Source organism: Aquarana catesbeiana, linkage group LG12, assembly GCF_042186555.1.
Source record: "Aquarana catesbeiana isolate 2022-GZ linkage group LG12, ASM4218655v1, whole genome shotgun sequence".
Lineage (NCBI taxonomy): Eukaryota > Metazoa > Chordata > Amphibia > Anura > Ranidae > Aquarana > Aquarana catesbeiana.
This window is the reverse complement of record NC_133335.1, coordinates 86,521,806-86,638,771: the sequence shown is the minus strand read 5'-3', so window position 1 is coordinate 86,638,771 and position 116,966 is coordinate 86,521,806. Positions and strand designations below refer to the sequence as shown.

General features: G+C 44.8%; 1 protein-coding gene across 1 annotated transcript; it reads left to right on the top strand.

The window, feature by feature from the left end:
• Positions 1–24,271: 24,271 nt before the first annotated feature.
• On the top strand, positions 24,272–98,713 carry TSEN54 (tRNA splicing endonuclease subunit 54). Its single transcript, XM_073608175.1, has 11 exons — positions 24,272–24,435; positions 33,197–33,361; positions 38,430–38,493; positions 45,860–45,943; positions 55,246–55,344; positions 55,466–55,518; positions 58,945–59,031; positions 74,549–75,165; positions 75,323–75,383; positions 78,871–78,987; positions 98,389–98,713. The coding sequence occupies exons 1-11, from the start codon at positions 24,428–24,430 to the stop codon at positions 98,537–98,539; spliced, it is 1,506 nt and encodes a 501-aa protein (XP_073464276.1). The 5' UTR covers positions 24,272–24,427; the 3' UTR covers positions 98,540–98,713.
• Positions 98,714–116,966: the final 18,253 nt, after the last annotated feature.

Here is a 116,966-nt window from a genome sequence, read left to right as displayed (position 1 = left end):
GCTACACAAATAGAGAGAGAGGGAGCTCCAGAAAACTGTGCGGATAGAGAGAGAGCTGCAGAAAATGACAAGGGTAGAGAGAGAGGGGCTGCAGAAAATGACAAGGATAGAGAGGGAGGGGCTGCAGAAAATGACAAGGATAGAGAGGGGGGATGCAGAAAATGACAATGATAGAGAGGGGGGTGCAGAAAATGCAAGGATAGAGAGAGAGAGAGGTGGACTGCAGAAAACTACAAGGATAGAAAGAGATGCATAAAATGACATGGATAGAGTACAGAAAACTACAGGGATAAAAAGAGATGCATAAAATGACATGGATAGAGTACAGAAAACTACAGGGATAGAAAGAGATGCATAAAATGACATGGATAGAGTACAGAAAACTACAAGGATAGAGAAAGGGCCTGCAGAAAATGACAAGGATAGAGAGAGAGAGAGGCTGCAGAAAATGACACGGATAGAGAGAGCAGATGCTGCGGAAACCACAAGGATAGAGAAGAAGGGAGCTGCAGAAAATGACAAGGATAGAGAGGGGGGTGCAGAAAATGCAAGGATAGAAAGAGATGCATAAAATGACATGGATAGAGTACAGAAAACTACAAGGATAGAAAGAGATGCATAAAATGACATGGATAGAGTACAGAAAACTACAGGGATAGAAAGAGATGCATAAAATGACATGGATAGAGTACAGAAAACTACAGGGATAGAAAGAGATGCATAAAATGACATGGATAGAGTACAGAAAACTACAAGGATAGAGAGAGGGCCTGCAGAAAATGGCACGGATAGAGAGAGCAGATGCTGCGGAAACCACAAGGATAGAGAAGGAGGGAGCTGCAAAAAAAGGAAAGAGAGAGAACTGCAGAAAACTATAAGGATAGGGTGAGGAAGGGTGCTGTAGAAAATTACAAGGACAGAGATAAGGGGGAGCTGCAGAGGCCACAGGGGTAGAAAAGGAAGGAGCTGCAAAAATTACAATGATGGGGAATGAAGGAGCTGCTGAAACCATAAGAATAAAGAAGGAGGGAGCTGCAGAAACTACAAGAATAGAGAGGAAACTGCAGCCACCACTAGGATAGAAAAGAAGGGAGCTGCAGAAAATGACAGGGATAGAGAGAGAAAAGGCTGCAAAAAGCTACACGAATAGAGAGAGAGGGAGCTCCAGAAAACTGTGCGGATAGAGAGAGAGTTGCAGAAAATGACAAGGGTAGAGAGAGAGGGGCTGCAGAAAATGACAAGGATAGAGGGGGGGGGGTGCAGACAATGACAAGGATAGAGAGGGAGGGGCTGCAGAAAATGACAAGGATAGAGGGGGGGATGCAGAAAATGACAATGATAGAGAGGGGGGTGCAGAAAATGCAAGGATAGAAAGAGATGCATAAAATGACATGGATAGAGTACAGAAAACTACAAGGATAGAAAGAGATGCATAAAATGACATGGATAGAGTACAGAAAACTACAGGGTTAGAAAGAGATGCATAAAATGACATGGATAGAGTACAGAAAACTACAGGGATAGAAAGAGATGCATAAAATGACATGGATAGAGTACAGAAATACAGGGATAGAAAGAGATGCATAAAATGACATGGATAGAGTACAGAAAACTACAGGGATAGAAAGAGATGCATAAAATGACATGGATAGAGTACAGAAAACTACAGGGATAGAAAGAGATGCATAAAATGACATGGATAGAGTACAGAAAACTACAAGGATAGAAAGAGATGCATAAAATGACATGGATAGAGTACAGAAAACTACAAGGATAGAGAGAGGGCCTGCAGAAAATGACAATGATAGAGAGAGCAGATGCTGCGGAAACCACAAGGATAGAGAAGGAGGGAGCTGCAAAAAAAGGAAAGAGAGAGAACTGCAGAAAACTATAAGGATAGGGTAAGGAAGGGTGCTGTAGAAAATTACAAGGACAGAGATAAGGGGGAGCTGCAGAGGCCGCAGGGGTAGAAAAGGAAGGAGCTGCAAAAATTACAATGATGGGGAATGAAGGAGCTGCTGAAACCATAAGAATAAAGAAGGAGGGAGCTGCAGAATACAAGAATAGAGAGGAAACTGCAGCCAACACTAGGATAGAGAAGAAGGGAGCTGCAGAAAATGACAGGGATAGAGAGAGAAAAGGCTTCAAAAAGCTACACGAATAGAGAAAGAGGGAGCTCCAGAAAACTGCGAGGATAGAGAGAGAGCTGCAGAAAATGACAAGGGTAGAGAAATAGGGAGCTGCAAAAACCTACAAGGATAGAGAGAGCTGCAGAAACTACAAAGACAGAGGAGAGAGCTGCAGAAAACCACAAGAAATGGAGGGAGCTGCAGAAAACATACAGTGCCTTGAAAAATTATTCATACCCCTTGAAATTTTCCACATTTTGTCATGTTACAATTAAAAGAGTAAATGTATTTTTTGGGGTGTTTTTTGTGATAGATCAACACAAAGTGGCACATACAGTGGGGACGGAAAGTATTCAGATCCCCTTAAATTTTTCACTCTTTGTTATATTGCAGCCATTTGCTAAAATCATTTAAGCTCATTTTTTTCCTCATTAATGTACACACAGCACCCAATATTGACAGAAAAACACAGAATTGTTGACATTTTTGCAGATTTATTAAAAAAGAAAAACTGAAATATCACATGGTCCTAAGTATTCAGACCCTTTGCTGTGACAATCATATATTTAATTCAGGTGCTTTCCATTTCTTCTGATCATCCTTGAGATGGTTCTACACCTTCATTTGAGTCCAGCTGTGCAGAGTCGGTACAAGGGGGAGGGCGGAAGGGGCAGATGCCCTGGGCGGGACAATTTATTCAGGGTGGGGGGGGCGCAGTGAAGTGAAGAGCCGCCTCTGCTGACAACAATGCCGCTGCGGCATTAAGCTCTGGCCAGGAGTGGTTTAACATTGCCTGTGTGCTCCACGGCCAGGCAGCGGAGAGAGAGGACGAAGTGTGGCTGTGTCTTAGGCAGGAGGCGGGGCCGGAGCTGTGTTGTCTGGGGTAGGAGAGGGGGAGGAGAAGGGGAGGAGAAGGGGAGGAGATTGGGAGGAGATTCCAGCAGCTGAAGCAAAATGTGCCCCGCTGCTCTGGAGACACAGATCTCGCTCCCCCCGGCCGCCACCCCCCCACCACTGGAGTGCTCAGCGGAATGGTCCCTGCACACCTGGAGGAGGCATGTGACATGCAGTGGCGAGGACTGGAAGAGGAAGGTCCCGCGGAGGATGCCCCAGCGCTGTATGGAGCTGATTGAAAGGGGGGTAGGAAAGAAGAGGTGTCTGGACCGGGCCGCCCCTCTCTGGGGCTGTCAATCAGTGCGGGGGGGGGGACCGGGGCTCCAGCTGCAGGGAGAGGCACAGCTACCACCATGGAAAAAAAAGGGAAAACTGCGCTAATAGCAAAAAGAGATCAAGCTGCAACTCAGGATGTTATATGACATCAATAGAATATGTAAAAAAGGGGAAGCTGCGCTGAATAAATTGACCTGTGAGGCTACCATCTATTAAATTAAGCACCCACATACAGTGTTGAATGTGAACAGACATGTGAAATAACAGTACAATACTTAAATTAGGCTGCTACAATAAATGTGCACAGAAGTGCCAGTGAAATAATCTAAAGAAACAATAATGTAAATAGGTGACACAAATTAGTGCACATAAAGTTATACACATAAACTGTCAGCAAACCAAATGGCCGATGACATAAATAAACAATAAACCACAAAAACAGTGAACAAGTTCATGAAAGTGAGTCCATGTACAGTTATAGTGACCATATAAATCAGAATTTGACAAAAATTGAGTGAACTGATATAGTTCATGCAAATGGTTGTTGGCTGGAAATTGCCTCCACCACAGCAAACTGCCGCTTACCAGATCAGACGGGCTGCCCGTCACAGGCAGCTATTGAGAGCCGGCCAGCTTGATTTGTTTTATGCGAATTTTAATCTACCTAAGTTTAAGTCCGGTGTCCATTTGGAGATCCCGGGTTAGGGCATCAACCATTCGTGTTCTGTGGTCCCCTGTAATAAGGGACCATAGGGATTTGAAGCTAAAGACCAGTGTCTACCTAAAGATCCCAGGCTGGGGTATCAGCCATCTGCGTCTGTGGTCCCCTGTAACAAGGGACCATAGTGATCTGGTATGTGGCAGTGTTTGCTGTGGTGGAGGCAATTTCTATTTCTTCACGTTTCCTTTGGTGCTGTGTTTATTGTCACCATTAACCAGCCAACAACCATTTGCATGGACTATATCGTTTCACTCAATTTTTGTCAAATTCTGATTTATATGGTCACTATTACTGTACATGGACTCACTTTCATGAACTTGTTCAATGCTTTGGTGGTTTATTGTTTATTTATGTCATTGGCCATTTGGTTTGTTGACAGTTTATGTGTATAATTTTATGTGCACTAATTTTTGTCACCTTATTACATTACTGTTTCTTTAGATTATTTCACTGGCACTTCTGTGCACATTTATTGTAGCAGCCTAATTTAAGTATTGTACTGTGTTATTTCACATGTCTGTTCACATTCAACACTTTATGTGAGTGCTTAATTTAATAGTTGATAGCCTCACAGGTCAACTTATTCAGCGCAGCTTCCCCTTTTTTACATACAGCTACCACCATGCCACAACTTCTTTCTGCAGCCAGCGACCTCCAACACGAGAAAGAGCCAGCACGCCCCGCAGCATCACTCAGCCACAGACTGGCCTTTATATCCACCCCCTGTCCCATCCCATCCTTTCCACGCCCTTCCTCCTGATCATCAGTGTCACAAACAGTAAGGACAGCTCAGTCCCAGTGATTGGCAGCCCTCCACCCTACCCTTACCCCCACCTATGCGGGACTTCACGGGGGGGACGCATCCTATGCTAGCACTGCCTGCTGATTGGCTTCTGCTGCTTCTTAAAAATGGGGGGGGGGGCGCAGTTTGTCATCTTTGCCCTGGGCACCAAATGGCCTTGTCCCAGCACTGCAGCTGTGTTTGATTATACTGATTGGACTTGATTAGGAAAGCCACACACCTGTCTATATAAGACCTTACAGCTCACAGTGCATGTCAGAGCAAATGAGAATCATGAGGTCAAAGGAACTGCCTGAAGAGCTCAGAGACACAATTGTGGAAGGCACAGATCTGGCCAAGGTTACAAAAAAAAATTTCTGCTGCACTTAAGGTTCCTAAGAGCACAGTGGCCTCCATAATCCTTAAATGGAAGACGTTTGGGAGGACCAGAACCCTTCCTAGAGCTGGCCGTCCGGCCAAACTGAGCTATCGGGCGAAAAGAACCTTGGTGAGAGAGGTAAAGAAGAACCCAAAGTTCACTGTGGCTGAGCTCCAGAGATGCAGTCGGGAGATGGGAGAAAGTTGTAGAAAGTCAACCATCACTGCAGCCCTCCATCAGTCGGGGCTTTATGGCAGAGTGGCCCAACGGAAGCCTCTCCTCAGTGGAAGACACATGAAAGCCCACATGGAGTTTGCTAAAAAACACCTGAAGGACTCCAAGATGGTGAGAAATAAGATTCTCTGGTCTGATGAGACCAAGATAGAACTTTTTGGCCTTAATTCTAAGCGGTATGTGTGGAGAAAACCAGGCACTGCTCACCACCTGTCCAATACAGTCCCAACAGTGAAGCATGGTGGTGGCAGCATCATGCTGTGGGGGTGTTTTTCAGCTGCAGGGACAGGACGACTGGTTGCAATCGAGGGAAAGATGAATGCGGCCAAGTACAGGGATATCCTGGACGAAAACCTCCAGAGTGCTCAGGACCTCAGACTGGGCCGAAGGTTTACCTTCCAACAAGACAATGACCCTAAGCACACAGCTAAAATAACAAAGGAGTGGCTTCACAACAACTCCATGACTGTTCTTGAATGGCCCAGCCAGAGCCCTGACTTAAACTCAATTGAGCATCTCTGGAGAGACCTAAAAATGGCTGTCCACCAACGTTTACCATCCAACCTGACAGAACTGGAGAGGATCTGCAAGGAGGAATGGCAGAGGATCCCCAAATCCAGGTGTGAAAAACTTGTTGCATCTTTCCCAAAAAGACTCATGGCTGTATTAGATCAAAAGGGTGCTTCTACTAAATACTGAGCAAAGGGTCTGAATCGCGCTGGCCAGTACTGTGGAATTGCCAGTGTTGTTACCTCAGAAAAGTGACTTGTGATGTTCAGCAGGTTATTTCTTTAAATAATGAGAGGGTCTTTCTCAATCCCGGCTGTCATGCGGACAAACTGTGACTACCATTGCCAAGGGACCTGTGTTAAAAAGTGCAGTCCTTTACACCATGTCCTGGCTGCTTGTTGCCTGATTGCAGCTGTGCCACCTGTCCCTGGAGTTATCCCTAAGAAGAAGGGAAACCGCTGGGAAATGTGTTTCACCCAAGTGACAATATTGATGGACTCTGAAGATTTAAAGACATTGTGGTGTTCGTAAGCTAGATAGAATGGTAAGAAAGGGGGTAAAAGTTCTTACCGTGTACTCTGAATAATGGACTGCCCAGTGTCGCCAGGTCGCGTGAGGAGTGCCAGCCTGAGTGAGCGTTCATTTACATTATGTGTTCATCTATAGGAAACGTTAAGAGAATTTGTAGGATAGTTGTGGAAGGGGATAGCACTCTCGGGTGAGAATGGGGTCCACTTTCGTTCATATATGTATGGTTTAGATATATCATAGGGTGTACTTACACTGCTATGCTGCCCTCAGGCAATCAACAACTTCGTAAAATTCACTTATGTACATATTACACTGTATTATCATAGGGATAGGATGCGTTTGCATTGCTGTTTATTTCTCTTTCAGGTGTTCCTGCACCATTGCGTCTTCCTTGGACAAGGAGAGACAGTGATCCGACATGGATGATAGCATTAATTGTTCATGCTCTTTATTACTGTATATATTAGGTAACTAGTTAGGATATAAGGCTACTGTTCAGTTTTCCCTTGACCAACTGGGTGGTACACCACACGTTAAATTGTATATATAATGTCTGATATTTATCTACCCTGTGTGAATTACCATTCGCTCATGTATGTGTTACACATGTTTACTTCATGTGCTACGTCACGTGCATTATTTGTTATTATTATTCCTTTCCTGTTCCCCACCCATCCCAGTTTTTGCCAGGACATTCGATCTCAGGCTTGAGAGCTCAAATTATTTTTCTGCAAACCCCGGAGATGTAGTTTTGTAAGCAGGGGCTGGGGGAGGATGTAGCACCCTGATGTTTAGGCAGGGTTGCTCTTAAATTTATTTGCCAAGTGATAGTTGCCTTGGCCAATTGCTAGGGGGTCAACTGACTTCGCACCAATTCTGGAATTGCTGCCCTTCTCTGTTCTGTCGTTAGGTGGCTGGGTACCTGGCGACATTAGATAAGACAAGGGCATTGCAAGGACAGATTAGGAGTATATGGGGTATCTCAGCCAATGGGAAGGGATTTTGTAGAATCCCTTTGCCTGCTGAGAGAACCTATTTATCTGGGTGGAGTCAGGTGATCGGGGTTCTGTGCCACCTGGATGGCTGTCTGGTTGGACGTATGTTGTACTGCCCTGGGCTGCTAGGCCAGAGCCTGAGACCTATCCCACGGACATCTGGTCTTCTAGGCTGTCTGAGGGCCTATCCAGAAGCAAGAGAGCAGTGCAGGGTTGCAGTCCAACTAAAAGTGACTGTTCTGCCGCGTATACACACGAGTGGACTGTACGGCAGACTTTGCCCGGCGGACGGGATTTCGTCAGACAATTCGATCGTGTGTGGGCTCCAGCGGACTTTGTTTTCTCAAAAGTTGGACGGACTTAGATTTGAAACATGTTTCAAATCTATCCAACAGACTCGAGTCCGGTCGAAAAGTCCGCTCATCTGTATGCTAGTTTGACGGAAAAAAAGCCAAGCTAGGGCAGCTATTGGCTACTGGCTATGAACTTCCTTATTTTAGTCCGGTCGTACGTCATCACGTACGAATTCGACGGAATTTGGTTGATTGTGTGTAGGCAAGTCCGTTCATTCAGAAAGTCCGTCGTAAAGTCCGTTGAAAAGTCCGCCGGGCAAAGTCTGCCATAAAGTCCACTCGTGTGTACGCGGCATTCTGCCAGCACAGAGAACCTGTCGTGGTCGGAGGTAGAGGGGAAGGGACCATCCACCTTGCTACCCGGGACCACCGTGAGTAGCTGAAGTAAGTACCAGAGCATTATTCTCACCAACCGGGGACGGTGAAGATTTGGGAAATTTCAGCAGATGACGGAGATGACGCTTGCAGAGCAGTCTTGTGTGCCAAGCCAGGGACCGAGCAGACCAGTGGGGTGACTGTTGAGGAGTATCTGTGAGTGCCAAGCTAGGGACCCAGCAGGGACGCAGGGGTGACGCTTGAGAAAGATACTCAGTGAGAAGGTTGGAAGAGCTCAGGGGATCCAGTGGCAGTGGATCAGCAAGTCTAGTGAGAGAGACTGGGAGCTCTAGTGGAGTGAAGATCTACACGAGGTGATTGTAGAAGAAGTAAAGGAGTTTGTAACAACTTGTGTTAGAAACTGTTATAAGACTGTTGCCATAGGAGACAGCGATCCTACTCATGCAGATGTGGTGTCTTGCTGGATGCCTTTCCCAGCATGGCTGTCTGCCTATAGAAGTCTCTGAGTCTGCCAAATTAATATTGCAACTACTAAAGGGTGTCCTGGTCCTAACGCTCTCTCCCCCGGTTCTGTTCAAGAGAAAATAAATCTCTTTGCATTCAAGAAGTGTCTGTCGCCCATGAATCTACCTTGCATTACACCCACCATGGCTCTACATAGAAGAATGTCAGCTGTCCCTAACTCTGGAGGTCACCATTAGGCTCTAGGGGCCCGGGGTCTCGCTACACAACATTTACTGAATACTTCGGACTCTCTCAATAAATGCAAAGCGTTCTCTGCTTGGATGAGGTGGAGATCATGATGTCAACGCCCTGCCTCTCCACCTCATCCAATCAGAGAATGCTTTGTGAGGCATCATGTCAAGTGATGATGCTGACCAAGGGTCAAACAAGGGTTCTGTGCATACTGCACCCCGGGGGGAGCTTAAACAGCACCCTGGTTGGGAACCATTGCCCTAGACAGAAACGACCAGTTAAAGAGGAGCTCCAGGCTCCCCCAAAAAATTAAAAGTCAGCAGCTACAGACTTTTAACCACTTGCCGCCCGCCATATTGCAAAATGATGGCGGCAAACTGGTTTCAATATCCTGACCGGATGTCATATGACTTCCTGCAGGATAACAGCCGCCACGTGCCCGTGGGGGCGCGCATCGCGGTGATCAGTGGTGTGGTGTGTCAGTCTGACACACCACAATACCGATCTAGGTAAAGAGTCTCTGACACAGTTGATCACAGTGTAAACTGAAGAGACGGTGATTGGCTTTTCCTCACTTGCATCTGTCAGACGCGAGTAGAGGAGAGTCGATCAGCTGCTCTTCTCACAGGGGGGGTCTGTGCTGATTGACAGCCCCCCCCCCCAGGATGCCCACACTTGACCACCAGGGAAGCCACTAGGACCACCAGGGATGTCACCACCAGGTATGCCACCCTAGACCACCAGGGATTCCAATCAGTGCCCACAATGGATGCCAATCAGTGACCACAATAGGCATCACTGATTGCCAGGCATTATTGTTTGGCACTGATTGGCATCCATCCGTACCATCAATTACTGTACATCCATGCCACCTATCAGTGCCCATCCATGCCACCTATCAGTGCCCATCCGTGCCGCCTATCAGTGCCCATCCATGCCACCTATGTGTACCCATCAGTGCTGCATATCAGTGCCACCTAGCATGACTGCGCAATTGTTGGTCTGGGCAGGAAGGTGTATAAGTGCCCTGTATTGAAGTGGTTAATATAAGGACACTTACCTGTCCATGGATCCAGCAATGTCCTCACTCAAGCTGATTCTTCAATCGGCTTTGGGTGCAGACGAGACGCTGGCATCTCAAGTAAGGGAAACAGGAAGTGAAGCCTTGTGGCTTCACAGCCAGTTTCCTACTGCACATTCATGAGCTGTGCTGTGCCTTGTGAATTGTACCGTAGTATTCTGGGACCTCTAATGTGTCCCAAAAGACTGCAGGGGAAGGGAGGGGGGCAAACTTCTGGCGATGTGAGCCGGAAGTGGGAGCGGGTACCTGTCAAGACCAGGCACCCGCTCCCCCCCAAAAAGTGCTCAATGTGGAAGTGGAGCCGGGGGGGTGCAAACAACCAGAACTTCCCCTATTGAGTGAAGTTACGCTTTAACCCTTGCAGTACAGCAGCAGCCCCACTAAATGCGAGGAATTATGCTTCCCCTGGAGTTCAGCTTTAAATACTGAAAATATGGAATGACTGAATTGAAATGGTAAGGCATCATAAGTCTAGAGTCCTATGTGTTTCCACCCCTGAAAATCAATGGAAACACCATTGACGCATGACATCATGCGTTAACGTGTGCTGTTGCACGTTCTTAATGTGTTGTGTGTTGCTGTGCATTTTGTATTCATTAATGTTAAAGCACATCATCGTCCGCATTGGAAAACACTGATGCATGTCATGATCCATTTCTGTGCGTCATGACACATCGTTTGTCACTTCTCCCTTTATTAACATGCATTCAATGTCTTTTTATTGACTTCAATGGAAAAATGCATTAATCAAGAGCACAAAGGTGTAAATCCAGCCTAAAGCCTCGTACACAGGCTTTGATTTTCGGACGACAGAATGTCTGAGTTTTGTGGCATGCTAGTCTTGTGTCGAAAGTGAAGAGGTTACTAACAATACGAGAATTTTCATTTGACAGAATACAACGTCAGAAGTGATGTAATGTGCTGAATAGTTTTGTATGTATTCTTTCGTTTCTGAGCATGCGTAGTCTTGCCCTTATGATTTTTTTTCGTCCAAAAACCATACTAATGAAACGAAAATCAGACGTTGAGTTCACATCTGACAAAAATGTAATAGTCTACACATCCAGCTTTTGTCTGACGAAAAAGAGAAATCGGCTGTCGAAAGCACCGTACTAACGGTAAGAAATACGGATGATCGGTCGCTGTAACACAATTGCCGTCCGAAAATCAAAGCGTGTGTACGGGCTTAAAACTTCATAGTATGTTTGTAACATTCCTCAGAAGGGAATCCCGCTCCTTTGTGATCCCTATCAGTCTTCTCTGTCTATATCAGCTGAAGGTAGTGATGACAGAATGGAGGATTCCCCCAGCTTGTTCTGTACATACTAAAGTCACATCATTCCTTATCATGTGTCTGCTAATGACAGACAACATTCTTCTCCTCAGGGCAGGTGCTAGAAAATCTTGCGCCCTAGGCAAGATTAGCTACTTGCACCCCCTCCCAAAAAAATAAAACATTAAATATGTTAAAAACAGTATTATAATAAAAAAGAATATGATTTGCAGTCCAAGTCCAACTACTGATACCTTTTTTTTAGGGGGTGGGTTCACATCCTTTGATCACAAGGGTTCATGCTGGGGCTTATAGTCCTTCACTTTTTGGGGGTCACATCCTTAGAGCTCAAGGGTTCATGCTGGGATTTGTAGCACTTCACTATTTGGCGGGGGGGGGGGGGAATCCATCCTCAGCTCTGAGGGGTTCATGGTGGGACTTGCAGTCCCTCACTTTGGGGAGGTCACATCTCCAATAAGTTAAGGACTACAAGTGCCTAGCACCTCTGAGATCTAAGGATGTGACCTTCTCCTCCCATCCCTCCACGCGTGTCATCTGTCCTCCTTCAGCAGTAGCTCAGTTGCCATCCTTTCTGTATGGGTCTCTTCCCGGCTCCCTCATGACATGTGGTTCCATGCCCATCGCCTGGCCTCAGTCTGAATAGACTGAGATTCTCAAATGCAGTTTCCGTCCCTCTGCGGAGGGGGCTGCCCTGGCAGATGCTGGTGGAGGTGGGTGGAGCTAAGCACTAGGACAGCTGGGGCCAGGCAGTCCTAGCAACCAGGCAGTGGGCAGTAGCAGCCAGTGTGGAACAAGCAGAACGGGACACTAATACTGTAAGTGAAGCGGTGCTACAGCAGCCTTCTTTGGGGCATCAGAGCGGCCCAGGGGGCAATTGCCACCCTGCCCCCTGGCCCAGTCCGCCCCTGCCTCTGCCCCCCCTTTTCCTGGAAACCAGTGGCCATGGCTTGGCCATGGCTGCTCCCTAGGCAGCTGCCTAGTTTGCCTAGTGGTAGCACTGGCCCTGCTTCTCCTAACAGTGTGACACCCAGATCTCCCTCCACATTCTGACAGACCCAAAGGATAGAATGAGAGTGAGGGAGAGTCGAGTTTTTACTGCTGGGTCCACTGTGAGGAAATTTGTATTCGCTTCCTGTTGTGTCACCATGGACAGGAAGTGAACAGACCTCATTTTGTTTGTTCCTGCTTGGCGTCCAGTCAGGATATTTTTCCCTATTACGGCATACCTTCTGTGCAGTGCAAGCTCAGAGCCCAGCCATGGGCAGGCGAGTGGCTGTTTTTTCTCAAGCCCAAAAATGCCCCAGTGGTGGAGGGTAGGCTGCCTTTGTATGCCTAGGATGGACGTCTGTCAAGTACGGCTGGCAAGGTCTGCTGTTTTTGCCTTTCTCCATGGCAGCTGCTTAGGTCTCTTTGTGTGGTGCCTTGTCCACAAGCCTTTCCCCTTGCTAGTTATTTTCTTTTTTACTCTTATCATAGTATTAAATGTTTTTCATGGCGTCTGGAGCACTTCTGCGTTCCAGGATGCCACAGCACTCCCGGGTTGCGGCCGCCGCTATGGTATGCGCGAGGCCTCCGTGACATTGAGGCTTGGCTCACACATGCGCAAGAGCGGCGGAGCACCCGGCGGTCGCACAGGCGCCGCCTGATGGCTCTATACTGCGCAGGTGTGAGGGGACGGTGGTGACGTCATCCGGGCGGGGAATTTAAAGAGCTGTCAGCCTCTGCCTCCTGTGCGATTCCTTGCTTTAAGTTTGACATTACATCCAGGAGTCATGGACAGGTCACCGCCTTCGTTCATCCAGCCCTCTCGCACAAGGTATGTGCAGATGAGGGGGTGGGGCTGAGATTCTTTTCTGTTGGTTGAGAATGTGTTTAACACCAGATCTTGCCCCCCCCCCCCCGTTTGTTATCCTCTTCAGCCCTTCCAGATCAGACCGCCAAATCATGGTTCAGGACAACAGAGACCTTGCCAGGCCGCAAACATCACCACTCATCATCCAGGTCCCCCCGTGATTATCCATCTAGGACCCAATAGCAGAAGAGATGTTCCCATTCCTCTTCCAACCAGAGTAGATGTTCCCATTCCTCCTCCCATCAAAGGAGATTTCATTCATCCTCCAGTCACCGCACCCACCGCCATAACAGCCGCTATGATCGCAGAGCCTGCTGGGGATGTGGAACACGAGTTCCGGAGGGCAAGTCACTATGTGACCCATGTTTGGCCCAGGCGGTTGGAGAAAAAGAGACAGAAAACCAACAGATGGAGTCAATTGTCAAGCGTGTTGTCCAACAGTCCCTAAAAGAGTGGAGTACAACCCACACGTGGAGCCAGTCTACCAAACTATCTGGCTCCCTGGCTGACGGGGCCCAGGAAGATCCAGGCCCATCCCAGCCCTACGATGCTTCTCCTGGATCTTCGGACAGTTAAAAGGAGATGAGTTTGCCGGGGGTTTCGACTAGACCCTGAAGTGGGAAGACCCTAATACTCCACAGGCTAAGCAAAGGAAGTTCTTTAAACACTTGTGAAAAGAACGTTCTAACTTTCCGCTCCTTTCAGAATTGAAGGATGTCATTGACAAAGAGTGGAGCAAAATAGACATGAAAACTTCTATGTCACGCAAAACCTCCAGATTATATCCTTTCAAGGCAGAGGAAGTGAAACATCTTGAAAATGCTCCCTTCTTTGATGCAGCTCTAATGCGTCTGGCGAAACACGTCACTCTTCCCCTGGAAGATGCGGTATCCTTCAAGGACAGACTTGAGAGAAGGTGGGACCAAGACCTCAAGAGAATCTACGGGCTAGCCGGTATGGTTTGTAAGCCCGCCCTGGCCCTAGCGGCTATGTCCAAGGCTATGGAATCTTGGACATGTGGACTCCATACTCAGAGGAGTTTCAGAAGAGTTAGACACAGGCTCGGCAGTCCAGGAACTGAAGCTAGCAGCGGCCTTCCTGGGGGAGGCTTCTATCGATCTTATCTGCCTGCTGAACTGGACTATACTGTCTTCAGTCACGGCTAAGCAGGCCCTGTGGTTACAGCCTTGGGTCGCTGATCCAGCGTCTAAATAAGCCTGGTGTAAGATCCCCTTTGAAGACTCCTCGCTATTTGGTAAAAGGTTGGACAGCCCTGTAGCCCGGGCCACCAGTGGGAGATCGGGTTTCCTGCCTGTTTGATCAGAAGAGACCTCAATTTAGAAGACGCAGCACCGAGCGTTCAAGGGAGGCACGCTCTTACAGGCCCAGTTGGGACTTCAGAAGGAATTGGAACAGAGGGCAGGCTCCCTTTTGGAAGCCCGCTAAAAACCAGGCTTCCAGTGGATGTAAACTGGCTAAATCGTTTTGAGATTGGGCCCGCCAAGAGGGTTGGGTAGGGGCTCGTTTGCTTCTTTTCCGGCACGTCTGTGTGGCCTTAATCTCGGATTACTGGACCATCAAGACGGTATCCTCAGACCACACATGGTCCTTCACCAGTATTCCTCCCCCCAGATTTATTTCCACCTTGCTACCATGGTCGGAAGAGAAGAAGCAGGTGTTACTATCCTACGTGGATTTGCTGCGAACACAGGGAGCAGTGGTGCCGGTCCCAAAGGACGAAGAGTTCCAGGGGGTGTTCTCCCCTCTCTTCTTAGTTCAGAAGAAAAAGGGTTCATGGCGTCCAGTGATAGACCTAACTTACCTCAACAAATTTATAAAGTAAACCTGGAAAAAAGCCATCTAGTACCAACCCAGCGCCTAATATACTTAGGGACCCAGTTCGACACAGTGGAAAGCACCATCTCTCTTCCTGTGGAGAAAATTCCAGTTATCCGAGAGAGAATCTCTCGGGCTTTGAACTCCTCACGCCTGAGGACCTCACAGTGTCTAAGGATTATCAGCAAAATGATCTCTACGACCCCCATGGTCAAATGGTCGCTGTGGAGGTTACGCCCCTTTCAGACAGGGTTCCTTCGGCAATGGAATTCGAGGGACATTGATCAGTCCATTCGTATAAGTGATAAGGAACAGCCTCTTCTGGTGGCTCCAGCGCAAAAATGTGCTCACTTGCCACTCTATCGCCCCCATCTCGTGGGTACGGTCACGACCGATGCCAGCGGTGCTGGATGGGAGCCCTCTGCAGGTCAGAACTTGCACAAGGCAAGTAGGATGCTCCTCTCCACAATCCAGGCTCAAACTCCAATACAATATTATACATAAATTGGCCAACATATTACAACAACGTCCTGGAACTTCGAGCGGTCTGGTGTGCCCTTCAAGCCTTCTCTCATCTCCTGAAAGGGGAGTCAGTGGATCTGAAGATGGACAACATCACAACGGCCTCCTATGTGAGGGGGCAAGGGGCACTCAGAGCACCACCCTTCTCCAAGAGGTCGAATCCATCATGTCTTGGGCCCAGAAAAAAACTGGTCAACATCCCTGTCTTCATCCCCAGAGCTCAGAAGGTCCAGGCAGACTTCCTGTCCCACACACAGCTGGACAACAACCAGTGGTCCCTTCATGTGCAGACATTCAAGTGGATCCTGTCCCTGGGAGTTGACCCCGAAGTGGATCTATTTGCATCCCCCTGCAACTTCAAGGTCAAGAAGTACTACACTCAAGTCCGTGGCAGTCAGGCCTTCGGAATAGATGCCTTAACAGATCAGTGGAGATTCAACAGAACATACGCCTTTCCCCTGCTCCAGATCATCCTCAAATTCTTATGGAGACTTCAAGCAGAAGAGGTCGAGGCGGCGGTGATTGCTCCTTACTGGCCGAACAGGCCTTGGTTTCCCCTCCTGGCCCAGCTCAGCTTCCGGGACCTGGTGCCTCTTCCTCTCAGGCTGGACCTTCTTTCTCAGGGGGCAGTCCTGCACCCTTGTCCGGCATTACTGAGACTGATGGTTTGGTTCATGAGAAGGAGAGGCTGGAATCTCGCAGGTGCGCCTCAAGAGTGATTTCTACCCTCATGAGCTCAAGAAAGGCAAGCACGAATAAAATATATAAGAGAATATGGGCCAAGTTTATTGAATTTTCATCCTCTACGAGCAGATCATTCAGGGATCCAGAGATTCAAGATATCCTCAGCTTTCTTCAATCCGGCCTGTCCTGAATGCAGCTCCGCTATTGCCATGAATGCAGCACCCCCATTGTCCTGAATGCAGCACCCCCATTGTCCTGAATGCAGCACCCCCATTGACATGAATGCGGACTCACCATTGCCATCAGTGCAGCCTGATTCATGCCCATCTGCATGGCAGCACAGGAGATGGGAATTCCTTTTACAGAGGCTGCCGTGTAAACACGAAATACTCCTGTATGTACGGCACGCATCCCGCCCCCTCCCTGTCCCCTCCAAGGAAGCCAGCATGTATATCTGGCCCCCGGGGCTTGGGGATTCGTTGGGGGCCACAAAAGATATACATGTCAAAATTACCAGGCAGGCTGTCCGAAACCGGAACGCGGGCCACGATTGGTGTGCGGGCCGGACTTTGGACATGCCTGGTCTAGTAGGAGTGGAAAAATGCAGGAAAAAATGGGTGTGGTTTAAACTATGCTAAATATAGGGCAGGGCTTAAAGGGGATGTGGTTAAATAGAGTCTGTGATTAAAGAGGGATGGAAGGAGAAGGATTGAGGGAGAGAGAGAAAAAGAGAGGGAGAGAGAGAAAGAGGAAGAGAGAAACAAAAATGAGAGGTAGGGAGGGAAAGAAAAAGAAAGAAAGAAAGAAAGAAAGAAAGAAAGAAAGAAAGAAAGAAAGAAAGAAAGAAAGAAAGAAAGAAAGAAAGAAAGAAAGAAAGAAAGAAAGAAAGAAAGAAAGAAAGAAAGAAAGAAAGAAAGAAAGAAAGAAAGAAAGAATGTGTATGCCAGAAAGTTTAACAATCAGCAGATAAAGATACCCCAAATACCATCCCACCAGGCAGATCCCATCAAACAGATACAAGAGATGATCAGAGATTGCAGACATGATACAAGAGATGGTCAGAGACAGCAGATGTGATACAAGAGATGGTCAGAGACTGTGCGGACATGATACAGGACATGGTCAGAGACTGTGCGAACATGGTACAGGAGATGGTCAGAGACTGTGCGGACATGGTACAGGAGATGGTCAGAGACTGTGCGGACATGGTAGAGGAGATGGTCAGAGACTGTGCGGACATGGTAGAGGAGATGGTCAGAGACTGTGCGGACATGCTAGAGGAGATGGTCAGAGACTGTGCGGACATGGTACAGGAGATGGACAGACTGCAGACATAGTACAGGAGATGGTCAGAGACTGTGCTGACATGGTACAGGAGATGGTCAGAGACTGTGCGGACATGGTACAGGAGATGGTCAGAGACTGTGCGGACATGGTAGAGGAGATGGTCAGAGACTGTGCGGACATGGTAGAGGAGATGGTCAGAGACTGTGCGGACATGGTACAGGAGATGGACAGACTGCAGACATAGTACAGGAGATGGTCAGAGACTGTGCTAACATGGTACAGGAGATGGTCAGAGACTGTGCGGACGTGGTACAGGAGATGGTCAGAGACTGTGCGGACATGGTACAGGAGATGGTCAGAGACTGTGCGGACATGGTACAGGAGATGGTCAGAGACTGTGCGGTCATGGTACAGGAGATGGTCAGAGACTGTGCGAACATGGTACAGGAGATGGTCAGAGACTGTGCGGACATGGTACAGGAGATGGTCAGAGACTGTGAGGACATGGTACAGGAGATGGTCAGAGACTGTGTGGACACGCTACAAGAAACTGCAGACCTACTACAAGAGATGGGATCAGAGATTGTGGACATGATATAGATGGCCAAAGACTAAGGACACAGCTGACAGCACAGAGCGATGAGGAGGACTCGTGTACAGAGAAGATGGGGGTGATAATCACCTTCAGTCCTGTCATGTCCCGGTTGCTCCCTGGACTCCTCCACTCACAGCCCGGCCGCTCCATTCACACGTGTCTTCGGGAGGGGGGCATACCCACTTTATTCAGGGCGGTACCATGATGTCATGTGCATGCCCCCCCGCCTGAGTCTGAATGGCCGAGCTAGGCCGATCTTGCCTGAGCCCAAGTGGCACGTGCAGTTCTAAAGTTGGCCCGCTGCCATGTTTTTACAGGTGGAAGCTGCGGCCGTCTGGGACAAAGCCAATTTTCCAGGATTCTTGGCAACTATGGTACTGCATCTCCACCTTCTGTTCATGTCCCTAATTCAGCTAGGGATTTTGCATCTGTACTGGTAACTCTGCACATGCTTAGTTTTCTGTGAGTTTATATGCTGAGCATTTCCTCCTATTACATCTGAGCAGCCCCCTACAGAGTCACACATGTGGGCGTATACACAGTGGTAAATGACAGCCAACTCCCTTCCTTCTCCTCCATGTCCACTAACCAGCTAAACACAATGGGAGTGGGATATAACACAATGGGAGTGGGATATTACACATAGATGAATGGAGGCTTCACCTCCCTCTTAGTCTAAGACACAGGCTGGATGGTGACACAGCCTGTGACTGGCAAAAATCTGCCCAAATCATGTTATTTCCACAAAGTAGTAAATATTTCAAATATAAATTTTATTGATGATTTAAAACAGTTTATTGATGTAATTTATTTACTTTATATTCCAAAGGCTGTTTTTTTTTTTTATTTTGAACATATGACCAGTAGCAGGGGACTAGAAGCTCCTCCTGCTTATGCTTCCCTGCAAACAGGCTGAGAAAGAGCTGGGTCATGTGAAAGCTGTATATTGATTAGGAAAAAGGAACTTAGATTTTTTTTTTTTAAATAATTATAGTACCATCATTCACATACAGAAATAGAGGGGTCAATGTAAATAAATAGTGTATCACTTTAAGTCAGAAATATGTTTTATTCACTGTTTTTATTGTGTTCCATTGCTACAATATTATCACAGCAAAATCCTTATTGCTAAACTGGTATAAAGTGGTATTAAATCCAAAAGCAAACATTTATTACCAGCTCACCAACTCTTAGATGTGGTGGCCACATTAGTTTTCTTTTTTAGGTTTTCTTTCTTTTATTTTTACATGCAATATAAACAATGTGTTGCCCTGTTACAAATCTTTTACATTTTTAAATACAACGTTTCGGCAATTCAACTGTGAATTATAGAAGCAGTCCATAAAGAATAAGCATTCCAAAATAAAAAGTCCACTGTGAAATGTTTTATTCCTTTCACCACCTTTACCAATTTCCAGTGCTCCTGGCTACCGCCAACCAATCTGCTAGAACATTAGACCTCAACACACAGGAGGTCTAATATGGTTTTATACTGTCCACAGATGGATGGTTCTCTCCCCTGTGCTGCTTACATATACAGTACTAGATATACAGATCTCATATGCAGGAGAAAAATAAAGGAGAATCCATACAGAGTAACAATTTCCAGATCGGTTTTATAAAAAAAGTAGAATACTCATAAGGTAAGGATTAGGATCAAGCATTAAAACTGACAGCCACCACCTCTTTGAGCTGGTGTGATGATGTCACCACATAGCTCCGTCCTTATGTTTTTCGTCCTACAGAACGTCTTCTGATGTCGGAGAGTGAAGTTTATCAACAGAACAAGCGGTCTTGCAGATGTAGCAGTTAGAGGGATGGGACAAACCATATAACATTGACTTGGGTGCTTGCAATGGTCAGCTTTTTTTCATTTATGTAAAACCTTTATTGTTTGCTGTAACATTTATGTAAAATCTTTATTGTTTGCTGTAACTGATTATAAGGTGTAAGCTGGTGTTTGGCTTCAATATGTTAGTGTATCCCTTTAATACTCCCCTCCTCCCAGATTGACAATGCTGCTGTCCAAAGGTGCCACCCTGTGCGCCTTAATCCAAAGTGGAGGCACTCTAATGCCGCTTACACACGACCGGACTTTACGGCATACTTGGTCCTGCGGACCGGAGTCCGTCGGACAATTTGATCGTGTGTGAGCTCCAGCGGACTTTTTTTCCCCAAAAGTTCGATGGACCTAGAAATGAAACATGTTTCAAATCTTTTCAACGGACTCGAGTCTGGTCGAAAAGTCCGCTCGTCTGTATGCTAGTCCGACAGACAAAAACCGACGCTAGGGCAGCTATTGGCTACTGGCTATGAACTTCCTTGTTTTATTCCGGTCGTACGTCATCACATACGAATCCGTTGGACTTTGGTTGATCGTGTGTAGGCAAGTCCGTTCATTCGGGAAGTCCGTCGTAAAGTCTGCCAAAAAGTCCACAGGACAAAGTCTGCCGTAAAGTCCGCTCGTGTGTACACGGCATTAGGCAGGAGGTGTGTTACTGGCCCAATCACCAAGGGAAAAGAGAGGGAAAAAAGCCTAAATAAAACTAATGCTAATGATTGGTAAGCTGCAATCTAAGGCTAATTTCACACCGAGAAGCTTTACAGGAGCTATAGCGCTAAAAATAGCGCCTCTCCTGTCACTCCAGTGTGAAAGCCTGAGGGCCCGAGGTGCGCTGGCAGGACGCTAAAAAAAATCCTGCAAGCAATATCTTAGAGGTGCTTTAGGAGCGGTGTATTCACCACTCCTAAAGCACCCCTGCCCATTGAAGTCAATGGGCAGCCCCGCCGAAGCGCCGGCAAAGAACAAAAATAAAGTTTAAAAGCGCCCCATCCCTCCATGCTCGTACGCAGAAGCGAACGCATGCATATGTAAATGGTATTCGCACCACACATGTAAGGTATAGCCACGAACGTTAGAGCGAGAGCAATAATTCTAGCACTAGACCTCCTCTGTAATGTTAAACAGGTAACCTTTAAAAAATTTTAAAGCATGTGCGCGGGAGCCGCCGGTCACTGCACAGGGCTCTGAGGAAAAAGGCACGAGCCGCATGTGCCGATGACATAGTTAATTTTAACCATTTTTAAAGAGGAAGTAAACACCAGGGTTTACTGCCTTTTTAAAGTGGTTAACCACTTTGCGCAAAACAGCATACCCATACGTTGGTACTTTGATGCTAAATACCAGGGATATGGCAGCAGCTAGCTTCGGTAGCGGCAGAGACGATCGCGTGCTTTCCTGTGGATGCCTGGCTGCCGACTGAGGGGAAGATGGCCCCCGCTTAGCTCCAAAGCATGGGAGAGCGGAAGCGACATCAAACGTCACTTCCGCCCATAGCTCTTAAAGGGGAATTTTTTTATTTTATTGCATTTTAGTGTAAATATGAGGTTTTTTTTTGACATGTCATGCTTCTTTTCTATTACAAGGGATGTTTACATTCCTTGTAATAGGAATAAAAGTGTAACAATTTTTTTTTAAAAGAACAGTGTAAAAATAAAAAGTAAAATAAATAAGAATATTTTTTTTTAATGCGCCCCATCTCGCCGAGCTCGCGTGCAGAAGCGAACGCATACGTGAGCAGCGCCTGCATATGAAAACCGTGTTCAAACTACACGTTTGAGGTATCACCGCGATCGTTAGAGCGAGAGCAATAATTCTAGCCCTAGATCTCCTCTGTAGCTCAAAACTGGTAACCTGCAGAATTTTTTAAATATTGCCTATGTGCCCCTGGCACACTGCAACTCCGATCTAGGTAAAGAGTCTTTCTACCACGTGATCAGCCGTGTCCAATTACGGCTGTTTACGATGTAAACAGGAAGAGCCGGTGATCTGTCAGACGCAAGTAGAGGAGAGCCGATCGGTTGCTCGTCTGACAGGAGGGTATGTGCTGATCGATCATCAGCGCAGCCCCCCCAAGGATGCCCACACTGGACCACCAGGGATGCCACTAGGACCACCAGGGATGTTACCACCAAGTATGCCACCCTAGACCACCAGGGATGCCAATGAAAGCTGAAAATTGGTCTGGGCAGGAAGGTGTATAAGTGCCCTGTATTGAAGTGGTTAAGGGTAAAAGTTTGTTGCCATTCCAAGAGCAGGCACAATTTTGAAAAGTGACATGTTGGGTATCAATTTACTCAGCTTAACATTATCTTTCACAGTATAAAAAAAATTGGGCTAACTTTGCTGTTGTCTTATTTTTTAATTCAAAAAAAGTGTATTTTTTTTTAAAAAAGTGCGCTTGTAAGACCGCTGGGGGCAGGCATGTCCAAAGTCTGGCCCGCGTTCTGGTTTCAGACAGCCCACCTGGTAATTTTGACATGTATATCTTTTGTGGCCCCCAACGAATCCCCGAGCGCCGGGGGCCACAAAAGATATACATGTTGGCTGCCTTGGAGGGGACATGGAGGGACGAGTGCCATACATACAGGAGTATTTCCTGTTTACACGGCGGCCTCTGTAAAAGGAAGTCCCATCTCCTGCACTCCCATCGGACGACTGTTCTGTCCATCATAGGAGGCGGGGCTTTCTATTAAAGAGGCCGCCAAAAAAAAGAGTTTCTCCTGTATGTCTGTCGGCGCTCGTCCTGCCCCCTCTGAGCCTGCAGATGGGCATGAATCAGACTGCACTGATGGCAATGGTAAGTCTGCATTCATGTCATGACAATGTGAGTGCTGCATTTAGGACAATGGGGGTGCTGCATTCAGGACAGTGGGGGTGCTGCATTCAGGACAATGGGGGTGCTCCATTCATGACATTGGGGGTGCTCCATTCATGACATTGGGGGTTCTGCATTCAGGACAATGTGGGTGCTGCATTCAGGACAATGGGGGTGCTGCATTCATAGCAATGGGGGTGCTGCATTTAGGACAATGGGGGTGCTGCATTCATGGCAATCGTGGGGCTGCAGATGAGCACTGATTAAGCTGCATTGATGGGCACTGACCCTTAGTTTCCTTCACAGTTCTTTATTTAAAATTTAAAGGGGTTGTAAAGGTTCATGTCATCCTATGCATTAAGGTGAAAAAACACCTGTCAGTGACCTGCCTCCCAGCCCCCCAGTTTTACTTACCTGAACCCTCAAACTTGACCCATGGGGACGTGCTCTCTTTCTGCCCGGGGTTCATGATTGGATAGATTGATAGCAGCGCAGCCATTGGCTCCCGCTGCTGTCAATCAAATCCAATGGCGTGGGCGCCGGGGCCAAGTCCTGCATTTGGCCTCTAGGGATGCTGAATGCTGGACTCAGGAGTGCGCCCGCACGGTAACCACCTTGGGGAAGCGCTTCTCCTAGGGGGTTATCTGATGCAGGGAGGAGCCGCGACAGCCGCCAAGGGACCCCAGAAGACGAGGTTCAGGGCCACTCTGTGCAAAACGAGCTGCACAGGGGAGGTAAGAATGATATGTTTGTTATTTAAAAAACAAAAAACTAACCTTTAGACTCGGTTCACACTGGGGCAACTTGTCAGGCGACTTAGCCACCTGACAATTCGCGCCCCGTTCTGTACTACGGAACCGTTCTAATAGGAGCGACTCAAGTCGCTTAGAAAAAGGTTCCTGTACTACTTTTGGGGCGACGTCAGGCGACTTGCATTGACTTCTATACAGAAGTCATTTTGCAAGCCGCCGCTGAAGTCGTGTGCGGGTCGCCTAAGGCAGTCACGCTCCAAGTCGTGCTGCCTCAGTGTGAACCGGCTCTCAGTGTCACTTTAAGTTTTTTCCTGAAACTTCCCTCTTAAAGTGAAGGTGCGTGTTATACGCCAATAAATACGGTATATTCAAATAACAAGCCCAAGCTCATCTCTTCACCACACACAGCCACAAAGGCAGGAGAATTCTTGTTGGGCCGTGTATTAGTGCTCGGACAAACATGCTTAGACTGAATTTTAATGGTTTAAAGAATGTCAGGCAAAATGGTTGGCCCTCACGCATGTTCACTTCATCAAATCTGGCCCTCTTTAAAAAAAGTTTGGACACCCCTAATCTAGGGTGTTAGGAAAAAAAAAAAAATATATATATATAGATATATAGATATATCTATATATATATATATCTATATATATATATATATATATATATATATGTTATATATCTCTACGTTTTGCATTGTTTTTAAAAAGCAATTACAGTATTTGACCAGAAAATGGCGCTAAGTACGATAGCGGTTTCATATGGCAAATATCGCCATCTAGTGCGGAAATGCGGTATATCCATCTAATCTAGTCTTTTCTTAGCTCCTCCAGCCTGAGAGCTGAGCGAGCCACCAGCAGATGGCGCTGTGGGAGCTTTCCGCCGAACCCCCCAGTACGGAACATACAGGCAGTCCTCAGTGTCTGGGTAAAGCGGAGAGAGAAGTGTGCTCGCTCCTACCTGTCTCCTATCACAGCTTGTAATGTGGGCGGAGAGCTGGGACCGGATGTCCGGCCGGGAAGTACTTCCTGATGTTAAGGTAAGCCTGTACGAGGAGGACATGTGTACCTGCTGTATGGTTATCTAGGACTGGCCTGTGCACATAGACCTGGGGGGGGGTTTACTAAAGACAGACTCAGCACTTTACAATGGAAGTTTCTTCACAGCTCAGTAAATGAGCACAAGCTATGCTGACTTCCATCATGTCCAAGCAAATATACTGTTTGATTATTTTTCTTGCATGTGATTCTTTGTAAGGTGTAGTCACCTCATTTAGGAAACTCTGGGGAAAATTCCCTTGCCAAGTGTAACTTCCCCTGTGCAGTGTCAGCCCCATGCTTCATCTCTGTGCCGGGATATATACAATGCTGATCATAGTACACAATGACTATACACTCACTGGACACTTTATTAGGTACGCTTTCCTAGTACCGGGTTGGACCGCCTTTTGCCTTCAGAATGCCCTAACCACTTCCGGACTGGCTCATGCTGATAGCTCAAGAGGGATATCGTTGTTATGGCAGCAGCTAGCTACCATAAGACCGGTAGTCTCTTCTTCAGTGAGTGGTCCGGTTTCAGATAAAAGTGGTCTCTGCAGCGGATTCGCCACATGATCACTTTTATCAGCGGCAGGGCATCCCAGAACTGCCGCTCTCGCGCGCCCGCCACGCTGTGTTGCTAGGACACGGGGCGACCCCGATCTCTGTAAAGAGCCGCTGTTGTAAAGAGACACGGCTCTTTAACCATGCGATTGGCTGTGTCCAATCACAGCTGGTCACATGTAAACACGAAGATGCTGGTAACCGGCGCTCCTCTCCTCACACTGACTGACAGAGTGCGAGGAGAGGAGAGCCGATCAGCAGCATCTCCTCACAGGAGACAGCTAGGTATGTAATCAGGGCACTGATCATAATTATGTGCCCAACAGTGTCACCAATCGGTGCCCACCTGTGGCAGCAATCAGTGCCCACAAGTGCCACCAATCAGCGATGCCAGTCAGTGCTGCCCATCACTGCTGTCAATCAATGCCCATCAGTGCCGCCTATCTGTGCTGCCTAACAGTGCCCATAAGCGCCACCTCATCAATGCCCACCAGTTCAGCCTATCAGTGCCGCCTCATCAGCGCACATCAGTGAAGGAGAAAAATTACTTAGTTACAAAATTTACTGACAGAAACTAAGTACTAAAAAATAAAAAAAAAAACAGCAGCGATTAAATACCACCAAAAGAAAGCTCTATTTGTTTGAAGAAAAAAAAATGGGGTACAGTGTAGTATGACCGCGCATTTGTCATTCAAAGTGCGACAGCGCTGAAAGCTGAAAAATGGCGTGGGCAGGGTGTAAGTGCTCTGTAGGCAAGTGGTTAAAGGGACATTTTTAAAAACATTTTTTTTTTATTTTAGTGTAAATATGAGATCTGAGGTCTTTTTGACCCCAGAACTCATATTTAAGAGGTCCTGCTTTTTTTTTTTTTTTTTTTTCTATTACAAAAAAATTGGGCTAACTTTACTGTTCTCTTATTTTTTAATGCAAAAAAAGTATATTTTTTCCAAAAAAAAATGCGCTTGTAAGACCACTGTGCAAATACGGTATGACAGAAAGTATTGCAACAACTTACATTTTATTCTCTAGGGTGTTAGAAAAAATATATATATAATGTTTGGGGGTTCTAAGTAATTTTCTAGCAAAAAAAATGTTTTTAACTTGTAAACACCAAATTTCAGAAAGAGGCTCGGTCCTTAAATGGTTAATTCTTCATGGCATAGATTCAACAAGGTTTTGGAAACATTCCTCTGAGATTTTGCTCCACGGTGACATGATAACATCACGCAGTTGCTGCAGTTTTGTCGGCTGCTCATCTATGATACGAATCTCCCGTTCCACCACATCCCAAAGGTGCTCTATTGGATGAGATCTGGGGACTGTGGAGACCATTGGAGTACAGTGACCTCATTGTCATGTTCAAGAAACCAGTTTGAGATGGTTTGATCTTTGTGACATGATACATTATCCTGCTGGATGTATCCATCAGATGATGGGTAAATTGTAGTCATAAAGGGATGGACTTGGTCAGCAACAATACTCAGGTAAGCCGTGGTGTTTAACCCCTTCATGACCACGCTATAGTTGAAACACAGCTACGGCGCAGGTTCATAAGTCTTTGGGTCTCGGCTGATCACAGATCAGGGTAAAGGGACAATCAGGGCCCTTTACCACGTGACCAGCTGTCAGCCAATGACAACTGATAACACGATGTAAACAGAAGCCGGTTATCGGCTTTTTTGTTCCTCACGCTGACAGCGTGAGGAAAGGCACCTTGGTCCCAGTATTTGCCCACCAGTGCTGCTAACCAGTGCCACCTACCAGTGCCCATCAGTACAGCTAATCAGTGCCACCTATCTGTGGCCATCAGTGCAGCCTCATCAGCGCACATCAGGGAAGGAGAAAAATTACCTGTTTGCAAAATTTTATAACAAACTTTAAAAAATGTTTTGTGTTTTTTTTTCAAAATTTTCCGTCTTTTTTTGTTTAGCAAAAAATAGAAAACCCAGTGGTGAATAAATACCATCAAAAGAAAGCTCTATTTGTGTGAAAAAAAATGAGAAACATTTCATATGGGTACAGTGTTTCATGACTACGCAATTGTCATTCAAATTGTGACAGCTCTGAAAATTGGCCTGGGCAGGAAGGGGGTAAAAGTGCTCAGTTAGCAAGTGGTTAAACAATGCTCAATTGGTACTAAGGGGTCCAAAGTGCACCAAGAAATATCCCCCACACCATTACACCACCAGCCTGAACCATTGATACAAGGCAGGATAGATCCATGTTTTCATGTTGTTTACACCAAATTCTGACCTGATCTGAATGTCGTAGCTGAAATCGAGACTCATCAGACCAGGCAACGTTTTTCCAATCTTCTATTGTCCAATAATGGTGAGCCTGTGCGAATTGTAGCTTCAGTGTCCTGTTCTTAGCTGACAGGAGTGGCACCTGGTGTGGTCTTCTGCTGCTGTAGCCCATCTGCTTTAAGGTTCAATGTGTTGTGCATTCAGAGATGATATTCTGCATACCTTGGTTGTAACAAATGGTTATTTGAGTTACTGTTGCCTTTCTGTAATCTCGAACCAGTCTGCCCATTCTCCTTTGACATCAACAAGGCATTTCTGTCCGGACAACTGCCACTCGCTGGATATTTTCTCTTTTTCGGACCATTTTCTGTAAACCCTAGAGATAGATGAGCAGTTTTTGAAATACTCAGACCAGGCCGTCTGGCACCAACAATCATGCCACATTCAAAGTCACTTAAATTCCCTTTCTTCCCCATTCTGATGCTCAGTTTGAACTTCAGCAAGTCGTCTTCACCACATCTAGATGCCTAAATGCATTGAGTTGCTGCCATGTGATTGACTGATTAGCATTTTGTGTTACCAATTAATTGAACAGGTGAACCTAATAAAGTGGCCGATGAGTGTATACAATGCTGATCATAGTACACAGTGACTATACAGTATACAATGCTGATCATAGTACACAGTGACTATACAGTATACAATGCTGATCATAGTACACAGTGACTATAGGTCAGGGCTTGACAAATTTGCTTAGAATCTAAGAGCCAGCTTAAAAAGTTTATATCAGCTGCCCAGCACCCAGAACTGCATGTCCAGGGCATCGGGCATTACGAATTCGGTCACGTCCTGATGCCAAGCGAAAAAAGACAGCAAAAAAAACAAACATTTTTTGTTTGTTCATTTAGCAAATGCTTTATTTTTTTCCTGCACTGATGTCCGCTGATAGGCTGCACTGATGGGCACTGACAGGTGGCACTGATAGGCAGCACTGAGGTGGCATTGATGGGCACTGACAATTGGCACTGAGGTGGCAAACAGGTGGCACTGACGGGCGGCACTGAGTTGGCACTGACGGGCGGCACTGAGTTGGCACTGACGGGCGGCACTGACGGGTGGCACTGATGAGGTCCACAGCGGCGGTAAGGAGCGGGCGACTTATCAAGCCCTCAACCCCAGCTGTCATACTGGAAAGATGATGTCGGAGGTGGGCAGGCTGTGAGAGTGAGTCGCGTTCATCACAACACCTCCCACCATGGTTCGCTGGTTCGCAGAAAGGAGTGTGTAGCTTGCTTCAGCAGGCAGCAAATCCACGACCCCAATTTTGGCCAGCTCGACCTGAGTCCGCGCACCCAGGTGGGGGGCACGTGGCATGAATCCAGACCGCTGCTGTGGTGTAGCCCAGGCGCCAGTACGCAATTTCCAATCGCCATTGCAACCTGACGCCTGGTGTTTTGTCGAGCTCTGCTATAGGTATTCAGTGGGATGAAATGATGAATCCTAGGAATGTCCCCAGTGATCTGATTTCATCATTATGGGGATGTACACACACCGATCAACCACAACCTTATAACAACTGACAGGTAAAGTGAATAACATTGATTGATTATCTCTTTACAATGGCACCTGAAAGTGGGTGGGATATTTTAGGCAGCAAGTGAACATGTTGTCCCTGAAGTTAATGTGTTTAAAAAGAAGAAAATAGGGGGAAGTGTAAGGATTTGAGTGACTGACAAGAGCCAAACTGTAATGTCTAGACAACTGGGTCACAGCATCTCCAAAACTGCAGCTCTTGTGGGATGTTTCCAGTCTGTGGTGGGCAGGATCTATCAAATGTGGAGCAAGAAAGGAAATTCAATAAGGGCACTTTCACACTGGGCCATTGGCGGGAAAAGCGCTTCCATTTTTAACAGCGCTTTTTGGCCGCTAGCGGGCACTTTTAACCCCTGCTAGCGAGCAAAAAAGGGTTAAAGGCGCCTGTAAAGCGCCTCAAAGATACTGCTTGCAGGACTTTTTTTTAAAGTCCCGCAAGCGCACTGCTCCAGTGTGAAAGCACTCGGGCTTTCACACTGGAGTGACAGGAGAGGCGCTTTGCAGGAACTATTTTTAGCACTATAGCGCCTGTAATGCACCTCAGTGTGAAAGTAGCCTAATAGTCATGGGCAGCCAAGGCTCATTGATCGAAGTGAGAAGCAAAGGGCTGGCCCATGTAGTTCCATCTGATAAAAGAGCTATTGTAGCTCAGATTACGAAAAAATTGAATGCTGGTTGTGATAGAAAGGTGTCAGAACACACAGTGCATCGCAGTTTATGTATGGGGCTGTGTAGCTGCAGACTGGTCAGGGTGACCATGCGTCCTGCGGCACGTGAGCTTTAGAACTGGACCACAGAGTAATGGAAGAAGATGGCTTGGTCTGATGAATCACATTTTTTTTTCCCAACGTGTGGAGGGCTGGGTGCATGTGCGTCACTTACCTGGGGAAGAGATGGCACTGGGATGCAGTATGAGAAGAAGGCAAGCCAGTGTGATGCTTTGGGCAATGTTCTTCTGGGGAACCTTGGGTGCTGTCATTTATGTGGATGTTACTTTGACATATACCACCTACAAAACATTGTTGCTGACCAAGTGCACCTTTACCCCTTTTCAGATGGGGCGGACTCTCTCTGCTGATCCCTGCTGAGCAGGCGGATGACAGGTCCGTGTTTGCTCCGCTATGCAGAGTGGACATCGACGCCCACTGTTCTCTATGGGTTGGTCAGATGGAAACGGACCGCCTATCCATTCATCCGACTGTCAACTGATCCGCCGGACGGATGGCGAATATATCCCCATCTGTCTGTTTTTAGCATATTGGTTGCCGGCAGGTGTCAGTGAACACATATCCGCTGACATCCGATGCTCCATAGAGAACAATGGATGGTCTGATCGGGTCCGCCTGAAAAATGGACAGGCGGACCCCATCAGTCCACTGGTGTGAAAGGGGCCTTCCATGGAAACAGTATTCCCGGATGGCAATGGCCTCTTTCAGCAGGATAAAGCACCATGCCACACTGCAAAGATGGTTCAAGTATAGTTTGAGAAACACAAGAATGAGTCTGAGGTGTTGACTTTACCATCAAATTCTCCAGATCTCAATCCAATTGGGCATCTGTGGGGTATGCTGGAAAAAACAGTCCAATCCATAGAGGTCCCACATCACAACTTATAGGATTTCCTACCGACAGCTTGGTGCAAAATACCACAACATACCTTCAGAGGTCTAGTGGTGTCCATGCCTTGATGAATCAGGGCTGTTTTGGCAGCAAAAGGGGGACCTACTCAATATTAGGTGGGTGTTCATAAAGGTATGGCTGATCTGTGTATATGCATACAGCCAGCATCTCTTGCTTGATGGGAGCCTGCTTATTCACCACCCCCAGTCACAACACTGTCACTGTTTATAACTGGCAGTCTGTGGGGCAGGCTCCTGATCATGTGCTCACGTGGTTGAGAGCCCTTTGTAACATTTATGGTATGGCAGAGTTTTAAAGGGGTCGCTCCTGCTGACAGTAAAGGGTTAATTTCTAAATATAAAAAAAATAAAGTAACAAAAAATACAAAAACTTTTTTTTTTTTTGAAGCACATAGAAACATAAATGCATGTGACGGGTGTGCCTATGTATGAAAACGATGATTGCGTGACACGTGTTGCATATCACCGCAATCATTCTAGAGGCATCATTTATGCTTGGCGCTCAACTGATGACCTGTACAGACTTATCCAGTGATACTTATGGACTATTTGGGTAGCAAAGTTTGCTGTTGTTTCGCTGGCCTGCACAATTTTAGTTTCCGATCATTTTTATCATTAGGCCTCATGCACACTGGACATTTTTGGACATTTTTACAGCAGCTGTTTTTGGCGTCAGACGTTTTCTACAGTCAATAAACTTCCCATCATGTTATCCTATGTGTCCATGCACACAGGCTGTTATCAGCAGTTTTTGGCTGGGGCATTTTTTGGCTTAAAAAAAAAAACCAACACTAGTGGGTTCTGAGAGGAGTATTTTAGCTGTTTTCAGCTGTAACAACGCTCTAACATCAAAAAACGCCGACAAGCGCTCAAAAACGTGGCTCACCAGTGTTTTTGGACATTTTTGATCCACTGAAAAAAAACGCTGACGCGGAAAAACGATAAAAACACTATTGCAAAAATGTTTAAAAAAGTTGAAAAGCTCACCGCAAAGCTACTGGCGTTTTTTATAACATTCTAACGTCCAGCATGAGGCCTTATTCTCAATCAAAGAGATAAGTGCAAACTTTTGTGTAAACAAATTTGTGTAATATTTCCAAAAAAGGGGAAAAAAAACATTCTCAGTGTTCACAGATATTGACATCTGGGCATTATGTATAGTATTCACAGGTTACTCTACATCATGTACATCCTATCTAGCCTTTACATGGATGTGATCATACAGGTGTGCACAAATTTAAGGCTTGACTTGTTTGGTACAGTGGAACCTTGGTTTATGAGTAACGCGGTTAACGAGCGTTTTGAAAGACAAGCAACTTTTTTTTTTAATTCTGACTCGGTTTGCGAGTGTTGTCTCGCAAAATGAGCAGAATTCAAGCTAATAGGGTGTGCAGTACCACATTTGACCAGAGGTGCGGGGGCACCGGGAACACTCAGAACGGTTCGTAGCCGTTCGGAAATACTCAGAACCACTCGGAAACACTCAGTTGCTGAGGCTGTCCCCGAGTATTTCCGAGGCTCTCCGGCGCCCCCCCACCTCTGGCCACATGCGGTATTGCATGTAATAGAAGTCAGTGCGGAACAAATGATCTTCGTTTCCATTGACTTTTATGGGGAAACTCGCTTTGATATGCGAGTGCTTTGGATTACAAGCATTCTCCTGGAACGGATTATGCTCGTAATCCAAGGTTCCACTGTATCTATTAGGGCTGCAACTAACGATTATTTTCATAATCGATTAGTTGGCCGATTATTGTTTCGATTAATCGGTTAATAACCTTTAAAAAAAGTGTGGTGTATAATTTAGTTATTCCTAAATATCTTATACGCAGGGGTAAATATAAAATAACCAACTATATGGTTAGGGAGTAAAATCTTTAATCCACTCTGAGAATAACAGACAGAAGAGATATACTCTATATACTATTAGAGGTTGAATCTTGTAAATATCATCAGATTTTTTTATTTAAAGAAAAAAAAAGTTCTAGACTGTTTTGCAGATTTTCAAACAGAACTGTAATATTACATGCTTTTCTGCAGCTTCTCCATTGAAGTACGGTATTTTGAACCAAAAATGCACCGTTTTGCATTGAAAAAGGTCCTTGACCCTTTACAAATACACAGCAGCTGAAAAAAGCATAGATGAGAACGTTAAATGAACTGTAGTGCATTTCTGCAAAAAGCACCAAAAAAACACATGGGTGGGAACCAGGCCTAAGCATTTAGTAACATAATGGAGTTAAAAAAAAAATAAATTAGCCTTTTGTTTTTTTACTGTGCAACAGTGAAAGTAATGTTTACAGTAGAGATTATTTGCTCTTTTTGTACTATAAAGGGCTAATTTTAGCTTTTTTAACCCCATTATGTTACTGGCCGATTAATCGATTATGAAAATATTAATCGATTAATTTTATAATCGATTAGTTGTCGATTAATCGATTCGTTGTTTCGGCCCTAGTATCTATTTACTTGTCACAACCTCATCTGTTATATTTTACCAAAATTGGGTAATCTAATGTTTGTGGGGTCATTGGGTCTATGGCAGCCTGTGGTTACAGGAAGTAGATGAGGCCAAGAACATTTAGTGGTGGGAAGGAATTACTGCTGGGGACTGTTCTAGATTGGAGATGAGTATTGCTGCAAATGCTGCTTTTTTGAATACCAATTAAACAGCATGGCTGTAGTAGGATATAAAGGTGTCTAACATATGCGTCATTCAGTCCAGCAGAGCTGTTTGCGGTGCGAAGTCGGCAGCAGAACATTCCTCAGCGCTCTCATGGGCAGAAGGACTTTTTACCAGATGGCTCGGAAGTTCAGGAGACAAAGTTGCAGATCTGTCGTACAGAACAGTGGGAACTCTTAGGAGAAGAACGAGTTGAGCGTTTGTAAGTAAAAGAGTAATAAATCCAGTTCGCCTTAGAGCGGAGTTCCTGGGAACTGGCCTATAAAATCCATCCCCCTGCACAATCTCCCTGTACAACTACAAATCCGTACATTGCAGCATGCTACAGAAGGTAGTTCCTTGTTTTACTGCACTTCTCTGCTATGATGTCATTTATTCTGTTTTTCAGGCATACCTAATGCACACTATATCCTGCTAATCACTTATATTATTCAGTACATTATAATCGTTTTACAAAATACAAGAAAATAGGGATTTTCAGGGTGCCATAATCCAGTGCTTGACAAATTTGCTTAGACTCTAGGAGCCAGCTGAAAAAGTTAGGAGCCAGTTATTTAAATCAGCTGCCCAGCGCCCAGAACTGCATGTCCGGGCCGTTGGGCAATAAGAATTGCTCACTTCAGATGCTAAGCCAAAAAAGACCGAATATTTAAAAAATAATATTTGGTATAAGATTTTGCAAATAAGTTATTTTTCTCCTTCACTAATGAGCACTGAGGTGGCACTGATGGGCAGCAATAGGCAGCACTGAGGTGACACTGATAGGCAGCACTGAGGTGGCAATGATGGGCATTGACAGGTGGCACTGTTAGGCGACACAGACAGGTGGCACTGTTAGGCGACACAGACAGGTGGCACTGGTAGGCGACACAGACAGGTGGCACTGGTAGGCGACACAGACAGGTGGCACTGGTAGGCGACACAGACAGGCGGCACTGACGGGCAGCACTAAGATGACACGGACAAGCAGCACTCCACATCCACAGTGGTGGTAAGAAACTGGCGACCGATCAAGCCCACAACCTCAACCCCAGCTGTCAAACTGGGAAGATGTCAGAGGTGGGCGGGCAGTGAGAGCGAGCCGCGCTCATCACAGCACCGTCCACCAGAAGGCGCTGGTTTGCAGAAAGCGTGTATCCCGCTCCAGCAGGCCGCAAAACCGGGGCCTCAATTTTGGCCAGCCCGGCCAAAGTCCGTGCATCAGGGGGAGCGGGTGAGCACGTCCCAGCTGTTGCGGTGCAGCCCAGGCTCCAGGACGCAATTTCCAGTCGCCATTGCGACCTGGCGCCTGGGTCTTGTCGAGCCCTGCCATAATCAATACTCACACAAGTAACATTTAGGTATATGATAAAAAAAAGCTGTTTTAATAAGTTTACAAAGTGTTACAATACCATAAAGATACAAATGTTAAAACCATCACAGAAGAATGCGGCTTGAGCATTAATGCAGCGACTTCAGCCCTATATGTTTCACCACAATATGGCTTCTTCAGGAGTCTGAGTGCTGCATAGGCTATTAAAATAAATGAAATATACCATTCATAAATGAGAAAACACACACAAATGTAAAATGCTAACAAATTAATAACAAACATTTACAAAAACAAAATTTGTTTTGGTAGAGTTTGTTTTTGTAAATGTTTATTTGTTATTAATTTGATTTGTCAGCATTTTTCTTTTGTGTGTGTGTTTTCTCATTTATGAATAGTATATTTTATTTATTTTTGATAGCTCATGCAGCACTCATAAGACTCCTGAAGAAGCCATATCGTGGTGAAACATGTAGAGCTAAAGTCGCTGCATTGATGCTCAAGCTGCATGTTCTGTGATGGTTTTAACATTTGTATATTGATGGTGTTGTAACACTTTGTAAACTTAATAAAACTGTTTTTTTTTTTTTTTTTTTTAAATATATTTTAGGCCCCTTTCATACATACGGGACCGTTCGTCGGTTTTTCATCCATCTGTGGACAGATGAAAAATGGACATCAATGCATTCCTATGGAAAAATGGATGACAACGGATGATCATCTATTTTCTTCCATTTTTCATCCGCTTCCGTCAACATTAGTTTTTTTTTTTAACGGATGAAAGCCCTATTTTTCATCCCTAAAGAAAACAGATCGGACAAAAAATGTAAATGGACGAACGGTCCATTTGTGCATGAAAAAATGACTCTGGGACTCAAGTGGTTAAGGACTCTAGCTGGCAGATGGAAAAAACTGATGAAAAACTGATGTAAACTTCATCCGTTTTTTTCGTTGAAAAAAGTGACTGAACTGATCATGCGGTCCGCATGTGTAAAAGGGGCCTAAGGCCTCATGCCCACAGACATTTTTATAGCTCCTTTTTTGAGCGTTTTTTGCAGCTTTAAAACGCCTCTCCATGTCCACCATGGCGTTCTTGGGTTGTAAATGGCATAGCCATTTTTAAGCTGCAAAAAAAAACCCAGGACCAGTGCGTTTTGAGGTTCCAGTGCTAGAGCTGTAAAAACGCCAGACGCCGGCAAAAGGTGTTAAATGCGATTTAACGAGGCTTATGCTGTGTTAAGCCTCGTCTGGCATTTCTGTCTCTATTCAAAATCAATGGTTCCCTATAGGAGCCCATTGATTTGAATAGAGGTCGCACGAGAAGTCAGATCAAGAGGATCCGACTTGCGGTGCGACTTGTGTGCTGAGAATCTTGAGGGGGGAACGCGAAAATGTAAAAAAAAAAAAAAATTGCGTGAGGTTTCCCCTCAAGACGATACCAGACCCTTCGGTCTGTTATGGATCTTAAGGGGAACCCCCGCACCAAAAAAAAAAAATGGTGTGGGAGTCCCCCCAAGATTATTACCAGACCCTTATCCGAGCATGCAGCCCAGCAGGTCAGGAAAGGGGGGGGAGAGCGAGCGCTCCCCCCCTCCTGGACCATACCAAGCCACATGCCCTCAACATGGGGGGCTTGGTGCTTTGGGGCAGGGGGGGCCCTGCGCCCCCCACCCCAAAGCACCTTGTCCCCAAGTTGATGAGGACAAGGGCCTCTTCCCGACAACCCTGGCCGTTGGTTGTCGGGGTCTGCGAGCGGGGGCTTATCTGAATCTGGGAGCCCCCTTTAATAAGGGGGCTCCCAGATCCTGGCCCCCCCACCCTATGTGAATGAGTATGGAGTACATCGTACCCCTACCATTCACCTGGGGAAAAGAGTGTTGATAAAAAAAACACACTACACGGGTTTTTAAAGTAATTTATTAGGCAGCTCCGGGGGTCTCTGCCGGTGTCTTCTGCCGGGCTCCTCCGCTTTCTTCTGCTCTTTTGCCCGCTATTTTGCTAGCGGTTGCCCGGTCTTTTCCGTTGTCTTCCCTCTTCTATTCTTCTAATGTTGACTCGACGCTCTCTCCCGCTGTAATGCTGTGTACGCGGTGTGCAACAACTTATATAGGCATGGGGCGGGGTCACCGGTTGATGTCATCTAGTGACCCTGCCCCTTGGAAGAAGTGAAGACGGAAGAAGACAACGTAAAAGACCAGGCAACCGCTAGCAAAAGAGCGGGCAAAAGAGCAGAAGAAAGCGGAGGAGCCTGACAGAAGACACCGGGCAGCAGGAGAAGAGGCCGGAGAGCGCGGAGAAGTCGGAAGAGACCCCCGGAGCTGCCTAATAAATTACTTTAAAACCTGTGTAGTGTGTTTTTTTTTTTTATTGACACTTTTTTTGCCCAGGTGAATGGCTAGGGGTACAATGTACCCCATACTCATTCACATAGGGTGGGGGTCCAGGATCTGGGGGCCCTCTTATTAAAGGGGGCTCCCAGATTCCGATAAGCCCCCCCGCCCACAGACCCCGACAACCAACGGCCAGGGTTGTCTGGAAGAGGCCCTTGTCCTCCTCAACAAGGTGCTTTGGGGTGGGACGCGCAGGGCCCCCCCTGCCCCAAAGCACCAACCCCCCCATGTTGAGGGTATGTGGCTTGGTATTGTCTGGGGGGGGGGGGGGGGCGCTCGCTCGGATAAGGGTCTGGTGTGGATCTTGGGGGGACCAGGCTGCGTGCTCGGATAAGGGTCTGGTATGGATCTTGGGGGGGACCCCCCCCACGCCTTTTTTTTTTTTTTTTTTTTTTTTGTGTGTGGAAGTTCCCCTTAAGATCCATAACAGACCAAAGGGGTCTGGTATCGTCTTGAGGGGAAACCTCACACAAATTTTTTTTTTTTTTTTTTTAATTTTCGCATTCCCCCCTCAAGATTCTCAGCACACAAGTCGCACCGCAAGTCGGATCCTTCTGATCCGACTTCTGGTGCGACCTATATTCAAATCAATGGGCTCCCATAGGGAACCATTGATTTTGAATAGAGACAGAGAAACGCTGCTGAAAGCCAGCGCGGAGTAACGTGCATTGAATTCAATACAAAACGCGGATAAAATCGCGTTTTTAACGCTGCTTTTTTCCTGGCGTCTGTACTGGCTTTACAGCCCGTTTTTAAAATATCCGTGGGCATGTAGCCTAAATGTTACTTGTGTGAGTATTGATTTTGGCAGAAAACTCTATTTTCTTGTATTTTGTAAATGGTTTTCTATAGGATGTGGTGCCTTTTATCCCTTGATACCAGGTAGCTTTAATACATTATAATCGTATTGATATACAAATGATATTTGCACAATTATTTGGAGGAGCTGTTTGGGAGAGGTCCTGAGGAACGAAGCAATTCCAAGTGTTCCATCTCATTTTCTGTACCCGGTCGGTCAGATTTTTATGGCAATAACTATGCTCAGGCTTCCATACAAACAATTCTAGTCCCTGCAGGAAAGGGCGACTCCATACAACTTCACAAAAAAAACAAGAGAACTGCCCTAGGCATGCAATGATAAATCCTAACCCAACAGCACCCTATGCGCTTAAGGATAATAATATGCACCAATCCACCAAATGCCTTAAGGTATATGAATTCATTCATTATTAAAATGATATAAAAATATGTGAAGGAATCATGATCAACATTAGATACCCCTAACAGCAGTTTTAAAAATTCCTGTGTGCTTAAGGCTTAAAGGCCCCGTGTTCTATGTATGTTTTGGATTTGATAATTGTGTGCCTGTGTGTGTAAAGAGCTGATTCTAGTGCCTGCGTTATGTGATGCAGGCACATACAGTATGTGAAGTGCAGAGACATTAATAAACAACCCTGTTCATGGCACAGAACTGTGAAAAAAGTTTTTCTTGACCCGTTTCTACACGTTCGAGATCCTTTGCCTAATTCTTTTTGTGGTGTTTTTTTTTTTTTTTTTTTTTTTTTTTTTAGAGGAAGTTTGGGGAGAGGCGTATGGAAGCCAGAGGAAGACTTAGTGGAACTGACACGGCCTGCGGTATGTACGTTGGTTCACTTTCTGGGGACATTTATTATCTTGGAGCCCAGGAAATTATCTGTTTGTAAGCAATGTGTAAAGTACATCACACCACCTAACCAATGTGTAGAATATTGTCTTATCTTTATGATGCATGAGTTTTACAACCATCGGGAATGGTGCTCACTACTTTCTGGTAATAAAATGATGAAAGAGGCCCTAATCTACTCCTTCATTTGTGAAAACCTGTGTAGTGACACTATACAGTATTTTTATTCCTCAAAAATCTGTACGCAACCACTACTTAAAGTGTTACTAAACCCAGGACCCTGCATTCACTATATCTGGTCTCCCACAGTACAAAGAACATGGAAATGCAATAGTTTTCGTAAATGTAAAGGATTAAATACCCTTTTTTTTTTTTCATCAGCAGTTAGAGCAGTCTCGTGACTTTTATCAGTGTCCAGCCAAGCACTGGTTAAAGCTTGTAGGACGAGTTTTTTGACTGTCCTATCAGGCTGCAAGACCCCTGACCCTCTGGACAGTGCTGATTGGCCCTGTGCTGATCACACGCACCCTCCCAAGAAAAAAAAAAAACCTCTCTAGCAATACACACCAAATTGAGCATGTGCAGCCTGACTCCATAGACTCTGTGTTATCAGGAAATTATCAGGGGACAGTGAAAGGAGGGGAGCATCAGGGAGACAGGAAAAAACAGCAGTGATCAGTGATAAAAATATGCACTGTCGCTGTACTGATGACACTGGCTGGGAAGGGGTTAACATCAGGGGCGATCAAACGGTTAACTGTGTGCCTAGCTTGTGTTTTACTGTAGAGTGGGAGGTGCTTTTACTAGAGGAAGGCCTACATCCGTGTCCCTGCTTTGCAGGAACACAGGATCCATGCCTTCCTTATGGCTATCTGCCTTGTTTACATAGGCAGATCGCCTATCTGCCTTTTGTGTACCACATGAGCAGCGGGTGATGGCCGGCATGAGGACTGCGGGTCCTGCTGTGTAGAATCCCAGTGGGAATAAGCCTTTGGCGGCACGCACTCGTGCCTGATACCCGGAAGTGCAGGATATATACATGATCCTGCGCAGCCTGGCCGCCCTGTAGCAGTAAAACTGCTATACGGCGATCGGCAAGTAGGTAAACATGTTGGACAGAATCACTGTTCATCTGTTAATACAGTAACCACGTCAAAGGCCTAGTTAACGGAACATTTGATTATAAAACAAAGCATTACAGTGAAACCTGTATTTTCAGAATGGTCAGTAGGTACAGAGCTATTGGCAGCTGAAGTTATATGCAACTTCCACAATGTTTATGTAAAAGTCAAGCCCCACTTGCTTTTTCCTGCAAAGCTTTCTTGTTAATAAGTGAGGCTGCCATCACATTACCCCCTTACCACTGGCTCCCGCCATCTCTTTAAGGGGTTCCTTTAGAACAGAGGCTTGTAGGCAGGCTCCCGATCATGTGATTACTGCTTCTGGCTTCCCATCGTAAACGGTGTCATGGAGCTGCTGGTGACAAGTCAGACACAGTGCTGGGGGTGCTGAGTGAACACACTCACAGCACAGGCTGCCCAGCTATACACATTTACTGTATGTGGCAGCACAGCATTAAAGATCACCACTATGCTGCCATGTGTTTGTGAGTGGCTGGCTATAACAGGTTAAATGACAAACGAGGTGACAAAAATAAACCAAGCAAACAATGCATGTAGGTCTCCTTCTGATTGTTTAGATCACATGTGTCAAACACAAGGCCCGCTGCCCACCAAGGCCATTTCATGTGGCCCTTGCACCCAGGGATTTTTATAACCAGAAGTTGAGGGAGCTGAACCCTGCACACTGCATAGCACACCCCTCAACCCTGCACTCTGTATGTAGCGCACCTAGGGCTGCAACTAACGATTAATCGGATAATAACCTTAAAAAAAGTGTGGTGTATAATTTAATATGTAAAGTTTAAAAAAAGGCAATTTATTCTTCAAAATCTATATGCAGTGGTAAATATAAATAATCAACTATATGATTAGGGAGCAAAATCTCTAATCCACTCTGAGAATAACAGACAGAAGAGATATACTGTATATACTATTGGAGGTTGAATCTGGTAAATATCATCAGACTCCCACATCACATTTTTTATTTAGACCCCATTCACACTGGGGCACATGTAATGTGCCCTGCTCCCACGTAATGTGCCCTGCCTCCTTGAAATGTGCCCTGCTCCCACATAATGTGGCTTGCCTCCATGTAAAAGTTTACTTTAAATGTAATAGTAATGCCTTCTATTACCTCCAGTCTATCAGCCTCCACCTTCTCTGGATTCAGATGCTGATCTTCCCTGCACAGTCTTTAAAGTCATTTTTTTTAAACAAACATGGTATACTTACCTGCTCTGTGTAATGGTTTTGCACAGAGCAGCCCCGATTCTTCTCTTCTGGGGTCCCCCACCGATGCCTCTGGCTCCTCCTGCCTTTAGAAAATAAACCAAAAATTTTTCGCGCTGCTCCCAGTGTTCTAGCAGCTAACACACCACATTGAAAAAATGGTAAATAAAACTAAAATAACAAAGTGTAGCGCTGAAGGTTGATGTGCTTTGGTACAATTAAAGCAAAAATCAAAAATTGACACTGAAATAACAACATATATATATAATAAAAATAATAATATGCACAGTCATGCACAATGTGTATATAGTGAAAATGATAATATACACACTCAATGAACTAAGTCCATAAATAAAAATAGACATGAATCTGTTCACAATCAAGTGCAATGAAGTCTTGCGGATAGTGAATATATACACTCGTGAAATAGACCACCACCGGATGAAAGGAAGGCTTACCAGATCGTTTGAACACACTAGGGCATACGCTCTGTGTGTCAAACAGGCTTGTTATATGTTGGATGGACCATGGGTAGATGCCGTCAAACAGGTATATGCGGGTAGCAGCCAGATGTAATCATGGCGGGAATGGCATCACAGGCAAACCAACAGTTTAAAAGTCCATAGACATGTGGAGAGTATTGGAAAGGAAACGAAAAAGGACCATAGCGTAATTCCATACAACAGAGGTATATTTATTAAAATGAAAAACCACTCACATGGATGTAGGTAAAAACAGTGCTGTAAAACAATATAGGCAGCAGTGGGGACTGTTCCGACGCGTTTCGTCTCCAAAGGACATCATCTGGGGATCACATCACCAGCCATCAGTCACGGCATGACCCCCTTTAGAAAAAACACGATCTGCCCTTTCTAAAGTGCGCATGCGCCATAGACGTCGGCGCTCAGCTTTATTGTAAATATCTCCTAAACCGTGGAGGTTTAGGAGATATTTCCACCACCTACAGGTAAGCCTTAATATAGGCTTACCTGTAGGTAAAAGTGGTTGTACAGGGTGTACAACCACTTTAAACTGCGTTTCTTCTCATTTTAGTGAATGGCCGCGTGTCTTATTGAATTTCCTTATGAAGAAAAGATTTATCCCTATTGTGGGGTCACCAGTACGGTATTTGTACATTGAAATCATATCCCCTATCAAACGTTTCTTCTCCAGAGAGAATAAGTTCAGTGCTCGCAACCTTTCCTCATAACTAAAATCCTCCAGTCCTTTTATTAGTTTTGTTGCCCTTCTCTGGGCCCTCTCCAGTTTCAGCACATCCTTCCTGAGGACTGGTGCCCAGAACTGGACAGCATGCTCCAGGTGCGGCCGGATCAGTCTTGTAGAGTGGGAGAATTATTGTTTTATCTCTGCAATTAATCCTCTTTTTAATGCATGCCAATATTCTGTTTGCTTTGCTTGCAGCAGCTTGGCATTGCATGCCATTGGTGAGCCTATCATTTACTAGGACCTCCAGGTCCTTTTTCCATCCTAGATTCCCCCAGAGGTTCTCCCCCTAGTGAGTAGATTGCATTCATATTTTTGAATGCAATACACCCAAATACATTATTTTACATTTTTTCACGTTAAACCTCATTTGCCATGTAATTGCCCCTTTCTCCCACTGTTAGTGCTATTTGGCCACACCCAGCATTCAATGTGGTTTGGCTGAGAGGGACATGGTTGAGTTCATGCACTTATTCTATCAGAAAAAAAAGCCCTGGATAAATTTAAATAGTCTTACAGATACAACCGGCCCTTCGAGGGAAACTATAATGCTGATGCGGCCCTTGAGGAAATGGAATTTGACACCCCTGGTTTAGATATACAGGGGTTGATTTACTAACCCTGAACAGTGCAAAATCTGGTGCACCTGTGCATGGTAGCCAATCAGCTTCTAACTTCAGCTTGTTCAATTAAGCTGTGACAAAAAAAAATTGAAAGCCGATTGCTTTCTATGCCGAGCTGGACCAGATTTTGCACTCCATCTTTAGTAAATCAACCCCACAGTCTTTTTACTGAAGAGAACCTTTGCTCACAGATTTTCTTTCTTCATTGTGCATTGCCCATGTTTGTGTCTGTTAAATTCAAATTAAATGTAAGCACCCACATAGCACCTTTCAGGTACTTCAGCCACCTCCCTCTCTGTCACTCTCCTCTTTCGAAGCACACTGTATTCGCCTTTTCACTCCAATTTCTCTAAGGATAGCTGTGATCTACAGGCCCCCTGGACCAGTATCAACCTTTCTTGAAGACTTCTCTGCCTGGCTACCCTATTTTCTTTCTTCTGAAATCCCCACTATCATTCTCGGGGACTTCAACATCCCTATTAATACTAACACTCCTTCCACTTCCAAACTTCTCATCCTAACATCCTCCTTTGACCTGAAGCAGTGGATACATGCTCCAACTCACTCAGAAGGCAATATCCTTGACCTCGTGTTCTCTCACCTTTGCACTCCATGCAACCTCTCTAACTATCCATCCCCTCTCTCTGATCACCACCTTATTAGTTTCACTCTCTCCCTCTCCTTCACCTCCTCTCCCTCCAACCACCTTAAAGTTACCCGCAGAAACCTACGTCATCTCAACCCTTCTCTTCTCTACTCTGCCATCAACAACCTCTACGACAAAATCTCTCCCCTATCCTGCACCAACCTAGCCACTTCTGTGTACAACGCTTCACTTCTAGCCTCACTGAACTCACTTGCCCCCCTCACTACACACAGAATCAAGCCCAGACCCCTTCAACCTTGGCAAACAGATGATACTAGAAGTCTGAAAAAACGTAGTCGTGCTCTGGAGCGCCTGTGGCGTAAGACTAAGTCCCAGAGAGATTTCTACCAATATAAATCTGCCCTCCAAAAATACAACTCCAGCCTCCTCTCTGCCAAGCAGACCTATTTTACCACTCTCATTAGCAACTTATCATCCTGTCCCCGTCAACTCTTCTCCACCTTCAACTCTCTACTTCGTCCTCCACCGCCTCCACCCGTCAACTCACTCACTGCACAGGAGATCGCCAATCACTTCAAACAGAAGATTGATACTATTCGTGCTGAGATCTCTACTGTGCCGACACCCTCCACGCTTTACACTTCATGCCCACAGGCACAATCATTATTTCCCTCTTTCAACCCCACCACTACAGACGAAGTTGCTAAACTACTTGCTAATGTCCACCTTACCACCTGCCCTCTGGATCCTGTTCCCTCACAAATGCTACGTTCACCCTCTGGCCCTATACTACACTCTCTAACCCACATCTTCAATCTCTCCCTCTCTTCTGGCATCTTCCCTAACTCTCTAAAACATGCACTTGTCAGACCCATACTTAAAAAGCCCTCACTGGACCCATCCAATCTTAACAACCTACGCCCCATCTCCTTGCTCCCCTTCTTATCCAAACTCCTCTAACGTCTGGTCTACAACCGACTGAGCGTCCACCTCGCTGATAATGGCCTTCTCGATCCCCTTCAGTCTGGATTTCGTCCTCAACACTCCACAGAAACTGCTCTCCTAAAACTAACAAACGATCTACTAACGGCGAAAAACCAATCGACACTATTCTGTACTCCTACTCCTGGACCTCTCTGCTGCCTTTGATACGGTTGACCACCCCCTCCTCCTCAAAAAACTACACGCCTTTGGTCTCCATGACTGTACACTTCGCTGGTTCTCTTCCTACTTATCCAACCGCACCTTTAGCGTTTCTTATAACTCTACTTCCTCCTCTCCTCTTCCTTTCTCTGTTGGGGTCCCTCAGGGTTCTGTTCTTGGACCTCTACTATTTTCAATCTACACTGCCTCCCTGGGTCAACTGATAGCCTCCCATGGCTTCCAATACCACCTCTACGCTGATGGCACCCAAATCTATTTCTCTACCCCTCAGCTCACTCCCTCTGTCTCCTCACGTATCAGTAATTTACTCTCAGATATATCAGTCTGGATGTCTCACCACTTCCTTAAACTCAATCTAGCTAAAACCGAACTTCTAATCCCCCCCCCCCCCCCCCCCCTATTCCTCTTCCCCTGATCTCTCTGTCAAAATTGATGGCACAACTATAAGCCCATCCCCACATGCCAAGGTTCTAGGTGTAGTCCTAGACTCTGAACTCTCCTTCAAGCAACACATCCAATCACTGTCCAAATCCTGCCGCCTCAACCTCCACAACATCTCCAAAATACGCCCCTTTCTAACCAATGACACAACAAAGCTCTTAATTCACTCGCTGGTCATCTCTCGCCTTGACTACTGCAACTCCCTTCTCATTGGCTTACCTCTACATAGTCTATCACCTCTTCAATCCATTATGAATGCTGCTGCCAGACTCATCCACCTTACCAATCGCTCTGTGTCTGCCACTCCTCTCTGTCAATCCCTCCACTGGCTTCCGCTCGGCCAAAGAATTAAATTCAAAATTCTAACAACTACGTACAAAGCCATCCACAATTTCGCCCCCAGCTACATCACTTGCTTAGTCTCTAAATACCAACCTACTCGCTCTCTTCGTTCCTCTCAAGACCTCCTGCTCTCTAGCTCCCTTGTCACCTCCTCCCATGCTTGCCTCCAGGCCTTTTCCAAAGCCTCTCCAATCCTATGGAACTCCTTAACCCAATCTGTCCGCTTATCTCCCACTTTATTAGCTTTCAGAAGATCCCTGAAAACCCTTCTCTTCAGAGAAGCCTATCCTACCCACACCTAACAACTGTACTTTTTTTTTTTTTTTCCCCCATCAGCTCATCCCCCACAGTTATTACCTTTTTGTCTCCACTTGACCCTCCCTTCTAGATTGTAAGCTCTAACGAGCAGGGCCCTCTGATCCCTCCTGTATTGATTTGTATTGTAAGTGTACTGTCTGCCCCATGTTGTAAAGCGCTGCGCAAACTGTTGGCGCTATATAAATCCTGTATAATAATAATAATAATAATAAATGTAAGCACTGAAAAAGAAAACAGTGAATATATTGCTGCCTTCCTTTTTGTGTAGGGCAAATTTTGGCATACAATGGGTTTCACCAAGGCAGGGAGACAGTGCCTGCTGCCTGAGGAAGGGCTCTACTTGCTTGAATGTGTAAGTATTATGTTTATATTCAGTTCTTATTGTCTTAACTCCTCCACTATATCTTACCCTCAACCTTATAAACACAATTTGTAAGTACCGTATATACCCGAGTATAAGTCGAGATTTTCAGCCCTTTTGTTTTAGGCTGAAAGTGCCCCCCTTGACTTATACTCGAGTCACCGCCGTCTGCCTACATGATCAGCGTGAGATAGGTAGAACACTCCATTTCCCAGTAGTCAGTGTACAGCCAATCATGGACATTCTCTCAACCTTGTACGTGGTATGAGGGTGAGAGAATGTCCGTGATAGGCTGACTGCTGGGAAATGGAGTGTTCTGCCTATCACAGACGAGGAGGCAGCGCGGCTTTTGAACAGTGGAATGGCTGCCAAATGTTATTAGCACATGCTGATCGGTGGATGCAGAGCGCCACATGGAGGCTGCAGAACGGCACACTGAGGCATGCACAGGACACAGGTAGGCTGCACAGGATACAGGGACACATGCACAGGACACAGGTAGGCTGCACAGGACACAGGGACACATGCACGGGACTCAGGTAGGCTGCACAGGACACAGGGACACATGCACAGGACACAGGTAGGCTGCACAGGACACAGGTAGGCTGCACAGGACACAGGGACACAGGACACAGGTAGGCTGCACAGGACACAGGGACACGTGCACGGGACACAGGGAGGCATGCAGCTGCAGATGGGCATTGTTGACCCTCTTTTCCACTTACAGTAGCTGCTGCATTTCTCATCCTCGGCTTATACTCGGGTCAATAAGTTTTTCCCAGTTTTTTGTGGTAACTTAGGGGCCTCGGCTTATATTCAGAACGACCTATACTCGAGTATATACGGTAACTGTATAATAGTAATAATGTAAGTATTTTTTTTTCTATTCCTGTCTCTCATATACAGGCGGATATATAGAGGAACTCCGGTCTGTTAAAAAAAAAAATGTGTATGTGTATATATATGTATGTGTGTGTGTGTATATATATATATATATATATATATATATATATATATATATATATATATTGTGAGTCAGCAGCTACAAATCCTGCCTTTTAACTGCCATTTTAACCTGTGTGTGCCACCTTCTGTGTCTGTACCAAGGCCAAACATTCCAGGGTATGTAAACTTTTGATCAGGGCCATTTGGGTGATTTCTGTTATCATTATGATTTAAAAAGGATCCAAAAAAACTATGTGAATAATACATGGCTTCATGTGATCACTATCCCTAAATAAAAGACAGTTTTTTGGCATGATCAGTCATATTTTCAATATTAATGCCAACATTTCTGCCAGGGTATGCAAACTTTTGAGCACAACTGTATATACAGTTGTGCTCATAAGTTTACATACCCTGGCAGAATTTATGATTTCTTGGCCATTTTACAGAGAATATGAATAAAACAAAAACTTTTCTTTCACTCGTGGTTAGTGTTTGGCTGAAGCCATTTATCATCATTCAACTGTGTTTACTCTTTTTAAATCATAATGACAACAGAAACTATCCAAATGACCCTTATCAAAAGTTTACATACCCCAGTTCTTAATACCATGTATTGCCCCCTTTAACATCAATGACCGCTTGAAGTCTTTTGTGGTATTTGTGGATGAGGCTCTTTATCTTCTCAGATGGTAAAACTGCCCATCACTCTTAGCAAAAAGCCTCCAGTTCCTGTAAATTCTTGGGCTGTCTTGCATGAATTGCACGTTTCAGATCTCCCCATAGGGGCTCAATGATATTGAAGTCAGGAGACTGAGATGGCCTCTCCAGAACCTTCAATTTATTCTGCTGTAGCCAATGACAGGTTGACTTGGTCTTGTGTTTTGGATCATTGTCATGTTGGAATCTCCAAGTACGTCCCATGCACAGCATCCTGGTTGATGAATGCAAATGTTCCAGTATTTTTTGATAACATACTGCATTCATCGTACCATCAATTTTGACCAAATTTGCTGTGCCTTTGTAGCTCACATATCCCCGAAACATCAGCGATCCAACTCCGTGTTTCACAGTAGGAATGGTGTAACTTTCATCATAGGCCTTGTTGACTCCTCTCCAAATGTAGCTTTTATGGTTGTGGCCAAAAAACTTAGTGGTGTTCCGGTCGAATAACCCAATAATACACAAGCTTAATATATTCTAGTAAAGTTAGTCTGTAAACTAAGGTCTATTTTGTTAGTTTATAGCAGTAGTTTGTTATTTTATAAACTTACAGCAGGCCGTGGCCATCTTAAGTGTGGGCATCTGAAGCCAGACTGTATTTCTTCCTGGATCTCATCCTTGCAGATCTCGCACATGCTCAGTGCATCACAAGCAGTGTAATAGGTTTCAGGTCAGGTTCCCATAGCAACGGCAGTGTCAGAGGAAGTTGCCGCCTCTTCCCAGAAGGCATTGCAAACAGGAAATGATGCGATGGGCCACGGCCAGGGAGGAGGAAGTGAAAAATGAATACAGCAGATATACAGTAGGTGCTGATAAAAAAAAATTAAAAATATCCAATTCGTTTACAGTGCGCAGTTTAGTGAGGGATGCTGAAGAGTTGTAAAAGTGGGTGGAACTCCACTTTAATTTTGGTCTCATCACTCCAAATATGAGTTTGTGCCAGAAGGTTTGAGGCTTGTCTCTGTGCTGTTTGGCATATTGTAAGTGGGATACTTTGTGGCATTTGCGTAGTAATGGCTTTCTTCTGGCGACTCAACCATGCAACCCATCTTTCTTCAAATGCCTCCTTATTGTGCATCTTGAAACAGCCAACTACATGTTTTTCAGAGTGTCCTGTATTTCACCTGAAGTTATTTGTGGGTTTTTCTTTGCATCCCGATCAATTTTCCTGGCAGGTGTGGCGGAAATTTAAGTTGGTCTACCTGACCATGGTTTGGTTTCAACAGAACCCCTCATTTTCCACTTCTTGATTAGAGTTTGAACACTGCTGATTGACATTCTCATTTCCTTGAATATCTTTTTATATCCCTTTCCTGTTTTTTACAGTTCTGAATTTTGGGCCAACATTTGTGTGACCATGTGTATGCAAGACAAGTTTGAGCCAACATCCTTCGGAAAAAAATCCACGGTTTTGTTGGTGGAAAGTCCAATCGTGTGTACGCGACATTAGATTGCTTTCTGTACACAGCATTGTGGGAAGTTTATTAGTTACAGCACGGCTTTTTTTTTTTTTTCAGAGAATAGGTGCAGGAACTCAATCATGCCCGCCACACTCACATACCTGCCAAATGTCATCAACTAGTAGCTCTTCCCTCTGAATACAACCCCTCCCTCTACTGCCCTCATCCCCCCCCTTAAAAGCTCCACCATCTGTCATATATCTTACCTTTGTTGCAATATTAAGCTGAAACATCTATCCGGCTGTAGTAGGACCCGGTGAAGGATCTGGGGGTTTTGTTAGATCATAAGCTTAATAATAGTATGCAATGGCAAGCTGCGGTGTTCAAAGTGAGCAGAGTCCTTTTTTGTATTGAGGGGTATGGACTCCAGAGAGAGAGATATCATTTTGCCCCTGTACAAATCATTAGTAACAATCCATCTGGAATATGCAGTTCAGTTTTGGGCACCAGTTCTCAAAAAGGATATCGGGGAACTGGAGAAAGTGCAGAGAAGGGCAACCAAACTGATAAGAGGCTCCTGCTCAGCTATGAGGAAAGATTAGAGGAACTGAATTTATTCTCTCTTGAGAAGAGGAGATTAAGGGGGGGATATGATCAACATGTATAAAAACATAAGGGGTCCATATAGTGAACTTGGTGTTGAGTTATTCACTTTAAAGTGATTGTAAAGGTTCATTAAAAAAACAAACCTGTCCTACTTACCTCCTCTGTGCAGTTGTTTTTACACAGGGCAGCCCTAATCCTCCTCTTCTCGGGTCCCTCTTTGCTGCTTCTTACCCCTCCCTTTTATCGAATGCCCCCTCAGCCAGCAGCTCTCGATGGGGACACCCGAGCTGAGTCAGAGCTCTGTGTATCCATTCAGACGTGGAGCCCCAACCCAGCCCCCTCTCTCCCCTGTTTGGCTGACTGACTTTGATTGACAGCCGCGGGAGCCAGTGGCACTGCTGCTGTGTCTCAGCCAATCAGGAGGAGTGTCCCGGATGGCTTAGACATTCGCAGACATTGCTGAAGAGAGATGGTGCTCAGGTAAGTAATTAGGGGGTGCTGGGGAGGCTGCTACATGCATTAAGATAAAAAACCTTGTGCCTTTACAACTCCTTTAAGGTCATCAGAGAGGACAAGGGGGCACGCTTTACGTCTAGAGGAAAAGAGATTTAATCTCCAAATACGAAAATGTTTCTTCACAGCAAGAGCTGTGAAAATGTGGAATGGACTCCCTCAAGAGCCTGTTCTGGCCAGCTCAGTAGATTGCGTTAAAAAATGCTTGGATTCTTTCCTAAATGTACATAATATAACTGGGTTCTAACAATTATTTGTAAAGTTGTTCCAGGGAATATCTGATTGCCTCTCGAGGGATTAGGAAGGAATTTTTTTCCTTTGCTGTAGCAAATTGGTTTGCTGGGGGCTTTCAACTTCCTCTGAGTAAAGGATTGTGTATATGGGATTGTATGATATTTTTTTTATATTGGTTGAAACAGATGGACTTTTTTCAAGCTGACTAACTAGATCTACCAGCAGCGAGCATCAGTAGACCCTCCAGGCATCCACTGACAAAAAGACCTGTGTGTGTGTGTTTGTGTATGTGTGTGTGTGTGTGTATGTATGTGTGTGTGTGTGTATATATATATATATATATATATATATATATATATATATATATATATATATATATATATATACACACAGTATCTCATAAAAGTGAGTACACCCCTCACATTTTTGTACTTAGCCGCCTGACTTAGCCGCCTGACAAGTAGCGTCCCGTTCTGTACAATGGAACCGTTCTAATCGCTCCGACTTAGAAAAAGATTCCTGTACTACTTTGGGGGCGACTTGCATAGACTTCTATATAGAAGTCGTTTTGCAAGTCGCTGCTGCAGTTGTGTTCAAGTCGTCTGAGGCAGTCGCACTGGAAGTCATGCTGCCTCAGTGTGAACCGACTCTCAAGACAACATCTGTGACAACACTGAAGAAATAACACTTTGCTACAATGCAAAGTAGTGAGTGTACAGCTTGTATAACTATAACTTGTAAATTTGCTGTCCCCTCAAAATAACTCAACACACAACCATTAATGTTTAAACCGCTGGCAACAAAAGTGTGTACACCCCTAAGAGAAACTGTCCAGATTTGGCCCAAAGTGTCAATATTTTGTGTGGCCACAATTAAACAGCACTGCCTTAACCCTGTTGGGCATGGAGTTCACCAGAGATTTACAGGTTGCCACTGGAGTTCTCTTCCACTCCTCCATGACAAAATCACAGAGCTGCTGGATGTTAGAGACCTTGCACTCCTCCACCTTCCGTTTGAGGATGCCCCATAGATGCTCAATAAGGTTTAGGTCTGGAGACATGCTTGGCCAGTCCATCGCCTTTACCCTCAGCTTCTTTAGCAAGGCAGTGGTCGTCTTGGAGGTGTGTTTGGGGTCGTTATGTTGCAATACTGCCCCGCGCCCCAGTCTCCGAAGGGAGGGGAACATGTTGACATTCATGGTTCCCTCACTGAACTGTAGCTCCTCAGTGCCGGCAGCACTCATGCAGCCCCAGACCATGACACTCCCACCACCAGGCTTGACTGTAGGCAAGACACACTTGTCTTTGTACTCCTCACCTGGTTGCCGCCACACATGCTTGACACCATCTGAACCAAATATGTTTATCTTGGTCTCATCAGACCACTGGACATGGTTCCAGTAATCCATGTCCTTGGTCTGCTTGTCTTCAGCAAACTGTTTGCAGGCTTTTTTGTGCATCATCTTTAGAAGCAGCTTCTTTCTGAGATGACAGCCATGCAGACCAATTTGATGCAGTGTGCGGCGTATGGTCTGAGCACTGACAGGCTGACCCCCACCCCTTCAACCTCTGCAGCAATGCTGGCAGCACTCATACGTTTATTTCCCAAAGACAACCTCTGGATATGACGCTGAGCACCTGCACTCAACTTCTTTCGTCGACCATGGCGAGGCCTGTTCTGAGAGGAACTTATCCTGTTAAACCGCTGTATGGTCTTGACCACTGTGCTGCAGCTCAGTTTCAGGGTCTTGGCAATCTTCTTATAACCTAGGCCATCTTTATGTAGAGCAACAATAAGTTTTTTCAGATCCTCAGAGTTCTTTGCCATGAGGTGCCATGTTGAACTTCCAGTAACCAGGATGTGAGAGTGATGACATCAAATTTAACACACCTGCTCCCCATTCACACCTGAAACCTTGTAATAGTAACGAGTCACATGACACTGGGGAGGGAAAATGGCTAATTGGGCCCAATTTGGACATTTTCACTTAGGGATGTACTCACTTTTGTTGCCAGCGGTTTACACATTAATGGCTGTGTGTTGAGTTATTTTGAGGGGACAGCAAATTTACACTGTTATACAAGCTGTACACTCACTAATTTACATTGTAGCAAAGTGTAATTTTTTCAGTGTTGCCACATTAAGTGCCGCTTCACACGGGCGGCTTCAAAGTCACCCGACTCTCATCCGACTCTGAAGCCGCCCCGTACAGCACGACTTCAGCGCGGCTTGCAAAACGACTTCTGTATAGAAGTCAATGCAAGCTGCTCCGGATTCGCCCCAAAGTAGCACAGGAACCTTTAACCTTTTTCTAAGTCGAAGTGACTTGAGTCACTCCTATTAGAACGGTTCTATTACAATGCATGGAGCGCGACTTGTCAGATGGCTAAGTCACCTGACAGGTCGCCCCTGTGTGAACCGACACGAAAAGGTATAATAAAATATTTACAAAAATGTGAGGGGTGTACTCACTTTTCTGAGGGGGACTGACATACATGCCCCTATACATAAAAACAGTGGTGTGTATACACCATTTTATACAACACATTATTACTTAGACGTAGCTGACATGTTTTGCGGTATATACATCCACTTCTTCAGGGCTTGCTTTCTTTGTAGCTAACTCAAATCTGTATCTAAAGATAACATAGACAGACATGAATAATTCCATACATTATAGGTATCCGATTAACTATCCCTAGAGTGTGGAGATATATAAAAAAAAAGGGGGGGGGGGGTGGAAAGCAACAATGGGAACTCTTGTACCTTAAAACCATCCAGGGCATTCAGGTTAGGGGGAGACCAAGACATAAACCATATCATAGGTAAAAACCATATAACCAGTTAGACAGCATGCATAGACTGTGGATAGAATATATCCTTTCCTTAACCTCCCTGGCGGTATGATTATTTCGGATTTTAGGTGCTGAAAGCGGTACAATTATTTTGCATGGAAATTTGGCGTTTTATATTGTAGGCCTGTAATTCTTAACAATAACACACTTAAATCTGTCCAAACAAGAGTCTAGTAGATATCCCGGGTATGATAAAGTTTGAAACACAAAAACATAAATTATAATAAATATAAATAATTAAAATATATATATATAATAATAATAATAAAATTAATTTCCCCACGATTCACGATCGCTCAATTCTGCAAGTGTTCTAATTTACTATCGCTGTTTTCTAGCTGGTCTAAAGCCACTTTTGACGTAAAGGGACACTTTTTGGTTGCTATGGACAATCTCCAGTTTCCAGGCAGAAAGAACAGTATATATAATATAAAACTGCATGCAGGGCATAGGACAAAGCACTAGGGACAAAAGGGATGTGAAATAATTTCATACAGTACTGTAATCTGTAAGATTACAGTACTGTATGTGTTATGATTTTTACAATTTTTTTAATTTGCCGCCAGGCTCCGCCCCCGTCGCGACGCTCGCAGGGAACGGAGCCTGGCAAGGAGAGGCTTCGGAGGAGACAGAGACCACGGACACTGCGGGGGACATCGCAGGATCCTGGGGACAAGGTAAGTAACGCCGCACCAGGATCCTGAGATGCGATCCCGAGTGTGGCTCGGGGTTACCGCTAATGGGACTGAATTTTAACCCCGAGCCACACTCGGGAAAACCGCCAGGGAGTTTAAAAGAGAACAAGTAATACTAAATGTCCAAATAAAGATTCAAAACTAACACTTCTTATATATCACCAATTGGATATCATATGTTCCTGTAATACACGGTGAAAGCCAGCGAAAAATGTTTGTTTTGAATAATGAGCCTTACTTGACCAATGGGGTGAGCCCAGAACCCTGCGGACCATGCCCTATTATATTTGTGTGTACATGTATATACTCTCTAGGACAGATTTAATATTTAATCCTGAACAACCCATCTTGGATGTTTCCTGTACGAGTCCAACCCTTTATGGATTGGTGCCTGTCCTTTTGATATAAGGTTAGCTTTTACTGTGTTCTTGCACTAATATTTTCATTATGATGGCTTCTTGCTATTGTCTTCCGCCCATTTTTCGGTGGCTATTACTGTGTATTAGAGAAACATATGATGTCCAATTGGTGATATATAAAAGTGTTAGTTTTGAATCTTTATTTGGACATTTAGTATTACTTTTTCTCTTTTAAGGAAAGGATTTATTCTATTCACAGTCTATGCATGCTGTCTTCCTGGTTATATGGTTTTCACCTATGAACCTTCCCTCCCCTTCCTTTTTTTTTTTTTTTTTTTTTTTATATATATCTCCACACTCTAGGGATAGTGAATTGGATACCTATAATGTATGGAATTATTCATGTATGCCTATGTTATCTTTAAATACAGATTTGAGTTAGCTACAAAGAAAGCAAGCCCGGAAGAAGTGGATGTATATACCACGAAACATGTTGGCTATGTCTATGTAATATCTTTGTATAAAATATTGTATACACACCACTGTTTTTTATGTATGGGGCATGTATGTCAGTCCCCTTTGTTTTTTAATCTCAATGTTTCAACTGTCTTTTTCTATTTTTCAATAAACTATATAATATGAATATGTATGTTATCTGTCTGGAGTAGACCATTTAACGCCCAAATTATATATATATAATTTGTGTATGTATGTTATCCCAGAATGATCTTCAACATAGATTTCTGTTAGTCTATAGATCTAGGTTCTATGTTGGCATATATTTTTACTTTCTCATTTACCCAACTTAGGAAATTCTAGGGAACTACCAAGTTTAGGTTTTGGTAATACCAAGCAATGACATGTTTGCTTTTATTTGCTATGCCTCATTATAGATTATCATATATATATATATATATATATATATTTTTATATGTCAGTCACAGTGTTCTTTTCTCTGCTTAGGGCACAATCCAGCTGTTCTATAGGGATCTAGCACTGTCTGTCCAGGAGGCCTATGAGAAACTACTTTCAGCTGGTTCAGTCTCCTTGCCATACTACCAGGTACTAACTTGATCTCATTCTTTTTAAAAGGACTTCTCATTCTAGTCATTCATTTATAGAACCATAGAATCATTATTGACCCAGCTTTCATTTCATTGTCTGTTCATGGTTTGTTCTGCAGGTTTATAGCCATTTGAAGAGACTGGGCTACATTGTCACACGCTTTAACCCAAGGTAATGGTGCCATTTTAATTTAGTTTTATCTCTGGGTAACAAAATGTCTAACTACAAGGACAATTCTTGATCATACTGTTTTCCTCTCCCCCTGCAATTTATCAGAGCTTTGTAAATAACCGCAGTCTATGCTGACTATATACATTGTAATTATCCAATATAATCTGAGTACACACACTGGGCAAATAATCAAACTTCTTGCACCATTATAAGGTTGCATGTAACCATCAAAAGTTGCTTGTGCCACATCATCTAAGCAGATACACCTGTTTCAGGTCTATTTCAAAGTGAAATACAGAGGAAACTAGCACAGGTCTGCCCCTAATTAACCACTTCAGCCCCAGAAGATTTGGCTGCTCAATGACTGGGGCATTTTTTGCGATACGGCACCGCGACACTGACCATTGCGCGGTTCTGCAACATTGTACCCAAACAAAATTTACGTGCTTTTTTCCCCCCACAAATAGAGCTTTCTTTTGGTGGTATTTGATCTCTGCGGTTTTTATTTTTTGCGCTATAAACAAAAAAAAAAAAAAACAATTTTGAAAAAAAACACAATATTTTGTACTTTTTGCTACAATAACTATCCCCAATTTTTTTAAAAACCATTTTTATTTTTTTTTTTTACTAGTAATGGCGGTGATCTGCGATTTTTATCAGGACTGCGACATTATGGGGGACAGATTGGACACTTTTGACACATTTTTGGGACCATTGGCATTTATACAGCGATCAGTGCTATAAAAATGCACTGATTTCTGTGTAAATGTCACTGGCAGGGAAGGGGTTAACACTAGGGGGCTATCAAGGGGTTAACGGTGTTACCTAGGGAGTGATTCTAACTGTGGGGAGATGGGACTGCCTGGGTGAGGAGCCCCATAGTGGTCCAAAGGCGAACCGACGTACAGTTACATCGGTTTGCCCAGGAGAGACAACCTGCCACAGTATAACTGCGGCAGCTGGTCGGAAGGGGTTAACAAAGGGAATATGCCAGTTTTCAATATCAAAAACTACCTTAGATTCCCGCAAGGTGTGACCTTGTCATAGGGGATGTGAGCTGTCGGCAGACAGCTCACGTCCTCCACCCTGCATGTGCAGTGATTATACTACATGGGCAGAGCGTGAGCATGGTTAACACCCTCCTCCCCCCTCCATTCTAAGCTAAGTAGGGGGCAGGGGTGGCTGTGAGATCCGAGCACGTTACTCCAGGTTTCTGTTCTCTATGAATTGTGCTGTGCCTGTCTCAGCCACAGAACAGGGAACTAATTACTCCTAATTAACAAAGGGGCACTTCTAAATGTAGAAGAGGTGTCTGAGTTTGTACTTGTACAATGCTTTGTTAATTCCCCCAATTGTAGGTAAACCACAATAGTAATCAATAGTTGCAGCATTGAGCATTCTTTAGCAAATTGTGGATTCCTGTTACATTTTTCTGAGGTTTTCTATCTTGAATAGAGTCGAAAGCAGAAACTTTGAGTGAGTGGTGATTCCCCCTATCTTTTGTTAGGGAGATATTTACGAAAGGAAAATCCACTTTGCACTACAAGTGCACTTGGAAGTACAGTCGCTGTAAATCCGCGGGGGACATGCAAGATAAATTAAAAAAACAGCATTTTAGCTTGCACATGAATGGATGATAAAATCAGCAGAGCTTCCCCTCATTCGAGATCTACCCCTCAGATTTACAGAGATTGCACTTCCAAGTGCACTTGTAGTGCAAAGTGGATTTGCCTTTCGTAAATAACCCCCGTACTCTTTGACTTGCCTGGTCACCAATTCACTGGGGATGAAAGTGGTACCAGAACTGGGATAGAGGGGTAATCTTCCAATATTCTGGTGATTGCTGTTTAGGAGGGGATTTCTCTCACTTTGGAGAAATTTTCTCTCACTTCCTGTTGTGTCTACAGAATGTGTCTAAGAAATGAAGGGAAATTGCCTCGATGGAGCACAGATAGAAAAATAAACAATAAAACATGACAGGGACAGTGCCCTACTCTATCCAAAAGGAAAAGAAAAGGTTTGACTTTATTTTTACTTTAAAAATGGAAAGAAACAAGGGGGTCACATAACCAAGCTCATTCTTTTCATCTTGCTCTGCACTAGTATGAAGGGTAAGCCAGCACATCCCCACAGTAACGTCCACTCAATTGGCAGCATTGCTGATCAGTGTATTGTGACAGCAGAGTTCCCGCTGTCAAAATACAATAATACAGCATGGAGGGTTCCTCCATCCACCTCACTTATGTGGATGGGGAAATCTATTCAGAGTTTCGATCGGCCCACTAGCTGATTGAAAAAAAAAGATCCTCTAATAGCCAGCTTAAAGCGGAGCTCCAGCCCCCCCACCAAAAAATTAATTCAGCAGCTACGCTGACTTTTAATATTAGGACACTTACCTGTCCAGGGATCCAGTGATGTCAGCACCACAGCTGATTTTTCAATCGACTCTTGGGTGCCGCCGCTGCCATTCCGTGTAACGGTTCCCTACTGCGCATGCGCGCAGTGTGCTGCGCTTTGTGAATGGCCTGGCAGCGGGTCAAAGAGGAGGGGGCTGAACTTCTTAACTTCCGGTGGACCGCGCCGCAGTGAGGTCACCCGGAAGTGGTGACAGGTCAAAAACGGCAATCGCTCCCCCCGAAGGTGCCAAATGTGGCACTGGAGAGGGGGAGCAAGCAAACAAGCGGAGCTTCCCCTTTTGAGTGGAGCTTGACTTTAAGAACAAACAGGGCAGCACAACAAACTATAGTATACTGTTGCCTTCTGTTCCTGAGTTCAGGGATCCAGTTTGGGAGATTTACTAAAATTGGATCACTCAGAATATCGTGCAGCTGTGCATGGTAGCCAAGCAGCTTCTAACTTCAGCTTGTTCAATTGCCTTGGCAATACAACCTGGAAGCTGATTGGTTTATTTTCAGAGCTGTGCCAGATTTTGCATTCTCCAGTTTTATTTAGTAAATGCCTCCCAGTGTGTGGAAGGGCAGGCTCTGCAGTAATGAATTCTCATCCAGATGTAACTGACTGTATGGAAGTTGCGTGCACCACATAGGACACAGCAGTAGTGACTGACACTCCCTGATACCCAGGGGGTGTGTCTAAGACAGTCAGTGGGTCAGACTGCATCTGCTGACAGGAAGTTCACCTACTGCAATGCCCTTCAGTGAAAATTCAGAAGTACACAATGGGCAGGGGGAGAACAAAACAGCAGTGTTTTCCACTGAGCACCAAAGGCAGAAGTAAATTGTATAGATACCAGTAAAGCTGGAGTTCTCCTTTAACTTTAGGTACCAATTGATATTGGAAGCTGGTTAACCTTCAGCTGCACTGTGTGTTTTTTCTAGCATACAGTTATTTTTTTTTTGACATTTGCATTTTATATATATATTTCTTCTTCAGCTTTTTTATATGTGCTACTCTTATCTTTTGCAGTTCTGTAAAAACGCTATATGAGAGGCAGATAAACTTGGATAGCCATGTTGCACGCAGCCGTAAACGTAAAAGAAGCTCAAGTCCTTGGTAATTATCAGAGCTCTTGGATCTAATTACTGCAGTGAAATACACAAAGTATAAGATCTTATCTGTTCACCAGTTTGTTTGTTTATTTTTATAGGGATCAGGAATAGAAAAGGCAGTATTGAACGTAAAAGTCTGTGATATCAAGTCTATACACTGTATTATCCTGTCAGCAAAATATATCATTTATTTTATTTTTTTGGTGGGGGGTCTTGGGAGAGCAGGTGGAACACTTCTGAGTGCTTGTATATGTAGCTAATTAGATCATCATATGTGACAATTTGGTTTTGTAGTGGTTTCCTTGTCTGTGGTAACAAGGCTTGTAGCTTCTGATGAATAGATCCTCTGTTCACAGACTCCACCCTCTCATAGGAAATCCGTTTAGTAAACTCTGTTTTTCAAATGGGAGTTCAGGCCACCCTATAGAAGACAATGGGGTTTATTTACTTAAGGCAAATCCACTTTGCACTGCAAGTACACTTGGAAGTGCAGTCACTGTAGATCTGAGGGGGACATGCAAGGAAAATAGAAAACAGCATTTTAGCTTGCACATGATTGGATGATAAAATCAGCGGCGCTTCCACTCATTTCAGATCTTCCCCTCAGATCTACAGCGAGTGCACTTGCAGTGCAAAGTGGCTGTGCCTTTTAGTAAATAAACCCCCATGTTCTTTATTATAGCTATAAATGTAGCTTGTATTCAGGTGAATTCTGTTTTGCATTTATTATCAGTTGGAGATGCTTTTGCGATCATTTAGAATTCACTGACAGATGCATTTACCTGCAGTCAAGCTCCTTCAGACCTGCTTTTTGCCTGGTTCACATCTATGCAGTTTGCTTTTCATCCATTTCTGCAGTACTTTTTGCTGTGCATTTTTTTTTTAACCACTTGCAGGGTGGATTTGATTTAAATCAAGTCAATTTAAGTGACGATTTAAATCACTAGTAAAAAGGCTCGATTTAAATCATAATTTTTAAAGAGCAACGGTCATCTTTGTCCTTCAGCGGCTCCTCCTCTGACCTGCTGTTGACTCACCAACAGTCCCATTCACTATAATGGGTTGGCTGGTGATGCAGTAGTGACTGGCAGCAGTAGGTGAATGGATGCCCGCTAACAGGCGCTACCATGATGGATCTGAAATGACAGGTGCTCTTTAAATGTAAGGACTCATTCTTGATGGTAGTTAGAATGTTTAATATTTGCTAACAAAATGAAGGTTTCCTATTTAGAATAATAAGTTGTCAGGTTAGAAAAACTGCAATATCAGAACCGATTTAATCATACAGTTTGTAGTGTACATAGATTTGCAAAATAATGGGATGAAGGAATATTCCTGAACTTTGATTTATCTCATGGTTACTGTGAAATTGTTTGAATGCATCAATGCAGTGCATGTTATCTTCCCTTGCAGAACTTGGATTCATTGAATGATTTTACGAAGAATGTAAATATTACAGCCTCATGCTACATAACTGAGCTCCATTTCATGCTGAATAAACTTGATTATTATTGTATCTTTAGATAGATAGATTTTTACGCCAAAAGCATTTTTTTCAAATAAATTTGATAAAAATCAAAAAATACGATTTAACCACTTCCCTACCCATCCATAGTCATATGACGTCCACAGATGGGATCTCCCATCCTGGGTGGACGTCATATGACGTCCTGGGATTCCTGGCCATCTAGGGGGCGCACGCGCGCCCGCCGCGTTGCTCGGGACTCGGTGCGTGTGCCCGGCGGCCGCGATGTCCGCCGGGCACCCGCGATTGCCCGTTAACCGGGCCGGACCGTGAATCTGTGTGTGTAAACACACAGATCCACAGCCTGTCAGCTCTGAGGAGAGCGATCTGTGTTCCCAGAAGGGAGGAACACTGATCGGTCTCCTCCCCTTGAGCGTCCCCTCCCCCTTCAGTTAGAATCATTCCCTAGGAAACATATTAACCCCTCCCCGCCCCCTAGTGGTTAACCCCTTCACTGCCTGTCACATTTACACAGTAATCAATGCAATTTTATAGCATTGATCGCTGTATAAATGTGAATGGTCCCAAAAATGTGTCAAAAGTGTCTGATGTGTCCGCCATAATGTCGCAGTCATGAAAAAAAATCACGATCGCCGCTAAAAAAATGAATAAATATTTTTTTTTTAAAAATGCCATAAATCTATCCCGTATTTTGTAGACACTATAACTTTTGCGCAAACCAATCAATATACGCTTATTGCGATTTTTTTTTTTTACCAAAAATATGTAGAAGAAAACGTATCGGCCGAAACTGAGGAAAAAATTTGTTTTTAAAAAAAAAAATTGGGATATTTATTATAGCAAAAAGTAAAAAATATTGTGTTTTTTTCAAAATTGTCGCTCTTCTTTTGTTTATAGCGCAAAAAATAAAAACCGCAGAGGCGATCAAATACCACCAAAAGAAAGCTCTAAATTGCCCTGTATTGAACCGGTTAAATAAAAAAAATCTAATTTTTTTAAATTAAAAAAAAAAAAAATCATTGATTTTTTTTTTTTTTAATTTTATCCTCACGCTGACCACTCAAGATTTACCCCCGTTCATGACCAGGCCATTTTTTGCCTTTTGGCACTGCGTTATTTTAACAGATAACTGCGCTGTCATGCAACGCTGTACCCAAACAAAATTTGTATTATTTTTTCCCACAAATAGAGCTTTCTTTTGGTGGTATTTGTTGTTTTGCGCTATAAACAAAAAAATGGATCCAAAAATTTTGAAAAACAATATTTTTTACTTTCTGCTATAAAACATATCCAATTTCTTCATTAATTTAGACCAATATGTATTCTGCTACATATATTTGGTGAAATAAAAATCCCAAGAAGTATATATTGATTGGTTTACGCGAACGTTCTAGCGTCTACAAATTATGTTATATCTACTGGAATTTTTTTTTTTTTTTTACTAGTTATAGCGGGGTTGCAATAGTATGGTGTGCAGTCCGAAACTGACGCTTTGTGGGAACCAGTGACACGAATACAGTTTTCAGTGCTAAAAATATGCACTGTCACTGTGCTAATGACACTGGCTGGGAAGGGGTTAACATCTAGAGCGATTAAAGGGTTAAATGTGTGCCTAACCAGTGTTTGTGTGTACTGTGGGAGGTGCTTTTCGCTAAGGGATGTGCTGGTTTTTATTCCCCATTCTTTGCAGGGAAACAAATGCCACCACATCCCCACTGACAGGACAGAGCTGTGTCTTGCCTTTCTTCTCGCTGATTAGCGGGTGCCAACAGTCATTTATTTGCCGGCACCCATTAATCGGCTTGTGCTGTGTATAATCACAGCACAGCTAGCGCACGCGCCCCCTACCCGGGGGATAGTGGTTAAAGAGGAGATGTTTTCGTTAGATTAAAAAAAGCATCAAAAACGCACTACATGCGTTTCTGCAGGGTGTCCATTTGAAGTCTATTGAACCAAAAATGCACCATATTGCATTTAAAAAAAGTCCCTGACCCTTTTAAAAAAACGCAGCGGCTGAAAAACGCATAGATGTGAATGTGTCCCATAGAAAACTATGGTAAATGGACTGTAATGCGCTTCTGCAAAACGCATAGGTGTGAACCAGGCCTTGACCTCCATCTAACCTGCATCAATTTGCTTTAAGCAGCTTTTGCACTCTGATTAACTTGTGTAAGGAGGGAAGCAAATGTCGTGAACAACAGAGGTTTGTGACTTTTATACACTCACCGGCCACTTTATTAGGTACACCTGTTCAATTGTTTGGTAACACCAGTTGCTAATCAGTCAATCCCATGGCAGCAACTCAAAGCATTTAGGCATCTGGATGTGGTGAAGACGACTTGCTGAAGTTCAAACTGAGCATAAGAATGGGGAATAATGGGGGATTTAAGTGACTTTGAACGTGGCATGATTGTTGGTGCCAGATGGGCTGCTCTGAGTATTTCAAAAACTGCTGATATACTGGGATTTTCACACACAACCATCTCTAGGGTTTACAGAAAATGGTCTGAAAAAGAGAAAATATCCAGTGAGCGGCTGTTGTGTGGAGGAAAATGCCTTTTTGATGACATGGGTTCAGAGCAGAATGGTCAGACTGGTTCAAGATGATAGAAAGGCAACAGTAATGCAAATAACCACTCATTACAACCAAGCCTATCAGTGCCGCATATCGGTGCCCATCAGTTTTTTGTTTTTTTTTAAATTGTCTATCTTTTTTCGTTTATAGCGCAAAAATTAAAAACCGCAGAGGTGATCAAATACCACCAGAAGAAAGCTCTATTTGTGGGAAGAAAATTATAAAAATTTAGTTCGGGTACAGTGTTGCATGACCGTGCAATTGTCATTCACAGTGCAACAGCGCTGAAAGCTAAAAATTGTCCTGGGCAGGAAGGAGGGGGGGGAAGTGCCTGGTATGGAAGTGGATAAACGCCACGGCCTACTTGAGTATTGTTGCTGACCATGTCCTTTCCTTTATGACTACAGAGTACCCATCTTCTGATGGCTCCTTCCAGCAGGACAATGCACCATGTCACATCACAGCTCAAATCGCCTCACCACTGGTTTCTTTAACATGACAATGTGGTCACTGTACTCCGATGGCCTCCACATTCCCCAGATCTCAATCCAATAGAGCATCTTTGGGATGTGGTGGAATGGGAGATTTGTATCATGGATGTGCAGCCGACAAGTCTGCAGGAACTGCGTGATGCTATCATGTCAATATGGAGCAAAATCTCTGAGGAATGTTTCCAACATCTTGTTGAATCTTTTTCACGAAGAATTAAGGCAGTTATGAAGGCAAAAGGGGGTCCAACTCGCAAGGTGTACCTAATAAAGTGGCCGGTGAGTGTATATCCCCATTAAATCACAGTAACCAATCAGAGAGTGTCAATAAAACAAATTGTAATTAGCCAATGAAGTAGCAGGGGCACGCTGGTAAAGTCATCCCTGTGCTATCCTTTTCCTCTCCGTGCAAGATAAATACAGAAAGCTAATATACAGGCACATTCAAGTGCTATTTCTATTTCTAATTATTTTAAGGAATCATGAAATAGCAGCTTTACATCTACTTAAATTTGAGGTTTCAAAATGTGCAAAAATGTATGTATGTGTGTGTAGTGCAGTCATAAAGTTTTCAGATCCACTTCACTTTTTTGTGTTTTGTTATGTTGCAGCCTGATACAATTGTTTAAATTAATTTTTCTTTATCATACATCACGGGACATGGAGCAGCCATAACTAACTGGGTTATACGCCACCTATAGATGAATGGACACTGGCAAACCAAACAAAAAGACAGGATTCCTCCACTATATAACCCCTCCTACACAGGAAGTACCTCAGTGTTTTGGCGTTTCGGGCAGCTCGCTTGGCTCTAAGCTTATGGACTCCCAGGCTATAGGGATGTCCTGTGAGAGTCCAGTTGGACAATGCCACGGCTATGGCATATATCAATCACCAGGGGGCCACCAGGAGTCAGACAGCCCAGAAGGAAGTATATCGAATTCTGACTTGGACAGAAAGATTTATTCCATCCCTATCGGCGGTGTTTATCCCAGGAGTGGAGAATTTTCAGGCGGACTTTCTGAGTCGCCAGCAGATGTTACCAGGAGAGTGGTCCCTAAATCCCGAGATCTTTGCATCAATCTGCCGCTGATGGGGGGTTCTGGATGTAGACCTGCTGGCATCCAGGTTCAACAGGAAACTAGACAGTTTTGTTCTCCAGAACCAGGGACCAACTGTCATTAGGGGCAGATGCCCTGATAATTCCGTGAGATCAGTTTTCCCAGATATACGCCTTCCCCCCAATCCGGCTGTTGCCAAGGCTACTACGCAGGATCCAGTTAGAGAGAAAGCCGGTAATCCTAGTAGCTCCGGCCTGGCCCAGAAGGACTTGGTACGCACAGATTGTAAGACTGGCGGTGGGAAACCCCTGGTTTCTTCCACGCCGTCCGGATCTGCTCTCACAGGGTCCAATATTCCACCCTGCTTTACGGTCTCTAAGTTTAACGGCTTGGCTATTGAAACCAGGATCTTAAGGGACCGGGTCATTTCTGGGTCAGTATTATCTACCATGTTGAATGCTAGAAAGCTAGTTTCCAGAAATATCTACTATAGGGTCTGGAGATACTATATTGCCTGGCGTGAGGCCAGGAGTTGGCACCCCCATAGATATGTCATCGGGAGAGTTTTGGCTTTTCTGCAAAAAGGGGTGGATATGAATCTGGCCTTAAAACAATTAAGGGTCAAATCTTGGCCTTAGCAGTCTTTTTTTCAGAGGCCTATTGTTTCTCACTTCTTAGTACGAACGTTCGTACAGGGGATGGTTCGGGTGCTTCCACCAGTCAGGCCGCCTCTGTGCCCTTGGAACTTAAATTTAGTACTGGGGGTTTTACAGAGGCAGCCCTTTGAAGCCTGTCCGGCAGATTCCTTTAGTCCTCTTGAGAAGAAAATTAGTTTTCGTGGTGGCAGTGACGTCCGGCAGGAGGGTGTCAGAGTTGGCGGCTCTGTCCTGTAAAGAACCTTATTTGATTTTGCACCAGGATAGGGCGATTTTGCGACCAAAACCAGAATTTTTGCCCAAGGTAGTGTCCAGATTTCATTTAAATCAGGATATTTTCTTTATCGTACATCACGGGACACAGAGCACCATAATAATGACTATGTGGGTTATACGCTTACCTTTAGGTGATTGGACACTGGCAACCAATAGTAAGACGGTTCCTCCCATATAACCCCTCCTATACCAGAAGTACCTCAGTTTTTCTGCCAGTGTCTTGAAGGTGATGGTCGTGGCTGTTGAAGCTCTTCAAATTTCTTCAAAGAATGTCCCACTGAGGACGTTATAATCGGATCCATTCGGATGGCTTAACAAAGCTAAAGTGGATGGTACCCGAACCTCAGTTCAAGAACGAGGTATTGCTTGTAATGTGTCCTATATAGGCGCTGGACTCTTGTTAAGTTGGTATTCCTGGTCAATCTTGCCCAAGGTAAACCAGAAAGGGTGCTTTACAGGTCCAGGGGTGTGGACCCCAATACATGGGGGACCCGGTCCCTGAAGGTCCTTAGAGGTGCTACCCGCCGTGATGGGGGAAGATTGGGCCTGGTAAGACAGGCCCTGCTGCTTGGGATGGTGAGTACTCCCTTTTGGGATTTATATATATATATATATATATATATATATATATATATATATATATATATATATATATATGTGTATGTGTGTGTGTATATATATATATATATATATATATATATATATATATATATATATATGTGTATATATATATAATGTATTTCCCTTTGAAACTAATGGCTGGTTTGGCGCGCATTTTGTTCTTTTAATACTGGTGTGCGTGCCGCCGGCGTGTGTGTGCGCCGCTGCTGTGCGCACTGCAGATGCGCCACGTGTGTCAGGACGGCGCATGCGCCGTGTGGTGGGCGTGCCGCCGGTCGCTGATGCGCCCGCTCACTCTCAAGCTAAGGCTTATAGGCATGGAGCTCCTGGCGTGCGCGTGGACAACACAGAGCGATAGTTGGGCACGTGAGTCTGGTGGTCTTGGACACAGTGGTGATAGGTTAAAGGCTGGTTATAGTTGTGGGGAGTACTTCTTTTCTTCCTTGTGTGTAGGCAATGTCTTCCAGAAAAAGAGGTATAGGGAACAAGGCAAGCACAGGGGTAAGAGTACCTCCTTTAAAAACAGGAGACCAACCCCATGCTGATGCAGCCTCAGTTTCTCCTGAAAGACCTGCGGCATCTGGCCTGGCTGAGCCATTGCATTTGTCAGGCATAGTGGCCACTACCAATATACCTGCCTCGGCTTATGTTACAAAGGAGGATTTGGCATCTGCCTTAGCAGGCCCTGAGGGCAAAATAGCTGGCATGATTGCCTCTGTAACACAGGGGGGGGGGGGGGCGTAATAGATCTCCCTCCCCTGAGCCTGGGCCAAGTGGAGAGTCACTAGAGCGCCAGGACTCTTATAGCCAGATGGGTCCAGGTGATCTGGAACCAGAATGGGCAGAGGATTTGGAAGAGGTGGTCATGAAGGACCGAGAGGAAGGAGAGGCTGAAGGATCCTCGGCTGAGGACTCTGGCTCTGAAGAGCCAATTTTAGCCTCCCATTCCCAAAAATTGTTTATCCAGTCTCTAATTGAGATGGTACGAATTGGGTTTAAGTTACCCCGGTTCAGGAGTCTGCACTCTCCTGTTCTACTTTGGGATCTTTGCGACCTCAGCAAGTTTCCCAAGCGTTCCCTTTGCATCCGTTACTGGAGCAGGTGGTTTACGCGGACTGGGAGCACCCTGACAGGATTTACTTACCTCCAAAAAGGTTTTCTATCTTATATCCTATGGAGGAAAAGTTCAGGAAGAAATGGAGCACACCGTTGGTGGACGCTGCCATATCTTCTGTAAACAAAAGTTTGACCTGTTCAGTGGATATGCCCAGGTATTCAAGGATCCGGCTGATAAAAAGCTAGAGTCCTTATTAAAGGCCTCCTTTTCGGTGGCTGGTGCAGCAGTTCAGCCAGCAGTTGCAGCTATTGGGATTTGCCAATCCCTAAAGGATCGCTTTAAAAGGTTGGTAAGGAACATTCCTTGCCAGGAGGAATCCGCCGAGGAGTTATCGGAGATTCCTCATGCCTTATGTTTTGCAGTAGACGCATTGAAAGACTCAATCCAACAGATGTCTCGTTTTGCGTTACTGTCGATTCATATGCGCAGAGTCTTGTGGCTAAAGAACTGGTCTGCTGAGACGCCATGTAAAAGGCTACTCGCAGCTTTTCCATTCCATGGAGAGCACTTGTTTGGCGAGGATCTGGATAAATATATCCAAAAGATCTCTGGAGGAAAGAGTGCCCTGCTCCCTATTAAAAAGAAAGGGAAGCAACCCTCTTATAAAATTCCTAATGCTCCAGGACCTGGTGCTTCTTCCCTTAAGTGGTATCGACGGCCTCAGCCGTCTGGGTTTAAAAGACCCCAGGGTCAGAAGAAACCCTGGACCCAAAAGACACCCAAGCCCAACTCCAAGTCTACCTTGTGAAGGGGCGCCCCTGCTCTCACGGGTGGGGGGCAGGCTTCGGCTGTTTGGGGAGGCCTGGGAAGAACTGGTTCAAGACAGATGGGTCATTTCCACTGTAAGATACGGTTACAGAATAGAGTTCCGGGAGATCCCCCCGAATCGGTTTCTGTGCTCAAGGGTTCCGTCGGATCCAGAGAAAAGAAGATGGCTATTCCTAGCTTTAAACCATCTGTTGATGCAGGGAGTAATTGTAAAGGTTCCGCACAAGGAAAGATTCAAGGGGTTTTACTCAAACCTATTTACCGTGCCGAAACCAAATGGGGAAGTAAGGCCCATTTTGGACCTCAAGGCTCTCAACTTCTTTGTAGACGTCCGATCCTACCGCATGGAGTCGGTTCGTTCAATAATAAAATCCCTGAGAAAAGGAGACTATTTAGCGTCCATAGATATCAAGGACGCGTACCTTCATGTGCCCATCTTCGGTCCACATCAAAGGTTCTTACGCTTCGCTGTAGAGGCCGGTCATTTCCAATTTGTGGCACTACCTTTCGGTCTGGCCACGGCCCCCAGGGTTTTCACAAAGATTCTGGCCCCGGTGTTGGCTTCCCTAAGGTCTCAGAAAATCTCCGTAGTAGGATATTTGGACGATCTTCTTCTAAGGGAATGCTCTCGCCCCATACTGGTTCAAAACGTGTCAAGAACAGTACAGGTTTTACAACGCCTAGTTTGGATGCTAAATATGGACAAGTCAGCTCTCTGTCCTACCCAAGCCTTGGTGTATCTGGGTCTTGTCTTGGACACCGCCCAAGAAAAGGTGTTTCTTCCTCCCTTAAAGGTTGCCTCCATAGTGGAACTTGTACAGAAGGTGAAAAAAGAACTAACACCTTCTGTTCGGCTGTGCATGAGGTTACTGGGCAAGATGGTGTCATCCTTCAGCGCAGTACCATATGCACAGTTCCACTCCAGATTATTCCAGAGCAGTATTCTAAAAGCCTGGGACAAGTCAGCTCGAACCCTGGATCAGCCTATGGTTCTATCTCCACAGGTTCTATGGAACCTCTCTTGGTGGTTAAGAACCAGCAACTTGGAAAGAGGGAAATCTTTCCCACCGGTGGCCTGGAAGGTCGTAACCACGGACGCCAGTCTCCTTGGTTGGGGAGTAGTCCTAGAGGACGCGTCTGTTCAGAGAAAATGGTCCCAGACAGAAAGGACCCTGCCCATTAATCTATTGGAGATTCGGGCAGCTCGTCTGGCTCTGCGATTCTGGACAGCCAGGTTGCGGGGTCTTCCTGTCAGAATCCATTCCGACAACTCCACGGTAGTGGCATATATCAACCACGAGGGAGGTACCAGGAGTCGGGCAGCCCAAAGAGAAGTAGATCATATATTGACTTGGGCAGAAAAACGTGCCATTTCTGTCGGCAGTGTTTATTCCGGGGGTAGACAATTGGTAGGCGGATTTACTAAGTCGCCAGAAATTGTTACCAGGGGAATGGTTCCTGCATCCCGAGGTTTTTCTACAGATCTGCCAATACTGGGGGATCCCAGATGTGGATCTGCTGGCATCCAGATTCAATGCCAAGCTGGACAGCTTTGTATCCAGGACCAAGGATCCGCTTGCTGTCGGAATAGACGCATTAGTAGTTCCTTGGGATTAGTATTCTCTGATATATGCCTTTCCTCCGATCCAAATTCTGCTGCACTTACTACGCAGAATACAGGAGGAACGAAAGCCAGTGATCTTCGTGGCTCCAGCGTGGCCCAGGAGATCATGGTACTCGGACATTGTGAAGTTGGCAGTAGGGGACCCATTGGTCCTTCCTTGCCGTCCAGACCTGTTGTCTCAAGGGCCCATATTTCATCCTTCTTTACGGTTGCTGAATTTGATGGCCTGGCTATTGAGACCAGACTATTGAAAGACTGTGGTATTATGGGTTCAGTCTTGTCTACTTTGATAAACGCTAGAAAGTCAGTTTCTAGAGCTATCTATTATAGAGTCTGGAAGTCATACATTTCTTGGTGTGAGGAAAGAAAATGGAAGCCTCATAGGTATACGATTGGAAGAGTTCTCGCCTTTCTTCAAGCAGGAGTAGACTTACAGCTCGCTTTAGGGACAATTAAGGGACAGATTTCGGCCTTATCGTTTTTTTTCCAAAGACCAATTGCATCCCATTCTTTGGTGTGAACCTTTGTCAAGGGAGTAGCACACCTGAGGCCGCCGCTTAAACCACCTTTATGTCCCTGGGACCTAAATTTGGTACTGTCAGCCTTACAGAGTCAGCCCTTTGAACCTATTAGGCATGTTCCTTTTGTCCTATTGACCAGAAAATTAGTTTTTTTGGTGGTTATAACATCGGCTAGAAGGGTGTCAGAGTTGGCCGCCCTTTTTTGCAAGGAACCTTTTATGATTCTTCATCAGGACAGAGTGGTCATGTGCCCTCGCCCAGATTTTCTACCGAAGGTGGTTTCCAAATTTCATTTGAATCAGGATATCATTTTACCTTCCTTTTTTCCAAGCCTAAGACTAGGGAGGAAAGGTCGCTTCACTCACTGGATGTGGTGAGGGTGATAAAAGTTTACTTGGAAATGTCAGCTCCTTTTCTGAAGGCTGACTGTTTTTTTGTCTTGCCTGAGGGTCCTAAAAAAGGACAGCCGGCAACAAGTTCATCTATATCCAGGTGGATTTGTCAGACTATTATTCAGGCGTATGGATTAAAGCGCAGGGTTCCACCCCGGGATTTAAAAGCATACTCCACTAGAGGGATTAGTGCATCATGGGCAGTACGCCAACAGGTGTCTATGGCTCAGGTTTGCAAAGCGGCCGCTTGGTGTTCAGTTCATACGTTCACCAGGTTTTTCCAGGTGGATGTGAGATCTCAAAAAGAGGCTGTTTTTGGCCACAGCGTGTTGCAGGCAGCTTTATAGTCTCAGGCCCGTTGGGCTTAGGGATAATGTGTCGTCCCCCCCCCCCCCCCCCCCCTCAGGTGCATTGCTTTAGGACATCCCACATAGTCATTATTATGGTGCTCTGTGTCCCGTGATGTACGATAAAGAAAAACGGATTTTTAAAACAGCTTACCTGTAAAATCCTTTTCTTGGAGTACATCACGGGACACAGAGGTCCCTCCCCTCTTTCTGGGATCGTCATTGCTTGCTACAAAACTGAGGTACTTCCAGTATAGGAGGGGTTATATGGGAGGAACCGTCTTACTATTGGTTGCCAGTGTCCAATCACCTTAAAGGTAAGCGTATAACCCACATAGTCATTATTATGGTGCTCTGTGTCCTGTGATGTACTCCAAGAAAAGGATTTTACAGGTATGCTGCTTTAAAAATGTGTTTATTCTACCTTCCTTTTTTCCAAATCCACAGTCTACAGAGGAGAGATTAGATTTCACTCTTTTGACATAGTACGGGCTATCAGAGTTTATCTGAGAATGTCAGCTCAGATGCGGAAGCCTGATGTTCTGTTTATATTGCTAGAAGGTCCCAAGATGTGACAGACAGCATCTAAATCAACTATTTCTCAGTGGATCCGCCAAGTGATTGTTTGGGCGTATGGTTTAAGGGGTAAGGCTCCGCCTTTTCCAGTAAAAGCACTTGCTACCAGAAGAGTGAGTGCTTCATGGGCAGTTCGTCATCAAGCATCGATGGCTCAGATTTGCAAGGCTGCTACTTGGTCTTCGGTACAAACATTCACTAGGTTTTATAAGTGGATGTTAGGACTCAGGAGGATATTGCATTTGGACGCAGTGTACTGCAGGCAGCAATATAGATCTTGTTCTGATGGTGTTTCTTTGGTCATAATGGGTTCCCTCCCCTCAAAGAGCATTGCTTGGGGATATCCCAGTTAGTTATGGCTGCTCTGTGTCCCGTGATGTACGATAAAGAAATTAGGATTTTTACTACAGCTTACCTGTAAAATCCTTTTCTTGGAGTACATCACAGGACACAGAGATCCCTCACCTCTTGTCTGGGAAGTTAAGTTTAGGAGCTTTGGCAAAAAACGCCAAAAGCTCCTAAACTGAAATAGCTGTAGTGTACATCTTGGTTTTATCAGACCAGAGAATCTTGTTTTCAGCAGTCTGAGAGTCCTTCCGGTGCTTTAAAGTGGTTCTAAACCCTTATGCAGCGTACACACGGTCTGACTTTTCGACCGGACTGGTCCAGCAGACAATCTGATCGTGTGTGGGCTTCAGCGGACCTTCAGCTGACTTTTCCAGTCGAAAATCTGACAGACTTTAGATTTGGAACATGCTTCAAATCTTTACGTCGTAACTCCGCCGGACCCAAAAATCCGCTCGTCTGTATGCTAGTCCGACAGACAAAAACCGACGCTAGGGCTGCTATTGGCTACTGGCTATCAACTTCCTTATTTTAGCCCGGTGTACGTCATCACGTACGAATCCGTCAGACTTTGGTGTGATCGTGTGTAGGCAAGTCCGTTCAGTAAAAAGTCAGTCGGAAAGTCCGTCGGACCAGTCCAGTCGAAAAACTCCGACCGTGTGTACGCGGCTTTACACACCACTTTTCCCTACAGGTAAGCCTATAATAAGGCTTACCTGTAGGTACTGGAAATATCTCCTAAACCTGCATGGTCTAGGAGATATTTACCATATACGCTTGCGCTGACCTCATCGGTGCATGAGCACCGAAGAAAGGGCACGATAGTGCCATTTCTAAAGGGCCCGTGCCGTTGGCTCCCGCGACTCTGTCCAATCACAGAGCCGGAGTCCATGGCCCTGGAAGGAAGAGGGGTGAAGATGGTCGTGGCCACCAGCGGGGACATCGCGGGCTTCGTTTGGAGGCAAGTGCGATGCATACTAGCCCATTATGCTTTTACTTTGTAGGGTTTACTTCCTCTTTAATGTCTTTTGTGCTGAGGAGAGGCTTCCGTCTAGCCACTCTGCCATAAAGCTCAGATTAGTAGACGGCTGCAGTGATGGTTGTCCTTCTGGAACTTTGTCCCATCTCCACACAGGGTCTCCGGAGCTCAGTCAAGAGTGACCATTAGGTTCTTGGTCACCTCTCTTACTAAGGCCCTTCTCCCCCGATTGGCTTGGCGACCAGCTCTTGAAATAGTCCTGGTTGTGCCAAACTTCTTCCATTTGAGAATTATGGAGGCCACTCTACTCTTAGGAACCTTCAGTGCAGCAGACATCAGATCTGTGCCTTGCAATAATCCTGCGTCTGAGCACTGCAGGCAGTTCTTTTGGCCTCATGGCTTTTGCTCTCTATGTATTGTCAGCTGTGAAGACTTTTTTAGAGAGGTGTGTGCCTTTCCAAATCACGTCCAATCAATTTACCACAGGTTGACTCCAATCAAGGTGTAGAAAAACCTCAGCAATAATCAAGAGAAATGGGAGGGAAATTTTTCATGTTTTATTGCATAGGATCTGAATACTTATACCAATGTGATATTTCAGGCTACTTTCACACTGGGGCGATGAGGTCGTCGGCGGTAAAATACAGGGCTGCTGTTAGAAATCACAGGGCCCCATACAGCCTATCTGACAGGGCCCCCTGCCTTCACCAGAAGTGACTGAGGACATAGATTTATCAGTCCCTTTCTTTGCAGCCTCAGTTGCAAAGATGAATGAATTGTAAGCGCTCTGAAGCTTCTTGCTTATTCATGAACTGAACACGGTTTACTATGCTTCAGTGATGAATGAACACAGGAGTGATTGGTACTGATCACCCACTGTGTTCATTCAGGAAAGGAATGCGTGTGTTCATTCATAAAAAAAGTGCGTATCTGCCGTGCTGGATTTGAATCCGGCGAGAGACCCACATTGTGCATTTAGGTGATTTATATCATACTTCAAATGATTGTAAAGTCTCATGTTTTTTTGTTGTTTTTTTTATAACAAATATGTCATACATACCTCCTCTGTGCAGTTGGTTTTGCACAGGGCAGACTGGATCCTCCTCTTCTTGGGTCCCTTTTTGCTGCTCCTGGCCCCTCCCTCCTGTTGAGTACCCCCCCAGCAAGCAGCTTTCTATGGGATCACGCAGGCAGAGCTGCAACTGTGCACAAAGCTGCTGTTTGGCCCGCCCCCTCTCTCCCCTGATTGGGTAACTGACTTTGATTGACACGGGAGCCACTGGCATCACTGTTGTGTCTCAGCCAATCAGGAGGGAGAGTCCTGGATGGGCGAGGGATTTGTGGACATCGCTGGACATAGAGGGGGCTCAGGTAAGTATTAGGGGGTGCTGCTGTGGGTGCTACACACAGATGACTTTTTTTTCCTAATTCATAGAATGCATTAAGATAAAAACCCTCTGCCTTTACAACTCCTTTCATACATTCAGAAAGAAAAAAAAACATGCAGAATTAAGTTAGAGGGTGCTTTAATATTTACCCAGAAACTAGCTTTAGATTTTGGTTTTAGGAACATAGTGGCTTAAAATGGATCTTGTGTGTTTTTCATATGTTTTTTTATGTTGTATCTAGTATTGGGTTTCTTTAAAATAAAATATGAAAATTACAATCGAGTACTGTTGCGTTTTGCAGTTTAGGATCAAAGCCTGAAACTTCAATAAACACTGGCAAAGAACAAATCAATGTGATTGTTGCTAGTAGCTTCTGCCCTGATGAAGAGAATACACAATCTTCCACAGTGCCCTTACATCAGAGTAGTCAACAAGCCATTGGAGAAATAGACAGCCACCATTCAGATACCCATGTAAAATCTCCATGTAAGACTTCTCAACCTGACCTAGAAGCATGCAAATCAGGATCAACATTCCCAACCAGTTCTCAATGGGACTTTGCCAAACTTTGTTTTCCAAATTGTGCCCCTGATCAACCCTGTGTTAAGCTTCGAGACCCAGAGCCGACTCTGATACCAGAGAACGTGTCCGGGCGTCCCGTGGACATATCATGTTGGTTAGGGAAGCTGAACTTGCGTAGGGAGAAGGCATCTCGAAGAGAGCAAGAACAATGGGACTGGGAGCGCAAGTATAAAATCAGTATCAATGCTGACCCTAAAGTAAAGAAATGCACCAACTGGAAGGAATACAAGGCGCTCCTGCAGGAGAAGGCATGTCAGCAGGACCAAGATAGACCTCCACATCTCTGGAAGAGTACTATTCAACCATTCCTGATGCCTGGATCTATTAAATCTACAGGTGATGATGTTGCATGTACTTCTATTTTTACAATTACTTTTAAGTCTCCTTGTATTACATTACATTACATTTGTATATTTTTTTGTCTTGTCATTTTATCCCTGTGGTTTCATATTCATGGGATTTTAGTTTTTAATGTCTATATTTCTGTATCCAGCTTCTGTTTTGGAAAAGATCACAGTAATGAGCCAGTCTACTATGCTGGATGATACTAAGAGGTAAGTACTGAGTACCTGTGGTTTTCTCTTGCTACATGGGTGAAATACAACTTATTACAAGATATATATATACATTGAGATATATATATATATATATATATATATATATATATATATATATATATATATATATATATAATTATTTATCTATTTAATCTATACTATCCTATATATATAGTACTAAAAGGCATTCTGGCAATCGCAGCTTCTCGTTTCACTGCTGGAGGATTTGCCCCCCAGATGTAAATTTAGCAGAACAGAGCAAAGCTCTACATGAGAAATCCCACCCCTACCACACACTTGGATCTCTTCCCAGTATCCAGTTTCCAGCACACACTATGCCCACTCCCCAGTGATATCTGATCTCCAGCACCCACAATTCACTTCTCAATGTCTATGCAACAAGTTATATTTGCATACAGCTCACTTCACCAGTGAGACCTGCGTTTCAACACAACTCACTTTCCATTATCTGTGGGCTGAGCCGCTGCTGTGTCCATTCAGCCCTGCCCCCTCTTTCTCCTCATTGGCTCACCGACTTTGACAGCAGCGGGAGCCAATGGCATGTGTCTCAGCCAATCAGGAGGGAGAGACCGAGACAGCCGAGTCTCTCACGCAACATCGCTGGATCGAGATGGGGCTCAGGTAAGTATTAGAGGAACTGAGGGTGGCTGCTGCACACAGAAGGTTTTTTATCTTAAAGAGAAAGTAAAATTTCTCTGCTGACATTTACCTATAGGTAAGCCTTTAATGAGGCTTGCCTATAGGTAGTGAAAATATCTCCTAAATGTGCTCTGTTTAGGAGATATTTACATTACCTGTAGCTAGTGACTTCACTGGCGCATGCCACGGGGTGCCGTTACTTCCAAACCCTGTGCCGTGAACGGTCCGTGATGTCATTGCGACTCCGGCCAATCACAGTACCGGAGCCCACAAACCCAGAAAAAACGAAGCTGCAACAGCTTCGCTCTATGGTAAGTGTTTCATAATGAGCTAGTATGCGATTTCTTTTTTTTCAGAGTTTACAACCTCTTTAATGCACAGAATGCATTAACCACTTACGGACCGCCCGCCGGTATTACACGGCGGCTCTTTGAAGTGGAATACCGTTGTTATGGCAGCAGCTAGCTTCCATATCCACTTCTTAAGCGGGCGGTCTGCTTTCAGATAAAAGTGGTCTCAACGGCAGATTCGCAGCAAGATAACCTTTATCGGTGGTGGGAGAGGGGCCCCCCCTCCTGCAGCTCTCCGGTGCCCTCAGCCGCTTACCGGAGCCATCGGCGGAGGCGTTCGGGTCCTGTCCCCTGCTTGGCATGGACCTGAGTGACGGGAAGATGGCCCCCGCTTGGCTCCATACCATTGCAGGGCGGAAGCAACGTCAAAACATCACTTCCGCCCATAGCACTTAAAGGGATAATTTTTTTTTATTATTTTAGTGTAAATATGAGATCTAAGTTCTTTTTGACCCCAGATCTCATATTTAAGAGGTTCTGTCATGCGTTTTTCTATTACAAGGGATGTTTGCATTCCTTGTAATAGAAATAAAAGTGACACTTTTTTTTTTTTTTAAAGAACAGTGTAAAAATAAAAAGTTAAATAAGAAAAAAAAAAAACAATTATTTAAAGCACCCCGTCCCACCGAGCTCATGCACAAAAGCAAACGCATACATGAATAGCGCCTGCATATGAAAACTGTGTTCAAACCACACATGTGAGGTATCGCCGGGATCATTAGAGAGATAGCAATAATTCTAGCCCTAGACCTCCTCTGTAACTCAAAATATGCAACCTGTAGAATTTTTTAACCATCGCTTATGGAGATTTTTAAGGGTAAAAGTCTGTTGCCATTCCACGAGCAGGTGTAATTTTGAAGCGTGACATGTTGGGTATCAATTTACTTGGCGTAACATCCATTCACAATCTAAAAAAAATTGGGCTAACTTTACTGTTGACTTATTTTTTTAATTCAAAAAAGTGTTTTTTTTTTTTTAAAGTGCGCTTGTAAGACAGCTGTGCAAATACGGTGTGACAGAAAGTATTGCAACAACCGCCATTTTATTCTCTAGGGTGTTAAAAAAAAAAAAAAGTGTGTGTATATATATATATATATATATATATATATATATATATATATATATATATATATATATATTAGTGTTTGAGGGTTCTAAGTAATTTTCTAGCAAAAAAAAATGATTTTAACTTGTAAACACAAAGTCTGAAAAATAGGCCAGGTCCATAAAGTGATTGTAAAGTCTCTTTTTTTTTTTTTTTTTTTTTTTTTAAATAACAGACATGTTATACTTGCCTGCTGTTGCAGTGGATTTGCACAGAGCAACCCAGATCCTCCTCTTCTCGGGTCCCTCTTTTGTGATCTTGGCCCCTCCCTTCTGTTCAGTGCCCCCACAGCAAGCAGCTTGCTATGGGGCACCTGAGCTGAGTTACAGCTCTGTGTGTCCATTCAGACATGGAGTCCCGACATGGCGCCTCCCCCTCTCTTCCTTGATTGGCTAGCTGACTTTGACAGCAGCGACAGCCAATGGTGCCGCTGCTGTGTCTCAGCCAATCAGGAGGGAGAATCTCGGACGGCTGACACACTCGTTGACAGAGAGGGACCTCAGGTAAGTATTTAGGGGGCTGAGGGGCTCTGCTGCACACAGAAGGATTTTTATCTTAATGCATAGAATGCGTTAAGATAAAAAACCTTCTGACTTTACAACCCCTTTAAGTGGTTAAGATAGGAAACTTTCTGCCTTCAGAACCACTTTAAAGTTACAAAATAAAAAAAAAATTAGTTAAAAAGATTAAAGAAAATTAAAGTATATGTGAACCGTAAAATCAACTTTTCTTTGTTGCTTGGTTTGGTAAATACCATTGAAAGTGTTCTTTTTGCAAAAAAAAACCTGTTGATCTTGTCAGAAATCTTTTGAGCTAATCACTTCCTGTGCACTCTGTCTGAGTTCTACTTCCCAGCTGTCTCTGCACCACAAAACACCTCCTCCTATATTATGGAGATAGAGAGGGTATTCTATAGTCTTTATACAAGGGGTATATTTAACCGCTAGCTGCCCATTTAATGCATATGTGTAATGGCAGAGAGGGTGGGCTTTAACGTTCATGCTTCGCACATGTGCATCCATGGGTGGCAAAGCTTTTTCTGCTGAGAGTGCAATCACAGCACAGTGACCAAGCTCTCAGATAGCTCTTGGTCTAATGATCAGGAGACGGACGGACAGTGGTCACATGATCAGCCTTGCTGTAAGGATACTCTAATCTTAAATCGCTTATCTAAGAGGTCTATCATAATGTGGAATCTGGGAAAAGAAAAATGTTGCTATCTCTAGTGTATGTGTCTGTAGTAGGCTTCATTTTTTTGAGTGTCATATGCAGTATAGTTTTGGATGTTCATATTTTAGGTTTGGTGTTCTTTAATGGCACCTTATAAGACAATTGCCGAACCTATATAACTTCCTTTCTGCTTTACCAGGATTCAAAAGATGCCAAACCTTCCACAGATCCACTTTAACCTGTATCAGGCTGATGGAACCTCGGTATTTAGGAAGTCTAAACCAGGGAAGCCCTATGCACATTTGTGTGTACGAAGGTGGGTAGCTGGCTGAAACTCTACTGCTCATATTAACACAAAGACTTCCTCTTTAGGTTAGTTGTCAATCACCAGGTGTGAGTGGAAGAATGTACAGTGCTAAGTACATTGTTATCCTTTACTGACTAAGATCATCTAAACTGAGTGGCTGCTTGTGTGTGCTAATATTTGGTTCTGTGCACATGACACCTATTGGTGTTATTCTGGCCATACACCCATCAACCATTCAAACATTTTAACCAGTTCGATGTCCAAACAAGCATTAAGGTCACTTTTATTATCCAGTTGTGTTATTTTCAGTTTGATCCCACTAAATATGCAACATGGCTGAAACAGCAGTGAAAAAAAAACAAATATTTTTTTCTTGGATTTAATCAGAATATTCAAATGATCTTTTCATTAACTTGTTAAAGACCGGAAGTATTTGCCCCCTTAATGACCAGGCTATTTTTGGGGATATGGCACTGTGACGCTTTAACTGACAGTTGCACGGTTGTGCGACGTTGTACCCAAACAAAATGTATGTCCTCTTTTTTCCCCACAAATAGAGCTTTCTTTTGGTGGTATTTGATCACCTCTGCGGTTTTGGTTTTTTTTTTCGCTATAAACAAAAAAAAGACCGGCAATTTTTTTTTTAACTTTTTGCTATAATAAATATCCCAAAAATAGAAATGTAAAAAAACAAATTTCTTCATCAGTTTAGGCCAATATGTATTGTTCTACGTATTTTTGGTTAAAAAAAAAAATCGCAATAAGCGTCTATTGATTAGTTTGCGCAAAAGTTATAGCATCTACAAAATTGGGGATATATTTATGGCTTTTTTATTATTTTTTTTTTTTTTTTTTACTAGTAATGGCGGTGATCAACGTGTTTTTTTTTTTTTTTTTTTTTTTTTTTTTTTTTTTAGCGGGACTGCGACATTGCAGAGGACAGATCGGACACTTTTTTTGGACCGGTCACATTTATACATCAGTGCTAACAACAGCCACTGATTACTGTAAAAATGTCACTGGCAGGGAAGGGGTTAACACTAGGGGGTGATCAAGGGGTTAAGTGTTCCCTAGGGAGATGTTTCTAACTGTGGGGGGAGTGTAGTGACTGGCGGAGGAGAATGATCACTGTTCCTAATCACTAGGAACAGCAGATCTGCCTCTCCTCCCCTGACAGAACAGAGATCTGTCTCAGGAGCGATCATGGGAGGAGGGCGAACATCGTGGCTGCCGGGCACGCGAACCGGCTCCGGGGTCGCGCCGTGGGCGCCCGCCCCCTAGAGCTCTTAAAGTAGCCGATTCGCCCAGGAGAGCCAACCGGCCACAGTACAACTGCAGGGGTTTGTCTTAAAGCGGTTAAACAGTCAGATCAGTATGTGTATGGCCAAAAATTTTAACGGTAGGTTTATTTTAACAGTGAGAGACAGAGTAACCACAAAAATATCCTAAAAAATGCATTTCAAAAAAACGTATAAATGGATTTGCATTTTAATGAGTGAAATTAGTATTTGCTCTCCTATCAATCAGCAAGATTTCTGGCTCCCAGGTGTCTTCTATACAGGTAACGAGCTGAGATTAGGAGCACACTCTTAAAGGGAGTGCTCCTAATTTCAGCTTGTTACCTGTATAAAAGACACCTGTCCATAGAAGCAGTCAATGAATCAGATTCCAATCTCTCCACTATGGCCAAGACCAAAGAGCTGTCCAAGGATGTCAGGGACAAGATTGTAGACCTAGACAAGGCTGGACTGGGCTACAAAACCATCACCAAGCAGCTTGGTGAGAGGGTGACAACAGTTGGTGTGATTATTCGCAAATGGAAGAAATGCAAATTAACTGTCAATTACCCTCGGACTTGGGCAACATGCAAGACCTCACCTCATGGAGTTTCAATGTTAATGAGAATGGTGAGGAATCAGCCCAGAATTACACGAGAGAATCTTGTTAATGATCTCAAGGCAGCTGGGGCCATAGTCACCAAGAAAACAATTCGTAACACACTGCGCTGTGAAGGACTGAAATCATTCAGCACACACAAGGTCCCCCTGCTCAAAACCCCATGACGCCAAGAACACTATCCCCACCGTCAAACATGGAGGGGGAAACATTATGCTTTGGGGGTGTTTTTCTGCTAAGGGGACCGGACAACTTCACCACCGCAAAGGGTAGATGGACGGGGCCATGTACCGTCAAATCTTGGTTAAGAACCTCCTTCCCTCAGCCAGGGCATTGAAAATGGATCGTGGATGGGTATTCCAGCATGACAATGACCCAAATCAAGGCAACAAAAGAGTGGCTCAAAAAGAAGCACATTAAGGTCCTAGAGTGGTCTAGCCAGTCTCCAGACCTTAATCCCCTAGAACGGGGTCGGCAGCCTGTCAATCACTGTCCACCACCTGCAAGTGACAGGTGGATCGCGAATAGGTAACTGTGCCGCTGAGCCCCCGCCTTTTATGTGTCATTCCTTGTCTCCCCTTCCAGCCTCCTCCACGGCTCTGCCGCACCATCTATGTCTCGGTCTTGCACTCCCTCCAGCCTCCTCCGCCGTTGTGATCAGTGAACAGCAGAGACTGGGAGGAAGCACGGCTCAGGACGGAGGGCGGAAGGAGGAGCTGGCCAAACAAACTTTTTATGTCAAATCACTGGAGACCGCTGGACTCCTGAACCCTTCATTCTGAGTGTAACGCACTCCTTAACCCTGCATTCTGAGCGCAGCCCACTCCTGATCTCTGCATTCTGAGCGTAATGCACTGGAAAACCCAGCATTCTGAGCGTAACGCACTCCCGAACCCTGCATTCTGAGCGTAACGCACTCCCTGTCAGAAACCATGAATCAGACCGAGACAGAAGTACAGTTAATCGCAGTTGTTTAATAATAATAAAAAGGTAAACAGAGTAAGCGTAGTCAATACATAGCCAGAGTTCTGTAACCAGATCGGGTAGTCAGCCAATGTCAGAGAGCCAGAGATCAACGTAGTAGTACAGCAAGCAGGATCAGGAGCCAGAAGGGACGTCAGCCAAGGAAGTCTTCAACAGGAACGCAGGAGAAAGTCTCTGAGATGTGACCAAAGGCGAAGGCAGGACTGACGTGCAGATCATCAACAGCTGAGTCACTGTGGAGAGAAAGGAGCTGGCAATTAGCCGACAGCTGAGCGGCCAGCTCAGAGAAGGAAGGGCTGAGCCCAGCCCTGACAGTACCCCCTCCTCAACGACCCCTCCCCCTCGGAGGACCACCGGGCTTGAGGGGAAAAAGTCTATGGAAATCACGGAGGAGGACAGGGGCATGTACGTCCGAGGATGAGACCTAAGAGCATTCCTTCGGACCGTACACCTTCCAATGCACCAGGTACTGTATGTGCCAATGGAACCTACGGGAGTCAAAAATGGATTGTACTTCATACTCCTCATGGTTCTCAACCTGTATAGGGTGAGGACGTGGCACCGAGGTCGTAAAGCGGTTGCAGACCAAAGGTTTCAATAAGGAGACATGAAACACATTAGAGATGTGCATACTAGGAGGAAGGTCCAACGCATAAGCCACTGGGTTAATCCTGCGAAGGATATGGAAAGGCCCAATAAGCCAAGGTGCGAACTTCAAAGAAGGAACACGAAGTCGGAGGTTGCGAGACGACAGCCAGACTCTGTCCCCAACCTGGTAAGAATGCGCAGGCAGGCGTCTGCGGTCAGCATGGAGTCTGTACCCATCGTTGGCATGTTGCAAAGCCTCCTGGACTTGTGCGCAAGTGGAACGAAGGCCACAGAGATGCTCCTCTAATGCAGGAATACTCTGCGGAACAAACGAGGCAGGCAACATGGAAGGTTGGGAATCATAGTTAGCTATAAACGGGGACAAACTGGAAGCTGAATTCAAGGCACTATTGTGAGCAAACTCCACCCACGGTAAGAGGTCTGACCAGTTGTTATGGTCAGAAATATAGCAACGTAGGAATTGCTCCAAGGACTGATTGGCTCGTTCTACGGCCCCATTAGACTATGGGTGATACGCGGAGGAGAAAGCAAGCCGAATACCCAACTGTGCTCGCCAGAACCGGGACACAAACTAGCTACCCCTGTCTGAGACAATCACCTTGGGTAGCGCATGTAAGCGGAAGATCTCCCAAGCAAAAATAGAAGCCGGTTCCTTAGAAGTAGGCAACTTGGAATACAGTGGAATACAATGCGACATTTTCGAGAACCGGTCAACCACTATAAGGATAACTGTGTTGCCCTGGGAGTTGGGTAATTCCACAATGAAATCCATAGACAGGTGGGTCCAGGGCCTCTCTCCATTGGGTATGGGTTGTAGGAGGCCCACTGGAAGGTGTCGTGGAGTCTTACTCTGAGCACACACGGAACAGGCAGCTACGAAGGCGGTTACGTCAGCACGTAGACTAGGCCACCAGAATTGTTGGGAAATGGCCCAAAAGAGTTGATTCTTCCCAGGGTGGCCAGCAGCCTTGGGAGAATGGTAAGTCTGGAGCACAGCAGTACGGAGACTCTCTTGAACAAAGCAGCGGTCACAAGGTTTCTCAGGAGGAGCATTGACCTGAGCAGCAAGAATTTTATCACCCAAAGGAGAAGTAAGACTGGTGCGAACCGTAGCCAGAATATGATCAGGAGGAATCACGGGAACCGGAACCGACTCCATCTTGGAAGTGGAGGAAAATTGTCGTGACAAGGCGTCAGCCCTTACATTCTTAGTACTGGGTAAGAATAAGACAATGTAATTAAAACTCGACAAGAAAAGAGTCCATCGCCCCCTTCTGGGAGAGAGGCGCTTAGCCTCAGACAAGAATGTGAGATTTTTATGGTCCGTAAGAATGAGAACCGGCATAGTGGTACCCTCAAGGAGATGTCTCCATTCTTTCAGGGCTAAAATGATCGCCAACAGCTCTCTGTCACCAATCTCGTAATTGCACTCTGCCGGTGACAATTTCTTGGAAAAGTAGCCACACGGATGCATAGCACACTCAGAGTTAGGACGTTGAGACAGAAGGGCGCCAACTCCAGTCTCAGAAGCATCAACTTCTAGAATAAAAGGCAACGTAGGATCAGGGTGTGTCAACACAGGAGAAGAAACAAAGGCAGCCTTGAGACTCTCAAAGGCCTTAAAGGACTCCGGAGACCAACTCTGTGGGTTGCCTTCTTTCCTGGTCAGATCAGTCAGGGACTTTGATCAGAGACGAGAAGTTACAAATAAACTTCCGATAATAGTTGGCAAAGCCAAGAAAACGCTGCAGAGGATGTAAACCCACAGGTTGAGGACACTGTAGGACCGCTGAAAGTTTCTCTGGGTCCATCGAAAAACCAGCAGTGAAAATGACAGCTCAGAAATTTAACCTGTTCACAATGGAATTCGCACTTTTACAATTTACAATAGAGATTGTTCTCTTTTAATCTCTGAAGCACAGGACAGACATCTGTGTGGTGGCTCTCTAGGGACTTGGAAAATATGAGGATATTGTCGAGATAAACCACCACACATAACTGCAACAAATCTCGGAGGACATCGTTAATGAACTCCTGGAAAACTGCTGGAGCGTTGCAAAGGCCACAAGGCATTACGAGATACTCATAATGACCTGATCTGGTATTAAACGCAGTTTTCCACTCGTCTCCCTCCTTAATCCTGACGAGATTGTATGCCCCTCTCAAATCAAGCTTCGTGAAAACCGTTGCTCCCTTGAGGCGGTCAAATAACTCTGTAATCAACAGAATGGGATAGGCATTCTTAATCCTGAAACGTTTGAGACCACTACAATCATTACAAGGTCTCAGCTCACCACTCTTCTTCACAAAAAAGAAACCAGCAGGAGAGGAGGATTTGTGGATGAAACCTTGAGAAAGTGCGTCTGCTGCAACATACTCCTCCATGGCCTTATCCTCCAAGACCGACCAAAGGGTAAACCCGGCCACGAGGGGGTATGGCACCAGGTTGAAGGGCAATTGTGCAATCATACGACCGGTGTGGAGGAAAAGTACCGGCTTGAACTTTTGTCAAAGACATCGCTAAAATCGCGGTACTCCTCCGGCAGGGAGGAGAGTGAAGAGGTGCACAGAACCTTGGCTACCTTCTGGAAGCATCTCTCACTGCACTGTGGCAACCAGGACAGAACCTCAGCACTGAGCCAATCAAAAGAAGGGTTGTGCCTCTGTAACCAAGGATAACCAATAACCAGCGGAACCTTAGTTGAGGAAATAACTTGGAATTGGATAATCTCATGGTGAAGGGCCCCTACAGCCATGGACAACAGAACAGTCTCATGAGTCACATGGGCAGGCTGTAGAGGTCTCCTGTCAAGAGCCTTAATGGCAAGGTGGAGTGTCACGCAGCTGCAGCGGAATTGAGTGCTTCGATACAAAGGCAGAATCAATGAACAGGCCTGCAACCCCAGAGTCGATTAGAGCCTGTATCTCGATGGATGACTCAGCCCAAGACAGGGTAACCGAAACTAGGGGCTTATCTTTCTGGGAAACTGGAGACGAAACAACGCCACCTAAGGTCTGTCCGTGACAGGACCTCAAGGTTCGGGCATTCCCTGGACGGGTAGGACAAGACTTCAAAAAGTGACCAGCCTGGCCACAATAAAGTCACAATCTCTCCCTCCTCCTAAGGGATCTCTCATCCGCAGAGAGACATGTGAAGCCCAAGTGCATGGGTTCATCTTCACAGACCGACTCGGTACCAGGAGGCATGGGAGGCGAGGGCGGCAAGGGTGGGACTGCAAAGCTCGGAGACAAATGTACAGGAGGCTTGTGCCAGCGCTGCTTAAAAGAGAGTCTTTCTCTGAGTCTGGAGTCAATAAGGATGGCAAATGTGATCAACCTCTCCAGCTCAGTGGGTATATCTTGGGATGCTATCTCATCCTTGATGTTATCCGAGAGACTGTGAGAGAAGGCAGCCATGAGGGCCTCATTGTTCCAAGCAACCTCTGCTGCCAGAGTACGGAATTCAATGGCGTAATCGGCAACAGTTCTCGTACTCTGATGGACATCAGGCTCTTGGCAGCAGAAGCGGAGTGTGCAGGAACGTCAAATACCCTTTTTGAAGGAAGCCACAAATTCTGGGTAACTCAGGACCACAGGTTTTTGCGTCCCCCATAGAGGGTTTGCCCAGGCCAAGGCTCTCTCAGAAAGCAAAGATATCACAAAACCTACTTTGCTTTTGTCCGTGGGAAACGCCTGGGGCAGCATTCCAAAGTATATCTCAACCTGGTTGAGAAAGCCTCTGCATTGAACTGGATCGCCCCCAAATCGCTGGGGAAGCGGAGCGGAACCAGACATGCCTCTTATAGAGGTAATACTCAAGGCGGGTGCCTGCACAGAGACTGGAGCAGCAGCAGGGACGGCCTGCAACACAGGTTGTACCGGAGCAGCCATAGTGGAAGATTCCAGGTGAGCCGTGCGACTCAGGAGCATTTGTAACGCCAAGGCAAACTGATCCATGTGGTGATCCTGGTCATCCAATCTGGAAAAAATATTACCACAAGTGGACTGACTGCATCTTCTGAATTCATGGCCTTCGCCTACTGTCATAAACCATGAATCAGACCGAGACAGAAGTACAGTTAATAACACTTGTTTAATAATAATAAAAAGGTAAACAGAGTAAGCGTAGCCAATACATAGCCAAAGTTCAGTAACCAGATCGGGTAGTCAGCCAATGCCAATGCCATTGTCCGAGAGCCAGAGATCAACGTAGTAGTACAGCAAGCAGGATCAGGAGCCAGAAGGGATGCCAGCCGAGGAAGTCTTCAACAGGAACGCAGGAGAAAGTCTCTGAGATGTGACCAAAGGCGAAGGCAGAGAGGAAGTGAGCTGGACGGCTTTAAGTAGTCAGGACTGATGAGCAGATCATCAACAGCTGAGTCACTGTGGAGAGAAAGGAGCTGGCAATTAGCTGACAGCTGAGCGGCCAGCTCAGAGAAGGAAGGGCTGAGCCCAGCTCTGACATTCCCGAGCCCTGCACCCTGAGCGTAACGCACTCCGAACCCTGCACCCTGAGCGTAACGCACTCCGAACCCTGCACCCTGAGCGTAACGCACTCCGAACCCTGCACCCTGAGCGTAACGCACTCCCGAACCCTGCACCCTGAGCGTAACGCACTCCCGAACCCTGCACCCTGAGCGTAACGCACTCCCGAACCCTGCACCCTGAGCGTAACGCACTCCCGAACGCATTCCTGAACTCTGCACCCTCTTGTAATACTTTTTTTTTCTGAGTAAAAATATTTTAACAAAAAAACAAAAAGGTTGGTCTTACTGTTTTTTTTTGGGGGGGGGGGGGCACGCGACTGTGCCCGGTGATCTTTGACTTCATCAGTGTTGTTCAAGTAGATCTCCATCTCTCGAAGTTTGCCTACCCTGCCATAGAAAATATGTGAAGGGAACTGGAGGTTTGAGTTACCGAATGTCAGCCTCGAAACTTTAATGACTTGGAGAGGATCTGCAAAGAGGAGTGGGACAAAATCCCTCCTGAGGTGTGTGCACACCTGGTGGCCAACTACAAGAAACGTCTGACCTCTGTGATTGCCAACAAAGGTTTTGCCACCAAGTACGAAGTCATGTATTGCAAAAGGGTCAAATAATTTTTAGAAATGCGTTTTTCTCGATTTTTTTGCTTTTTTTTTGTTATTCTGTCTCTCACTGTTAAAATAAACCTACCATTAAAATTATAGACTAATAATTTCTTTGTCAGTGGGCAAATGTACAAAATCAGCAGGGGATCAAATACTTTTTTTCCCTCACTGTAGCTCATGGGCTCTCATGAGAGAGAATCACTACCATTATTAAATCCATGAACTATAAATTATGCAACCATTTTGGGTTAGGCACCAAGTTTCTAGCATGTGGAGTCACTGGTCATCACTAGGACAAGAGCTCTAAAGATTTGCAGGCAAGCTGAAAAATGTCTTGCATTTGATGTTTGATAACAGTGCAGAGTTGAGTTAGGAACTATGACTTGACAGACAGATCTAAATAATGTCAATAAGAAGTGCTTATCCAAGGCCCTAACTATAACAAAAAACGGGAAAGCAGCCATAGGTGACAAACAAAGCCATATATCTCCCTGGGAACAGTAGGTGGGAGGATATCTATGCATAATTTTTTAGACCTGGGACCTTGTGACTCGTGCAATGAGCATATGCATGGTTAGGAAAGTCTCTAACAATAGCCCCTGTATTCAGGTTATTTATGACCAGCCTTTTATATCAGACACTTAGATAAATGTTGTCCATTATGCATTTTCATAACCACAAGAGAATGCGAATGACATCATGTGAGGTTTTAAATTCAACAAATTAGTTCGACAAAGAGATGGTTACATCAAACATGGCATAAAGCAAAAGATCCAACTGAGGGGTGCAAAAAGAATGTTACATAATTCTCTACTAGGATATAAAATATCAACTTAAGTCCTTGATGAAGAGAGCTTAATACTCCAGACTGTAGTGCATGGTGAACTAAAACCTAGACACCCAAATTTGTTAATAAAGAATACAAAACTGTTCAACTGGTAGACAGAGTGGATGCCTATGCACATAAGTATACGATATACAAATTATAAGATGTAATCACTGTAACCATCCTCACCAAACCCACGCCCAGCGGCCTGGTGAGTAATAAAGACATTTATACATAAAAAGAAAAGAACGAAAGCTGAAAAATAAAGTGAAAAGGAAAGAAGCCCAGAGAAGAGGGTGGAGTCCCACCGGGGTGTGCAGCGGGAGATCACTTAAATTGAAAGGAGTTTATTATCGAACCTTATCCACGGCTGCCAGACCCTGAGAAATTTATTATGGGTATCCATGGCAAAGGCCATCAATTTCCTCGATTATCATGATATCTTTCATACTGTTCTTGACTGCTTCAAAGCTAAGCACAGGGGTTTTCCAAGCTCTCGCAATGGTCAACTTAGTTGCAGGTAAAAAGATGCAGATCGGTTTACAATGAGATCGGTTTACAAAGAAGGGGATCGTAGGGGTCTCTATTGAGGTTAGTGTGAAACGTGTTATGAAGAAGGGTATAAACCCTGACCCATAGTCTGCATACCTTAGGACATGCCCATCAAATATGATCCATAGTTCCTTCCTGTGAACAGCCCCATAAACAGAAAGGGGAATAAGATGGAATGAATCGGACCAGTCTAGCTGGTGTATAGTACCATCTATATAACACCTTGTAGGCATTCTCCAGCATGAGAACATTCTTAGAGCTTTTTGAAAGAGCTACTGTCATGATTTGCCAGTCCTCTGGGTCTATCTGTCTTCAGAGCATTAATCAGAGAAACAGCCAAGAGGCCCATAGTAACTCTGTAGGAACTGCAGAGATTCACAGCTCAGGTGGGAGAATCTGTCCACAGGACAACTATTAGTCATGCACTCCACAAATCTGGCCTTTATGGAAGAGTGGCAAGAAGAAAGCCGTTTGGCAAGACTTGAAAATTGCTGTTCAGACTCTCCAGCCAAAATGAGAGTGCTTGAGCTATTTTGCAAATAAGAAGGGGCAAAAATTTCAGTCTCTAGATGTGCAAAGCATACCCAAAAAGACTTGCAGCTGTAATTGCAGGGAAAGGTGGTTCTACAAAGTATTGACAAATGCGCGCCACACATTTTGCAGATATCAATTTGTAAAAAAAATTGAAAACCATTTATCATTTTCCTTCCACTTCACAGATTTGTGCCACTTTGTGTTGGTCTATCACATAAAATCCCAATAAAATACATTTATGTTTTGCTTTTAACATGACAAAATGTATAAAATTTCAAGGGGTATAAATACTTTTTCAAGGCACTGTGTGTATATACAGTGGATATAAAAAGTCTACACACCCCTGTTAAAATGTCAGGTTTCTGTGATATAAAATAATGAAACAAAGATAAATAACTTCAGAACTTTTTCCATCTTCGTAATGTGACCTATAAACTGTACAAACTGAAATATTTTAAGAGGGGGGGGGGGGGGCGGTTAAAAATAAAAAAACTAAAATAATGTGATTGCATAAGTGTGCACACCCTCCTATACATGGGGATGTAGCTGTGTTCAGAAGTAAGCAATCATATTCAAACTAATGTTAAATAGGAGTCAGTACACACCTGTCATCATTTAAAGTGCCTCTGATTAACTCCAAAAAAAAGTTCAGCTGTTCTAGTAGGTCTTTCCTGACATCCTACAGCAAAAGCCATGGTCCGCAGAGAGCTTCCAAAGCATCAGAGGGATCTCATTGTTAAAAGGTATCAGTCAGGAGAAAAGTACAAAATATTTTCCAAATCATTAGATATACCATGGAACACAGACAGTCGTCATCAAGTGGAGAAAATATGGCACAAAAGTGACATTACCAAGAACTGGACATCCCTCCAAAATTGATGAAAAGACGAGAAGAAAACTGATCAGGGAGGCTGCCTAGAGGCCTAGAGTACTGGCTGTGTGGTTCATGTGACAACAATCTCCGGTATTCTTCATATGTCTGGGCTATGGGGTAGAGTGGCAAGAGGGAAGCCTTTTCTTACAAAGAAAAACATCCTACCCCGACTAAATTTTGCAAAAAATACATCTGAAGTCCCCCAAAAGCATGTGGGAATGGTCATGTGTTATGGTCTGATGAAACCAAGGAACTTTTTGGCCATAATTCCAAAAGATATGTTGGGCACAAAAACAACACTGCACATCACCAAAAGAATGCCATACCCACCGTGAAGCATGGTGTGGCAGAATCATGCTTTGGGGATGTTTTTCTTCAGCTGGAACAAGGGTCTTAGTCAAGGTAAAATGAATTATGAACAATTCCAAATACCAGTCAATATTGGCACAAAACCTTGAGGCTTCTGCTAGAAAGCTGAACTTGAAGGGAAACTTAATCTTTCAGCATGACAACGACCCAAAGCGTACATTCAGATCAGTAAAGGAATGGCTTCACCAAAAGAAGATTAAAGTTTTGGAATGGCCCAGACCTGAATCCGACTGAAAATCTGTGGGGTGATTTGAAGAGGACTGTGCACAGGAGATGCCCTTGCAATCTGACAGATTTGCAGTGTTTTTGCACAGAAGAGTGGGCAAATATTGCCAAGTCAAGATACGCCATGGTGATAGACTCATACCCAAAAAGACTGAGTGCTGTAATAAAATCAAAAGGTGCTTCAACAAAGTATTCGTTTAAGGGTGTGCCCACTTATGCAACCATATTATTTTAGTTTATTTTTACTTCCCTCCACCTAAAAGATTTCAGTTTGTTTTTCAATTGAGTTGTACAGTTTATAGGTCACATTAAAGGTGGAAAAAAGTTCTGAAGTGATTCATCTTTGTCTCATTTTGTTACATCACAGAAACCTGACATTTTAACCGGGGTGTGCAGACTTTTTATATCCACTGTATGTGTGTGTGTGTGTGTATATATATATATATATGTGTGTGTGTGTATGTAATAAAAATAATGTAATATATTTATATACACACACACACACACAGAATGTGTACTAACCACTCTCAAGAAACATCATTTCCTGCTTGTGTGATTGACTCACCAATTTTCTCAGAAGTCTGCCTAAGATACAAGTCAGATATAAGGCATCCCCTTGCAACAAAAATTTTCATTTTTGGTGAGATATTTCCAATAGGAACACTTCTAAAGGGATGCAGGCCCAGCAGATTTCTTCATTAGTGCCTTGCAGCTGCCACAGCTGATTGATTGATAATTATGAAACCACTCCCATTAGAACTACTCAGTACAGAGGCACAGACACACAGGGATTTCTTCAGAATAACAAACGGTAGGAATCTGCAACAAATTTTGTTATAATCCCTGCAATGTATATAGATCACCCGGGGGGATGTTTTTTATTTCTCAACAAAAGTGGAGTTACGCTTTTTAACTGCTTTTTCGACCAACCGCCGCAGTTATACTGGGCAGGTTGGCTCCCCTGCGCGAGCCGTCATAGCTATATGGCGGCTCGCGGGGTCGGGATAGCAGCCGCACGCACGGCCGCTGCACGGGGGGGGGTGCCGATGCTCATGACCGCCGGCCACGAGCGATCGTGAGCAGGAGAGACAGAACAGGGACGAGTGTGTGTAAACACACATGTCCCTGTTCTGATCTGACAGGAGTGACAGATTGTGTGTTCCTATTAGCTAGGAACCACGATCCGTCACTTCCTCCAGTCAGTCCCCTCCCCCTTTAGTTAGAATCACCTTCCAGGGAACACAGTTAACCCCTCGATCGCCCCTAGTGTTAACCCCTTCACTGCCAGTGACATTTTTACTGTAATCGCTGCAATTTTATAGCATTGATCGCTGTATTAATGCCAATGGTCCCACTATGTGTCCGCCATAGTATTGCAGTCACGATAAAAATCGCAGATCGCCGCCATTACTAGTAAAAATAAATTTAAAAAATGTTATAAATCTATCCCCTATTTTGTGCAAACCAATCAATATACACTTATTGCGATTTTTTTTTTTTTACCAAAAATATGTAGAATACATATTGGCCTAAACTGAGGGAAAAAAAATGTTTTTTTTATATATTTTTGGGGGATATTTATTATAGCAAACAGTAAAAAAAAGTGTTTTTTTCAAAATTGTCATTTTTTTTATTTATTTATAGCACAAAAAATAAAAACTTCAGAGGAGATCAAATACCACCAAAAGAAAGCTCCATTTGTGGGACAAAAAGGACGTCAATTTTGTTTGGTTACAACGTCGCACAACCACGCAATTGTCAGTTAAAGCAATGCAGTGCCAAATCTCAAAAAGTGCCTGGTCAGGCAGGAAGGGGGTAAATCTATCCGAGGCTGAAGTGGTTAACTATACAATAGTATACAGGCATACAATGCTGGAAGGCTTTGGATGGAGCTGAGTGTCACTGTGGGGGGGGGGGGGGGGATGGGAATTCTGAAGGGGGTTTGGGGAGTCTGCAGTAGACTTGGTGGCTCTGTAAGGGATTCTGGAAGGAGCTGGGAGACACTTTTGGGGTATGAGGTCTCTGAAGAGGGCTGTAAGTCTCTCCGGGAGGCTGGGGGCTTTCTGGGGCACTGTGGTAAGCTAGAGTGCCCTTCAGGAGCTAGGGAGCACTGTGGGACACGGTTGAAGGTTGGGGGCAGGAGGAACTGTGGGAGGTTGACGGGTGGGCTTGTGGGGGCTGAGGGCCCTCAGGGGGCCTCGGAGCTCCGTAGGGGGTTGAAGGGCACTATGGACCACTAAGGGAACTTTAATGGTCAGGAGGTCTGCTGGAGGCACGGAAGAAGGGAGAACCCCTGCCTCAGAGAGGTACACTGGTTTATACATCAGGATGCTCTTCCCTCCCTAATCTAACCACCATTTTTCTTTTTCTTTTTTTTGCCATATGTCTCTTCTGTCTTTAGACATTTAAAGGGTAACTCCACTTTGTGGGGAAAAAAATCGCAAATAAAGAAAAAAAATAATATAGCGTGTACAATTGTGATACAAGTCATATTGTAATTGGATGTTATTAAAAATGGCCTTTCCTTTTCAATCTGCAGCCACTGTAATTTTCTATAAATGCAATGCAAAATGGCTACCTGGAGTTGTTCTGTATACAGAATGTGTACTGACCACTCCCCAGAAACATAATTTCCTGCTTGTGTGATTGGCTCACCAATTTTCCCAGAAGTCTGGCCAAGATACAAGTCAGATTTCAGGCATCCCCTGCCACAAAAATGTCATTTTTGGTGAGACACTTTCAATAGGAAAATGTCTAAAGGGATGCAGACCCTGCAGTTTTCCTCATTAGTGCTCTGCAGCTGCCACAGCTGACAGATAATTATGAAGCCACTCCCATTAGACCCACTGAGCAGAGGCACAGACAAACACACAGGGATTTCTTCAGAATAACAAAAGGTAGGCATATGCAACAAAGTACATATGTAAATCACCCAGAGGGGAATGTTCCAAAAGTGGAGTTATGCTTTAAACAGTAGCACAGTTCAGTGAAATGCAAAGGGGCCTTAGTCTGAAGAAAATACTAAAGGATTGAAATGATCCACTTTTATAAAAAAAAAGTACATTCAGTTTATAGTCATAGATTTATATTTTGTGCTATAATGAATTCAACTACACTTAAGAATCGTGGTCTGTTTTTGTGTTCAAGATGAAAAGATTATTCCGTTAGGGTAATGAGTAGGGACGAGCCCGATGTTCGAGTCGAGCGTAAGTTCAACTCGAACTTCGGGTGTTCGCTGAATAGCGAACAATTTGGTGTGTTCGCGGCAAATTTGAAAGCCGCGGAACACCCTGTAAAAGTCTATGGGAGAAATCAAAAGTGCTAATTTTAAAGGCTTATGTGCATGGTATTGTCATAAAAAGTGTTTGGGAACCTGGGTCCTGCCCCAGGGGACATGTATCAATGCATAAAAAAGTTTTAAAAACGGACGTTTTTTCGGGAGCAGTGATTTTAATAATGCTTGAAGTGAAACAATAAAAGTGAAATATTCCTTTAAATTTCGTACCTGGTGGTGTCTATAGTATGCCTGTAAAGTGACGCATTTTTCCTGTGTTTAGAACAGTCCCTGCACAAAATGACATTTCTAAAGGAAAAAAAGTAATTCAAAACTACTCGCGGCTATGATGAATTGTCGGGTCCCGGTAATACAGATAACTCATTGAAAAAAACTACATGGGATCCCCCCAGTCCATTACCAGGCCCTTTGGGTCTGGTATGAATATTAAGGGGAACTCCAAACCAAAATTTGAAAAAAAAATTGCATGGGGGTCCCCCCAAAAATTCCATACCAGGCCCTTCAGGTCTGGTATGGATATTAAGGGGAACCCTGTGCCAATTTTTTTTTTTAATGGCATAGGGGTCCCCCTCAAAATCTATACCAGACCCTTTAGGTCTGGTATGGATTTTAAGGGGAACCCCATACCAAAATTAAAAAAAAAAAAAAAATAGCGTGGGGCCCCCCCAAAAAATCCATATGAGCACGCAACCTGGCAGGCCGCAGGAAAAGATGGGGATCGAGAGAGCGCCCCCCCTCCTTAACCGTACCAGGCCACATGCCCTCAACATGGGGAGGGTGCTTTGGGGTAGCCCCCCAAAGCACCCTTGTCCCCATGTTGATGCGGACAAGGGCCTCATCCCCACAACCCTTGCCCGGTGGTTGTGGGGGTCTGCGGGCGGGGGGGCTTAACGGAATATGAAAGCTCCCTTTAACAAGGGGACCCCCAGATCCCGGCCCCCCCTGTTTGAAATGGTACCCGTGCCATTTCACAAAAAAAGTGTCAAAATGTTAAAAAAAAAACAAGACACACCTTGGGACAAGTCCTTTATTAAAAAATAAAAATGTCATTTTCTTCTATGGCTCCGCCGACGGACCGAAAAATAAAATAAGAAGATCCACCTCCATGGGAGGCACCCACCATCTGACGCTTCAGCGCTGATGACAGTTCTTTTATAACTGAGGGCATGGCCACACGGTGACGTACCCGGTGACCCCACCCCCTCTGACACACGGGGACGTCCAAATGGCTTCCCCGTGGCGTCCGAGGGGGGCGGGGCCACCCGTTTACGTACCCGGGAGGCCCCGCCCCCTCTGATGCCACGGGGAAGCCATTGTGAAGTCTCCGTACATCAGAGGGGCGGAGTCACCCGGGTACGTCACCATGTGGCCCGGCCCTCAGTTATAAAAGAATTGTCATCGGCGCTGAAGCGTCATATGGCGGGTGCCTCCCATGGAGGCGGATCTTTTTATTTTATTTTTCGGTCCATCGGCCGAGCCATAGAAGAAGATGAATGGACTTCGTAGGACATTTTTATTTTTTTTATTTTTTAATACAGGACTTGCCCCAAGGTGTGTCTTGGTTTTTTTTTTTTTTTTTTTTTAACATTTTGACACTTTTTTTTGTGAAATGGTACGGGTACAATGTACCCGTTACCATTTCAAATAGGGGGGGGCCAGAAACTGGGGGGTCCCCTTGTTAAAGGGGGCTTCCAGATTCCGATAAGCGCACCGCCCGCAGACCCCCAGAACCACTGGGCAAGGGTTGTGGGGATGAGGCCCTTGTCCCCATCAACATGAGGACAAGGTGCTTTGGGGGCTACCCCAAAGCACCCTCACCATGTTGAGGGCATGTGTCCTGGTACGGTTCAGGAGGGGGGGGGGGGCGCTCTCTCGTCCCCCCTCTTTTCCTGCGGCCTGCCAGGTTGCATGCTCGAATAAGGGTCTGGTATGGATTTTTGGGGGGACCCCCAAGCCATTTTTTTTTTAATTTTAGCGCGGGGTTCCCCTTAAAATCCATACCAGACCTGAAGGGTCTGGTATGGATTTTGAGGGGGGCCCCTACGCCATTTTTTTTTTTTTTTATTTTGGTTCAGGGTTCCCCTTAATATTCATGCCAGACCCAAAGGGCCTGGTAATGGACTGGGGGGGATCCCGTGCCGTTTTTTTCAATGACTTTTATCTGTATTGCCGGGACCCGACAATTCATTATAGCCACGAGTAGTTTTAGATGACTTTTTTTCCTTTAGAAATGTCATTTTGTGCAGGGACTGTTCTAAACACAGGAAAAATGCACCACTTTACAGGCATACTTTAGACACCCTCAGGTACGAAATTTAAAGGAATATTTCACTTTAATTGTTTCACTTTGAGCATTATTAAAATCACTGCTCCCAAAAAACGGCTGTTTTTAAAACTTTTTTTTGCATTGATACATGTCCCCTGGGGCAGGACCCAGGTCCCCAAACACTTTTTATGACAATAACTTCCATATTAACCCTTAAAAATAGCACTTTTGATCTTTCACGTTGGTGTCCCATAGACTTTAACGGTGTTCGCGTGTTCGAACAAATTTTTTGCCTGTTCGCATGTTCTGCTGCGAACCGAACAGGGGGGTGTTTGGCTCATCCCTAGTAATGAGCCGAGAAAGGCTTTAAGGAGCCGCATATGGCACATTAGAGCCCATACGGGCAAATGGGTACAGAAAAAGGGTAACTAGGTTTTTATTTATTTAGTGCCTCACTAAACTATAAACTTCTCAAAGAATGTATCCAACTTTTTTTGCAAATTTATGTTATGAAGAAATTCTTGTTTGTTTCACAATGTCCTTTATCAGAGCCATTTCCCAATGGAGGAATCTGCCTTCATTTAATCACCTGTGTGAGCTCAATGTTGTAAGGAGAAAAGCCTGTTTGCATCTCTTTAACCACTTCAGCCCGGAAGGATTGCGTCGCTATAACTGACAATTTTGCGGTCGTGCGACGCTGCACCCAAACAAGATTGATGCCCTTTTTTCCCCCCACAAATAGAGCTTTCTTTATTGGTATTTGACCAACTCTGCGGTTCTTATTTTTTGCGCTATAAACAAAAAAAAATGACAATTTTGGGAAAAAAAGCAATATTTTTTACTTTTTGCTATAATAAATATCCCCCAAAAATATATAAAAAAATTTCTTTCTCAGTTTAGGCCGATATGTATTCTTCTACATATTTTTGGTAAAAAAAAAAAATCTCAATAAGCGTATATTGATTGGTTTGCGCAAAAGTTATCGCGTCTACAAAATAAGGTATAGATTTATGGCATTTTTATTATAAATGTTTTTTTAGTAGTAATGGTGGCGATATGCGATTTTTATCGTATTGAATCTGACAACTGCATTATTCAATAGTTGGCACAGCAGATCCCATCTCAGCAATAAGGTGGCAGTGTTCATCTGCAAGCTAAAGGCTTATTTTGCCACCTAAGTCTGTAGCCTGCATGTAATGTCATAGCTGACTGGTTGGTTCCCATTTATCAGTTGGGACTGGAGTTGTTAATGGGAGCTGGGATTGAAAACCAACAGCTGCATTGTCTGTTGGTGACTCTCAAGGGGAGGATGTTGTAAATGTTTTCACAGAACAATGCTGCCTTAATATACAGATTGAGGGCAGGAAGGGGTTAAAGCCCAACTTTTAGATTAGGCAGCTCACATACATTAAAGTTTTGTATCATTTCCAGCGTACATTCCTACATTCCAGGTGTCTTCTGCACAGTCACGTGTTAAGTGGGGTACTCTTACTTTCCTTCCAGCAGTGGATGGTCATCCATGCTGCATGGAATGCAGATAAAGCATTCTTCTGTCAGTCCAGGCTGCTTGGTGATACACCCCTGGGGAGTGTCTGTGATAACCTTGGCTTACAGAAAGTAGGTTGAATGATGCTCCGCTTCATTTAACTGGCGTCCAGCAGAGGAGGATGTAGCTGGAGCGTGGAAAGGGTGAGTAGTGTTTTTTTTTTTTTTCACTGAAGACTCTTCTTTTATACAATAGCAAAAATATGGAATAACAACTGTGTAAAAGTCACATTAAAAGTGACAACACAATAGTAACCTAAATAAACTATGTGTTAATTGAAAATACACAATACTTCCCCCTTTATTACTTAATACAATTAATAGCCATTGTCCTCCCTTCTTATAGCTTTGATGAGCAGATTCCCACTCTACTCACACTGAAGAACCTGGCCTATCAAAGCGGAGATGTACCTGTGGTGTTTGCTCTGGTGGATTATGGAGAAGTGGCCTTTTACACTTTCAAAGACTTTCAGTTGCCTGTGGATGTATATCCTTGAAGAAGACTAGCTACTGAGCATGTACACAGAGCCATGCATATACATGACTTTGGGAATAAATGTAATTGATATATTTTTTTTGACCTTTTGCAGAATGAAACAAAATGTGAACATGCTTGTTTCAGTAAAATTAATTATTTTAATAAATACAGAATTAAGACTTTAAACTGAAAAGCTTCTAAGTTTTTTTTTTTCTTAATTACTGTATGCTAAACTTGCTTGCAAAAGAACTCTTGCAACTAACGGTCTAATATAGAATATTAAAGGGTATGTAAACCCTTAGAAGGAACAATTGAAAGCATTTTGTTATATCTGATAAATGCAAAAAATACCTCCTGATCCCACCAGAAATCCAGTGGGCTCCTGACTTCCTGAGGATTTTGCCTGTACTGCACTCTAATCTTATTGATGCTGACTCTACCCAGTGTGTCAGCTACACAACACCTTTCCCCTATATGTTATGTAGAGGAGGAAAGGGAGAGATGTTTTGTATTCCAAATCAGGATAGAGCAGCCTAGGGTGACAAGGCTACTTTTCTATAGGTGCCAAAAAAGGAGGTTTGGGACTTGTTGAGGTTGGATAATAAGTAGACATATTTGATAGGCATAAATATATATTGGAGTACATGACATGGTACAAAACGTGGAAAAGTAATTTCATATATACACATGCACACATAGCATGGACATTGTAGATACATGGATATATACATGTCGGCTTGACAGCACATGGCAATGCAGAAAAAATGTTAGTAAAATTGTATAAATTCATGTATGAACACGTCATATGGACAGCACATTGCAATAATGTAATTTTGGTAAAAGATTGTATGGACATGATTAATTGGAGATGATATGATATTTATGTCTATCAAATATGTCTACTTATTATCCAATCTCAACAAGTCAACAGCCTCGTTTAAAGTCCCAAACCTCATTTTTTGTTTACCCGAACCAGGGCTGGAGGCACATCTACCATGTGCTTCATTTAAAGTCCTAACACCCCCCCAATATTCTTTCTATAGGTACCGTACACTAAGGGCCCTTTCACACTGGAGCCGTTTTCAGGCTCTGTTGCGCTAATAGCGCCTGCAAACCGACCCGAAAGTGCCGCTGCTGTCTCTCCAGTGTGAAAGCCCTCGGGGCTTTCACACTGGAGCGGTGCGCTGGCAGGATGGGAAAAAAAGTCCTGCTAGCAGCATCTTCGGAGCGGAGTGTATACCGCTCCTTCACCGCTCCTGCCCATTGAAATTAATGGGACAGCGCGGCTCTGCAGAGGCGCTTTGCGGTAGTTTTTAACCCTTTCTCGGCCGCTAGCAGGGGGTAAAACCGCCCCTCTAGCGGCCGAATACCGACGGTAAAGCACCGCTTACAATAGCGGCGCTTTACCGCCGACGCCGCCCCTGCCCCAGTGTGAAAGGGCCCTAAGTGAGCATGGTCACCCTGTCCTGTCAGAAGTGTGTTAATGGCAGTGTCCTCAGATGAAAATAAAGAAAACTAATGCAGACCCCCACCATCCATGGATTTGTTTTGTTCTTAGGTTTGGATATACTTTAATGCATACCATAGATGATTCAATTTTCCTTCCTGCAACCACGGATTGCAGGAAAGAAAATCACTCAATCCCCCCCCATCAACAATGACTGTGTTGATGGGGGGGATTGAGTGATTTTCTTTCCTGCAATCCCTCCCACAGAGCCATTGTATTCTCCTGTCTCCCATGCTAGAAATCCAACATGCTGGTTGTACCAAAGTCGATTGATGGGTATAATCAGCCTGCCCATACATGGTTCGAATCTCGAACGATCCATGCTGAACCGGCCAAGATTCAAACCACCTATGGCCGGCTTAAAAAGTGGATGTAAATCCAAAAAAAAAAAACAACCACCGAGCCCTGGACAACAGACCCACCCACACACCGCTCCTTCACCGCTCCGAAGATGCTGCTATCAGGACTTTTTTTTCCCGTCCTGCTAGCGCAACGCTCCAGTGTCAAAGTCCTTGGGCTTTCACACTGGAGACACAGCAGCGGTAGTTTCAGGTCGGTTTGCAGACGCTATTTTTAGCGCAATAGCGCCTGCAAACCGCCCCAGTGTGAAAGGGGCCTTAGTTACTGTTACTAAGGGATAGTTCACCTTTTCATAAAGAGTAAAACCGTAAATTAATACCAGACACCCTCCTTGGTCCCCGTTGTATATGTACTTGCCTCACAGCTGGTGCAGCAGTCCAGGGATTTGAAATCCCCACTCTTCTTCCTCTTCTTTTTGAAATACCAGAACAGATCAAAGCAGTGCTGGCTGATCAGAATTGCTCTGATCCATCCCAGAAGCACTGCAGAAAGAAGAGTGACAAGAGTAGGGATCTCAGATCTCCCTACCGCTAGACCAGCTTTATGGGCACTGACTACTCATCACCCATGAGGGAGGCCTGGCAGGTGTAGGGTGTTAGTTCACCTTTTCATTTTTTTCTGAAAAGATGAACTTACAGTTTATTTTATAAGATGGAACAATTGCAATCGCAAACAGGCATTGACAGTTTCAAGGTCTCCATCTGTACAAAGGTTTTTTGTATTTAAAAAAAAAAGAAAAGAAAAGGCTTTTACAGTTCATGCATTGCTGATATTTACTGTATCCATTCCTTTCTCATGCCTTTGCACTCTCCAGAACTAATTTAGTAACAAGGCAATTAACCTAGCTGCATGCTTCTTAATTATATAACATTTTACAATAGTATAAAAGGTGTTTCTGCACCTGTTTTATAACTCCAGAAACCATTTTGAGTTGCATTTAAAAACAAAAGGAGCAAAGAAAAGCTTTGACAGATTTCTAATAGCAGCCAAGTGCATTCCATGATTAATTTTCTTTTGTTATGGTTGGAGAGTGAACAAAATCTATTTAAACTAAGATCTAGATCTGACTATCTTATTTATATATATATATATATATATATATATATAAACAGATTATAATAGAACATTTGTTTAGCTCATTACATGAAAGTAAGGTTAATAATATAACTTGGATTACAAAATCTTCAGTTTTACTCAAATTAGCTGATGCAAAAATGAATACAACCCACAAAAAAAACTACTACACCTAGTATTTTGTATAACCTCCAAGATTTGTAAGGACAGCACCAAGTCTTCTAGGCATGGAATGAACAAGTTGGGGACATATTTTAACATCTATCTTTTTCCATTCTTTAATGAGGAAGTAAACTTACCTCTAATATTTGTACCTATAGGTAAGCCTATAATAAGGCTTATCTATATAGGTACTGTAAATATCTTCTAAACTTGCACTGTTTAGGAGAGATTTACTGTATACTCAGCCACGTGAGGTCACTCCAGCGATGCGCGCTTCCTTCAGAGTGCATGCTCCGGAGTGACGTCACACAGCCGGAGTCCCGAAAGGAAGACGTGCGAAGATGGACGCGGCCTTCAGTGGGGATGACGAGGGCTTAGTTTGCAGGTAAGTTTCACATAATGTGCTAGACTGCAATGCAGACTAGCACATTATGCGTTTACTTTGCAGGTAAGAAAAAAAGCAAAAAAATAAAAAGCAGAGTTTTTTTCCTTTTTAAGAACGACCTATTTTAGAGCCTGGATGCTGGATGGAGAGTGATGCTCAACTTGTCTCTTCAGAATTCCCCATAGGTGTTTGGGTTCAGATCAGGAGACTTGGCCACTGAATCACTTTCACCCTGTTCTTCAGAAATGCAACAATGGCTGTAGTTGTGTATTTTGGATTACTGTCATGTTGAAAAAGTGCACAAGACCAACAGCATGGAGTGATGGTAACCTCTACTCTTTCAGTATAAAGCAGTACATCTGTGAATTCATGATAACATCAATGAAATGCAGCTCCCCGACACCAGCAGCACTCATGCAGCCCCACAGATGCAAACTGCCACCACCCTGTTTCACTGTAGGCACCATGCATTTTTCTTTGTACTCCTCACCTTTGCGACGCCATACAGTTTTGAAGCCATCAGTTCCAAAAACATTTATCTTTCACTCATCATTCCAGAGTACAGAGTCCCAGTAGTCTCCTTTTTCAGAATGGGCCCTGGCAAATTCTAGGCAGGCTTTTTTGTGCATGGGCTTTAGTGGAGAGGCTTCCTTCGTGGACGACACCCATGCATGCCATTCCTCTGCAGTGTTCGCCGTATTGTGTCACGGGAAACAATCACCCCAGTTTGGTTTTCTACTTCTTTAGCTAACTGCAGTGAACTTGCATGGCAATTTTCTTCAACCCTTCTAATCAGAGGATGTTCGTTTCAAGGTGTTAACTGCAGTGAACGGCCTGGGCGTCTCTGTGAGATGATTGCAGTTCCATCTTTGTTACATTTTTGTATTACACTTGCTACAGTATTCTGACTGATAAGTAAAACATTGCTGATCTTCTTGTAGCCTTCACCTTTCTTGTGTAAAGAAATTATTTTCTATTTCGGGCATTGTGACATTTCTCTTCCATGTGGTGCCATTGCTTACAGCATGAAATGGGAAGGGCTTTTCTTTGTTAAGTAACGCCCTTGTATAATCAGCTGTCTGCTGGACACCTGTAATAAATAATTAGGCTCACCTGTAGTCAAATTCTTGTTAATTAGTATTTTGTTGTCGAAAATGTAGTTTTGCTTCTAAAGGCCCGTCTGTACACACTTTATGAAAATCGGAAGTAATGTGGAGACTATAACATTTTTGTCATACGTGAACTCTATGTCCGATTTTTGTTTAATTATTACAGGTTTTGTACGAAAAAAAATCATAAGAGCAAGACTACGCATGCTCAGAAACGAAAGAATACATACAAAACTATTCAACACATTACATCACTTCTGAAGTTGTATTCTGTTGTACGAGAATTTTCGTATGGTGAGTAACCGCTTCACTTTCGACATGAGACTAGCATGCAACAAAAAACGGACGAACAGTCGTCCAAAAATCTGATCGTGTGTCCGAGACTTAAGACTTTTATTGGGGTGTATTCTTTTTTGCAACATGGTCTTGAATGAATATACAATAAATATATATGTAGCATCCTGGTATTGGGCAGGGTTGCTAACAAATTTAGTCTGCTAGGTGGTAACTAGCCTGGCTGATTGGGAGATTCACTGACTTTTCCCTAAATCTGGATTTGGTGCATTTCTCACTTCTGTAAATAGGTGGCACTGCCTTTGGCATTAGAATGACAAGATCACAGTGAGTTCAGGTTATGAATAGACATAATTTCTCAGCCAATCAGAGTAGCTACTTTGCATGCTGGGATAGTCTATTTCTCAGGGGTAGGAGTAAGGTGATCAGTGTTCTTTTAGCCCCAGGCTAAGGCCTGGGGGCTGCATGTGAAGCAGCAGCTGAAGGATTGGCTTGAAGCCTGAGTCCTAGCCACGTGCGTAGAGGCTCAGCCCGAGGGGAGCATGATCGTTGCAGAGGTTTAGCCAGACGCAGAACCGAGTGTTGCCAGGGGTGAAGGAGAAGCAGTTGCCACATGGGACGACCACTCCTGTTACCAGAGGCAAATGAGAACCAGAGGTCAGAGATAAAGGGGACACCGTCGCCAGTAAAGGACAACTACTCCTGTTATCAGAGGCCAGGTTTGTGAAGTCTGAAGAAGTACCAGAGCAGCCTTTTTCATAGCCGGAGACAGTGAACAAGTTGGGAAAGCTTCAGCGTTCAAGTCAGGGACCCAGCGGGTGAGCATTGGTGAGACTTGAAGAGGATTTAGCGGGTTAGCTGAGAGCCAAGCCAGGGACCCAGCAGATAGCGTGGGTGACGCTTGGAGTGTACAGCGGGTTAGCTGGGGAAGAGCTCAGGGGATCCAGCGGGTGACTGGAATCTGAAGGTCTGGTGAGAAGACTGGGAGCTCAGTGAGAAAATCTACAGTAAGAGTCTGTGAGATGTGAGTGAAGATCTGCAACCGGGGACACTGTGAGTTTGCAGATCTACATTGAAGTTGGAGAGTTCAGTTGCCAGAGGAGACGGCACTTACAAATACAGTGCTGCAACCAGCTTAAAGGCCCTCAACCTGTATAGCTGTCTGCCTATTTTGTCTCGGAGTCTGCCAATTGCTATTGCATCTGCCCAAGGGTGTCCTGGCCCTAACCCTCTATCTACCAGTTCTGTTTAAGAGACAATAAATCTATTTTTCCCTTTTCGTCATTTCAGGACAGCCACAATAGAGAGATAGTCTCCTCCCCTTCCTCTGGAAACACTGCGCCAGCCCATAAATTCTCTCCTCTCCTGCCGGACCTCAGTTATTAGTGTTTCCTCCGGTGGGGAGACACTGTGCAGAGGAACCAGGCCGGGTGCAGTCAGGGAGACTGTGGCCTTTCTTTTTAAAGAAACATCCCTAGGGAAGCAGGGGCTTCCAGGATAAAGAGTGGCGGTGCTTACCGCAGCTGAAGCCACCCCTTCCTTGCTGAGCGCGGCATCAGGTCGTGGGGGACCCCTATCGCGTCCACAGGGCCGCAGCATGGAGACTGTCCGCTCTCCCTGTACTCTGTACAGGCCGCAAAATTTGGAACCAGTGGGCCGGACGACGGGTGACGTCATTGCCGGGGGGGGGGGGGGGGGGGGGGCGGACGCTTTCCCTTTGACCCGCGACTTCCGGTTCCGGGTCACGGTGCTGATAGGGGGCCGGGCTCAGGCTGGAGTGAGTCGCTACACGTGGAGACAGTGTGAGACTCTACACAGGCAACCACCTGCAGTCATGTCTGAGGCAGATGCTGCAACTCATACGGACGCTATCTCCAGCCTTCCAAAGGTAAGAGTTCCCTGGGGAAGGGTCCTCTCTATCTAAGGATTGCTCCTCCTCATGTATGGTTCCTTACTTAGAGGGGGGGCAGACCCCCTGGGTGGTCAGGGGGTGGGGGGGTGTGCGCAGTTCCCTTAAGGTGGTTCTGGTACACTCCCAGGGTTGTTTCCACTTAAACATGCTGAATGTAATATGTGGTTTTTGTATGTAATTTCAGAAATCTACAGAAAAAATAAAGTCCACTCATGTCTCTAAAAGGAAGTGTGCCTCTTGTAGAGACAGTTTAGGGGAAGCATGGACTAAGGTTTTGTGTAAAGAATGCATAGACTCCCTGGTTAAGGAAAGGGAATCTGAACAGCAGTCTGGTTTGGCAGCTTCTGTGAAGGAGCTGTCATCCACCTTTTCATCCTTTAAAACGTTTTTTGAGACACACACATGTCTATAGAGCTGACACATAGATGTCTATAGAGCCGACCCATACATGTCTATAGAGCTGACACATAGATGTCTATAGAGCTGACACACACATGTCTATAGAGCTGACACATACATGTCTATAGAGCCGACCCATACATGTCTATAGAGCTGACACACACATGTCTATAGAGCTGACACATACATGTCTATAGAGCCGACCCATACATGTCTATAGAGGTGACACATACATGTCTATAGAGCTGACACATAGATGTCTATAGAGCTGACACACATACATGTCTATAGAGCTGACACATAGATGTCTATAGAGCTGACACATACATGTCTATAGAGCTGACACATACATGTCTATAGAGCTGACACACATACATGTCTATAGAGCTGACACACATACATGTCTATAGAGCTGACAGGATAATGAGACGTTTCAGCTTCCCTCTCAGCAGGATACAACCCCGCCTCATGCTCAGGGTCTGCACCTGCCAGATCTTCTAATTTAGTTATGGCAGAGGAGATGTCAGGCCCTTCCGGGGTGGAGCTGAGGCAACCGGACAGTGGCACGTCTGACTCCCATGAGGAGTCAGAAGGGGAAGACCAGGACGGGGAGTCCAGAAAAATCTCCAGGTATAAATTGTCCCTGGATGAGGTGGAAGACCTCTTAGGGGCAATATATACAACCCTCGGTATACACGAGGATAAGAAACCCCTATCCCTCCATGACATAGTTACATAGTAGGTGAGGTTGAAAAAAGACACAAGTCCATCAAGTCCAACCTATCTGTGTGATTATGTGTCAGTATTACATTACATATCCCTGTATATTGCGGTCATTCAGGTGATTATCTAATAGTTTCTTGAAGCTATCAATGCTCCCCGCTGAGACCACCGCCTGTGGAAGGGAATTCCACATCCTTGCCGCTCTTACAGTAAAGAACCCTCTACGTAGTTTAAGGTTAAACCTCTTTTCTTCTAATTGTAATGAGTGGCCACGAGTCTTATTAAACTCTCTTCTGCAAAAAAGTTTTATCCCTATTGTGGGGTCACCAGTACAGTATTTGTAAATTGAAATCATATCCCCTCTCAAGCGTCTCTTCTCCAGAGAGAATAAGTTCAGTGCTCGCAACCTTTCCTCATAACTAAGATCCTCCAGACCCTTTATTAGCTTTGTTGCCCTTCTTTGTACTCGCTCCATTTCCAGTACGTCCCTCCTGAGGACTGGTGCCCAGAACTGGACAGCATACTCCAGGTGCGGGCGGACCAGAGTCTTGTAGAGCGGGAGAATTATCGTTTTATCTCTGCAGTTGATCCCCCTTTTAATGCATGCCAATATTCTGTTTGCTTTATTAGCAGCAGCTTGGCATTGCATGCCATTGCTGAGCCTATCATCCACTAGGACCCCCAGGTCCTTTTCCATCCTAGATTCCCCCAGAGGTTCTCCCCCCAGTGTATAGATTGCATTCATATTTTTGCCACCCAAATGCATTATTTTACATTTTTCTATTATTTTACTGTTTATCCCATCCTCCAGGTCGTTTATGAACAAATTAAATAGGATTGGTCCCAGCACAGAACCCTGGGGAACCCCACTACCCACCCCTGACCATTCTGAGTACTCCTCATTTATCACCACCCTCTGAACACGCCCTTGTAGCCAGTTTTCAATCCATGTACTCACCCTATGGTCCATGCCAACGCACCTTATTTTGTACAGTAAACGTTTATGGGGAACTGTGTCAAATGCTTTTGCAAAATCCAGATACACCACGTCTACAGGCCTTCCTTTATCTAGATGGCAACTCACCTCCTCATAGAAGGTTAATAGATTGGTTTGGCAAGAACGATTCTTCATGAATCCATGCTGATTACTGCTAATGATATCATTCTTATTACTAAAATCTTGTATATAGTCCCTTATCATCCCCTCCAAGAGTTTACATACTATTGATGTTAGGCTAACTGGTCTGTAATTCCCAGGGATGTTTTTTGGGCCCTTTTTAAATATTGGTGCTACATTGGCTTTTCTCCAATCAGCTGGTACCATTCCAGTCAATAGACTGTCTGTAAAAATTAGGAACAACGGTCTGGCAATCACCTGACTGAGTTCCCTAAGTACCCTCGGATGCAAGCCATCTGGTCCCGGTGATTTATTAATGTTACGTTTCTCAAGTCTAATTTTAATTCCGTCCTCTGTTAACCATGTAGGTGCTTCCTGTGTTGTGTCATGAGGATAAACACTGCAGTTTTGGTTACTAAAGCCCCCCGATTCACTCGTGAAGACTGAGGAGAAGAATAAATTCAATACCTTTGCCATCTCCCCATCCTTTGTAACCAGATGTCCTTCCCCATTCTTTATGGGGCCAATATGGTCTGTCCTCCCTTTTTTACTGTTTACATACTTAAAGAATTTCTTGGGATTTTTTTTGCTCTCCTCCGCTATGTGTCTTTCATGTTCTATCTTAGCCATCCTAATTGCACCCTTACATTTCTTATTGCATTCTTTATAAATTCTGAATGCTGTGGATGACCTTATGTATAAGGGCTTGGGAGAACAAAAAAGAAAAGTTTTTCCAGTACATAAAGTTCTGGTGGAAACGATTAAAAAGGAGTGGCAGGATCCTGAGAGGAAACCCTTTTTTTCTAGCTCCCTTAAAAGAAGGTTCCCATTTTCAGAGGATCCAGGGTCCATTTGGAATAAAAATCCCAAATTGGACGCCGCCTTCTCTCAGGTCTCTAGACACACAGACCTGGCATTCGAGGATATGGGGGCCTTGTCGGATGTCATGGACAAGAGGATAGACTCACTTCTAAAAAAGACGTGGGATTCAACTGTGGGTAATTTAAAGCCAGAAATGGCTGTTACTGTGGTAGCCCGCAATTTAGAACATTGGCTTTTCCAGATTCAGGAGCATATTGAAGCTGGCACAGCCAAGGAAACTATCCTAGCTTCGTTCCCCACGATTCTGCGAGGAATTGCATACATTGCAGACGCCTCGGCAGAGTCAGTCCGTATGTCGGCCAGATCAGCGGCGCTGGCAAATTCGGCCAGGAGAGCGCTCTGGCTGAAAACTTGGCCGGGGGACACCGCCTCTAAAGTCAAATTGTGCGGGATACCCCTGACAGGTGATCTACTCTTTGGCCCTGGGTTAGAGACGGTCTTAGACCGTACAGCGGACAAAAAGAAGTCCTTTCCGCTTAAACGGAAAGCCCCAGCTCAGGCAAGGAAGGGGTTTCGTCCGAAAAAAGGCAAGGAATCTCCCAAACGAGGGAAGAAAACTTGGGGCCAAAGAGGCAAGGGCAGAGGAGGGACGATTTTTCGCCCTCCTGAGAAAGCCCGCAAAGATCAATGACTCTCTAGGCACGGTGGGAGGAAGATTGGGGGCCTTCCTTCCACAGTGGGAGACCCTCTCACCCAATCGATTTATCCTGGGGGTCATATGAAGGGGGTATCTCTTGGAATTCTCAAAGCCCCCCGAGCAAAGGTTCCTTGTTACGCAGCTTTCCACCTGCACAGCAAGGGCCGAAGCTTTGGTAGACGCCCTGAAGGAACTGGAGATTCAGAACGTAGTTCACAGAGTACCAAAGGGGCAGGAAGGAGAGGGGTTCTATTCCCACGTATTTGTGGTGAAAAAACCCTCAGGGAAATTCAGGTTGATTCTGAATTTAAAACCCTTAAACAGGTCAATTTGCTACAAAAGATTCCGCATGGAGTCAATTTTTACGGTCAGGACCCTGCTGCCACACAACGGTTACATGGTGTCTCTGGACCTCAGAGACGCATATTTACACGTCCCTATCGCAGAAACCTCCCAAAAGTTTCTCCGGTTAACAATAGACCTGAAAGGTACAATACTGCATCTACAGTTTCAAGCACTGCCTTTCGGGCTATCCTCCTCGCCCCGCATATTCACAAAGGTACTGGCAGAGGCGTTGGCCTTCCTGCGACTCCAGGGGGTGTCAGTCATAGCCTATCTGGACGACCTGCTCCTATTTGCAGTATCCCCAGAACAGTTGATCAAGGACCTCGATCTTACAAAGCGGGTACTAACAGGGTTGGGGTGGCTGCTGAACTTAGAAAAGTCCAGTCTCATTCCCTCACAGCGCATTGTGTACCTGGGATACCTGCTGGACACTACGCTTTTGAGAGTTTTCCTTCCAAGGGAAAAGATTCTAAAGCTGGACAGAGCAGTTTTCTCCCTCCAGTGCAACCATCTGGTGTCAAAAAGGTCCATAATGTCAACGTTAGGCCTTCTAACGTCTACTCTTCCAGCGGTGCAGTGGGCAGGATTACATTTTCGTCCCCTGCAGTCATATGTACTAAGAGTATGGGACCACAGTCAGAGGGATCTAGACACCTTAGTACAGGTTCCCCATCAAATAAAAAGAGGTGGAGGTGGAGGAAGGAAGTGAACTTGTCACAGGGACGTCTGTGGCTTATCCCAGTCCCGCAGATCGTAACCACGGACGCAAGTGGCAAAGGCTGGGGGGCACATTTGGGATCCCTTCTAGCGCAGGGCACATGGAAGGGCGACGAACTGCAAAGGTCTTCCAACTGGAAAGAGCTGAGGGCAGTAGGCCTAGCCCTCAGATTTTTCAAAAAGGAACTCCAGGGCCACCATGTACAGGTACGGTCGGACAACTCATCCACCGTGGCCTATATAAACAAGCAAGGAGGCACCAGGAGCGGAAGTCTGTTGGCCCTAGCAAAAGATATTCTAAGCTGGGCCGAGTCCAACACCTTCTCACTCTCAGCGGTTTTTTTGAGAGGGGAGAGGAATATAATCGCAGATTTCCTCAGCCGGAGGAGTCTAAAGGAAGGAGATTGGGCCCTCAACCAGGAGGTCTTCAATCTCATATCCAAGAAATGGGGACCCCCGGAAGTGGATCTTTTCGCTTCAAAAGACAACGCGAAAACCCCCTGGTTTTTCTCCCTAAATGCAGGGGAAGGAGCACTGGGGGTGGACGCATTGTCTCAGAATTGGCATTTCAGGACATGCTACGCCTTCCCTCCTCCGGTGCTGTTACCGGCGGTTCTGAGGAAGTTTCAACTAGAGAGCACCTCTCTCATTCTAGTAGCTCCACATTGGCCGAAAAGGGCATGGTTTTCAATCCTCAGTCAGTTAGCAGCGGAGCCGCCCCTTTTCCTTCCACCTCGAAAGGATCTTCTGTCGCAGGGTCCAGTCCTCTGCCCACAGGTGCAGCAGTGGAAATTAGCGGCCTGGCTACTGAGGAGGGTATGTTAAGATCCAAGGGGTTTTTGGAGAGCCTAATCTCTACCCTCCTCAACAGTAGGAAAAAGGAGACACGTAGGATCTACAAAAAGGTCTGGCTCCTTTTCAACAAATGGTGCATAGAAAACTCCTTCTCGGTGCAGAGTCCCGTAGCTGTGTTGGAGTTTCTGCAGTGTGGAGCGGACAAGGGTTTATCTGTAGGTACCCTTAAAAGTCAGGTTTCAGCACTCAGTGCTTATCTGGAGAAGTCTCTGGCTACCGATCCATGGGTGGTCAGATTCTTTAAGGCACTGTCAAGACAGAGACCTACCAGGGGTCCTCCCTTTCCCGGGTGGGACCTATCTCTGGTTTTACAGAGCCTTACGGGAAATCCCTTTGAGCCATTGGACAAGTGCCTGTTAAGGGAGCTTACCCTAAAAACAGTATTTTTAGTAGCAGTGACAACTGCCAGGAGGGTCAGCGAAATTGAGGCGTTATCAATTAGACCTCCTTTTTGTGTTATTTTGCCAGACAGGATAGTCCTTAAGACTGATCCAGCTTTTTTGCCTAAAGTGGCGTCAGGCTTTCACAGAAGCCAGGAAATAGTCCTACCCTCGTTTTGTCCCAATCCTTCAGGTGAAAGGGAACTAAAATTTCATTTTTTAGATGTAAGGAGGTGTATCCTACAATACCTAGAGATGAAAACAATAAGGAAGTCTGATTCTCTATTTATTTTGTTTTCTGGGGCCAGAAAGGGTCTCAGAGCGTCCCGACGCACGATTGCCAGGTGGCTTAGATTAGCTATTGGGCAGGCATATTCTTTAGCAGGGAAGGAGATCCCTAGAGGCATAAAGGCACACTCCACCAGAGCAGTGGCAACTTCCCAGGCAGAGAAGGCTGGAGCAACGCCAGAGCAAATATGCAAGGCAGCAACCTGGTCCAGCTACTCCACTTTCGTTAGACATTACAGAGTGGACTTGGTGGCGGCAGGTGAGCAGGCTTTTGGGCGAAAAGTTCTGCAAGCTGTAGTCCCACCCTAATTGGTAAGTGCTCGATTATCCTCTCTATTGTGGCTGTCCTGAAATGACGAAAAGGGAAAATTAAAGTTACGTACCGGTAACGTCTTTTCCTGTAGTCTTTCAGGACAGCCCTAGTTACCCACCCTAAGCTTGGGGGGGGGTCTTATTAAAGACCAGAACGCAATATGGTAATGATATTGATTGGTATGTTATTAATGTGTTCTTGTGTCTCCCCAGCTGGCCGGAGGTACTCTTGAAAGAACTGAGGTCCGGCAGGGGAGGAGAGAATTTATGGGCTGGCGCAGTGTTTCCAGAGGAAGGGGAGGAGACTATCTCTCTATTGTGGCTGTCCTGAAAGACTACAGGAAAAGACGTTACCGGTACGTAACTTTAATTTTTCTTGCATCCAAAAAGTGACTGGCGCCCATGTTTCTAACTTGCACTACACCCACCATTCCTAATAACCCTTACTGTGAAGAAGGATGTCAGCTCTCCCCCACTCTGAGGGTCACCACTGGGCCTGCAGAGGTCGGGGCCATGGCTACATATATATATTATTAAAACCCACCTGCATCTCACTTTGCCATAGGATGTAGATTTTTTCCTAGCACACAGATCTGATTACAAATGCTGAAATCCACATTTATCACTACCCCTGTTATGTGAGAAATATGGCAGCTATCATTGCTGGCTGCACCTGCTTTCATTACTTCCTACCTGGAACAAGCATGCTAAAAATGAAAGTCTGTATTCTTTTGAAGTAAATGTGGGATAGTGATTCAAAGTCAAAACCAGAGGGCCAGCCAGGTAACTAGCAGTTGCAGGAGCAGAACAGCATTGGCTGCCTACATATAACATATAACTCTCACGACAGGTTTCCTTTTAGGGCCTATTCACACTATTGTGTTGCAATAATTTGTGACCCGAATGGGCCTTTAAAGTCCATCTGTTAAGAGAGAATTAGTATGCTGCTATTGTAGGCCTCTGCTTTTTCGAATGTTAGTTGCCTTGTTATAGCCCTTAAAGCAGAGTTCCCCCAAAAGTGGAACTTCTACTTTAAGGACTCCTGACTCCCTGACATGCCACATTTGGCATGTCATTTTTCTTGAGGGGGAGCGGGTACCTAGTTTTGACAGGTACCCAGCTTCCACTTCCGCTCATGGTGCCACAGCGCCAAGCGGAAATTTTCCTCTCCCCCTCGCTCTCTGCAATCTTCTGGGACACGTCACAGGTCCCATAAGATTGCCAGGCCATTCAGAACATGCAGCGCTACTCGCACCCGGCGGTGAAGCCTCCAGCTGTCACAGCCAGGAGCCCACACTTGCAATGCCGACACCGTGGAGAGGAGGAGAGAACTGAGGTTTTGGGCGCCTGCATCGCTGGACCTTGGGACAGGTGTGTGTTTATTAAAAGTCAACAGCTACACTTTTTGTAGCTGCTGACTTGGGTGGAATGGGTGGAACTCCGCTTTAATGCGTTCTGAGTCACTGACCCGAAAAAAGTAGAGAGAAAAGGAACTGTGACACTTATTTAGAACATGCTTATAACTGTGTGTGTTTTTCCATGTATTGACATTAACACAGCCAGGCCACAAGCTTATTTAACTTTTTCTTTTAAAAGGGAGGCCAGCAAAGGCAGCCACAGATCTTCCTTCTTCCCTATTTCTGCAGTGGTCTTTTGAATAAAATCCTAGTTAAGACTTAACATTAAATGAAGCAGAAATGACTTTTGGGGAAACAGTTTTGAGTGTAATAAATACACTTCCCCTTCATGACTCTACTGGGTCAAGTACTGACTACAAGTAGTAAGACATCAAGAATATTAACTGTGAACATGCAAGTAAGCCTGCCCATGGTACTGCACATTTGGACAAGGGCACTTAGCCTCATGACCCAGCCGGAACCTTATTTCTTTAGCCTTCATTAGGGACACAGGAATTCAAGTCGGTGCTGCCTGCAGTTCTCTCCCTGATGGGCCTGATATTGGCAGCCTGGGCTTTTGCCCTGTGTTTGAGTTCATGCCATCCTCAGAGTCTTCCTTAGCTCTGTTGGGTGTCTCCCCCTCCAGGGCTCTATATTGGGAGGATGTCAGTCAGGATTTTTTGGCCAGATAGCAACTTTAATTGCTAATTATGATTCCAGAGGTGGTAAATACAAAAATCAAAATTTTCAGACTACCAATGCAGCTGTAAGGCTCGGTTCACGCTGCTGGGACGGCAAAGTCATACGTCCTTGCCTGTGACTTCCTTCGGACTTGATCCAAATTTGATATATAATATTTAGGAGCCTGTACAAGGGCTGAATTTGCACCCAAGTTGGACCAAAGTAGTGCAGGAATCTTTTCTAACGTCGGAGCCACTTGTGTAGCGTCAGTTAAGATGGCTCTCATAGGGAAACATTGAATTTGACATGTCATGCGACTTGGGTTCTCAAAAGACGGATCCCATGCTGCAGCAGTGTGAACCGAGCCTAAGGACCATTCAGGCTCTTGTGGGGTATTTTAAGACAATAAGAGAACATGTTTTATTTCTTTCTTTTTTTTTTTTTTTTTTTTTTTAGCTTTCTGTTCATTTAAATTTTATACACTAAATACAAAATCCTACACTCATGGAATTGTGCTAGAAAGGAAAAAGTATACCAAAATAGGAAAATAATATAGAGCATTACATATTACACCAGATGGAGTTTTTGGCTTAGAATGTACATTCCATTATTCTCTTTATGTCAATGTGCAATTGCAGAGATTTGCATATCTAAAGATACTGTATCATCTATAGTGAGGTGTAAAAAAAAATACAATATTCCAATGATGTAGTGCAAAATGAAAAAAAAAACTGACAGCAGCTGGAACGGCATCTAAATAACAAGAACTAGAAGGTGAGAGGAGGGAGAGAGGAAAGTCTGTACTCTTTCTGACATGCAGCAGTTCTTACCGCCCTCTGAAAAGTGATCAGCAGTGGATCGTATTTCAGAAGGTGGTAGAGCAGAGTCTGAAAGGTATTCAGGAGATGGTGCTGCCACCTCTTGATGCCTGTTTTTTTTTTTTGCTTTGATTTTTTTTTTCCACAAGTACTTTATTGAAGCTATTACATACACAAAGGCCCAAGGGTCTAGGACAGGGGTGCCCAACCGCTGGCCCACGGGCCACATGTGGTCCACCATGTCTTGCTCTGAGATGGCAGGTCGGCAAGCCCAGATCGCGGGTTCCCGACCCGCCATCTCCGAGCATTAGTGCGAAGAACTGAGCCACCGCTAGAGGAAGCAGAGCCGATGCTTCCTGTATAGCGCTGGCTCCTTCATAGGCGGAGTGATACCAAATGTACCAGCCAGTAGTACCAGTCATCAGTACCAGTACCCACCGGGAGTACCTGCCAGCAGTACCAGTACCCACCATCTGTACCAGTCATCAGTACCAGCCAGCAGTATAAACCAGCAGTACCAGTACCCGCCAGCAGTACCAGTCAGCAGTACCCATCAGCAGTACCAGTACCCGCCAGCACTACTAGCCTGCAGTACCAGTCAGCATTACCAGTACCAGCCAGCACTACCAGTACCAGCCAACAGTACCCGCCAGCAGTACCAGCACCTGTCACAGTTACTCACCAGCAGTACCAGCCAGCTGCAGGAATCCTGAGGAAGAAGTGAAGATTGAGGTCAGTTGAGGAGCAGGTAAACCACTGTGCATCAGTGTGAAAGCAGCCTTAGGCCCCTTTCACATGATCGGTCCGATCCAGTCCGGCTGCCTGTTTTTCAGGTGGACTCAAACGGACTCTCCATTGACCACTATAGAGTGGCAGATCTAAATGGACTTGTGTCCATTTACACCCGCCTATCTGCAATCCGATCTTCTTAAAAAAAAAAAAAACAGAAGCCCTTCTGTCTGGGCGGATTGGAGGGCCCTTAGGATAGAGCGGGTTGCATCCGTGTCTGCTCTACATATGAAGAGTGGACACAGACCTGCCATCCCCCCTTTACGCTCATTGTGGCCCGCGACCGGTTACCAAGTCGATAAAGTGGCCCTTGCTCCTCAAAAGGTTGGGCATCCCTGGTCTAGGAGATCTTAACAATATGTCAGATGGAAATAAAACTAACTCCATTTGGTAGAACAAGTAATCATCAATACGTACACTTCTACATCTGTCTAACAGATGCAGAAAAAGGCTGATATTTATATTGTCTACTGGCATTTTTTTAAAACTCTTTTTATTGAAAAAGGTACATGACGATGACAGTTATCAAATGTGCTCAACGTCAGCGAACAAAACAGAGCGGTACATCTTAAATAAAAAGATCTGCTCTGAAATAAAGTAAAAAACATAACAAATAAACAAACAGTGTGTATGTGTATACTCAACACAAGAAGAACGTTTGTTCTCTAGCGTTTGAGAATTCTCCCATTAAAATCAATACAATTTGGTCCACCACAAAATGGCTGCCAGCCGGAGCCCTAATTACAAGGACAGATTGTTTAGTGTTGATGAGGATGCTAGGAGCAGAAGCTGTTTACAGAGACGTCTCCAGGGACAGAGTCGGTCTTCACAGCTGTTCCCCACCGCACCGATCATTCCGGGAGATCGGGAGGCGCTGGTGGGTGTGCGGGAGCCGCCGCAGAAATGCGTGAGTCTCCCACACCTCACGGGAGACTTGAGATGCCTCTGTCTGCACCATGTATACTATATCCCTTGTGCCCTTTATAGAATGGGTAGGCTGCCTCATGCCCCAAATGTCTGGGAACGGGCGTTACATTTTACCATATGGTATGGGACTGCCCGGTTATACGCTCCTTTCAGTTTGCATATTGGGATATCTAGACGATGGTATGATATGGTATACTGTAAGAAATCTGAAAACATGTATTTTTGTTCTGTACTACAGTAATTTATTGACTGAATTCTTGCTCACTTTTTTTTTTCATTGTTTCCCTGCTTTTGTTTAGTTTGGTACACCGTGTAGCATTGTACTCGTGTTTGTAAAAAAAAACTTTCTTTAATCAATAAAAAATAAAAAAGGGGA

Bases quoted from the DNA above. Each gene is read 5' to 3' on its own strand.
- TSEN54 (XM_073608175.1), top strand. The intron at 45,944-55,245 runs GTAAGTATTATG...TTCTCTGCTTAG, and splicing joins GGCTCTACTTGCTTGAATGT to GGCACAATCCAGCTGTTCTA. The intron at 55,519-58,944 runs GTAATGGTGCCA...TATCTTTTGCAG, and splicing joins GTCACACGCTTTAACCCAAG to TTCTGTAAAAACGCTATATG.